A 144,179-nucleotide genomic window follows, 5' to 3' on the forward strand; every position below is an offset into this window, starting at 1 on the left:
TAATCTATAAAAATCTGTTTAAAAAAAAACAAAAAGCAGGACTGTTGTCAGTACAAAAAAGCACCATCTAATGTCAAACTTGAGATCAAAATAAAAATCCAGCATGAATGTCAATTGGCAACAATCTTTATATACAAGATCTCTTATTGCACAAACACCATGTAACAGGCAGATGATGGAACATAGCTGGTTAGGTTGCAAGTACGTTTTCAAGTAACTACTCTAAAAGCACTTGTAACATTAACAGCTTCAGGATACTGGTACTTAACAGCAGCCCTTTCAGTCAACATTACTTTTACTCAATGGAAATGATTCAGAGCATTAACGGAAAAAGACTTCACAAATATCAGGTCTTGATGCTACCATAATTTGACAACTGTGACATGGAACAGGTTATCAGTACCATGGAATTCACAGTACAATTTGGAGCATGGAAATGATGTAACACCAGGTCTGAAAGTGACAAAACATTAATACAGATTTGGACTGGAAATTCTGCTCTAGCTTAGCGTCGAACCCTGATGCACACAGCGACCAAACATATACATATACACCTAAAGTAGCTACAGACATTTAAAAGCTTTACAATTCGTTCTTTTTACTCTTTTAAAACAATCATCCCAAACAATTGAAGGATTTTTTTTTAATAGAACAACTTCAGTGCAAACCACCTTAGTGTGCAGTTTTTGTGCAATCTCGGATAAGGTTTAGGCACCCAATGATTGTATCTTGAAAATTACCGCCAGGGAGCTTAACGATGCAACCTTTTCCAATATATCACAGCAATGCCTCTGAGCCACAATGCTTTTCAAAGATCCAATTGAAGTGAATATTGCGAAGTAGAAACCAGACTGTGAAGCCCTTAATCTTTCCAGGTGAGCAGTGAGCTTTACTAAATTCCACAGATATGGGACAAATGTGATGCAAAGTTTTTTGGGTAAAAATAAAACAAAATACTGCAAACTGAAATCTGAATCAGAAAATGTTGTAAACACTCAGCAGTCGTTTGCTCAACAGAAATGATTCAGAGCTTTAATGGGTAGAAACTTCACAAACATCAGGTCTTGATGTTACAAAACTGACCCGGAACAGCAGACCAGTACGGTAGAACCCAGAGCACAATTCAGTACATGGTCAGATCTGTAGCACTGGGCTTTCATGGAGAGAAGTTAACAAATCTGGCATAAACATAGAAATCAAACACAATACCTGTGATACTCACATTAAATGTTAGCTTGTCACTTCACTCCACAGATACTGTGTCTAATTTTCAGTATTTCTCTTTTTGGTTGGAAGTTTATTTGGGCTTGGGATATTTGATACACAGACTTAGGAAGCTAGCAGAAGCAAAACATAAACTCCAGATATTTAAAAAATACAACTCCATCTAATTCCAAAAGAATTTCAGCTGAAAGATCACTTATCACAACTGCGCTCTTAACTGTAGCCATCCAAGACGAGCCTCAAGTAACAGAAGTTGTATGTAGTTCACTTAAAAATAGGCCATCATTATTGGCCTACATAACCATCACTACTCCAAAAGTAAAGAACTGAAACAATTTGAAATATTTTGTTAACACAAGGCACTCTGCAAAGAAGTGTTTATTTTAATTTTAATACAGTTTTCATTGTCTTGTTTTGCAACAGAGGGAGTTCGAACTAGGCTCGAGTGGAGCATAAGCATGGCATGGTCTGGATGGGAGGAATGGCCTGATTCGGAGCTGTACATTTTATTTAAATCTAGACGATAAAATATTACTTATCATGTGTAATTGTAAAATGTTCACTCCACAAAAGGGACAATTTACCACAGGAAGAGGGGGCAAAATATTTGCTTTATGGCTGAAAACTAAATGCATAATTTTATTCCAGCAAATTTGCAGAGATAGGCATGAACCAAATTATAGTAACCGAACAGAGTTGTTCTATAATATAGCTAATAAAACACTTGTTCCTTACCAAAAATAATGCACAAATTAAATGAAGTTTGCAGAAACAACGTGAAACATATCAGTATTTTCAGGAATAGATTAAGTTTTCAGTAAATTGATCATTCTATAAATCATTGTTCAAGTTAATTGTTTTTATAGTAAACTTTGAAACACTGATTGTAACTTTATCAAATGCTGAAATTCAGTTGCAAATTGATTTATGAAAAAGCTCAAGAATGAAAACTTTATTAATATGGCTTGACATTTATAGAGCATGAATCTACTGTTTGACTGTCAATTCAAACAAATTGAGGATTGTGCATTACACAAAGCTTAATTATAGTATCACAGTTAAATGAGATTTTGAATTAATTACCCCTGAAGACAATCCCTTGTAATTATATAAATCACTCTCCCATAACTGAAAACCTCAGTCACTGAATTCTACAGCTATTCTGTTTCTCCAACATTTCTCATCTTCAGAGTATGCACTAAAATTTGTATTCAGTTCTATATTATCATTTCTGAACAAACGATGAAAACATCGTAAATGTGGAAAACTAAACAGCAAATATAATCTTTAAATGTTATTTAACTTAATTAAAAATTCTCGATTTAATAGTTAGTGTAATGGCTGTCCATGGCTGAGAGGTCCAATGAAGCATGTGGCAACATAAGGCTTAGTTTTGGAGTCTTATGTTTTTATTTTTCAAAACAACAGGCTTTTAAACACATAAACTGAGGGGGGTTTTGAGGCATAATGCACACGGTGGGGGAAACCCGAATTTAGCAGGGTTCAAACACTTTCTGGAGCAATTGTGAATTTACGCACATTTTAGAGAGATGGACTCATAATGCACCCACCAAAACTGAGCAGATATGCCATATTCTCCCACGTCCATAAGGAACATATGTAATAATTTCATATTTAGGGTCTTAGCAGCACCAGGTTTACCTACATGTCCCTGGCATCCAGCAATGCTAAGGCTCAGGTATGGGGCAGATTTCTGCATTCAAACCAAGACTGGTTTGTGAAGTGCATTTGATTAGAGTGCAATTTATTCCAATTTTAAAACTGACTAAAAGCAGAGCTGCAGGGACTCTTGAAATTTGAGATAACCGTGACAATTAATGCTGCCGCACCTTGAAATTCCCATTCTTCAATTGGGCAGGTAGGTACTTGAAATGGCACAATCCCCAGAAAATTTAACAGGGACTGGAGCACCATTACAGGACAAGTTCCAATATAACCTAGATTCTTCACAGCCCTGTCATCCCACATCTAACCAGGATTTTCTGGGTCATGTGTTTTTGATTGCACAGAGATTAAATAGCATATAGCATTATTTAAATATGTAATTCTTTCAATTATGATTTTATTTCAAACAGGTTTTTAAAAACCTTGAGCAGTCTATAATTATGTGGACAAGAGTTTAAATTTTATTTTCCAATAAGCAGATATTGGAACTGGAAATTCCAATAAACTGGAAAAAGCAGTTTATAGCAAGAACTGTTAAAACCCTAAAACTGCCATTACAACAAACAATATAATCTTCAGTAAAAAGCTGTTAATTTCACCCTTCCACAGGTTGCAGTTATATGCTGGAAAATAATTAGGCTTTTATTGAAACAGGTTATAAAAAGTAGGCCTTGCCTTGGACATATGTTTTTAGTACAGCATGCACTTATTTTTTAAAAAGAGGCAAATATCTGTGTTGCAACCAAACAATCAGGGAGGGAGTTCCTTTGTGCACAACATATAATGAAATCACAGGCATATTTATCAAGCATGCACTAATCACTTTACTGCAGATCGCAAACAAAGGAAATCTTCTCCACGCACCCCAGAACATCATATTGTAATTATGATATTTCTGCTTCAATTTACAATTTGATTCGACCAGCATTGTGAAACTCCGAAGTGAGGTGTATTTTTCAACTAACATACTGGTCTATCATTGCCATGTAAGATTGAGACCATGGATTTTAACTACATTTCATTCTGGATTAAACAGTTGTTGCTTTCTTCCAGCAGGATAAACAGTAAAGGCATTCTATACATCAAGTTCTTGGAGGAAAATATTAGCTTATGCTGCTAACATTCAAACCTTTACAAGGCACATTAAATAGCATCAAGGTGGGCTGATTTATGAGTCACAAAGTTATGCAAAATGCCAGAACACTGCCCCAGATAACTTTAAAATTTTACAGCACAATTCCAAAATGATTCTACCACTGACCCTTTAACTTCCTGAAATCATTCTTCAAACTTGGCACAATCGCCAAATCCAAACAACTTCAAAAATCCCTTTCTCTTTCTTCTCTTTTCTGATTATTATGTTTCTTGGTCAACTAAAGAAATAATGCCTTTCAAATGACAAATTACAGGTGAGGGGTGATCTTACTGAAACACACAAGATTCTGAGGGAACTTGACAGGATAGATGCTGAAAGAGTGTTCCCTCTCGCGAGAGAATCTAGAGCTAGTGGGTGCAGTTTAAAGATAAGGGGTCTTCAATTTAAGATGAAGGCTCGGAAGAATTTCTTCTCAGAGGATCATTAGTCTTTGGAATTCTCTTTCACAGATGGCAGTGGAGGCTGAGCCATTTACTATATTCAAGGGTAAGTTGGACAAATATTTGATTGACAAGGGTTTTGGGGATAGGCAAGAAAAGAGCCATTAAGGCCACAATGAAATCAGCCATGATCTTACTGAATGGCTGAATGGCACTCGATGGGATGAACTGCCAACTCCTCCTCCTCCTACTTTTTATGATCTTAAATCACTCTAGTGATCACCCTAAATCAATCATCCTGAAAAGCAATTCATTGCAAACAAAGTCATCTTCGACCATCCTGCTGCTAATCCCGATCATACAAAGATACTCAAAACCTCACACAAATAAAAACACTTTTCCTGCTTGCTACTGTCAGTTGTTATTTTAGAAGTAATTGGAGACCATAGTAGTATTGCGTAGAAGATAACATTGAATAATTAAATTCTCTGTTTAAGATACAATTTGAAATCCACAATGCTGCAACCTTACCTTCACAGTAATATGAACATGCCAAAAAATTAATTTTAGAAATTAAAAAGTGCTTCAGTTGTTTCTCTCTTACAGATTTTTGGAATGTACTTAAGGAATCTTCAACAAAAAGGTGAGAGGCTACAAGGACAAGACAGCAAATCTGCAAAGCCTATCTTCATTAAATAGTTTGTTAATTTCGCTCACGCATGATTTTCATATTTCCAACTTGTGCCCACCTGAATTTGGAGCTGGGAGCAGTTTGCACAAATAAACATTCCATTATAAATTCCCTTTTCAAATTTTCCTAGGCTGTCATTAGTAACATAAGCCAGGCAATCATAAACAACCGAGTAAAGGACAGGCATTGTGTTTGTAGTACATGCAATAGATATATCTCCTCTATGTTGTTTCCTTAATTTAAAAGCAACTCAGGTTGAAAATAGCAGCAGTAGCTACTTTCTGATGATGCTCATGTTTGGAGTCAGGAGGCTGATCACCTGCAACCATCAAGTGGTCCTGTTGAAGCATCCAGGCTGCTGTCAGTATCGGAGGCCAAGGTCTGCTCTGTTGACATGGATGAAATGTCATTGATGGAGGAAGACTGAGAGGGGCTGTTGTTGCTATTCACTGCTGCATCTGTTCTAAGTAAACAAAAATGGTGATACAATCTGAGAAAATGGCAGACCGTTGACTGTACTCAAAATACATTTTACAAGTCTATTTCCTGAAATAAATCTAACATTGGAAATGTCAAGGCTATTAGGGTTAGGGTTAGTTCCTACATCCAATAGATACTTGGCACTGTGACTCGAGGCAATGAGGTAAATGCAGCAGGAGTTAAACTTTTCTTCACACCAGGCAAAAGAAATAAGTGGCTGATCACACACAGGAAGCAACATGTCATGTGTTGAAGATCCAAAACACTGAAGAAGACATACAGAGTACGAAGAGGAACAAGGCATGATGACAGCAGGCAGTGGCAAACAGGGGTTAATAATTTGCAAAAATGAATTATATATATTTGGCGGCAGGAATGAGTTTTTTTTCCTTTTCCACTACAAACTACACAACAAAGTTACAAGTTAGCAAGAAATGAGCTGAAAAAGGGGCTGAAAAAGTTAGCAAGAAATGAGCTGAAAAAGGGGCTTAGGAGAGCTAGGAGGGGGCATGAGAAGTCCTTGGCGGGTCGGATCAAGGAAAACCCCAAGGCTTTTTACTCTTATGTGAGGAATAAAAGAATGACAGGGTGAGGCTGGGGCCGGTCAAGGACGGCAGTGGGAATTTGTGCATGGAGTCAGAAGAGATAGGAGAGGTGATGAATGAATACTTTTCTTCGGTGTTCACCAAGGAGAGGGGCCATGTTTTTGAGGAAGAGAGGGTGTCACAGGCTGATAGGCTGGAGGAAGTAGATGTTCGGAGGGAAGATGTACTAGCAATTTTGAATAAACTGAAAGTTGATAAGTCCCCTGGACCTGATGAAATATATCCTAGGATTCTTTGGGAGGCAAGGGATGAGATTGCAGAGACTTTGGCTTTGATCTTTGCGTCCTCACTGTCCACGGGGGTGGTGCCAGAGGACTGGAGAGTGGCGAATGTGGTTCCTCTGTTTAAGAAAGGGAATAGAAATGACCCTGGTAATTATAGGCCGATTAGTCTTACTTCGGTGGTCGGCAAGTTGATGGAAAAGGTCCTTAGGGATAGGATTTACGACCATTTAGAAAGATGCAGCTTAATCCGGGATAGTCAGCACGGATTTGTGAAGGGCAAGTCTTGCCTCACAAATTTGATTGAATTTTTTGAGGAGGTAACTAAGTGTGTAGATGAAGGTAGTGCAGTTGATGTCATATACATGGATTTTAGTAAGACGTTTGATAAAGTCCCCCACGGTCGGCTTATGAAGAAAGTAAGGATGTGTGGGATAGAGGGAAGTTTGGCCGATTGGATAGGTAACTGGCTATCTAACAGAAGACAGAGGGTGGTGGTGGATGGAAAATTTTCGGACTGGAAACCGGTTACCAGCGGAGTGCCACAGGGATCAGTGCTTGGTCCTCTGCTATTTGTAATTTTTATAAATGACTTGGAGGAGGGGGCTGAAGGGTGGATCAGTAAATTTGCTGATGACACCAAGATTGGTGGAGTAGTGGATGAGGTGGAGGGCTGTTGTAGGTTGCAAAGAGACATAGATAGGATGTAGAGCTGGGCTGAAAAATGGCAAATGGAGTTTAACCCTGACAAATGCGAGGTAATTTATTTTGGTAGGACAAATTTAAATGTGGATTACAGGGTCAAAGGTAGGGTTCTGAAGAATGTGGAGGAACAGAGAGATCTTGGGGTTCATATCCATAAATCTCTGAAGGTTGCCACTCAAGTGGATAGAGCCGTGAAGAAGGTCTATAGTGTGTTGGTGTTCATTAACAGGGGGTTGGAGTTTAAGAGCCGTGGGGTTATGCTGCAACTGTACAGGACCTTGGTGAGACCACATTTGGAATATTGTGTGCAGTTCTGGTCACCTCACTACAAGAAGGATGTGGAGACACTGGAAAGAGTGCAAAGGAGATTTACCAGGATGCTGCCTGGTTTGGAGGGTAGGTCTTATGAGGAAAGGTTGAGGGAACTTGGACTTTTCTCTTTGGAACGGAGGAGGTTGAGAGGAGACTTGATAGAGGTTTATGAGATGATGAGGGGGATAGATAGAGTGAACGTTCAAAGACTATTTCCTCGGGTGAATGGAGCGGTAACTAGGGGGCATAACTATAGGGTTCATGGTGGGAGATATAGGAAGGATGTCCGAGGTGGGTTTTTTACTCAGAGAGTGGTTAGGGTGTGGAATGGACTGGCTGCAGGGATAGTGGAGTCAGAAACTTCAGTAACATTTAAGAAGCTATTGGATAGGCACATGGAGTACTTCGGGATGATAGGGAGGAAATAGCTTGATCTGGGTTTCAGACAAAGCTCGGCACAACATCGTGGGCCGAAGGGCCTGTTCTGTGCTGTACTGTTCTATGTTCTAAAGATGTTGAAGAAATAAAGTCCTCCAAATTTGGAGAAAGAACGGCGATGAATAAAATCAAATGATAGGTCAAAAGAATGTGGAAATTGAAATTGTAGAATGAAGGAATAATAGATGAACTCCCAAGCTAAGATTAGGTAAATAGAAACAAAAGTACATAAAAATAAACAAAGGAGAGGAATGCAAAGTTATAAAAAACAAATAAATCCTAAACATCCCAGCAAACTGCAAGCCTGCAATCACTAATCTAACAATTGCAGTTGAAGCAGTCAACTTTTTGAACTTTAACCTTGATGTTTGTATTCTAATTTATAATGACAGATATAGACTAAACTACCTGTCATTTATTTAAATGATAAAATACTTCATTAATAGGTAAAGGCTAATCTATGAAAGCATTGAAATGTGGATAACATTACGATTCTGTTACTTGAGACATAAGAAATAAGAGTATGCCATTCGGCCCATTCAACTAGGCCATTTTGATCAGCTACTCAGCTCCACCTTCCTGTACTCTATATCCCTCAACTCAGTTAGTACATCAATCTTAGTTTTAAACATACTCAACGATTGAACATCCACAGCTATAAGGGGTAGAGAATGCCTAAGATTCACAACCCGACGAGAAAATACATTTCTCAACTCTCTTCAAAATTGCTGACCCTTTATTTTGAGACTGTAACCCCGAGTTCTAGATTGTCCTGTCATGGGAAACAGGAGTTACATTTGTTATTTTCCAATCTGATGGGACCTTTTCAGAATCTGGGAAATTTTGAAAATTTACAACAAATGCATCTATCCCAACAGCCACTTCCTTTAAGACACCAGGATGCAGACCTTCAGGATCTGGGGATTTGTTAGCCTTTGGGTCGAATAGTTTTTCTGGTGATTGCAATTGTTCTAAGTTCCTCTAATTCCAGGAATTAGTCCAGTGAATCTTTGCTGCACTCCCTTGAAAGCAAGTATAATCCCTCCCACAGATAGAGATCAAAACGTCACACAGTTGCTTAGGAAGTCCCTTAGGATCAAGGAAGACCTGATTTCACTCTGGTTTTATGAGTTCTGAAATGGGTGATAAGTCCAATGCACGAACTGCAGATTCTGCCACATGTAGGACAAGGAAGAGTTGGGTAGAAGGGTTGTTTGGAGCTTTGTGGGCTCTTTCTAAGACTTTGACTTTGTCTCTGCACGTTCCCGATGAAGCATCTTGGTGTGTTTGGTGTCTTCCTGGGGGAATCTTCTCCATTTTGATCAGTTACAAATCAGGGACTCCCTTGAGTAGGTGAGAGGTTTTACTTCTTCAGAGATGCTTTGAGGACATCCCTTAACCATTTCCACTCTCTGCCTGGGAGTCACCTACCATAACTAAGTCCCAAGCAGAGTAATTGCTGCAGGAGTCTGGTCATAGTCAAAGAGTCATAGAATTTTACAGCAGAGAGGCCATTCGGCCCATCATATATGTGCCAGCCATCAAGCATCTACCCTTTCTAATCCCATTTTCCAGCACTATGGTGTTTCAAGTGCTCATCTAAATGCGTCTTAAATGTTGTTGCCTCTACCACTCTTTCAGGCAGAGCGTTCCACATTCCCACCACACTTTGGGTAAAATAAGTTTTTTCTCAAATCCTCTCCAAGTCACCTGTCCATGGTGCGGCATTCCTGAAACCAGTTCCCCCTGGTTATTGACCCCTTAAGTAAGGGGAAAAGTTTCTTCCCATCTATGTCCCCCCCCTGATGATTTTGTACATTTCTATTTACCAGCTATTCATAGCTGGCTGCAAGCATGCCCCACCTAGTTTTCAGTGATTCGTGCTGGGTACGTTGACTTGGGAGAGGGCAACACTATTGGACCACCTTGCTTGCCACCGGTCTTGGAGGATCCCACTGGTGTTGCCTCGCTAGTGCTTTGAGATGTAGCCTCCAAAGCATATAGATGAGTGGGGATCACTGCTGCCAGATAAACCATGACTTGAGTCTCGGTTTGAGATCTTTGGCTGTCTAAGGAAAAGAGTATTTGTAGACCAAGGCTGAGTTGGTATGCTGGAGGCAATGATGAATGCTGTTGTCACTGTCTGCCTCTGTCAAGAGGCTCCCAAGAGACTGAAAATGGTCCACATTTTCCAGGATCTCCTCACAGGGTGAGGCGTTGTGCCATAGACGCTGGTTGGAACATGACCTTTCCGGCTCTTTAGTGTAGGACTCATTTTCTCAATTGTTCTGGAAAAGGAGTTGACAGTGACTTGGAGTTGTTTCTAAGTGAGTGCACACACAAACATAAATCTAAACGCGGTATGGCTGAGGCTGGAATGGTTTTGGATTGAAGGCGGCATAGGTTGAACAGTTTCTCGACTGTTGTATAGATTATCTCTATGCTCTATGGTTAATTCACGAGAGATGAGGTGCAGTATTGCAGCGAGGGCCTTGTTTGTCCCCAATTTTCACTGAGATTGGGTTTGTGATGGTTCCATTGGGGAGGATCATAAATTGTGTCATCATGGAGTAGGCAGAGGACGGTGATACAATTCTGAGGGTGGCCAAATTTGAGGAGGATCCGCCTCCATAAGTCTTCCCAGGCATTTGAGAGAACGACAAAAGCCACATGCAGCAGTTGGTTTTGTTCCTTGCACTTTTCTTCAATTTCCCATACAGTGAAGATCATGCTTGTGGAGCCTCTCAAAGGATGAAAACTATGACTCTGGATGGATCTTCTCAATCACTGAAAGAAGGCGGTGGAGAATGACCATTGCAATAATTTTGCTCGTGTAAAACAGCAGAATCTCTCATTCTTTGAGATTCTTGGGAATATGAGCAATGCCTAAACAGTCTTTCATGGGATAACCCTCTTATTTCAGAAATTTGAGCGTGAACCTTTGCTGCATTCTAAGGCAAGTAAATCCTTCCTTAGAGAAGGAGACCAAAACTGCACACACTACTCCAGGTGTGGGCTCAGAACAAGCCTAAGGCCAAACCCTTATGAGGGTGGGGTGGCAGGCAGGGGCGACTGTGTTATTGGGCACTACAGCAGTGAGACCGTGTCCACTTCTTTCCCACCCTGCCACACTGCAATTTTACCAGTTGTGGGGGAGGCATCTGGCAGCCCACTTTCTTGTGGGCCAATTGAGGACCTATTGAGCCTCTTAAGGGCCTCTTCCCACTGCTGCTGGGATTTTACCACCAAGGCTGATGGTTAGATAAGACAGGGCCTTCTCTATGGGTCTATGGTGTCCATTGGAGGCATGCTCCCAGATAATTCTCTCAGCTGGGCTTAGACCTGCCAGCTGGGCCCCAGCAAGACTTTGGACATGTCCCAATGGTGGCTGCAGTTACCAGTGGCATAGGAGAGTTGCCAGCTATTTGATTGGTCTACAGCTTTGAAGTGAGACTTTCTCCCTCATGGGAGTGCAAGCCAATTAATGGTCCAACAGCTGTTAAATAGCTTCAGGGTAAGCTGGCCAAGAGGAGGTTGGCTTGCCCCTGACTTATACGCCATCAGCCTTATATAGTTGTAGAAAGACTAACACTTTTATTCCAGTCCCTTTGTAATAATGGCCAATATACAGCTTAACTTCAGGTCCCTATGAATACCAATATTTTCCAGTCTCTCCCCATTAAAAAAATATTCTGCTTTTTTATTGTTCCTATTCAACTGGATGACTCCATGCTTCCAACATTATATTCCAACTGCCATGTTCTTGGCCATTCACTTGTCTACGTTACTTTGCAGTCTGTTTGCATCCTGTTCACAGTTTATATTCCCATCTTTGCCTCGTCAGCAAACATGAATATATTATGATCAGCAGCCCCATATAAGGTAACAGAGGCCCAAGAACTAAACTTTATAGTACTCCACTCATTATCACCTACTAACTTAAAAATGACCCATCATTTTCTACTCTGATTTCTGTCCATTAATCATTCCTCAAGCTGTGCTAATATATGAACTGCCAATTTCATGAGCCCTAATTTTGCGCGATAACCCTTGTTTGGTAAGTTATAAAATGCTTTTTGTAAATTCAATTACACTACATCCAATGGTTCCAGTTACAATGTCAAAAAAATTAACAAGTGTCAAATACTAATTCCCTTTCATAAATCTGCGTTGACTCTGCTCAATGATATGATCTAAGTGCCTCATTACTGCATCCTTATTAGTAGATTCCCTACTACTGATAGCAGCCTAACTGGCATATAATTCCCCATTTTCTATCCGCCTGTTTTGTTGAATAGTGAGTTACATGTACAATCATCTAATCCATAGGGATTGTTCCAGGCTCTGGGGAATTCCAATAGATCAAAACCAAGGCAATCATTACCTTTGTAGCTATCTTTAAAACTTAGGATACAGGCCACCAGATCCAGTTTTGTTAAATCCAAGTCCCAATAATTTCTCCGGTATTATTTATTTACCAATACTAATTTCATTCTCATTAGATTCTCAGTCCCTGAATTTTGTGTGCTTTGTATTGTGAAGACGGAAACTAAATACTTGTTTCACATCGCTACGATTTTCACATTCCCTATAATTTCCTCTATACCTGTCTCTAATAAGCGTACATTTACTTCCACCAATCTCTTGAGGTACTGTGAAGTTTTTACAATGTTGTGTCTCATGCTCATTTGCCCTTAATCTACTTTCTCCGCCAATTTCTTGGTCATCCTTTGTTTAACTCCAAACTCCTCCCGCTATTGCTTTACAGCTCTTTCTGACATCATTAGCCTTTTCCTTTAACTTATTATTTTTAAACATCTTGTGAGCCACAGTTGGACCACTGTTTTTATTCCTTAAGTCAATGGTTCCCAAACTTTTTTCACAGGGCCGCTCTTTCGGAATAAAAATTTGCTCATGCCACACCAAATTTTTTATTCATAAGTACATCAAAAACAAAAAAAAACTCCGACCAGTGCTTGATTCATAACATAGAACACCACTACTTTATATGATCATGGGACATCCAGAAAATATAAAACAATGCAGCTACACAAAAACATTTATCCATTATTAAATGTTTCTTTGATTGTCCTTGAATCTTCCTGCCACACTTGCCATCCTCTCTCGCCGCACCAATGTGGCACACCGCACCCTTTGGGAACCACTGCCTTAAGTGAATGAGTATTTGTTACAAATTATGAACTCATTCTTTAAATGTTTGCCATTATTTTAGCTACCATTGTGGCTTTCAATCTAGTCGCCCAAAGTACATTAGCCAACTTACCGCCTCATGTTTACGCAGTTTGCACAATTTTAAATGTGGAAACATATTCCTTCAGACTGGCAACTTGTTTTGAGATATTAAAAAGTTCAGATGACAAAAATATATTTTCATGTACTTTTCTTTTGTCTCCTTTTCTCTCTATCCAATCTTTCATTCCTTAACTGTTCTTTCTATACCTGATTTGACATTGAATTCACCTACTCTAAATCACACCCTTCTCTGTCCTCTGTTTATTTCTCAAATATTTAAATAGCATTGCCAAAGAAATACAGTGCCTCATTTTTCATTAAGGTCCCAACTGCCTTGTTGCCATTATCAGCTCACACTTCCAGCAACTTAGTGGGCAAAACCTACATGTGCAATTGCATGTTGCAAGATGCCCCATTCAAGCAGAATCTGGCACACTGTTAAATATAGCAAGACGCTTGGTGCATTTTTGACATTTTTCCTCTGCAGAGAAGCAGCAGCAAATTGCTACTTCTGCTCTATCACTAGAAAGTCGCCATCCTAGTTTTTTAACAATGCAAGGAGCATTGTTAAAAAGAGCACAAAAAAAATCACGAAATGAATTATCTAGGAATATTCAAATTCTCATCCTTAAAACAGGCTGTAGGCCAGAGTTTGGGAGAAAAAGAGAAAGGTAATCAGCTGCCACCAACCTGTCACATCTAATTTTCAGTCCTTCTGTGGTAGAACACTTGACACAAGAACTGGGTGGAAGCCCTTCTCTACACTGCCTCCAGCACACAAGGTGCAGTCTGACTACTGCACTGCACAATTCGTTCACAACCTCCTCTGACATACAGTCTGTTTTGGCCATACAACCCAACATTATATCAGCTTTGTTGACTGTTGCTCTGCATTGCTTAAACATGTTGCTAGTCAGTTTAAATAAGACTCCTGGTTTTAGTTCAACTTCATCTTTAGCTACGTCAACATCATTCATGCAACGAACATTTCAGCCACCTTTCCTTTCTCTGGGCAATATTGATTATTAAAATTCATCTATCAGCAATCTGCCCAGTTATGTATTTTGTCCCGGTCATTTTGCAATTTCTGAACTGCGCCTCTGCCAATTCCACTGGCCCTACACATTTACAATAATCTGAAAATAAATACTGGATTTCTGAATCCAGGTTAATAAGTTATAAATAATGATCCTAAACGCTGATTCCTGGGCACCCCTTTTCGGTGCTTCTTGAATATAGGACTATTTTTGCATACATCCAGGCCATTTCTTACACATATTTAACATGAATAGAATCCACAGAATCCCTCAGTGCAGAAGGAGGCCATTCAGCCCATCGAGTTTGCACCAATTCTCCAAAAGCACATATTACACAGGCCCACCCTATCCCCCTCACCCTGAGCATTTACCATGGCTAATCCACCTAAGCTACACATCTTCGGACACTAAGGGGCAATTTAGCTTGGCCAATCCACATAACCTGCACATCTTTGGACTGTGGAAGGAAACCAGACCACTTGGATGAAACCCACGCAGACACAGGAGAACGTACAACTGTTCCTATTTTTATCTGGAACTTGGTCTAATATCCCATTTTCAAACTGCCACTGAAGGACAGTGGCAGCAGTGTGTACCATCTGCAAGATACACTCCAAGAACTCACCTAGGTTCCTGAGACAGCATCTCCCAAACCCACAACTGCTATCATCCAGAAGGATAAGGGCAGCAGATATATGGGAACACCACCACATGAAAGTTCCCTCCAAGTCACTCACTATCTTGATATGGAAATATATTGCCGTTTCTTCATTGTCGCTGGGTCAAAATTTTGGAACCTAACCCTCCCTAACCACCTCACGGGATACAGCAGTTCAAGAAGGCACCTCACCACCACCTTCTCAAGGGTACTGAGGGACAGACAGTAAATGCTGGCCTAGTTAGGTACATGATGTGGAGATGGCGGCGTTGGACTGGGGTAAGCACAGTAAGAAGTCTCACAACACCAGCCCAGTGTTGGACTTTAACCTGGTGTTGTGAGACTTCTTACTAGCTAGGTACATCCAGATCCTATGAATGAATAAAAAAAGCTTACTGCAGTCCACTTGTGTTATTTCCTTGAAGTAGTCAAGGAGATGTGTCAGATAATATCTTTCCCTTCTGAATACTGCATTATTACCATAGAGAATCTTCAAGCATACGCCTGATGTTTGATTCCATTATTTTATAAATGAAATAAAACCAATGATTCTGTAGTTTCTTGCACCTCTTTTGCCAGCCTTTTGAATAGACTGTCACATTTCCAATCTACTGATTCCTCCCTAGTGTCCACTGACTCCCTCAACAATAGTCAATGGTTTACAAATCCAGTTTTCTATTGTACAGATAAATATAGTCTAGTGCCTGGGTATTTACTGCTTCGGGGCATCTTATATAGGTTAAAGCAATATGACTTGCATTGACCTTTAATTTTATCCACATTAACTTTATTTAGGGAGGGTATTATAGTTCTTATCTTCCTGTATGAATATTTAAAAAGTAATTATTCCACATATTTATCAACTTGAACTCATCCTCAGTTTCAAGTCTATTGTACCTTCTGAATGTTATACCTCTGACTGATTTCTTATTGGTATGCTTTGCACCTGCAGTCATGCCTCTCAGTCTTTGTCCCTCTGAGCACGTATTCAAAAATATCCAGGAATTTACCCATTCCATCAGAAAAGTATTACTATATACACTTAAAACATATGCTTATCCTTCTGAAGCATTAGTGCACAACAGCAGATTGTCATCTACTGCCCCCTGGTGGAAACAATGTATTTCAATGGAAACATTCCTACATAAAATAATCCCATATTAGCCCATCCACTTCAATCCCCACCCATTTACACTGCCATTGCTATTATGGCCAGACATTTAGATCAAACAACTCAAGATAGGCATTTGCCATTCCCATAAATGTCAACAGCAAAGATATCACTGATATCACAGAAACACAAAACATAGGAGTAGGTCATTTGGCCCTTTGAGTCTGCTCCATCATTCATTTTGATCATGGTTGATCATCCAACTCAAAGCCCGATCACACCTTTCCCCCAAAAGCCTTTGATCCCCTTTGGCCCAAGAGCTATATCTAACTGTTTCTTGAAAACATACAATGTTTTGGCCTTGGTTGTCTTCTGTGGTAGCGAATTCCACAGGTTTATCACTCTGGGTGAAGAAATTTCTCATCTCAGTCCTAAAAGGTTTACCCTGTGTTCTGAGAATTTGACCCCTGGTGCTGGACACACCCACCATTAGGAACATTCTTCCTTCTTCTACCGTCTAGTCCTGTTAAACCCTTCAATTATTTTGGGCAGGCTTGGTTGTTCACACTGAAAACAACAAAGATGTCGGGTGGGATTTTCCATCCACCTAACCACCCGTCGTATTTTGCGGCAACGGAAGTTGCGCCTGCCATTGGCTGATGGTGTTTCCTGTTGTTCAGAGCCTCCATTGCTGGAGGACCCATGGTGGTGGGCTGGGGGTGGGGGGTTCATCTTTGGTGGGGTCAGGAGATTCTGCTGATGGGAAAGGCCAGAAAGTCCCACTCAATATCCTTTTTTATTGGTTCATGGTTAGTATCACTGGCAAGACTAACATTTGTTATTCATCCTTTTTGCCCTTGAGAAAATATTGGCAAGCTCCCTTCTTGAACTGCTGCTCGGAATGATTTAGTGACAGTAAAGGAACAATCACATAGTTGCAAGTTAGGATGGTGTGTGACTTGGATGGGGAGCTTACAGATGGTCGAGTTCTCAAGCATCTGCTGTCCTTATCCTTCCCGGAAACATCAAGTGTTTGGAATGCACAGATGGTACACATTGCTGCCACTGTAAACCAGTGGTAGAGGGAGTGAATGTTTAAGGTGATGGATGGGATACCCATCAGGCAGGTACTTTGCCTTGGAGGGTGTAGAACTTCTTTTGTGTGTTAGAATCATAGAATCATACAGTGCAGGAGGCCATTTGGTCCATCGAGTCTGCACCAACCACAATCCCACCCAGGCCCTATCCCCATAACGCCATGCATTTACCCTAGCTAGTCCCCCTGAGACTAAGGAGCAATTTAGCATGGCCAATCCACCGAACCCGCATGTCTTTGGAGTGTGAAAGGAAACCAGAGCTCCTGGAGGAAACTCACGCAGACATGGGGGAGAACGTGCAAACTCCACACAGTGACCCAAGCTGGGAATCAAACCCAAGTCCCTGGCGCTGTGCGGCAGCAATGCTAACCACTGCGCCACTGTGCCGTGTTGTTGGACCTGTGCTCATCCAGGAAATTGGAGAGAATTCCATCATGCTCCTAACTTGTGCCTTGTAGATGGTGACGGGCTTTGAGTCTGGAGGTGAATTACTTGCCACACAATTCCCAACCTCTGACTTGCTCTTGTGGCCACAGTATTTATATGGTCATAGAACATAGAACAGTACAGCACAGACCAGGCCCTTCGGCCCACGATGTTGTGCCGAGCTTTATCTGAAACCAAGATCAAGCTATCCCACTCCCTATCATCCTGGTGTGCTCCATGTGCCTATCAAATAACCGCTTAAATGTTCCTAAAGTATCTGACTCCACTATCACTGCAGGCAGTCCATTCCACACCCCAGCCACTCTCTGCGTAAATAACCTACCTCTGATATCCTTCCTATATCTCCCACCATGAACCCTATAGTTATGCCCCCTTGTAATAGCTCCATCCACCCGAGGAAATAGTCTTTGAACGTTCACTCTATCTATCCCCTTCATCATTTTATAAACCTCTATTAAGTCTCCCCTCAGCCTCCTCCGCTCCAGAGAGAACAGCCCTAGCTCCCTCAACCTTTCCTCATAAGACCTACCTTCCAAACCAGGCAGCATCCTGGTAAATCTCCTCTGCACTCTTTCCAGCGCTTCCACATCCTTCTTATAGTGAGGTGACCAGAACTGCACACAATATTCCAAATGTGGTCTCACCCAGGTCCTGTACAGTTGCAGCATAACCCCACGGCTCTTAAACTCCAACCCCCTGTTAATAAAAGCTAACACACTATAGGCCTTCTTCACAGCTCTATCCACTTGAGTGGCAACCTTTAGAGATCTGTGGATATGGACCCCAAGATCTCTCTGTTCCTCCACAGTCTTCAGAACCCTACCTTTGACCCTGTAATCCACATTTAAATTTGTCCTACCAAAATGAATCACCTCACATTTATCAGGGTTAAACTCCATTTGCCATTTTTCAGCCCAGCTTTGCATCCTATCTATGTCTCTTTGCAGCCTACAACAGCCCTCCACCTCATCCACTACTCCACCAATCTTGGTGTCATCAGCAAATTTACTGATCCACCCTTCAGCCCCCTCCTCTAAGTCATTAATAAAAATCACAAAGAGCAGAGGACCAAGCACTGATCCCTGTGGCACTCCGCTAGCAACGTGCCTCCAGTCCGAAAATTTTCCATCCACCACCACCCTCTGTCTTCGATCAGACAGCCAGTTACCTATCCAATCGGCCAACTTTCCCTCTATCCCACACCTCCTTACTTTCATCATAAGACGACCATGGGGGACCTTATCAAACGCCTTACTAAAATCCATGTATATGACATCAACTGCACTACCTTCATCTACACACTTAGTTACCTCCTCAAAAAATTCAATCAAATTTGTGAGGCACGACTTGCCCTTCACGAATCCGTGCTGACTATCCCGGATTAATCCGCATCTTTCTAAATGGTCGTAAATCCCATCCCTAAGGACCTTTTCCATCAATTTACCAACCACCGAAGTAAGACTAACCGGTCTATAATTACCAGGGTCATTTCTATTCCCTTTCTTAAACAGAAGAACAACATTCGCCACTCTCCTGTCCTCTGGCACCATCCCCGTGGACAGTGAGGACCCAAAGATCAAAGCCAAAGGCTCTGCAATCTCATCCCTTGCCTCCCAAAGAATCCTAGGATACATTTCATCAGGCCCAGGGGACTTATCGACCTTCAGTTTATTCAAAACTGCTAGTACACCCTCCCTCCGAACATGTACTTCCTCCAGCCTATTAGCCTGTAACACCTTCTCTTCCTCAAAAACATGGCCCCTCTCCTTGGTGAACACTGAAGAAAAGTATTCATTCATCACCTCCCCTATCTCTACTGACTCCATACACAAGTTCCCACTACTGTCCTTGACCGGCCCTAACCTCACCCTGGTCATTCTTTTATTCCTCACATAAGAGTAAAAAGCCTTGGGGTTGTCCTTGATCCGACCCGCCAAGGACTTCTCATGTCCCCTCCTAGCTCTCCTAAGCCCCTTTTTCAGCTAATTCCTTGCTAACTTGTAACCCTCAATCGAGCCATCTGAACCTTGTTTCCTCATCCCTACATAAGCTTCCCTCTTCCTTTTCACAAGACATTCCACCTCTTTCGTGAACCATGGTTCCCTCACTCGGCCATTTCCTCCCTGCCTGACAGGGACATACCTATCAAGGACACCCAGTATTTGTTCCTTGAAAAAGTTCCACTTTTCATTAGTGCCTTTCCCTGACAGTTTCTGTTCCCATCTTATGCCCCTAATTCTTGCCTAATCGCATCATAATTACCTCTCCCCCAATTGTAAACCTTGCCCTGCCGTACGGCCCTATCCCTCTCCATTGCAATAACAAAAGACACCGAATTGTGGTCACTATCTCCAAAGTGCTCTCCCACAACCAAATCTAACACTTGGCCCAGTTCATTTCCCAGTACCAAATCCTCACCTCTTGTCGGCCTATCCACATATTGTGTCAGGAAACCCTCCTGCACACACTGCACAAAAACTGCCCCATCCGAATTATTTGACCTACAAAGGTTCCAATCAATATTTGGAAAGTTAAAGTCCCCCATGACAACTACCCTGTGACCCCCACACATATCCATAATCTGCTTAGCAATTTCTTCCTCCACATCTCTATTACTATTTGGGGGCCTATAGTAAACTCCTAACAACGTGACCGCTCCTTTCCTATTTCTAACCTCAGCCCATATTACCTCAGTGTGCAGATCCCCCTCGAAGTGCCTTTCCGCAGCCGCTAAACTATCCTTGATTAACAATGCTACTCCTCCACCTCTTTTACCAGCTTCCCTACACTTACTGAAACATCTATACCCCGGAACGTCCAACAACCATTCCTGTCCTTGTTCTACCCACGTCTCCGTAATGGCCACAACATCGTAGTCCCAAGTTGAGTGCTGATAGTGGCATCAAGAAGTCCTCATAAAATTGAAGTTGATGAGAATCATGGAAAATTCTCCACGGGTCGACTGGTCAACCCAGTTAAATGTCTGGCCAGTGGTAAGCCCAAGAATGTTGATGGTGGAGTATTCAGTAATGAATGTCGAGGGGAGGTGGTTAGATTCTCTCTTATTAAATTCTCTCTTGTTGCAGATGACCATGGCCTACTATTTGTGTGGTGCGATTGTTAACCAAGCCTGAATATCGGCCAGGTCTTGCTGCATGCAGTGTGGACTGTTTCAGCACGAGTTGCAGCAAATGGTGAATGCATTGTGCAATGATCAGAAAGCATCTCCACTTCTGACCTTATAATGGAGGGAGGGTCACCAGTTGAACAGTTAAAAAATGGTTGGGCCTAGGACACAATCCCAAGAAAATCCTGCAGCAATGTTCTTAGGCTGATAGGATTAGCCTCCAACAATCGCAACCATTTTACTTTGTGCTACTTACGAGTCCAACCCGTGGAGAATTTTCCATGGTTCTCATCAACTTCAATTTTAATGAGGACTTCTTGATGCCACTATCAGCACTCAATCAAACAGTGCCTTGATATCTCACCTATGGAATTCAGCTCTTTCGCCCATGTCTGGACCAAGGTTGTAATAAGTTCTGGAGCAGAGTCTTGGTGGAACCCAAACTAGACATTGGAGGGTGCTGAGCAAGTACTGCTTGATAGCACTGTCAACAACACCTTCTATCAATTTGCTCATGATAACTGAGCAGATTGAAGGGGCAATAATTGGCCAGACTGAACTTATCCTGTTTCTTGTGGACATAATAGAGTATTTGTTTTACATTGTTAGGTAGGTTCCAGTGTTGTAGCTGTACCGGAACAACTTAATTTGGGGCAGGGCTAGTTCTGAGGCACGAATCTTCAATACTAGAGGTGGGACATTGACAGGGTTCATAGTCTTCAGGTGTTTCTTGATATCACTTGGTGTGAACTGAATTGATTAAAGACTGGCTTCTATGATGGTGGAGGTCTCAGGTCATGCATTCAGTGTTTCTGGCTGATGATAGCTGCAAATGCTTCGCCGTGTCTTCTGCACTGATGTGCTGGGCTCCCCTGTCATTGAGGATAGGGATACTTGTGAAGTGCCCTTGATTAGTTAATTAATTGTCCTTCACCATTCATAACTGAATAGGGCTAGAATTCTGATGCGGTCAGTGAGATGTGGGATTGCTTTACTTGACTAGTAGATTTTCCCCTCCTGTGGTTCCCTCACCATCTGCCGCAGGCCCAGCCTGGCAGCTATGTTTTTCAGGACTGGGCCAGCTCGGTTAATAGTGGTGCTACCAAGTCACTTTTGCTGGCAGACATTGAAGTTCCTCACCCAGAATACACAATGCTCTTGTTACCTTTGGTGTTTAACATAGAGGAATAGTGATTCTTCTGCTCAGTGAATGCTGCAAGAGGTAATCAGCAGGGGAATTCCTTGTCCTGATGCCATGACATGGCAGGGGTCCAAAGTAAATGTAGAGAACTTTTATGGCCACTCCCTCCTATCTGTACACCACAGTGCCGCCGGCTTGGATACGTTTGTCTTGTTAATGGGAGAGGACACACTCGGTGTTGGATGGGTCTGTGACTTTGGATTTAAGGAATGGCTCGGTGAGTATGGCTTTGTTAGGCTGTTGCTGGAGTTGTCAGTGGGACAGCTCTCCTCATTTTGGCGCAACTCCCCAGCCATTCATGAGGAGTACTTTCCAGGATCAACTGGGCAAGATTTGTCTCGTCATTTCTAGTGCTTTGGTCGATGCTGTGTGATCTGCCCAGTTTTATTATTTTGCAACTTTCCTGCTAATGAAAGTCAATGATCATGTTGTGGTACTAACATTTCAGCACTCGTGGGGTGAGGAGAGGAAGGGACTGGGTGCGCTGGATGGGGAGCTGGGGAAGGGTGGGGGGGGGGAGGGGAAGAGAGAAAGAGAGACATGTGCATGTTGATGTGCATGCGCAGACACAGACCACACGTGCGCACAAGCCACACATAAGAACATAAGAAATAGGAGCAGGAGTAGGCCATCTAGCCCCTCGAGCCTGCTCCGCCATTCAATAAGATCATGGCTGATCTGAAGTGGATCAGTTCCACTTACCCGCCTGATCCCTATAACCCCTAATTCCCTTACCGATCAGGAACCCATCTATCCGTGATTTAAACATATTCAACGAGGTAGCCTCCACCACTTCAGTGGGCAGAGAATTCCAGAGATTCACCACCCTCTGAGAGAAGAAGTTCCTCCTCAACTCTGTCCTAAACTGACCCCCCTTTATTTTGAGGCTGTGCCCTCTAGTTCTAGCTTCCTTTCTAAGTGGAAAGAATCTCTCCACCTCTACCCTATCCAGCCCCTTCATTATCTTATAGGTCTCTATAAGATCCCCCCTCAGCCTTCTAAATTCCAACGAGTACAAACCCAATCTGCTCAGTCTCTCCTCATAATCAACACCCCTCGTCTCTGGTATCAACCTGGTGAACCTTCTCTGCACTCCCTCCAAGGCCAATATATCCTTCCGCAAATAAGGGGACCAATACTGCACACAGTATTCCAGCTGCGGCCTCACCAATGCCCTGTACAGATGCAGCAAGACATCTCTGCTTTTATATTCTATCCCCCTTGCGATATAGGCCAACATCCCATTTGCCTTCTTGATCACCTGTTGCACCTGCAGACTGGGTTTTTGCGTCTCATACACAAGGACCCCCTGGTCCCCTTGCACAGTAGCATGTTGTAATTTTTTTCCATTTAGATAATAATCCAATTTGCTATTATTTCCTCCAAAGTGAATAACCTCGCATTTGTCAATGTTATACTCCATCTGCCAGATCCTCGCCCACTCACTCAGCCTGTCCAAATCTCTCTGCAGACCTTCTACGCCCTCCACACGATTCACTTTTCCACTTATCTTTGTGTCGTCTGCAAACTTTGTTACCCCTACACTCAGTCCCCTCCTCCAGATCGTCTATATAAATGGTAAATAGTTGAGGCCCCAGTACCGATCCCTGCGGCACGCCACTAGTTACCATCTGCCAACCAGAAAAGCACCCATTTATTCCGACTCTCTGCTTCCTGTCGGATGGCCAATCCCCAATCCATGCTAACATCTGACCCCCAACTCCGTGTGACCCAATCTTCTTCAGCAACCTTTTGTGAGACACCTTATCAAACGCCTTTTGGAAATCCAAAAACACCGCACATACCATGACACACCCAAGCGCAGACACCGACACATCATTTTTATTAATACTCTTTCTTAACATAGCAATTTATTGCCTTATTTTTGTTCAGCAATTGCTTCTTTTCTTAACATCTCAATTTTAAAACAGTTTATTTTATTCTTGTGCTGAACCCGATTTTTCTGAAATTTGCTAATTGGCCCCTGAGAAACATATTGAGTAAGAAGAAAATGCAGGTGTGGCTCTCTGGGCAAAATGCTTTTACAAGCCTGATCAGGAGGTTCATGGGCTTATCAGAAAGAAACAGTTGCCTTGCACACTCATGATAATTGTGTAGGTGATTGTGATTTTTTTCAAGATTTCAGAAGATCAGAAGGCCCTGACCAATATATTTCCATCGATTTTTGCAACCCTTTCAGTCTAGTGCCTCTTGCAATTCCCCCCATTTAAGAAAATAGATTTCACCCAGCATGTGTCCAATAGTTCCAGATCCACAGAAAGGTGCTTGAACTTGCCTCATATCAAATTAGAGGCAAGGTTGTCCATGACAACCATTCAATTCAGTGTCGTCATCAACTGTTTTTTGAACAGCATTGCAAAGAATGGACTTAAAAGTAACTGTTCCAAGCAATTCTGGAGGTACCGTGGCATCCCTGACACCAGGAAAAAATGACAAAAATTGCAACAAAAACCCAACTGGTTTACTAAACTGCTGCAGGAAAAGGAAACTACATGAGAGTTCAGTCTGTTACTATGTGGTGACTCTTCCATCGAAGTTACACTACAGAACCAAGCTATGCGGCCAGCCATCCAATCCTTGTTGGTATACACCCTCTGCATGAGCAAATAGTTTCAATCACATTTGCCATCCTGTTCCCAGATCAAACACACACCCTTCATTTACCTACTCAATAAAACCTTGAATGCAGTAAGTTTCTGCCTCAATCACTAATCCTGGAAATGAATCACATCTCGTGTGAAAAACTTCCTTCTGGCTTCCACTCTAAATTTCTTTCTTGACTGCTCAACTCCTCTCATATACTTGAAGTCAACGGCTTCTATCTACTCTGTCCTATCCTTTCATAATTTTAAACACTGTCATATTGCTTCATAATCTGCTTCGTTCTGACAAGAAAATCCATTTTTTCATGTCTTACTTCTGATTGATATTTACACCCTAGCATACTCATATTTATCCTCTCCAAAGCCTCATGATCTGTTCTCAATCGATCCTTACTGACACGGAATTCCATTTTCAGTTTTTTAACCTATCTCCCCATTTTATCAATATGCCTTTGCAACTTCTTTTGATTTTCTAAAGGGTTAATCACACTGCCTATTTTGGCATAATTTACAAATTCTGACACCAGTGGATCTTATCTAAATTGATTTCCAAAGTAAACAGAAGTGCCCTGGAAAATAACACTACAGGACATCACACCTATCACCAACCACATGGAAAACTGCCCTCAACTCGAATTCCTGCATTCTACTCTCCAACTAATTTTTATCCAATTTGTTTTAGACCCTCTAGTTCCACATAATTCATCTTTGCTAATCTCCCATGTGGTACCTTTGTTAAAGACTTTCCTAAAATTTATTAATGCCCTTTGAATTGTAACAGGAAAAGAACAAGTTGCGACTCCCTCTCAAAGCAATTCGGGAGGGCAATAAAGATAGTCTTGCCCGAACCCAAGGACCAAATAAAGCAAGTGGAGAATTTACAAGAACTGAAAACCAAAAGTAACCACCAACCTGAAAGTAAAGGCTGTTCCTTAATAACACCATTCTTATTCCTCTCTTCCCAGTCCACAACTTCTTTATAGATCAGTTCTGAAACAATAAAGGTTAATACCCTTAAATTGCAAAATTATCCTGATATTTTCCAAAACAAAACCTCATTGTGCATGAATTATGCTAAATGAAACATCAACCAAATTAGTTGGAACACATATAAGTTAACTGAAAATAGCTTTCTCCAATTCAAAAATGCAGGTTTCATCTATATGACAATTGGATGGTGTGCCAAAACGTATTAAACTATGAAAGTTAGAACTAATTTGCAATATATACAGAGTTATGAGAAAGATTGTGGGAGTTCCTGGACACCAGTGTGAGCCAAGGCAAACACATCTGTAGTGTAAATGGCTTGAGGAGCTTTGACTCAGCTGCAGACAGTCTGATGCATCAGAGAGGGGGAAGTTACCTGGACACTTTATTCCAGGAGGCAGTCACATCCCTTTTGTTAGTCTTCTGATTTGTCGGGAAGGTGTGACTACAAGTGCGGTAGATAATCATGGATGACTGTAATCTACATGTAAATTGGATGAATCAGATTGGTAGTCTAGAAAATGAGTTCATTGTACCCAGAACAATTTCTTAGAGCAGTATGTTTTAGAACCAACCAGGGAGCTGGCTATTCTAGACATGGTAATGAACATCAAGGCAGGGATTAATCAATATCATGGTAAAGCAGCCTTTAGGAGACAGCAATCATAACATATAATTTCATGCTCAGTTTGAAGGCATGTATTGTGGCTCAAAGACTAGTTTTTAAACCTGAATAAAGAAAATTATAAAGGTATGAAAGCAGGACTAGCTAAAATGAACTGGGAAATCGGGGGTTAAAAGATAGGACAGCAGAAATGCAGTGACAGATTTTTAAGGAGATATTTAATAACTTTCAGCAAAGATTTATCCTAGTGAGATATTCTATGAAGAAAAGTTGAACAGGTTGGGCTATGCCAATTGGAGTTTAGAAAAATGAGAGGTGACCTTATTGAAACATACAAGTTCTTGAGGGGAGCTGCTGGGGTGGATACTAGGAGGATGTTGCCAATTGTGGGGAAGACTATAACTAAGGGGCATAATTGAAGAATAAGAGATTCTTCTTTTAAGACTGAGGATGAGATTTTTCTCCGCGGGTCATGAGTTTCTGGAATTCTCTTCTTCACAGTGGTGGTGGCTGGATATTTAACAGACAAGGAATCCAAGGGTTATGGGGCCAACCGCAAACAGGAAAGTGGAGTTGAGACCACAACCAGATCAGCCATGATCTTACTGAATGGTGGAGCATGCTCAAAAAGCCAAATGGCCTGCTCCGGTCCTATTTTACCAGGAACCAGGGAACACAAGTTTAAATGCAGATTAAAATTACCAAGGATGAGAAGTCACTACTGTACAGAAGCAGGGAAGGAGTGATGATATCTTGGGAACAAACTCAAGATGGAGCTTGGTGCTGTGGTAGAGAATGAAGATTGCAATACAGAAGTAAACCGATTGAATAAGTGGAGGTTCTGGAAAGAGAAGCTGCTAGATGTTTAGGGTGAACACTCAAGGTGTGATTTGGTAATAAGGCCAATATTGCCACTATGTTGTTTATGGACAGTTTTGGTGAGAAATAACTAGTAGCTTCAATAAGAGATAAAGGGTGGGATTTTCTGGCCTTGCTCACCCCGAAACCGGAAAATCCCGCCAGAAGTCAATGAATCTTTCAATGGTCCATCCCTCGCCCACTCTGATTCCTGTGGCGGGCAGGATGGTAAAATTCACCCAAGGTGTGACTATCTGTCAGCAAATGTTCCAACAGAAACAGGATGTCAAAGCAATTGTCCATAAAAAAAATCAGACTTGGCAAAGGTATTGCATGCAAGTCAATAGACATTCCAGAGAGAAATGTGGAAACAGGCCATGACTGTTAATTTGCTGGAAAAGACTAATGAGGCATTGCTGGGCAGGTTGACTGAATCTGGAAGGAAGTGGGCAAAAGAAACAGAAAAGAGGATGTGGTTAGCAGCAAAGATGCCAAGGCACAGAGTAGCAGTGGGCATATCCAAATGCAATTCAAGCATGGCACAAAGCATGGCAATCCATTGGGGGTAGGAGAGGTCAAATTAAAAAATGGAAGGGGGAGGAAAATGACAAACATGCCAAGCTAACAGAAGGGAGAAGGCCTTAAAGAGTATAAAAACAGCCGAGCGGAAAAAGTGCATGTAATGGGCCCCGTGTCCAGAGTCAATTAAAATATGCACAAGATGAACACAAGAAAAAAAACCAAGTTAAACAGCATTAGCAAAGTTGAAAGACATGTTGTGATTATAAACAGAGGAAAGGAAGGAGACAATACAAGAAATGAATTTTAAAGTCTAAAGTCCAGTGAAGCTGACATGTAGATAGGATGGAGTTATCTTAAGAGCATTAATAAATCCAGTTTAGACAGTTGAAGGGAGAGTGGGAACTGTTCAGGATCAAGGTGTTAATTTGTGTTCTGTTTGGCTATCTAACAGAAAACAGAGAGTTGGAATAAATGGGTGCTTTTCCGGTTGGCAATCAGTGACTAGTGGCGTGCCGCAGGGATCGGTGCTGGGGCCTCAACTATTTACCATATACATAGATGATCTGGAGAAGGGGACCGAGTGTAGGGTAACAAAGTTTGCGGATGACACAAAGATGAGTGGGAAAGCAAATTGCGTGGAGGACACAGAGACTCTGCAGAGAGATTTGGATAGGCTAAGTGAGTGGGCAAGGATCTGGCAGATGGGAGTATAACGTTGGTAAGTGTGAGGTTATCCACTTTGGAAGGAATAATAGTAAAATGGACTATTATTTAAACGGTGAAAAATTACAACATGCTACTGTGCAGAGGGACCTGGGGGTCCTTGTGCATGAATCACAAAAACTCAGTTTGCAGGTGCAGCAGGTAATCAAGAAGGCAAATGGAATGTTGGCCTTTATCGCGAGAGGGATGGAGTATAAAAGCAGGGAGGTCATGCTGCAACTGTACAGGGTACTGGTGAGGCCGCACCTAGAGTACTGTGTACAATTTTGGTCCCCTTATTTAAGAAAGGATATATTAGCTTTGGAGGGGGTACAGAGAAGGTTCACCAGGTTGATTCCGGAGATGAGGGGGTTAGCTTATGAGGAGAGATTGAGTAGACTGGGCCTGTACTCATTGGAGTTTAGAAGGTTGAGGGGAGATCTTATAGAGACATATAAGATAATGAAGGGGCTAGACAGGGTAGGAGCAGCGAGGTTATTTCCACTTACAATGGAAACAAGAACTAGGGGGCATAGCCTCAAAATACAGGGGAGTCAATTTAGAACAGAGTTGAGGAGGAACTTCTTCTCCCAGAGGGTAGTGAATCTTTGGAATTCTCTGCCCAATGAAGCAGTAGAGGCTACCTCGTTAAATATGTTTAAGTCACAGATAGATAGATTTTTAACCATTAAGGGAATTAAGGGTTATGGGGAGCGGGCGGGTAAGTGGAACTGAACCCACTATCACATCAGCCATGATCTTATTGAATGGCAGACCAGGCTTGAGGGACTAGATGGCCTACTCCTGCTCCTATTTCTTATGTTCTTATGTTCAGCTGTTGAAGGTTGCCCAATGGGAACAATGTTGAGGAGTGGAGAGTCAATCAAGAGCTAAACAAAATGGTTGCGAGCTTCAAGTTTTTAGGTGTCCAGATCACCAATAACTTGTCTTGGTACCTCCATGCTGACACTATAATTAAGGAAGCCCACTAACACCTCTACTTTCTCAGAAGACTAAGGAAATTTGGCATGTCCACTACGACTCTTACCAACTTTTACAGATGTACTATATAAAGCATTCTTTCTGGTTGTATCATAGCTTGGTATGTCTCTAGCTCTGTCCAAGACCGCAAGAAACTACAAAGGATCGGAACAGCAGCCAGCATAATTAAGGACCCGACGAACCCCGGATATACTATCTTCCACCTTCTTCTGTCGGGAAAAAAATACAAAAGTCTGAGGTCACGTACCAACCCACTCAAAACCAGCTTCTTCCCTGCTGCCAGACTTTTGAATGGACCTACCTCGCATTAAGGTAATTTTTCTCTACACCCTAGCTATGACTGTAACACTACATTCTGCATTCTCTTCTTTCTTTATGTACGGTATGCTTTGTCTGATTAGCAGGCAAGAAACAATACTTTTCACTGTATACTAATACATGTGACAATAATAAATCAAATCAAATCAAAATGAGTTTTGTGCAGCAGAGGCTAATGTGTTAATAGTGTGCAAAGGCAGACCTAATACACCAGGTGTGAGAATCGAGGGAACACGGAACATCAATCGATAGGATTTGGTGCGTATGAGGAAGCTAACCTGAGCAACAGTTTCAAGGAATGAGGAGTACACAAGATCAGAAGTAATAGTAGGAACTTCAGAAGCCACTTAACCCAGTTATGAAGGATGATGGATGACATAGGATGACTGAAGTCAGCAATCACAGGAAGCAAGCAGAAGGCAGCCACGATCACTCAATAGCAAGGATGCAGAATGCAGAGCAGGATCAAAATTGGCAGGAACAGATTAAAGCTAATCAAGCCTGGAATGTAAATTTCCCCGAAGTCAATCTGAAAACCAAACTCATGGAACTCGGTGACATACTGGAGTGGAAGACATCAATCGAGAAATCAGCAAAATCAGTAACAAAAGTAAGTGTCAACATTAAGGTCCAGAACCCAGTGGAGAAATGGACTTCAATACAGAAAAAGGAAGGTTTCTGTTCAGGACTCAATACGGCATCAGAGACACCACTCGGTGCAGTCCTGGAACCTCAGCTCAGCGGGTAAAAGCAATTGGGTACTGTAGCTTAGAATACTTGAAACAATTGAGTGACAGGGCAGGGACCTGGCATATAGTGTGATCCAGCACAGCAGCATAGTCTTCATGTTAGAGGAATCTAAACATCTGAGAAATCAAACTTGGGCAGAAATTCAAACATGAAGAACACAACAAAAGCACAGATCAAATTTGGTCAATAGGTGGGCAATATGACCTGCAATGATGACATTACATTGTAGCTTAGATATGTTGACTGAGCTAAAAGGCACCCAGTTTTAGTGCTAGGACATCTTGACCAAATTGACAAATTTTAATAGTTTTAAGCTATAGGGATAGCAATGTATTAAATTATGTTTTTGCCCTCCAACTGCAGGAGAGTATTTTAATAAAGCCATCCATCACCTTGAATAATACTGTCTACTTTAATTTTAATGTTGCTTTGTTCTTCAGATTTTTCATGATAAAGAAGTAATTTTAACTGGGTTTTAACTTACTGCAGAACCAGTTTGATGTTTAACCAGTATGTACACAAATTGAACATCCATTTATTTCCTTCTATGTAATCACATTAAATATGAAATTTTAGTGGAATACACTAAATCTTAAGTATTAGTATTTCAGTCAATCTTAAGTACCAGTTTATGGATATTCACCTTTCCATTCCTCTATAGTGTGTTCTCGCTCCTCCAATTGCTTATCGTAGATCTGCGGAGGGGGCTATTGCACAAACATAAACCTTATTAGAATCATTATGAAGCATTAATCAAAGAAATGAACAATTCTTTCTTTATAACTATGACATTGTGTGCTCAGTTACAGACTTTATACCTGTTTGTAATCATAACTCAAAGCTTTCCTGTTTCAACTCTCTGAAAGACTACAAACTACTATATAAGCAATCCTAAAGTGCAGGAGGTAGTACTCAGATTACAAGAGATTATTGCTCGCAACTTTGAAAATGTGATAAAGAATGTTAAGGTTCAATGGGCTCATCTTTTACATCAAAGTCTTGCACAAAACACACTTTCTAACCTCATGTTTCCAGTAATATCTTTTCATCACATTTTCCTGATAATGCACCATTGTTTAAAAACCAGTAACATGGGCAAAATCACAAGAGAAGGATGCTGGTCTCAAAGAATCAGGATAAATAAAATATCATCTTTAAGTGAATCAACAAAGGCATGGTAGGGAAACTGTGTGTAACATAGATAAACTTATTTGTGTTTACCCTCTAATAGAATGAGTAATTCCTCCAAACTCTTTCAGGAGAAATGTTCCTTGATCAGGACCCACCCTGATATACGTGGGATATTAATGCATTCCTAACATTGATCTTGGCTTAGTAGTAGCACTCTCACCTCTAAGGCAGAAGGCTGTGGTTTCATACCCAATTCCAGAGACTTGAGCAGATAATCTAATACTTAATGCAGTACAGAGGCAGTGCTGCACCATTTCTTGGAGGAGATGTTAAACTGAGGTTCCACCTTCTTTCTCACCTAGGCATAAAATATCACATGGCACTATTTCGAAGAACAGTAGGGGACTTCTCTTGAATGTCCTGGTCATTATTTATCCCCCAACCAACATCACGAACTATCTGCCCATTTTTAAAATCATTGCTTGTAAGACTTTTCTGTGTTTCCCTAGACTACAACAGCCCCTGCAGTTTAATTGAGTATAAAGCGCTTTAGAATGTCACAAAGCTGTGAGAGACACTATAGAAAGGCATGCCCTGTCTGTCTTGCTTCTGCCCCAGTTGTGGAAGGGAAAAACAGCCAATATTCTCCACCAGATTATCCACCTCATAAACATTCTGGTTGAAGGCAAAACAACAAACCCAAACAAATGAGTTGCACCAATCTGAAATTACTGTTTTATTTCAGAAGTAAGGCACTTAACCATTATACGTCCTCATTGATTTATGAGGCAGCAATCAACAATCACGTTAAGCAAAAGAAAGCTTGATTCAACTCAAAGAAGGGACAGAGGAAGTCTAGAAATAAAAAATGGATAGCTTTAATACTTAAAATGCAGCCCTCATACCTTCCTTTCCAACGACTCTAGTAATTAGTCTTACATTATTTTGTAAAACACAGATTGTACTACCAGTTTCTATAGTCACAGCTATTTTAAAATGCAGTCCTTTTAAGAATCAGAATGTTCTGGATCTACTTTCAGTTGCTTTTGCACAACGTTAACAAAGTCAGCCTCCTCATTTTTCAAATGTTTACAGTCTCATAGCGCAACACCACAACTGTGTAAGCATAGTTCAGGAGGAGCTCAAGCTCATATCACCAGATGATCCTTCGCTTTTAAACTCTTTGGGTCAGAGCACTAGCTAAATTATTCTCGGCAGGGTAAGTCTCTGAGACCGATAGAAATTGATGAATGTTCTCACGTGTCTGAACAGAGTGTCAGTCACCAGCTTAACACAACAGTGTGCAGCTGACTAGGAGGCTCAGCAAAATCACCCACTGAGCTCCGGAAAGATCTGGAAGCATAAAAGTGTAGTGACCTTGAGAGCCATGGGCATTGGATGCCCACCCACATAAATGGAGGCTCTCTCCAGCCCAATCATTTGGCCTGCCCGGGCAGTGTAAAAATCTGCTCTTTAGCACATTATCTAGGTTTACACTCCAATGCAGAAAATGCCATAGTGTCAGACTGGCTGTCTACTGTACATAAAAGATCCCATTGTACTATTCCAAGAATGATGGAATTCTCCCCAGAGACTTAGTCGATATTCATCTCTCAAGTCAACATCTAAAACAAATAAGTTGTTCATTTATTTTGTTGCTCTTTGTAGGAGCTTGCAATGTGCAAATGGTCTCACCTATATGTTGAAAAGAACCAGACTGTCTATCACAACAACTGGCCAGGAACTTCCAAAATTAACAGACGATAGTTATATATGATTTAGGATCATTATTGTATAATTGGAAGATGAGCATAACTCATCTATTCCACTTTGACTTCCTAATGTTCTTGATTTTTATGACATGCCACACCATACTCTTGAATCTTTACATGTCAAAGCTTCTAAAAGTACCTTTGTACTGCTGTCTGCATTGTCTCAACATCAAATCTTCCTATTGCAGTAACAGGGTTAGAGCTAACTGGCTCTACCATTTTTTAAAACGATTACTTCCAGGCCAAACAAATCTCTGGTCACAACACTTCCATCAAGGCAGCCCTACAAACTTGGCCCCATGCTACATGGTCAAGATGTGGCTTTTGCACAGTTTCAAGAGCAATCCTGCCTATGCAATCTTCAGTTTGTCAGTCCTTTCTAACATGAGAGTATTTTCCAATCATCTAATTGAGAGAATAGTATTAAAAAGATGAATAGGTTATTAAATTTTATCATTTAACAATGTGCACCACGTCCCCACTATAGGCATTTGTGATGAAAAAATGTTACATAATTCTTCAGGAATAAAATATGGGAGCTCTTTTCTTCTTCAGCCTTACTTGTGCTTTTCATACAGAGAACAAACATAGAATAAATTCCATATATGACAGATTATGTTATGAGAGACAATTAACTCCTGTTTTGATTGGACCCACTTAATTAACCAAACTGACAATCTCTGAATTTTATACTAATTTAACAATTTGGGACAGTTTGGTAAATGCAGATTTTCAGCATACTCCCCATTTCCAAATAGGTAGGAATTTTACTTATGCCTGGAAGATCTTCTACCTTCAGAGCCTATACAACCTTCATTCTGATGATATGTAGCAAACGTTTCGATTGTAAAAGCAACTCCAGAGAATAAAGTTGACAGGGTGAAATGGTACCAAAATTTGACCAGACCAACAGCTCAGTTGCATTGCTAATAAATTAGTTTCAGGTTAATTCATAGAATCATAGAGTGCAAAAGAGGCCCTTCAGCCCATCGAGTCCGCACCGACCCATTAGAAACACCTGAACTCCAACCTATCCCATCTGCCAGCAATTGGCCCATAGCCCTGAATTTTATGATGTGCCAAGTGCTCATCCAGATACTTTTTAAAGGATGTGAGGCAACCTGCCTCCACCACCCTCCCAGGAAGCACATTCCAGGCCGTCACTACCCTCTGGGTAAAAATGCTTTTCCTCACATCCCCCTAACCTCTTGCCCCTCACCTTGAACCTATGGCACCTCTTGACTGACCCTTCAACTAAGGGGAATAGCTGCTCCTTATCCACTCTGTCCATGTCTCTCGTAATCTTGTACACCTCCATCAGGTCGCCCCTCAGTCCTCTCTGCTCCAATGAAAACAACCCAAGCCGACCCAACCTCTCTTCATAACTTAAATGTTCCATCCCAGGCAGCATCCTGGTAAATCTCCTCTGCACCCCTTCCAGTGCAATCACATATTTCCAATAATGTGGCGACCAGAACTGCACACAGTACTTCAGCTGTGGCTTCACCAAAATTCTACACAACTCCAACATGATTTCCCTGCTTTGGTAATCTATGCATCAATTGATAAAGGCAAGTGTCCCATACGCCTTTTTCACCACCCTACTAACGTGTCCTTCGCTTTCAGAGATCTGTGGACAAACACGCCAAGGTCCCTTTGTTCCACAGAAATTCCTAGTGTCCTATCATTCATTGAATACTTTCTTGTCAAATTGCTCCTTCCAAAATGGCCTCACACTTTTCAGGGCTAAATTTAATCTGCCACTTATCTGCCCATTTAACTATTCCGTCTATATTTTCTTGTAGCCTAAGACACTCCATCCAATCTTAGTGTCATCTGCAAACTTACTAATCCTACCCCCCATCAATGTTATTTATATAAATGACGAATAATAGGGGGCCAACACAGATCCCTGTGGTACGCCACGGGTTCCAGTCACTAAAGTAGCTTTCTGTTATAGTTGGCATTGGATGTTAAAGAGTTTTTTTGCTTCTGGGACAAAGTTTGTTCTATTGGAAGGGGAGTGGGTTGTGTGTCCAAAGGGATAGAAAAAAATCATAGTCTGCACCAACAAAGTCAGCATTGTCTTGCAAAAGGGAAATGTTTGATAAATTTATAGAGGTTTTGTGGTTGCAGCTGTAGGACAGATAAAGGGGAACCAACAGATGTAGCATACTGGATTTTCAGAAAGGCAGTCAATAAGGTGTTGCACAGAATAGTTAATAGGTACGAAAAGGGCTCATGGAGTTGGGGCAAAAAAGAACAGGCATGAATAGGCATTCTCAAGTTGGCAGGCTGTGACAAATGGAGTGCCACAAGGATCAGTGCTGGGGCCTCAGCTATTTACAATCTAAATTAATGACATACACAAAGAAATAGAGTAATCCAAGTTACTGACAATACAAGGGTTGGTGGAAATACAAGTTGTGAGGAGAGCACAGAGGCTGCAAAGGGATATATTCAGGTTAAATGAGCGGGCAACAAGGTGGCAGATGTAGCATTATGTGAGAAATTGTGATATTCACTTTGGTCGGAAGACTGGAAAAGCAGATTATTTTTAATAAAGATGAGAAAGTTGTAAATGCTGATGTTCAGAGGAACTTCAATGCATTGGTATAAAGAAGATATTCAGAAGGAAAATGTCCACTGTCATAAAAACTAATCTGGTTCACTATGCCCTTTAAGGAAATCTGCTGTCCTTACCTGGTCTAGCCTACATTTGACTCCAGAACCTCAGCAATGTGATTAGTTTTTGAAATACCCACTGAAATGACCTAGTAAGCCACTCAGTTGTATAAAACCATCACAAACCTACAGAAAGGAATGAAACCAGGCATATTACCCACCATTGTCTTCGGCACCAGAAACAACAACAGCAAACTCAGCCTTTGCCCACCCTGTGAAGTCCTCATTACTAACAAATGGGGCTTGTGCCACTATCACTGCAGGATCTCCTCAGGGTAGTGTCCTAGGCCCAACCATCTTCAGCTGTTTCATCAATGTTTTTCCTTCCATGATAAGGTCAGAAGTAGGGATGTTCTCTGATGATTTCACAATGTTCAGCAGCATTTGTGACTCCTCACATTCTGCAGCAATCCGTGTCCATACACAACAAGACCTGGACAACATTCAGGCTTGGGCTGATAAGTGGCAGCAATACTTGCGCCACACAAGTGCCAGGCAATGACCATCACCAACAAGAGAGAATTCAACCATCTTCCTTTATCATTCAACTGTATTACAATTGCCGAATCTCCCACTATTAATATCCTGGAGGTTATAGCTGATCAGAAACTGAACCAGACATATAAATACTGTGGCTACATGATTAGGTCAGAGCCTGGGAATTCTCCAAGGTGTAACTCAGCTCCTGACACCCAAAGTCTGTCCACCATCTACAAGGCACAAGTCAGGCGTGCAATGAAATACTCTCCACTTCCTTGGATGGGTGCAGCTCCAACAACACTCAAGAAACTCAACAATATCCAGGGCACAGCAGCCCATTTGATTGGCAATCCATCTATCAACTTTAACATCCACTCCCTCTGCCACCAACGCAGTGGCAACAGTGAATACTATTGACAAGATGCACTGCAGCAATTTACCTTGGTATCTTCGATAGCACATGCCAAACCAATGGCCTCTACCAGCTAGAAGGACAAGGGCAGCTAATGCATAGGAACATGATCACCTGCAAGTTCCCCTTCAAGTCGCACACCATACTGACTTTGAACTATATCCGCTATTCTTTCACTGTTGCTGGGGCAAAATCATGGAACTCCTACCCTAACATCAGTGTGTGTGTGAACCTACACCATATGGAATGCAGCGGTTCAAGGTTGTGACTCACTACCACCTTCTCAATGGCAATTAGGGATAGTCAATAAAAATGTTGGCCTGGCCAGTGCCACCCAATTTATTCCATGATTTTTAAAAAAAAATGGCATGTTAACCTTTATCGCAAGGGGATTAGAGTGCAGGAATGAAGAAGTCATCATCAATTGTACAGAGCTTTAGCGAGACCACATCTGGAGTTGTGTTCAGTTTTGGTCTCCATATTTATGAAAAGATAAACGTGCATTGGAGGTAGTACAGTGAAAGTTTACTAGATTGGTCCCTGGGATGAGAGGGTTGTCCTATGATGAGAGGCTGAGTAAATTAGGTCTACATTTTCTGCAGGTTAAAAGAATGAGATGATCTCATTGAAACACAAAATTCTGAAGAGGCTCGACAGAGTAGAACAGTGTTGTTTCCGCTAGCTGGGGAATCTAGAGCACAGCCTTAGGATAAGAGGTCAATTATTTCTTCACTGAAAGGGTTGTGAATCTTTGGTATTCTCAACCCCAAGACTATGGATGCACCATTGCTGACTATCTTTGAGGCTGAGATCAAGATATACAGGGAGCAGGTAGGAACGTGGAGTTGAAGCCAAATATCAGCAATGATCATACCAAATGGCAGACCTGATTCAATAGGCCATATGGTCTATTCCTGGTTCTATTACTTGTGTTCTTGTTTTTAAGTTCCAATTTCAGCACGGAGCTTAAAATTAAAACAGCAGTTCAAGCACAAGTGAAATATAAATCAAACACTCAAAAGAGATAACCAAAATATTATGATCAAAAGTAACTTGCTTACTGCTTCTACTTCAGAAGGATCATACCAAACGGCAATATATGGATGCTGTAAGGCATCATCGACAGAAATTCGTTTGTCAGGATCGATAACCAGCATTTTTGATAGGAGATCTCTGGCCTGACTTACTGTAATTTAATATACAAAACAGTTTGATGATAAGATGGGTTTCTTATAATCTATCCATTTTACAAATACTTGCACTTTAATTGAACATTGTGGGAGAATTTTGTTTGTACCAACTATATCAAAATAGTAAATATTGCCTTTAACAAACCTACGCAGTTTTACGACTCTGACCAAAGGGAACAGCTTCCCTCAAGAATTTGATTTATTCATAAGATGCAACATGTAAAACATAATACTTGCTTGTTTTGAAAATGATCTTAATATTTGAAAACCTTAGAAAATAACAATTTATTTCAAACTAAATATTTTCATAAATCTATGCCATCACCTACGTCAAGATTTTAAACATTTCAAGTAGCTCATATTCCTGGTGAGGTAACCCTCACAAGGTCCATGGGGAATTACTGATTGATCTCCATGTGAGGCTCTTGAGTATTAGTTCCCCTGGTAACAGGCAGTGGCCTGCCCAGTTGGAGCTCATTACTTGAGCCTTTAATAAGGCAGGCCCAGGACTGGGCCTGCTGAACTGTAGTTCCAGGTAGGGACTAGTGTGTGTACACCACAGTAATGGTTTTACTTTGCATTCTGTAATAAACTATGTACCTTTCCAGTCAAGCTTCCTGAGTCATTACATCTGAAAGTTTTAAAAACACAAACATACACAATTCACTTGTACTTGTTCTAAATATAGTTTCAAAAAGCACAACTTACCTTTTAACTTGTCACGTTCCGAATCTGCTGGAAAAACCCAATCTGGAAACAATGTTTCAAATCCAAGCCCTGGATACTTTGGCCTATTTTCTACATAATTTCGTACAGTCGGCTGCAATTTCTTCATGAATTCTGCAGATGGCGTTCCTAGTTGTTCAATAACTTTATTCCACTGATCAATATCTGTGTCAACTAGTTCAGGAAAACTGGTTAAAAATATTTCACATCTCCCAACGTTTTAAAAAATGTGGTCACTGCAGTGTAATTCAGTTCTATTAATCCAATTTAAACCAACTTCATTGCTGTACCATCTGCTTGGGCCTTAAACCTTGAAACCTAATATTTATTGATAATGCACAACTTTAAATCAGCATTCTACATTATTCAATGCAAATGTACTTTACTGCTTCCTGCATTTATTCAGATTATATCATTTACCAGAAGCAACAAATCTAATGTCTATCCTATCAATTGGAAATATTGTACAGAAATCCCACTTGCACTTCCAGTTCCTCTGTTTTGTTCAAAGCCAGCACAAATATACTGCAATATTAAAGTTCAATCAGGAAATAAGGATCAACTAAAGCTTCACCCTGAAGAGTGCAAAAAAGAAACAGTGAGAGAGTTTAGGAGTTCCCACGTTTTAATTCTGAGGGAAGAAAATATTTATAATGTTGAAGTGTGTGCAATTAGTCTTGACTTCAAATCAATTCAGATGCTGGGAAGAAGAAATGTATATTTGCAGTCTAAGACAGAAGGTCAAAGGAGCATTGATACATTCTCCCTGGTCTCCAAAACATTTTTTTAGGAAGAATAATTTGCTTTTTTAAAAACACCTTTCACAAAGGAGTCCAGGAGCATAAAGACAAAAAATAAATACTAAGCTAAGGAGATATTAGGAGAGGTGACTAAAAGCTCAACGAGTTGGTTTTAAGGAGTGTCTTACAAAAGATCAGAAGATTAAGGAGAGTATTCCAGCAGGTAGGATCCAAGCTGGCTCAAGGTACTTACTCCCAGCAAAAGGCGGTGATGGATGCACAAGAAGTTAAGAGTCTGAAGAATACAAAGGAGAATTTTGTTTGTACCAACTAGCTGCAGGTTACAGTGAATCCATGCAGGGATTAAAATACGAGGTTAAGAAAATTATCTATAATATTATTCAGAATTGAAAACTTTGGGAACAGAATTTTGGATGACCTAAAGTTTATGGAGGACAACAGGCTGGCCATGAAAGCATTGGAACAGCTAAGTCTGAAAGCGATAAAAGAACGATGCAGGTTCCGGAAGTAAATGTAGTATGGTTAAGTGGTGGAACTGGGCCTTTGTGATGGGGTTGGAATCTTACCTTGGGTCATATAGGACCCAAGGAAGGGAGTGAACAGCAATTTAATCTAAGACAGTGACCAGGAAAGAAGATAGAATTAGTACCAAGGGTATGGAGTCTGTGACACCAAGCTAGGCATCAGAGGAGAGGCAGCTGTGGGAGACTGTGTGTCTGACTGTACCAAAAGCTGTAGAGCAGTCAGGAAGATACAGCAATCACAGAATGTAATTTGTAACTGATTAAGGAAATCTCAGTTACAGCAGAGGTAGAAAACAGATTGGAGAGAGTCAAATGTTGAGTTCTGGGAAAAAGTAGCCAGGCAGAGGTTTTAGGTTTAAGATGAAGATTGGTAAATTGAGTTGAAGAAACTGGAGCAGTGGATTTATTAGAGGGCAGTGTGTCAGAAAACTGCCTGGTGTGGTCCAGCACATCCAGCAATGGATGGCTAATCCAATTTTGTTTTAGTCTGTGTCCCTGGACTTGAGGGAGCAAAGATTTGGGCTGTACCAGAGATAAGTTGGTACAGAGAAGAAAGTAATAGATTACAATAGGATTAGGAGGCAAAACACTAGGGAGGGTAGAATTAAAGGTTGGCTTAAGGAAGGAAACATTAAAGAGGATAGGAAAGGAAAAAGGTAACAAAGTAACACATCAGTGTCTCGAGCAGCAGCCAAAATGCACATGTGAATGAACATAGAGGAGCTCCAGTCACACACTCATGCCAGAAATTTGTATGACCAATATGTCTCAATCACAAGCATGGTTTTAAAATATACAGGATCCTGGAATTATGAGACACAAAGTATGTAAGCAAGGAAGTTATGCTCAAATGTTATAAATCCCCGATAAGGCCTGAACTGGAGTATTACAATCAATTCTGGGCATCACACTTTAGGTCATTATGAAGGCCTCAGAGCAGGTGCAGAGGAAATTTACCAGCATGGCACTAGGGGATGAAAAATTAAATGCAATCAGCACAGTTCTGAGGAATGGGACACTAACGAGGCCAGAAAAACATATGTGAACAAAATTTCAACTGCTGGGCGTGGGGGTGGGGATAAAAGACACAGAACAAATCGACTGGGAAGAAGCAATGTACTCAGTGTCGGTAGCTTTAAACTTGTAACCTGAACTTCAGATTGAACCAAAATGCATCTAATATTAATGATAGTGAATTTTAAACAGAGGAAAGGAGACTGAGGAGGTGGTGGTCGCAAACTTACAGTAATCTTATGAAGCATTTGTTGCATTGTTTCACAAATCAAACATCAAAATATTCCAATTGTCAAGTTGTTATAAAGAAATTATTCAACCATAATGATATAGTTAAGAACCACAGTATTCAAAATCAGATTGTCCCTTTAAGATCTTTAACTGGATCCCTCATATCCAAAAATATCATATCGCCACTGACATTTTCAGTCTTTTTTATAAAACCAAAGAAGGCACCTAGGCAACCTGTGCACTGCCGAGGTGACACAGGCATTTTGTTTTGTGATATACACAAAGGAATTTCACCTGAATAATCCACAAAATAGATAGTGACAATATGCATATATTGAAAATAATAAATGAATTCACTGTCATAGAAACTGTGTTAAAGCAAAGACCATCAAGGAAAAGTGATTAATAAAAACGAACTATGTCAACTTCAGAAACTCAGAACATGAAATACAAAATCTTATCTATACAAGCTAACTTCTCTGCTCTTTAAGCAGTCTGTTTAGTATGTTAATTATATGTGAGTTTTATCTTCAAAGAATGTGTTCAGTTTTCCATATTTATTTTTTCTATTTTATGTTCTAAAATATGCATAAATGTTTGTTTAAAAATATTTTTGATAGTCTAGAATTAGTTATGGCCCTTCTGCTTTCTTCAATAACAGTGGTAAAAAAATAAATTTTAATACAAGTTTTCAGTATCTTGTTATAATTTTATCCTCAGGAGAAGTTCAAAGATACAGCACGACACGATCATTTTTAAGACCCCTTCAATGTATTATGTAACAACCAGTTTATTGCATTTCAAGCCACCAGAAATATTGTAATGCCAGGACAGGGGCAATCTTTCCTTAACTTGGAAGATTATCCAAAGCATCTGAAGTCTTTAATCCATTCCAGACTTCCTAATTACTGGATCTTCAGAGTGGCATCAATAGAACAAGGAAAAAAATAACTAAAGGTGGCACCTAAAGATCAAAGGTCTGATGGGTTAAGCCAACCGTGATAATCTGATTTTTTTCAGTTTGCATTGCTTACATAATAACCATCACTAAACCATGAGACTATTTTGGTGATTAGCAGAAAATGGTCTGAATTGGAGGTGCACAATGTACTGCTGAATATTAACCAAAGTAATCATAAGCATACATTGTTCACCAAAAATACACATTTTAGAGTTTATTACTGCCACCATATAATGCCAGTCTAACCAGTTCTACTTGTCCTATGTACTTTCATCTTGAAATTCCCAGAGATTTAAAATTTCTTCCAATCAGACTCAGAAAACTGGCCATGGCATTATATAATTCCAACCACACAGATACCAAACAACAATATGAAGCATGATTCAAGATAAATTGGAGTAACAGAAATAATGATATGGAAGATTTGATATCTATGCACTAGACTATCAGTGGCTTGCATGCATGTTAGAAGGAGCATTCGAAAGGACAAAAAATCCAAGCAGTCTGGTTAGTATTATGATTGTGGATAATTTGCTACGAAACACAAAATGTCAGTAAAGTGAAAAAAGTAGAGCAAATTCAAGTTTTCAAAGATTATGCTCTTTACGTTTTCAGATGAAACCTAAAATTATGGTTTCTCCTTTGCATTTAACTGGCCATTTTGAAAGGACAGCTATGTAATCCCACTAAACTATACTGTACTCAAAACAGGACATTTATCATTTGCATTTCACAAATCTGAAACAACTTAGCATGAAAGACCATGAGATAAAATAGATACTTAATGCCAATGCTTAAGCACTTCAACTTGCAAGTTATCATTTTTAAATAAAACTTCTACAACAGAGTGTGGCGAATTATACTTACAAAATACAGTCCTTAGAAAATAATTTTATTTCTTCAGTGAACAGGGTCAACCTGATATTTGGATAACTCAAGTGCTCCTTTCTGTGGACATCAATTAGCTTTAGAAGCTACTTCTTGCTCTCTTTTGTTGGATAAAGATAGTTTTTTTTTAAGAAAGAGAAAATGTGTTTTGCACAATGTGTAGAAGGAGCAAAGTATTGATGTACTTAGAGAGGGTATTAATGTAATGTAGGTAACAGATTTAACAACAAGTAAAAATCAAGACACGTACAGAGAGCATTGCTAGAAGAAAGGTTCAAGAATGACAAGTTGGGAAAATAATGAAAAATAACTAAAATAATGTACTTCATCTTAAAAAACATCAAAATCAGGAAAAAGTAATGATCTTTTTGCTCTTAACATATATGGCTTTAGATTCAAGCATGGCTGGGGAAGGATACGATCAGTGCCCTGGAATAGCACAGAACCTTTCAGCATTTCTCCCATGATGCACCCCACTGACCAGATATCAACTGAAAATAAAATGAAATGATGGATAATTACCATGCCATTCAGAAAATGAGAACCACAACAAGAAAAATATGTACTGAAATTTACATAATGTGACAATGATACGGAATATAATCCAGCAGTAACAAATTGGAGGGTTTGGGAATTGTATACCAGCAAGCCCAGTACACTTCCATTTTATGTATGTTTTATTTAAAAAGCACTTAAGGTGGATGAACAAACTTTCTTTTCTCATGTGCAAGGATACAGTCCCTTCCAGGAAACAGGATTTTGTGGAGAACCATTTCTGCCATAATGCAACCAACAGACCATAAATCCACTATATGGTTTAGGTGGGTAAGATTAACAGAAAAATGAAAAGGAAATGCTATTTAACACGCTGCTACATAACTGTACAAAATGCAACCAAAAGTGCTACAACGGCACTTAACATAAAGTCAGTCATTCCTTTTAAGAACGAACTGCGAAAACTTAAATTTGTCCGTTTTGAGTTTTGTGACTTAATTTTGTTTAACGATTAAGCAACTGTTTTAGTATATTCATAAAATAGAACAAATTATACAAAACAGGATTTTTTAAAAAGGCAATCATTGTATCATAAGAGTTGAAGTTTACAGGAAATTACATCTGAACGTTTTTTGAATTTTAGTTTTAGAAATAAAAATAAAGGAACATCAAAATTCTCTAACTGAATCTGCCTACTTTTAACATTGGACAGTTGGAATCAGATTCAAAATGATTTTTTTCCTGCATTCTGGCATGTCTGTTTATTCTACAAGTACATTAGTTTTTTTGAAATGTAAAGGTGTACTTCAAATTCAACTGGAATCTTTCAAAAATGAATTCAGCTGTGAGACTACATGGCAGAACTGCATAAAAGTACACAGAAAGAATCAAGAGTACTGCATCTTGTTAAATCGAATTGTTTGAAAAGTTCATCGGGAGGCACATTCCATTTTTTATGAACATTATGAACCAACATCAGTGTATTTTTAGTTTAAGAATTTTTTTAAAATCCTGGTAACTTTTTGAAAATCAGGTTACATTAGCATTGATTCCAATACTGAAACTGGTATTTCACATAATAAATATTAGTGTAGTATGAGGCCTTGTTAACTGGAGTATTCCCTCCCCTCCCCCCCACCCCACTTCCATCATGAGATGATCTTGGGCTTCCTAAAGAAAGAATGTTGCAATTTTAATGCTGTCTCTTCCTCAGTTTCTTAAAGAGGTGCGGCATCATCAGTACTCCATTATTCCTATTAAATAAGCTGCCAGAGAATTACTGGGATAAATTTGTACCATTAGCAAGACTTCTTGGCCAGCAGCACAATATAACTGGCAGGTGTCCAAGTACTTTTTGAGAACTGGACTTGATTACCATGCCACTATCAAACGATGGGTATCAAATGGGTGTCTTACTGCAGCTCACCAGCTCATACCTGGCCAAGGGCAAGCAGCCCAAAGACTGACTAGGTTGGATGCAAGATAGACAGAGACATGGAAGTGGGGGATCTACGCAGCCTGCATTGTTTTGTGGCCTCCTGGTCTACAAATGGTTTTGAACTGTCTGTTTTAGTCTCTTTCAGCTCCACACAGTGTCTCCCAAAAGGGTAATATGTCATAGGGCCCTGATTTTCATATTAGCCTCCCACCTGAAACAGACAAATGCATCAGCCTCTGTCCAAATATCAGTGGCTGGATTGATAGTGGGAACATCACAATTTCTGCAGCACTTTTGTCCCATTTCCATCCAGAGTTAGTGCAAATCTCTCCTCTTATTTCCACACATATTTTCCTCCTAATCAGTTGTTTAAACATAACCACAACAATGAGAACTAATGGCCCAACTGAGAACTGGTGGCCCAACTGACTTGGTGTGCTTGTTCACCCAGATGGTATAAGAGAGCTAAATTATCAACCGTACTCCAATCATTAATATACAGCATTTCAACAATGGGGCAATACCATATGTGTGCTTTCCCAGCTTGGATGCTTCTAATTTGGTTTTTGGGGGATTAAAATTTCAAATTTGCCTAAAGAGAAGCTGTGGAGAAAATTCAAGGGGGAGAAAAGAAAAATTGATAGAGCAAGACTGAGATGATGGGATAGATTTTCAACTTGCTATAGTTACGAATTTACATTTGCACCATATCAGTTTAATGTTTAGCTCATGTCTTCCCTTTAAGTTGAATCACTGGGCGGGATTTTATGGCCTCGCTGTCCTGAAACCATAAGATCCCGCTCGGGATCAACAGACCTCCCCATGGTCTGCTCCTTGCCCGCTTCAATTCGTATGACGGGCAGGATGGTAAAATTCCAGCCACTATCTCTGTTACAAAAAACGTTTGTTTGCCAAAAATTGGTTAAAAATTGCAATTCAACCGTTGTGATCATAAAATTCAAATTCTGCGCTGAGTAGGCTAATATCAATCAGGGCAAAAATTAGATGTGGCTTCAACCTCCCCAAGCTGGGAGAGCAAGGGCTCAAAGGTTTTTGTTCCTAATAACTCCAGCTGAAAAAACAGATTAGGATCAGCTGCAATGACTACCAACAAGAAATGGCTACCTGGGTGATCTTCTCCACCACTACAGGCACCAGTGGAACCACAACCAACAAGAAGAATTAAAGCTTCAGGAAAGGAAAAATACTGCAAAAAGGTGACTCAAGAATTCATACCAAATACACGTTCATGTCTTCAAACATGTAGCCTGTTTTACAGTTTAGCTTACCATTTTCCTTGTATCCCATTCCTAGGATAACTTCAGGTGCTCTATAATAACGTGTCACTACATATGGGGTCATCATAAAATTAGTACAGGCAGTTCTTGCCAGTCCAAAATCTAGGATTTTCAGAGTGCAATCTGACTTTACTACTATGTTGCTGGGTTTCAAATCCTGTTGTAATCAAAAAAAGAAACACTTAAAAAGATAGTATACAGCAATTCATCAGTTTAAAGTACTCAATTCAATTTTTAAACAGCATATGACTTCAAGATGAATTGGAAAAATCAAACTGGCAAAAGTAGCCATGAGGAAGAATTCATAGAGTGTATTCAGGACAGGAGAGGAGAAATAACACAATAACTATCATTAGGAAAAAAAGTACTAACGCAACTAATGGGGCTAAAGGCCGATAAGTCCCCTCGACCTGATGAGTTGCATTCTAGGATATTAAAGGAAGTAACTACAGCGAGTGGATGCACTGGTAATAATCTTCCAAGAATCCTTGAATTCTGGAAATGTCCTAGGGGGCTGGAAAACTGCCAATGTAACACCCTTACTCTAAAAGAGAGGGACACAAAAAGGAGGTAACTAAAGGCCAATTAACTTAACATCTGTCATTGGGGAAAAAGTTGGGAGTCCGTTTTAAAGTTTGTAATAGCAGAGAATTTAAAAATACATAATATAACCAAGGTCAGCATGGCCCCACGAAGGGGAAATCATGCCTAACAAATGTATAAGAATTCTTTGAGGTGATAGCAAACAGGGTAGATAAAGTGGAACCAGTAGAGGAATAGACAGGTAAAGTGAGTGGGCAAAAACTTGGCAGATGAAATATAATGTTGGAAAATGTGAAGTTATGCAGTTTGGTAGGAAGAATAAAGAAACTGAGTATTACTTAAATGGAGAGGGATTTGGGGGGTCCTTGTGCTCAAGTCAAAAAAGCTATGCAAGCTAATCAGGTAATAGGGAAGGCAAATGGAATGTTGGCCTTTATTTCAAAGGAAATGGAGTACAATAGTAAAGAAGTCTTACCAAAACTATACAAGGCACTAGTTAGAGCACACAAGGAATACTGTGAACAGTACAGGTCCCCTTATCTAAGGAAAGATATACTGACATTGGAGACTAGAGAAGGTTCAGTAGGTTGACCCCGGGTAAGGAGGATTTTCTTATGAGGAGAGGTTGAGCAGGTTGGGCCTGTACTCATTGGAGTTTAGAAGAATGAGAGGCATCCTTGAGACATATAGGATGCGCAGGGGGCTTGACAGGGTAGATGTTGTTTCCCCCTAGAGTCGAGAACCAAGATGATATAATCAGAGTAAGGGGTCACCCATTTGAAAGGGAAATTAGGTGGAATTTCTTTTCTCAGAGGGTAGCGAATCTGTGGAATTCTTTACCGCAGGGAGGTGCAGAGGCTGGGTTGTTACATATGTTCAAGGCTGAGACAGATAGATTTGAACCAGTAAGAGAAACAAGGATTATGGGGATAGGAAAGTGGAGCTGATGATTGTCATATCAAATGAGTCATGATCTTACTGAATGGCACAGCAGGCACGATGGACCAAGTAGCCTACTCCTGCTCTTACGTTTTATGGTCTGAAGCATACCTATGATTCAGACTACAAACTAGATTTTTCTGTGGTATTAGAGAAAATCAATAAGCTGTTTCATATGCTCACAATCTATTAAAAATGCAGTGAATTATACCAACTTTTTAGCAAAAAATTATTCAAACAGTTATTTGGTAGTACAGAATGAGTATTGCTGAAACAAAAGAGGAATGCCAAAGCTTTGTCTTGAATTCATTTGGACACTTTGAAGAATACCAGTACAAGGGGTAAACAATAATTTATTCTGTATGAGAAGGGAAATGCTGATTTGTGGCAAGTGAGCTCAACCACTCAACATTCTCTTCTCATACAGAATAAATTAGGTGTGCAGATCACCAACAACTTGTCCTGGTTCCTCCATGCGGACGCTATAGTCAAGAATGCCCATCAATGCCTCTACGTTTTCAGGAGACTACAGCTCTCACCAACTTTGACAGATGCATCTAGAAAGCATTCTTTCCGGTTGTATCATAGCTTGATATGGCTCCTGCTCTGTCCTAAACTGCAATAAGCTACAAAGGGTCGTGAATGAAGCCCAGTCTATCACTCAAACCAGCCTCCCATCCACTGACACAGTTTACACTTCCCGCTGGCTCGGAAAATCAGCCAGCATAATCAAGGACCCCACGTGCCCCGGAAATACTTTTTCCCACCTTCTTCCGTCGGGAAAAAGACACAAAAGTCTGAGGTCACGTAACAACCGGCTCAAACACAGCTTCTTCCCTGTTGCCATCAGACTTTTGAATGGACCTACTTCGCATTAAGTTGATCTTTTCCTACACCCTAGCTATGACTAACAATACATTCTGCATTCTCTCCTTTACTTCCCTATGTACAATATGCTTTGTCTATATAGCGCACAAGAAACAATATTTTTCACTATATACTAATACATGTAACAATAATAAATCAAAAATAAATTTTTGTTTTCCCTTTATACTGGTATTCTTGTGAAGTGTCCTGATGAATGCAAGACAAAAAGTTTCAACATCCCTCTTTTTTCAGCAATACTCGAGAAAATGATGTATTCATCACATATGTTCAAACACACAAGAACTTTTGCCACAACACAACGACATGCTTTGTCACATACATTATGTGCTCCCAAAACGGAATAAATTAAAACCCTGAATACCTACTCTGTGGATAATGCCAGCTGAGTGAAGGTGCTTAATACCACATAACATCTGGTATAGAAGATAGGACATTCTCTCATGGTCTAGCTCCATATGGATAACCTGGCACAAGTTGGCATCCATCAATTCCATAACCAAGTAACTACAGAATACAGAATTAACATTACAATGTTTATATATTTCATGAGACACTAGTCTTTCACAAGGAAATTTCAAAATCTATTACCTTTGTCACATTTTATTCAAATACTTACACATCTTGGAATTCTTCTAAAGACTTCTGTGGTGTAAATACATTTAACAAACTAATAATCTGCAAGAAGAAATTTAAATTATCAGTCTTATTCAGAATTGTTATAGCTGTACTACCTCCACAGTGCTCACTTTATCGATGAGGGATTAACACACAGTTCCAAATAGTCATATTGGACTCAAGACATTAACTCTCTTTCAATAATAAATAAAAGCAAATTACTGCGGATGCTGGAATCTGAAACCAAAAGAGGAAATGCTGGAAAATCTCAGCAGGTCTGGCACCATCTGTAAGGAGAGAAAAGAGCTGACATTTTGAGTCCAAATGACCCTTTGTCAAACTTTCTTTCTCTCTCCACAGATGCTGTCAGACCTGCTGAGTTTTGAGCATTTTCTGTTTCTATTTCAGATTTCCAGCATCCGCAGTATTTTGCTTTTATATTACTACACATTCCCTGGCTACTCAACATGAACATTACAACATGAACACTCAAAATGCAAAAGTCATGCAGTGCACATTTCTGAAACAAGTTGCATGCAAAAGGAGCATTAAAATTATTTTCTGTGCACTCTAACAGAAAGGTAGACTGAGTATCGTTAGGGATTCAATTCTGTTCTCTTGCACTGTTTTAAACTTGGTAGTTGAAAGACTGAGAAAATTTGGCGCGAAAATTTTTAAAACACTTTGTCTTTGTAAAGTTTTATTTTCATTTACTTCTACTTGAATTATAGGAGTCGCTAACTATCCATTCCACTGCCATAATTACTCCAGTCCATTTCTTTCAGCTGTGTGCGTCTTCAGTGTATCTTTGCATGTTTATACTTAGGAATCTAAAGTGACTCAATGATTTTTGCGCAATAATACTTAGGAAATCAAATTAAGCAAGTGGATTCCTGAAATTAAATTAAAGTTTTGTGAAGAAAACCAAAGGATTAGATAACTGCAGAAATCTAAACAAAGAACAAACAGGTTTCAAGAAAACGCACACGAGCTTGAATTTTAAACCCAAAATTGCAGTGCGCAAGTCACAATAATTTTTTTAAACCATTTTTACAAATCATATATACAAGTAACAATAATGCACTATTTAATTGTGCTAATTTTCAAACCTGTGGATGCAAAACAAATATTCTGTATTACTGTAATTTCACTTTAGCTGTTCACCATCTTTAACTTGCGCAAGACAATGGAATATTACAGGAATATCTTTGGACTCACATTTTTATGATTAACACACTTAAGAAGAACAAGCTCTCTGTAAGCTCTCTTTGCATGAGTTTGGTTCTGGAAAGGTCTACTGAGTTTCTTAACAGCAACACTTCCATCAAGTACACTATCATATGCAGCACTGTAATTGAAAAAAAAGTAAGTTAAATTTTTCCTACATATAAAAGCTGAGAAAAAAAGTAACTTAAGATATGTATCTTTCAGGAAAGGGAAAACATATAAATCGGTAGAGAAAGGTCCAAGCTACAGAGCAACATAGCAATAATGGAAGGGGATAGAGTTTTAATGATAATAGTAAATCAGGGAAAACATCAAGAAGTCATAAATGAAGACATTTTACCTGAAGGCATGAAGCATTTGAAACAAGATCAAGAAAAGAAATGGCATAAACAGAGAAAATGGGTTTGATCTAATAATAGCCATTTTGGAGAGGTGGTTACATGGTGAACAAGGCTACAAACACATTACTCCAGTGTATGGATGCTTCAATAAGACAGGCAAAATGGAAAAGCAAGGTGGGGAGGCAGAAATTACCATGATACTAAAGAATGAAAGGACAGCAATGAGAAAAAATCTTGGCTCATACATCAGCAAGTAGAATCAGTTGGGGTGGAGGTAAGAAATAAGGGGGGGGGGGGAAACAATGGTGGCAGTAGTCATACTGTTGGCTACAGTACTGACCACAAGAAGAGCTTGCAACAAAGGTAATACAATAATCATGGAAACTTTAATTTGCATATAGATTGGACAAACCAAATTGGTAGCATGGAATGAGAAATTTATGGAATTCCACTTTATAGAATGCATTTGAGACATTTCCCTACATTAAAAACTCATGGAAGCAACCAGGGAACAGGCCATTTTAGATTCTGCCTTGTGAGAGGAGACTGGGCTAATTAGTAATTTCATGTCACAGAATCCTCTGGGGAAGATGAAAAATTTCACATCGAAAATAGACTGGTGAAGTACTTGGCCCAAAATAAGAGTGTTTAACTTAAATAAAGACAATTTCATAGGTACAAGAGGCGAGTTGATGAAGGTGCTTCGGCAATCAGTTTAAAAAGTAGAATTGTAGATAACCTGGTCATAAACATAATTATCAACAAATACACATTGAGAGAAATAAAAACAATGAAAAATTGATCTATTCATGACTAAAGAGATTTAAGGTTAGCATTAGACTGAATCTTATAAGTGCAAAAAGTGTAGTAAATATGAGGATTGAGAGATTTCAGAAACCAGAAAAGAATGGCCAAAGATTGATAAAAAAACAAAAAATGGGAATGAGTGTAGACAGGATCAGAGGCAGGCCGGGTCAAAAATGAGCCCCATTGGTCAGCATGTTTGTTCCTCAATTCCATTCTGCCTCCCAGCCATCATTTTTGCGGAGACAAGATTGGGGTCAGCACGGTAACCTGTCAGGCCCATTAAGAGCCCGAGGCCAAGAAAAGGAATCACCCCCCCAATCCCCGCACATGGCTAATCCACCTAACCATAGAAATTATACAGCATAGAAGGGGGTCATTCGGCCCATCTTGTCCATGCCGACCCAAAGGCACTCAGGTGTTTACTAATCTAATTTTCCTGCACATGGCCCACATTCCTGCAACTTAGAGCATTTAAGCAGTTCCAGGTACTTATTAAATGAGTTTAGAGTCCTTTTTCTCCACCATCAACTCAGGCATCAAATTCAAGACATCCATCACCCTCTTCATGAGAAAAAGTGCTTCCTCATGTCCCCTCTGATCCTTCTGCCACTCAGCTTGAATCTATGACCTCTGGTTTCTGAACTCTCTGTCAAGGGAAACAGGTTCATCCTGTCTAGTCTCTCCCTATCCCTCACAATTCTGTATATCTCAATTATGTCACTCCTCAGCCTTCTCTGTTCCAAGGAAAACAATTTCTCCTCGTAGCTACAATTCACCAGCCTTGGCAACAGTCTAGTAAATCTTCTCTGTACTCTCTCCAGAGTAATTACGTTCTTCCTGTAATGTGGTGACTAGAACTGCACACAATACACCAGTTGTGGCCTCACCAGTGTCTTCAGTTTCATCACTATATCCCTACTTTTGTTTTCCGTATCTCTGACAATGAAGGAGAGCATTCCATATGCCTTCTTTACAACTTTATCTACTTGTACTGTTACCTTTCGGGACCTGTGCATTGCACACCAAGATCTTCACTTCATCTACCCCTCTCAATATATTCTTGTTTATTGTGTATTCCCTTTCACTGTTTGACCTCCCTAAATGCATTACTTCACAGTTATCAGAGATGAACGCCATCTGCTACTTCCCAGTCCACCCCACCAACCCATCTACATCATTTTGGGGCTTACAACTATCCTCTACACTATACACACATCTTTGGACACTAAGGGGCAATTTAGCTTGGCTAAGCCACCTAACCTGCACATCTTTGGACTGTGGGGGGAAATTGGAGCACCCAGAGGAAACCCACGTAGACACGGGGAGAATGAGCAAACTCTACACAGACAGTCACCCGAGGCCGGAATCCAACCCAGGTCCCTGCCAATCACTGTACCACTGCCGCTTAATTAGCTGCAGAACCTGTGTCAGGACAAGTAAGGCCCCCAACTGCCATAAAAATCCTAATGAGTGACTGTTACCCCCGGTTGATTTGGGACCCGGAAACAGTCCCGACTTCAGTTTCCTGCCACAGGAGAAAAAGTCCAGCCTTTCGCACCTTTCTTTTCTGAAGCTACAAAAAACCTAATGGGAATAGTTGGGAACATATGGTCTAATGAGAATGAGAGCCAAATAAGAATGAGGAATTTGAAGTAATTGATGTTACAGTAATAGTACATTGAGCAACTTAATGGGATCAAAAGTTGACAAAGATCAGAGAATGGAATAGGAATACAGGGGCAATTTTCAGGTTGGCAAGCTGTTAATAGTGAGGTGCCACAAGGATCAGTGCCGGGGCTCGGCTCTTTACAATCTATATTAATGACTTAGATGAAGGGAAAAGAGCAACATACAAAAGGACAAGGGGCCAAAGAATGCACGCAAACAAGACGGACAAGTGTGTATGCAAATGAAAGTGGTAAGGAACAAGAGCTGTCCAGCCTCTCTCTTTCAAGCCAGCCAAAAGTCAATCCAATATATTCATAGCAAATATTTCAGACTTTATTTCTGAAAAAATTTAGTATACACTTACCAGACAATTCCCTGAGCCCCTGAACCTATGGGCTTCAACGACTGGTAACGTTTAAGAACCGTGAAAGTAGAATCACCAACTTGTACACTGTAGAATCCTGTCTCACTGTTAATTTCAGTCATGTTGTAGTGTTTTCTGTAACAGAATCTATAATAAAAATTCTGGACAAAAACGAAGATTTATACCTTAGTTTTTAACCAAATTATTTGTCCAGTTACAATTTATTTTCAAGATTTTGCAATGTAAACATAACAATTCTATTTTTCCTTGAGAGAGATATTGTGCGATTTAATTGTTAGAATGGTTAGCAATAATTTCACCTAGATTTGGACTGAACTAGAGATGGTGATATTTAACCTCTCCATATTGAACATATCTCACATTCAATTACAATAAATCAAAATCTTATACTTTGTCTACAAAACCTTGCCTTTTATTTCCATGTTTTTGGTCATGCATTAGCATCAACATTTCCCACATGTTGAATCTAAAATGCATACACAAACTAATAATGTAATTACACCTTGCTAACATACTGGTATTGCTACTCCAACTGCCACAACTGCTATACTTAACTATAAGCATAAACTAAAGAATAGGTAAACATTAACACAATGTATGCTTTTAAGATGGGTGTTGACCTTTTTCCTTGCGTTCTAAACTCAATGTGCCTGAAGACTATGCTTGGTCTTAACTTTGCGTACAGCATTAGACAAGTTAGATAGGGCAAGAGTGAAGAAACCCCCAAGTATAAGTAATCCTGGATGATTCTTTCCCAGGCTTCTTAATTATGTCAACTCAGCTGGGTGAATAATGAATAATATTCTGGGCTCTCTGTTCACTTTCTGCAGTTGAATGGATTTTAAGAGAGTTTAAAATCTTGCTCTTGATGTCTAAATTCAGGTTTAACATTCATCATATAATAGGAAACATTGGAAAGGTGTGAAAAGTGCAATGTCAATTTTATCCTTGCCAGTAAATCTTGACTTTAAAAAGCAAATACATTAGTCACTTCCCATCCTCCCCACCCTTTTCCTTTCTTGGAGAAAAAGTATTAAATATTACTTAGAACAATGCTTTTGTAAATCAAGAGATCTGCTGCGTCTGCATTCCCCAAAACCTAGTTACACAACAGGAGGTGGAATCAGTTTGGGTGGAAAGAAATAACAAAGGTAGAAAAACAATGCTGACAGTAATTTAAAAGCTCCTAAATAGTAGCTTTACCACCGAACATAATATTGATCATCAAATAGGAGGAGCTTGTAACAAAGGTATTGCGATAATCATGGTGGACTTTAATCTTCAGGTAGACTGCAATCCAATGGCTGGACCCAAACAACAAAATTATTTAACATTTTAAACAGAGTATTTTAAGTGGAAAATATTTAACAGCCTCCACTTGTAATTAAAAGATAGCAATCTGATTCAAATATCAGCGAATAAATACATGGTCAGGTAACACTGAGGAGACTTTTCCAGGTTCTTCAAACTTTCATACAGGACACAGGAAAACACAGTCTCCTTCTCACATCCACAGCCTCTCTCTTATACAGTCAACAAAATTAATATGGTTACTAAGTTTGCAGATAACACCAAAATTGGTGGTATAGTAGACATTGAAGAAAGCTATCAAAGACGACAACAGGACCTTGATCAACTGGGCTAGTGGGCCGAGGAACAGCCCACTAGATGGAGTTTAATTCAGAAAACTGTGAGGTGTTGCATTTTGGTAAGACAAACCAGGGTAGGACCTACACAGCCCTGGGGAGTGTTTTCAAACAGAGACCCCCAGGGGTGCAAGGTACATAGTTCCTTGAAAGTGGGGTCACAGGCAGTGAAGAAGGTGTTTGGCACACTTGCCTTCGTCGAACAGAGCATTGGGTACAGGAGTTGGGCTGTTATGTTACAACCGTTCAAGACACTGGTAAGGCCACATTTGGAGTACTGGGCACAATTCTAGTCACCCTGATACAGGAAGGATGTTATTAAACTGGAAGCTGAACTGAGATGGTGATATTTAACCTCCCCATATTGAACATATCTCACATTCAACTACAATAAATCAAAATCTTATACTTTGTCTACAAAATCTTGCCTTTTATTTCCATGTCTTTGGTCATACATTAGCATCAACATTTCCCATATGTTGAATCTAAAATGCATACACAAACTAATAACGTAATTACACGTGGATCAGGGTGACTAAAAAAAATTTTACAAGTATGCTACCAGGACTGGAAGGTTTGAATTATAAGGAGAGGCTGGATAGGCTGGGATATTTTTCCCTGGAGCTTAGGAGCACGAGGGGTGACCTGCTGGAGGTTTATAAAATCATGAGGGGCATAGAATCATAGAAACCCTACAGTACAGAAAGAGGCCATTCGGCCCATCGAGTCTGCACCGACCACAATCCCACCCAAGCCCTATCCCCGTATCCCTACATCTTTTACCCACTAATCCCTTTAACCTACGCATCTCAGGACACTAAGGGGCAATTTTAGCATGGCCTAACCCTAATTTTAGCAACCTAACCCGCACATCTTTGGACTGTGGGAGGAAACTGGAGCACCCGGAGGAAACCCACGCAGACACGAGGAGAATGTGCAAACTCCACACACAGTGACCCAAGCCGGGAATCGAACCCAGGTCCCTGGAGCTGTGAAGCAGCAGCGCTAACCACTGTGCTACCCTGCCACCCAAATGTAAGGTGAATACCCAAGATCTTTTCCCCAGGGTAGGGGAGTCCAAAACTAGATGGAATAGGTTTAAGGTGAGAGGGGAAAAATTTTAAAGGGATCTGAGGGGCAACCTTTTCACACAGAGAGGCTGGTGCATGCATGAAATGAGCTGCCACAGGAGGTGGTAGAGGCGGGTACAATTACAACATTCAAAAGACATTCAGACAGGTGCATGGGTAGGAAGGTGTTAGAGGGACACCGGCAAAACACAGGCAAACGGGACTAGTTCAGTGTAGGAAGCATGATCGGGACGCATGAGTTGGGCCGAAGGGCCAATTTATGTGCGGTCAGGTAGGCGGGAACAGTAGGGGGGGATGAGGGTAGCAGTTTTGGGGGGGGGGGGGGGGGGGAGATAAGGGGAGCAGTTGTGTGGGGGGAGGGGTGAGGGGAGCAGCGGGGGAGGGACAAGTGAGGAGAGCAGCAGTGGGGGAGGTGTGAGGGGAGCAGTGGGGGGAGGGGTGAGGGGAGCAACGGGGGGTGAGGGGAGCAGCGGGGGGTGAGGGGAGCAGCGGGGGGTGAGGGGAGCAGCGGGGGGTGAGGGGTGAGGGGAGCAGCGGGGGGTGAGGGGAGCAGCGGGGGGTGAGGGGAGCAGAGGGGGGTGAGGGGAGCAGCGGGGGGGAGGGGTGAGGGGAGCAGCGGGGGGTGAGGGGAGCAGCGGGGGGTGAGGGGAGCAGTGGGGGGTGAGGGGAGCAGCGGCGGGGGAGGGGTGAGGGGAGCAGCGGGAGGGGAGGGGTGAGGGGAGCAGCGGGGGGGGAGGGATGAGGGGAGCAGCGGGGGGGGAGGGGTGAGGGGAGCAGTGGGGGGTGAGGGGAGCAGCGGGGGGTGAGGGGATCAGCGGGGGGTGAGGGGTCAGGGGAGCAGTGGGGGAGGGTAGCAGCGGGGGGGAGCAGGGAGGGGAGCAGTGGGGGGTGAGGGGAGCAGCGGGGGGTGAGGGGAGCAGCGGGGGGTGAGGGGAGCAGCGGGGGGTGAGGGGAGCAGCGGGGGGTGAGGGGAGCAGCAGGGGGTGAGGGGAGCAGCGGGGGGTGAGGGGTGAGGGGAGCAGTGGGGGAGAGGGGTGAGGGGAGCAGTGGGGGGGAGGGGTGAGGGGAACAGTGGGGGATGAGGGGAGCAGTGGGGGGTGAGGGGTCAGGGGAGCAGTGGGGGAGGGGGGAGGGTAGCAGTGGGGGGAGCGGGGAGGTGAGCAGTGGGGGGGAGGGGTGAGGGGAGCAGCAAGGGGGGAGGGGGAGGGGAGCAGTGGGGGGGATGGGAGCAGTGGGGGGGAAGGGAGCAGTGGGGGCGTGGGGAGCAGTGGGGTGAGGGGGTAGGGGAGCAGTGGGGGAAAGGGGGAGGGGAGCATTGGGGGGGGAGGGGAGCATTGGGGGGGAAGGGGAGCAGCGGTGGGGAGGGGTGAGGGGAGCAGCGGGGGGGGAGGGGAGCAGTGTGGTGGGAGGGGGGAAGGGGGCAGCGGGGGGGAGGGCGGAGGGGAGCAGCGGAGGGGAGGGGGAGGGGAGCAGCGGGGGGGGAGGGGAGCAGCGGGGGGGGAGGGGAGCAGCGGGGGGGAAGGGGGAGGGGAGCAGCGGGGGGGAAGGGGGAGGGGGCAGCGGGGGGGAAGGGGGAGGGGGCAGCGGAGGGGGAGGGGAGCAGTGGGGGGGAGGGGGGAGGGGAGGGGGAGCAGCGGGAGGAAGGGGAGCAATGGGGGGGAGGGGTGTAGTGGGGGGGTGAGGGGAGCAGCTGGGGGGGAGGGGCAGGGAGCAATGGGGGGGAGGGGAGCAATGGGGGGAAAGGGAGTGGGGGGGTGAGGGGAGCAGCAGGGGGGAGGGGAGCAGCAGGGGGGAGGGGAGCAGCGGGGGGGAGGGGAGCAGCGGGGGGGAGGGGAGCAGCGGGGGGGAGGGGAGCAGCGGGGGGGAGGGGAGCAGCGGGGGGGGCAGGGGAGCAGCGGGAGGTGGCAGGGGAGCAGCCGGAGGGGGGAGGGGAGCAGCCGGAGGGGGGAAGGGAGCAGCGGGAGGGGGGAGGGGAGCAGCGGGAGGGGGGAGGGGAGCAGCGGGAGGGGGGAGGGGAGCAGCGGGAGGGGGGAGGGGAGCAGCGGGAGGGGGGAGGGGAGCAGCGGGAGGGGGGAGGGGAGCAGCGGGAGAGGGGAGGGGAGCAGCGGGAGGGGGGGAGGGGAGCAGCGGGGGGGAGAGGGGAGCAGCGGGGGGGGAGAGGGGAGCAGCGGGGGGGGAGGGGCGCAGCGGGGGGGGGGAGGGGAGCAGCGGGGGGAGGGGTGAGGGGAGCAGTGGGGGGAGGGGAGCAGTGGGGGGAGGGGTGAGGGGAGCAGTGGGGGGGTGAGGGGAGCAGTGGGGGGGAAGGTTGAGGGGAGGTTTGGGTGGAGGCGGATCAGTGGGAAATCAGTGGCAGGGGGATGGAATCAGTGGGAGGGGGGGATCAGTGGAAGGGGGTGGATCAGTGGGAAATCAGTGGGGGGGGGGAATCAGTGGGAGGGGGGATCAGTGGGGGGGGGATCAGTGGGAGGAGGGGATCAGTGGGAGGGGGGATCAGTGGGAGGGGGGATCAGTGGGAGGGGGGGATCAGTGGGAGGGGGGGATCAGTGGGAGGGGGGGATCAGTGGGAGGGGGGGATCAGTGGGAGGGGGGGATCAGTGGGAGGGGGGGAATCAGTGGGAGGGGGGGAATCAGTGGGAGGGGGGGAATCAGTGGGAGGGGGGGAATCAGTGGGAGGGGGGGAATCAGTGGGAGGGGGGGAATCAGTGGGAGGGGGGGAATCAGTGGGAGGGGGGGAATCAGTGGGAGGGGGGGAATCAGTGGGAGGGGGGGAATCAGTGGGAGGGGGGGAATCAGTGGGAGGGGGGGAATCAGTGGGAGGGGGGGAATCAGTGGGGGGGGGGGGAATCAGTGGGGGGGGGGGAATCAGTGGGAGGGGGGGAATCAGTGGGAGGGGGGGAATCAGTGGGAGGGGGGGAATCAGTGGGAGGGGGGGAATCAGTGGGAGGGGGGAATCAGTGGGAGGGGGGGAATCAGTGGGAGGGGGGGAATCAGTGGGAGGGGGGGAATCAGTGAGGGGGGGGGAATCAGTGGGAGGGGGGGGAATCAGTGGGAGGGGGGGGAATCAGTGGGAGGGGGGGGAATCAGTGGGAGGGGGGGGAATCAGTGGGAGGGGGGGGAATCAGTGGGAGGGGGGGGAATCAGTGGGAGGGGGGGGAATCAGTGGGAGGGGGGGGAATCAGTGGGAGGGGGGGGAATCAGTGGGAGGGGGGGGAATCAGTGGGAGGGGGGAATCAGTGGGAGGGGGGAATCAGTGGGAGGGGGGGAATCAGTGGGAGGGGGGGAATCAGTGGGAGGGGGGGAATCAGTGGGAGGGGGGGGAATCAGTGGGAGGGGGGGGAATCAGTGGGAGGGGGGGGAATCAGTGGGAGGGGGGGGAATCAGTGGGAGGGGGGGGAATCAGTGGGAGGGGGGGAATCGGTGGGGGGGGGAATCGGTGGGGGGGGAATCGGTGGGGGGGGGGAATCGGTGGGGGGGGAATCGGTGGGGGGGGGGAATCGGTGGGGGGGGGGAAATCGGTGGGAGGGGGGGGAATCGGTGGGAGGGGGGGGAATCGGTGGGAGGGGGGGGAATCGGTGGGAGGGGGGGAATCGGTGGGGGGGGGGAATCGGTGGGGGGGGGGAATCGGTGGGAGGGGGGGGAATCGGTGGGAGGGGGGGAATCGGTGGGAGGGGGGGGAATCGGTGGGAGGGGGGGGAATCGGTGGGAGGGGGGGGAATCGGTGGGAGGGGGGGAATCGGTGGGAGGGGGGGGAATCGGTGGGAGGGGGGGGAATCGGTGGGAGGGGGGGGAATCGGTGGGAGGGGGGGGAATCGGTGGGAGGGGGGGGAATCGGTGGGAGGGGGGGGAATCGGTGGGAGGGGGGGGAATCGGTGGGAGGGGGGGGAATCGGTGGGAGGGGGGGGAATCGGTGGGAGGGGGGGGAATCGGTGGGAGGGGGGGGAATCGGTGGGAGGGTGGGGAATCGGTGGGAGGGGGGGGAATCGGTGGGAGGGGGGGGAATCGGTGGGAGGGGGGGGAATCGGTGGGAGGGGGGGAATCGGTGGGAGGGGGGGGAATCGGTGGGAGGGGGGGGGAATCAGTGGGAGGGGGGGGATCAAAGAACAATACATCACAGGAACAGGCCCTTCAGTCCTCCAAGCCTGCGCTGCTCATGTGCCCAACTAGACCAGTCTTTTGTATCCTGCTATTCCCAGTCTGTTCATGTGGCTATCTAGATAAGTCTTAAACGATCCCAGCGTGTCCGCCTCAATCACCTTGCTTGGCAGTGCATTCCAGGCCCCCACCACCCTCTGTGTAAAATACGTCCCCCTGACATCTGTGTTGAACCTTGCCCCCCTCACCTTGAACCCGTGACCCCTTGTGTTCGTCACCTCCGACCTAGGAAAAAGCTTCCCACTGTTCACCCTATCTATGCCCTTCATAATTTTATACACCTCTATTAGGTTGCCCCTCATCCTCCGTCTTTCCAGGGAGAACAACCCCAGTTTACCCAATCCCCCCTCATAGCTAAGACCCTCCATACCAGGCAACACCTGGTAAACCTTCTCTGTACTCTCTCCAAAGCCTCCACGTCCTTCTGGTAGTGTGGCGACCAGAACTGGACGCAGTATTCCAAATGTGGCCTAACCATCGTTCTATACATCAACATCATGCCAACTTTTATATTCTATGCCCCGTCCAATAAAGGCAAGCATGCCATATGCCTTCTTCACCACCCTCTCCACCTGTGCTACCACCTTTAAGGATCTGTGGACTTGTACACCCAGGTCCCTCTGTGTGTCTATACTCCTGATGGTTCTGCCATTTATTGTATAGCTCCCCCTTACATTAGATCTACTGAAATGCATCACTTCGCATTTATCTGGATTAAATTCCATCTGCCATTTCTCCGCCCAATGTTCCAGCCTATCTATATCCTGCTGTATTCTCTGACAATGTTCATCACTATCCGCAACTCCAGCAATCTTCATGTCGTCCGCAAACTTACTGATCACACCAGCTACATCTTCCTCCAAATCATTTATATATATCACAAACAGCAGAGGTCCCAGTAGAGAGCCCTGCGGAACACCACTAGTCACCGACCTCCAACCTGAAAAAGACCCCTCCACTGCTACCCTCTGTCTTCTATGGCTAAGCCAGTTCTCCACCCATCTAGCTCGCTCACCTTTTATCCCATGAGATTTAACCTTTTGCACCAGCCTGCCATGAGGGACTTCGTCAAACGCTTTACTAAAATCCATATCGACGACATCCACGGCCCTTCCGTCGTCAATCGTTTTTGTCACCTCCTCAAAAAACTCTCCCAAATTTGTGAGGCATGACCTCCCTCGTACAAAACCATGCCGTCTATCGCTAATGAGATTATTCAGTTCTAAATGCGCATATATCCTATCTCTAAGAATCTTCTCCAACAACTTCCCTACCACGGACGTCAAGCTCACCGGCCTATAATTATCCGGGTTATCCTTGCTACCGTTCTTAAATAACGGGACCACATTTGCTATCCTCCAATCCTCTGGGACCTCACCTGTGTCCAGTGAAGAGACAAAGATTTCTGTTAGAGGCCCAGCAATTGCATCTCTCGCCTCCCTGAGGAGTCTAGGATAGATGCCATCTGGCCCTGGGAATTTGTCTGTCTTAATGTTTCCGAAAAAACCTAACACTTCCTCCCTTGTAATTGAGATTTTTTCTAACGGGTCAACACATCTCTCTGAGACAATAGCAGTTAACATGTCCCTCTCCTTTGTGAATACTGATGCAAAGTATTTGTTTAAGATCTCACCTACTTCCTTTGGTTCTAAGCATAATTCCCCTCCTTTGTCCCTGTGAGGTCCGATTCTTTCCCTAACAACCCTCTTGTTCCTAACGTATGTATAAAATGCCTTAGGATTCTCCTTAATCCTGTCTGCCAAGGACATTTCGTGACCCCTTTTTGCCCTTCTAAGTCCATGTTTGCGTTCGTTTCTACTTTCTCTGTATTCCTCCAGTGCTCCATCTGTTTTTAGCTGCCTGGACCTCATGTATGCCTCTTTTTTCTTTTTGATTAGACCCACAATTTCACTGGTTATCCAGGGCTCCCGAATCCTACCTTTCCTATCCTTCCTCTTTACAGGCACATGCCTGTCCTGCAGTCCGATCAACTGCTCCTTAAAAGACTCCCACATGCCAGATGTGGATTTACCCTCGAACAGCCTCTCCCAATCAACAGCCACCAAATCCTGCCTAATCCGGCTGTAGTTAGCCTTCCTCCAACTCAGTACCTTACCCATAGGACAACACTCATCTTTTTCCATTACTATCCTAAGGTTTACAGAATTGTGGTCATTATTTGCCACATGGTCCCCCACTGATGACCTGACCGGGCTCTTTCCCCAGTACGAGGTCCAGTAGAGCCCCCTCTCGAGTTGGACTGTCAACGTATTGTTCCAAAGAACCTTCCTGTACGCATTTTATAAATTCTTCCCTGTCCAGGGCCCCAGCCCTAAGCGATTTCCAGTCTATGTGAGGGAAATCAGTGGGAGGGGGGGGGGGGGGATCAGTGGGAGGGGGGGATCAGTGGGAGGGGGGGATCAGTGGGAGGAGGGGATCAGTGGGAGGGGGGGAGCAGTGGGAGGGGGGGATCAGTGGGAGGGGGGGATCAGTGGGAGGGGGGGATCAGTGGGAGGGGGGGAATCAGTTGGAGGGGGGGAATCAGTTGGAGGGGGGGAATCAGTGGGAGGGGGGGAGCAGTGGGAGGGGGGGAGCAGTGGGAGGGGGGGAGCAGTGGGAGGGGGGGATCAGTGGGAGGGGGGGGAATCAGTTGGAGGGGGGGGATCAGTTGGAGGGAGGGATCACTGGGAGGGGGGGATCACTGGGAGGGGGGGATCACTGGGAGGGGGGGATCACTGGGAGGGGGGGATCACTGGGAGGGGGGGATCAGTGGGAGGGGGGGATCAGTGGGAGGGGGGGATCAGTGGGAGGGGGGGGATCAGTGGGAGGGGGGGGATCAGTGGGAGGGGGGGGATCAGTGGAATGGGGGGATCAGTGGGATGGGGGGATCAGTGGGATGGGGGGATCAGTGGGAGGGGGGATCAGTGGGAGGGGGGGATCAGTGGGAGGGGGGGATCAGTGGGAGGGGGGGATCAGTGGGAGGGGGGGATCAGTGGGAGGGGGGGATCAGTGGGAGGTGGGATCAGTGGGGGGGGATCAGAGGGGGGGATCGGGGGGGGGGGATCAGTGGTAGGGGGGATCAGTGGGGGGGGGATCAGTGGGGGGGGAATCAGTGGAGGGGGGATCAGTGGAGGGGTGATCAGTGGGAGGGTGGGATCAGTGGGGGGGGGATCAGTGGGGGGGGAATCAGTGGGGGGGGGAATCAGTGGGGGGGGAATCAGTGGGGGGGGAATCTGGGGGGGGGGATCAGTGGGGGGGGGGATCAGTGGGGGGGGGATCAGTGGGGGGGGGATCAGTGGGGGGGGTTCAGTGGGGGGGGGTTCAGTGGGGGGGGGTTCAGTGGGGGGGGGTTCAGTGGGGGGGGGTTCAGTGGGGGGGGGTTCAGTGGGGGGGGGTTCAGTGGGGGGGGTTCAGTTGGGGGGGCGGGGAGATCAGTGGGGGGGCGGGGAGATCAGTGGGGGGGAGGATCAGTGGGGGGGGGTTCAGTGGGGGGGGTTCAGTGGGGCGGGGGGGATCAGTGGGGCAGGCGATCAGTGGGGGGGGGAGAGATCAGTGGGGGGGGGAGATCAGTGGGGGGGGGGGGAGATCAGTGGGGTGGGGGGGGAGAGATCAGTGGGGGGGGGAGAGATCAGTGGGGGGGGAGATCAGTGGGGGGGGGGGAGATCAGTGGGGGGGGGGAGATCAGTGGGGGGGGGAGATCAGTGGGGGGGGGAGATCAGTGGGGGGGGGGGAGATCCGTGGGGGGGGGGGAGATCCGTGGGGGGGGGAGATCAGTGGGGGGGGGAGATCAGTGGGGGGGGAGATCAGTGGGGGGGGGAGATCAGTGGGGGGGGGGAGATCAGTGGGGGGGGGGAGATCAGTGGGGGGGGGAGATCAGTGGGGGGGGAGATCAGTGGGGGGGGTAGATCAGTGGGGGGCGTAGATCAGTGGGGTGGGTAGATCAGTGGGGGGGGGGTCAGTGGGGGGGATCTGTGGGGGGGATCTGTGGGGGGGGATCTGTGGGGGGGGGGGTAATCAGTGGGGGGGGAATCAGTGGTGGGGGGGGAATCAGTGGAGGGAGGGGGATCAGTGGGGGGAGGGGGATTCGTGGGGGGAGGGGGATCCGTGGGGGGAGGGGGATCCGTGGGGGGAGGGGGATCAGTGGGAGGGGGGGGATCAGTGGGAGGGGGGGGATCAGTGGGAGGGGGGGATCAGTAGGAGGGGGGGATCAGTGGGAGGGGGGGATGCGTGGGAGGGGGGGATGCGTGGGAGGGGGGGATGAGTGGGGGTGATCAGTTTGGGAGGGATCAGTGGGAGGGATCAGTGGGGGGGATCAGTGGGGGGGGGGGATCAGTGGGGGGGGGGGATCAGTGGGGGGGGGGGGGGATCAGTGGGGGGGGGGGATCAGTGGGGGGGGGGGATCAGTGGGGGGGGGATCAGTGGGGGGGGGATCAGTGGGGGGGGGGGATCAGTGGGGGGGGGGGATCAGTGGGGGGGGGGATCAGTGGGGGGGGGGATCAGTGGGGGGGGGATCAGTGGGGGGGGGGATCAGTGGGGGGGGGGGATCAGTGGGGGGGGGGGGATCAGTGGGGGGGGGGGGGGGGCAGACTGTGAGTGGAACCTGCGGGGCGGTGTGTGTGGGTGGGGGTGGTTTCTGCTCCTTTACTCTCCACCCCCCGGGGCCGGGCCGCGGGGCTGACGGTGCGGGGAGCTCGGTGCGGCGGCGGTCAGCGGGCCGGGGGGCGGGGAGTGTGGCTCTGGAATCAGTGGGAAAGGCCTGAGTCCGGCTGGGGAAAGGGCGGCCTCTCAATCAGCCACCTACCTGCACACATCGGCCGCCAAGTTAGAAAGTTCGTGAAAGCAGCCGGGAGAGGGCGGTGATCCAGCCGAGGGCCCGGCAGTCAGGGCGCTGGGTGAAGCCGGGGGACTGGGTGCCGGGGTCGCCGCCGTCCTGTCACCGAGCGGCTACCATCGCTGCTCGAGCGCCGCTCAACACCCGGCGACGTCAGCGCGTCCCCGCAACCCCGCCCCCCCGGGCCCTGACTGACAGCCGGGTGGGCCAATCACAAACCGTGTCATCTGACTGACAGCCGAGTGGACCAATCACAGACCCGATAATCTGAATGACAGCCGGCTGGACCGATCACAGACCGGATAGTCTGATTGACAGCCGGTTGGACCAATCAAAAGTCGAATAGTCTGACTGACAGCCAGGTGGGCCACTCAGCAGCTGCGCAGATCTGAGTGACAGCGGAGGGAACCAATCATAGCCCCTCCCCGCCTCACAAAGGCAGGGCAGCGCAGCCAATCACCGCGGTAGGGGGCGGGGCTCTGTGGTCTGGCAGGTTGAAGTAGGTCCTGGGCTATCTGAATGTTGGAAAGTCTCTGTCATAACTGTGATTTCAGGGAAATAAATTACACTGTTAATATCTCAAGAAAATAAACACAAAATGATTAGGGGGGAGGGGGAAAAGGTTATTAAAGGTGCACCCAGAGTAGCCTCAGATCCTGGAGCTCCCACCTTGACCTCCAGATGTGCTGCAGCACCAGCTTTCTTACTGCAGACAGAATTTTTAGCAGATAGGTTTTTTGCAGATATTCTCCCCACAACCCCCCCCCCCCCCACCCCATTCAGTATATCCTGATGGTTTCACAACTTCCAACCACAACCCCCCCCATAAAGCTATCCCCTATCATCCCAGTTCAATCCTCATTCACTTGCTCAATGGTGTTATCCTTCAAAATCTTGCCTCCAAACAATTGATCTTCAGTGATTGGCCTCCCTGAACTTGTCAGAAATTTGTCTACCAGGAAATTATTCCTTCAACTCAAACAATGATACAATGCCAAACTATATTTGATTTTGATTTGATTTATTATTGTCGCATGTCTTAGAAATCATAGAAACCCTACAGCACAGAAAGAGGCCATTCGGCCCATCGGGTCTGCACCGACCACAACCCCACCCAGGCCCTACCCCCATATCCCTACATATTTACCCACTAATCCCTCTAACCTACGCATCCCAGGACACTAAGGGCACTTTTAGCATGGCCAATCAACCTAACCCGCACATCTTTGGACTGTGGGAGGAAACCGGAGCACCCGGAGAAAACCCACGCAGACACAAGGAGAATGTGCAAACTCCACACAGACAGTGACCCAAGCCGGGAATCGAACCCAGGTCCCTGGAGCTGTGAAGCAGCAGTGCTAACCACTGTGTTACCGTGCCGTTTTACTGTGCCGTGTGGGATACAGTGAAAAGTTTTGTTTCTTGCACGCCACACAGACAAAGCATATTGTTCATAGAGAAGGAAAGGACAGGGTGCAGAATGTAGTGTTACAGTCATAGCTAGGGTGTAGAGAAAGATCAACTTAATGCGAGGTAGGTCCATTCAAAAGTTTGACAGCAGCAGGGAAGAAGCTGTTCTTGAGTTGGTTGGTACGTGACCTCAGACTTTTGTATCTTTTTCCCGATGGGTGAAGGTGGGAGAGAGAATGTCCGGGGTGCCTGGGGTCCTTAATTATGCTGGCTGCTTTGCCGAGGCAGCGGGAAGTGTAGACAGAGTCAATGGATGGGAGGCTGGTTTGCGTGATGGACAGGGCTTCATGACAACCTTCTGTAGCTTCTTGTGGTCTTGGGCAAGCACAGCTAGAGGGCATCCACATCACAACTTTTATCATGACCAACTCCTGGTTCATTTTTTTAAAGTTTAAAGTTTATTTATTCATGTCACAAGTAGGCTTACATTAACACTGCAATGAAGTTACTATGAAAATCCCCTTGTCGCCATACTCTGGCGCCTGTTCGGGTACACTGAGGGAGAATGTAGCATGGCCAACGCACCTAACCAGCATGTCTTTCAGACTGTGGGAGGAAACCAAAGGACCTGAAGGAAACCCACACAGACATAGGAACATAAGAACTAGGTGCAGGAGTAGGCCATCTGGCCCCACCAGTCTGCCTCTGTCATTCAATACGATCATGACTGATCTTTTCGTAAGCTCCACTTACCCGCCCGCTCACCATAACCCTTAATTCCTTTACTGTTCAAAAATTTATCTATCTTTGCCTTAAAAACATTCAATGAAGTAGCCTCAACTGCTTCACTGGGCAGGGAATTCTACAGATTCACAACCCTTTGGGGTGAAGACATTTCTCCTTAACTAAGTCCTAAATCTGCTCCTCCTTATTTTGAGGCTATGCCCCCTAGTTCTAGTTTCACCTGCCAGTGAAAACAGCCTCCCTGCTTCTACCTTATCTATTCCCTTCATAATCTTATATGTTTCTATAAGATCTCCCCTCATTCTTCTGAATTCCAATGAGCATAGCCCAAGTCTACTCAGTCTGTCCTCATAAGCCAACCCTCTCAACTCCGGAATCAACCTAGTGAATCTCCTCTGCATGCCCTCCAGTGCCAGTATATCCTTTCTCAAGTAAGGAGACCAAAACTGTACACAGCATTCCAGGTGTGGCCTCACCAGCACCTTATACAGCTGCAACGTAACATCGCTGTTTTTAAACTCCATCCCTCTAGCAATGAAGGACAAAATTCCATTTGCCTTCTTAATTACCTGCTGCACTTGCAAACCAATTCCTTGTGATTCTTGCACAAGGACACCCAGGTTCCTCTGCACAGCAGCATGCTGCAATTTTTTACCATTTAAATAATAGTCCATTTTGCTGTTATTCCTACCAAAATGGATGACCTCACATTTACCAGCATTGTACTCCATCTGCCAGACCCTCGCCCACTCACTTAGACTATCTATATCCCTTTGCAGACTTTCACTGTCCTCTGCACATTTTGCTCTGCCACTCATCTTAGTGTCATCTGCAAATTTTGACGCACTACACTTAGTCCCCAACTCCAAATCATGTATATAAATTGTAAACAATTGTGGTCCCAACACTGATCCCTGAGGCACACCACTAGTCACTGATCGCCAACCAGAAAAACACCCATTTATCCCACTCTTTGCTTTCTGTTAGTTAACCAATCCTCTATCCATGCTAATACATTACCCGTAACACTGTGCACCTTTATGTTATGCAGCAGCCTTTGGTGTGGCACCTTGTCAAATGCCATCTGGAAATCCAGATACACCACATCCACAGGTTCCCCATTGTCCACCGCGCACATAATGTTCTCAAAGAATTCCACCAAAACACGTGGAAAACCTGCAGACTCCGCACAGACAGTGACTCGAGCCAGGAATTGAACTCGGGTCCCTGGCCCTGTGAGGCAGCAGTGCTAACCACTGTGCTACCATGCCGTTCATATTTTCCCCTCACCGCTTGTTTGGATAACCAGACATCCATCATATCATCACTGTTATGAACCCAGCTGATGCTACTATTGGATAGTAAGGCTTGAGAATGGAACCCTGGCTTAATAGGTAATATTACATATATATTTTAGAGACATGGATGAATGGAGCCATAGGGCTGCCAATTGACTTTCAACAAAAGAATAAAGCATTCATTAAACATGAAAAGATTAACTATAACACAATACTCCTTCACCCCACCAATATATTTGCAGATGTACACAGATTTTTAAGGATAAGAAGATACAAAATATACCTTATACTATAAGGTTCTTGGTAAGTACACAGTCCATGTGAACTAACAGGCTAACTGTGGTCAGACACACCCCACTCTGAAACCAAGTGGCAGATGCTACCCTATATATTTCTCTGCCCTGCATTGCCATGTGCATTCAAGCTTCCACACAATATCTTAGGTACCCAGCCATGCCAATAGAACACAACTGCTTCACGGGTTGTATTAAGGTGTTGTCAAGCTTACGATTTCTTCAGAAGTCTAGCTTCTTGATAGCTGACTTAATCGGGTCTGCACGTTTCAGCCCTGTCTTTAACTGGGAACCCCTCTGTGCCCTTTTCTTTAACTTCAGTGAACAGTACCTTCTTCAGATCCCAATTCTTTGACTTCAGTCTTCCTGGGGCTTCTCTTTCATTCCCTAGTTTCTAGAACTATCTGTTCTTTAGCTTCTGGGCCTTGCTTTTTGTCCCTTACTTTAAGGTGCTGCCTTTCTGCTGGCAGTTTCTGTAAGAGTTGTGTTTGGATACTAGTTCCAGCTGGAGTACTTAGATGTGCACTTGTGATGCTAAGGCAGACAAGGCTATGAACCAAGTGCTAGAAAATGGGATTCGAATAGCTGGGTGGTTTGTCTTTGACCAGTGAAGACACACTGGGCCAAAGGGCCTTTCTCTGTGCTGTAGACCTCTATGACTCTAACTGAACCACAAGTGCTTTTGCTTTTCAGTGTGGACCCCTGGTTGCTAAGCAACAGCTTAATTTTTTTTAACTTCGATAATTTATTTTACGCCGTAAACCTTTAATTATAATGCAGACGCAGTTTGAAATGTAATCAAAACCCACAGACGTGCAGGCACCTTTGTTTAACATGAAGTTAATTCAAATTTTAACCCTTTCTTACACAGAAACACTTGATTAAACTTACTTAAAGCGATACCTTATTTTTAATACGAACAAATACAAATATAGATGATTTAAAACTATCTCGGTTTCCTAATAGTCGCCACCTTGAGGAAATTCAGAGTCAATAAGTACAAAAGAAAGGTTGTAATGCTAAATCTAAATATATCATTAGTTCCGCCAGAGATAAAATAATTTCTTTAGATTTGGACACCTAAAATGGAGACCATGCTGAAGATGCAGAAGAGATTCACTGCGATACCAGGGATAAGATGCCTTCGTGATGTAAAACGGGGAAAGAAACTAGAACATTTTGATCAGAATTTTGAAGATTGTGAGAAATTCTGATTGAAGTATTCACAGTTTTGAATGCACATTGACTGATTTTCTCTTATCTAACCTTAAAAATTGGAAATATTAGAATAAGCTTGTAAATTTGTTGAATGCAACCTGCCTTTAACAAATTTGTGTTAACTTAATCTTGATTACTCCATGCATTTCTAAATCTTCGCTATTTTCCTCTTGAATTATAAATCCTGAAAGCGTACTTACAGTGCCTGGTTTATATTTGTACCTTTCTGCAATGTTTCCTTCAGGGAATTGTCAAAGACTGCACTGTCAAAGACTTGCAAAGATTTGCAAGGAGTTACTATGAATGGCACAAGGCACAGCCAAAATGAGTCCTTTACTTTTGAGGATGATGCTTCATGATATTAATAATGAGTGTTAAAATTTAACATCAATGAACATATTGTTTTAATAAGAATCCATTGAATCCCATTGAGTCTGCACCGACCACAATCCCACCCAGGCCCTATTTCCGTAACCCCACATATTTATACTGCTGATCCCTCTGACACTAGGGTAAATTTAGCATGGCCAATCAACCTAACCCAACCTAACATCTTTGGGCCGTGGGAGGAAATCAGAGCATCCGGAGGAAACCCACGCAGAAAGTGCAAACTCCACACAGACAGTGACCCAAGGCCTGAATTGAACCTGGGACCCTGGCGCTGTGAGGTAGCTGTGCTGACCACTGTGCCGCCCATCAGGAAACCTAATCAGGAAACCCAAAATTGATATCAACCAAGGATGCAAAAGAAAGCAGGACTTGTGCTTGCTGTGCTCGCCACTTGCTGTACCTTTAATAGTTCACTGGACTCTGGGATAATTCCCTTGCACTGAATGGGGGGGTAATATCTTCCTCACCTTTAAAAAAAGAGATAGGCAGCCGTGGACCCATTAATTTGATTCCAGTAATAGGGAAGCTACTTGGTGGAATCATTAGGATGCAATATATGACTTATTAGACAGAGAAGGCTATGGACCCCAACAACATCCTGGCTGTGGTCCTGAAGACTTGTGTGCCAGAACTAATTGTGCCCCTAGCCAGGTTGTTCCAGTACAACTCGAATACTGGCACCTAGAGCCAACAGTGTGGAAAATTGCCCGGGCATGTCCTGGCCACAAAAGGCAAGACTAATCTAATCCAGCCAATTAGCAGCCCCATCAGTCTACGCTCCATCATCAGCAGAGTGATGGGAGGTGTCGTTGACAGTGCCATTAAGTGGCAGCAACTCAGCAATAAGCTGCTAACTGATGCTCAGTTTGGATTCCATCAGCTCCTCATCATAACTTTAGTCCAAACAATATTCAGGCTTGGGCTGATAAGTAGCAGATAACATTCAGGTCACACAAGTGCCAGGAAATGATTGTCTCAGGTAAGAGAGAAACTATTCATTTCCCCTCAACATTCAATGACATTACCATCACTTTACATCTTGGAAATTACCACTGACCAGTAACGTAACTGGACCACCCAAAAGTGGCTACAAGAGCAGGCCAGAGACTGGGAATTCTGCAGTGAGTAACTTACTTCCTGACTCTCCAAAGTCTACCCACCACCTACAAGGCACAAGTCAGGAGTGTGATGGAAGACTCGCCATTTGCCCAGCTGAGTGCAGTTCTAACAACACTCAACAGAAGCTCAACGCCATCCAGGGCAAAGCAGCCCACTTTGGCCAGCACACCATCCGTCGCTTTATACTCTCTCCACCATTGCTGCACATTCTGCATTTCTGGGGGAGCCAGGCTCAGAGGATCTGGCAAGAAATGCAGAGCAGAATGAAGGAGTGGAAAAGTTCATGCAGAGGTCCAATCTGACAATGATTGCCACTCCCCAGAAGATTCGGGCCTTGATGATTTTTTAAATTATAAAACATAAAGCAGTCTGTTGTTTTTGTAATTCAATAGCGCGGAACCTCCTGAACAGGCAGTGTGCCTGATAATTTCAGCTTTCAGAAACAGATATGAGAATCGTTCTAATTTTTGAGATTCAGCTCAAATTCCCTAATTACAGATTTCTGTACTTCACAGATCAGCCTAACGGGACCATCACTATATGTTCCTCCGGAGCCAACTGAAGCACAACTCAACTTCCAGGTTTTGCCACAAGTGCAATAATTGGAAATTGCAGTGTTGTGAGACTTTTAGCATCTGTTGGAAAAGGAAAATTCAGGTGAATATTTTTTTCAGAATCCAGCTTTGTGACTCTGTAATTCTAGACTTAGGCCACTGGATGGCAGTGTTGTACAGCTAGGCCAACATGCATCCACCAAAACCTCTCAGTAAATATAAATTTTAATTTACAAAATAAGTAACCAAATTGAATATTTTTCAAAAAGTCATAAACTTATTCATCAAATTATCTATTGTCTCTCGTGTCTTTAATGCTTTCATTTACTTAAAGGCCTCAGCTTTCAACTAAATTTTGTTTTTATCTCACAGCTGCTTCTTTTCCAAAAGTATACTTCATTCATAAATTTGTAAAAGTACATTTCAAATTGAATATTGCAAGAAGTGCAATAGAATCCAACCTTTCTCCATATAGCATGTTGCGCTTTGAGGATTACTTTTCAATACTCATGATCTTACAATGTACATTCCATGTCAGGAATTCTACACAGTTTCCAGCCCCTTGGTGCACTGCGACTGAAAGGCCTTGGACAGCAATCATTCCCGTTGTCCTTTTGCATGGCTGTGCCAAGCTTCAGTGCATTCCTCAACATGTGTAGTCCGAGACCTTGGAATGTGCCAGTCTGGACATTTGGTTGTGGACAAACAAGCTTTGGGGCAGACCAAAGAGCATTTTTCACTGAGGTGATGCTCTATCAGCTGCACTTGAGTTTATCCCGGTGTTCAGACCTGGGAACAGCCTATGGAGCGCAGAATCACGTGTCACACAGAGTGAACTGCATCTCTTTCCAGACCTTCTTTGCAAAGGCACATTCTGGAAGGAGGTGGACAGCCGCCTCTTCCCCGCCACAGCCACCGAAAGGGCAGTGTGCCGAAGGTGTGAAACTCCGGGCATGTAGCAAGGATCTCATGGACAGGGCCTTTCTCACCAACAGCAAGTTCAGTCCTGGTGCTTGTTTGAAAGCTCTGGGGGATGAGACATTCTGCCAAATGAGTTTGATGTTATGCTCAGGGAACCATCTGACAGGATTTTTAAGAAATGTATTTTGTTCATGGGACGTGGACAAGGCTGGCTAGGCCAGGAAGCATTTATTGACCATCCTAAATTTCTCGGGAAGGTGCTGATGAGCAGCCTCCTTGAACCTCTGCAATTCATGTGGTTTAGGAACACTATTCGGGACTTCCAGGATTTTAACACAAGTCCTGTGTTGAAGCTTCACCAGGACTGGTATTGCTTCTGGCATGCCCTCTGATGCTCTTCAGTGAACTAGGGGTGATCCCCTACTTGGTGGCAATGGTAGGGTGAGGGTGAGTGCTATACCAGTCAGTGAGGTTACAGATTGTGGTTGAGTACATTTCTGCTGCTGCTGACGGCCCACAGTGCCTCATGGATGTGCAGTCTTGGGCTGTTAGATCTGTTCAACGTCTATTCCATTTAGCACGGTGGTTGTGTTAACACAACACGATGGAGGGTATCCTCAATGTGAAGGTGGGTCTTTGTCTCCTCTGGGCAGTGGTCACTCCTTCCTATGCTGTCATGGATAGATGCATCTGTAGCAGACAGGTTGGTGAGGGTGAGGTAAAATATGTCTTTCCCCTTTATTGGTTCCCTCACCACCTTCTGCAGTCCCAGTCTAGCAGCTTTGTCCTTTAGGACCCGGCCAGCTTGGTCTTTGGTGGTACTACCAATCCACTCCTGAAGTCCCCCACCCAGCGTACGTTCTGCGCCCTTGTCACCCTCAGTACTTCCTCCAAGTGGTGTTCAACATGGAGGAGTACTGATTCATCAACTGAGGGTGGATGGTACATGGAAATCAGCAGGAGCTTTCCTTACTCATGTTTGACTTGATGACATGAGACTTCATGGGGTCCAAAGTCAATGTTGAGGACTCACCTGCGCAACTTCCTCCTGACTGTGACACCACCTCTGCTGGCTCTGTCCTGTTGGTGGGACAGGACATACACAGGAATAATGATGGTGGCGTCCAGGACATTATCTGCAAGGTATGATTCTGTGAGAATGACAACATCAGGCTGTGGCTTGACTAGTCTGTGAGACAGCTCTCCCAATTTTGGCACAAGCCCCCAGGTGTTAATAAGGAGGACGTTTACAGGGTTGACATGGCCGGGTTTGCCATTGTCATTTCTAGTGTCCAGGTCAATGCTGGGTGGCTCATCCAGTTTCATTCCTTTTTGTTTCCTTTGTAGTGGTTGAATTCAACTGAGTGGCTTGCTAGGCCATTTCAGAGAGCATTTAAGAATTGCTGTGGGTCTGGAGTCACATGTAGGCCAGACCAGGTAAGGATGGCAGAGTTCCTCCCCTGAAGGACATTAGTGAACCAGATGGGTTTTTACGACAATCAACAATGGGTTCATGGTCATCATTGGATTTTCAATTCCAGATGTTTTATCGAGTTTAAATTCCACCATCTGCCGTGAGCATTCCACTAGACTAGATGTGGCAAGCGATGAGGGAATCAACAAGAGGGGAAAAGCTACTGTGCATCAATGGTAGAGGAAGTTATTCAGATTTATGGATTACTAGTCAAGCTGCAATACCACTGTGGAGGAGAGGTGTATCCTGTACACAAAAAGCAGGACAAATCCAACCCGGCCAATTACCGCTCCATCAGTTTACTCTCAAACACCTGGAAAGTGATGGAAGGGGTCATCAACAGTACTTTCAATGGCACTTGCTTAGCAATAGGTGAGATGAGAGTGACCGTCCTTGACGTCAAGGCAGCATTTGACCGAGCGTGGTATCAAGGAGCTCTTGCAAAATTGGAGTTCATGGGAATCAGAGGGAAAAACCTCCGCAAGTTGGAATCGCAGCTCACGGAAAGGAAGGTGGTTGTGGACTCCAGGACATCATTGCTGGAGTTCCTCAGGGTATTGTCCTAGGCACAACCATCTTCATCAATGCTGTTTTATCAATGAACTTCTCTCCATCATAAGATCAGAAGTGAGGATATCCACTGATGATTGCAGACTGTTCAGTATCTTTCACAACCCCTCAGATACTGATGCAGTCCATGTCCAAATGCTGCGAAATCTGGACAATATCCAGGTTTGGGCTCGCAAGTGACATGTAACATTCGTGCCACACAAATGCCAGGCAATGACCATCTCCACCAAGGGAGAATCTAACCATTGCCCCTTGACTTTCAACGGTATTGCCATCACTGAATGCATGTTACAAGCTCAGAATCCTGGAGTGTGTAACTTGCCTCCTGAATCCCCAAAGCCTGTCTGCCATCTCTAATCTCCATCTCCATCTCCATCACCTGAAGAAGGGGCTTGCAGCTCCGAAAGCTTGTGTGGCTTTTGCTACCAAATAAACCTGTTGGACTTTAACCGGGTGTTGTTAAACTTCTTACTGCCATCTCCAAGACAGAAATCAGGAATGTGATGGGTGCAGCTCCAATAACACTCAAGATGCTTGACACCATCCAGGATAAAACATCCCGCGTGATTAACATCCCATCCGCAAACATTCACTTCCTCCATGGTCATTTTGTCCCTCTTGTTGGTTCCCTCATCACCTGCCACATTTAGTCTAGTAGTTATATCCTTTAGAATTCAGCCAGCTCGATTAATAGTGGTGCTACGGAGCCACTCTGATGATGGACATTGAAGTCCCCAACGAGAGTACAATCTGTGCCTTTGCTATCCTTGGTGCTTCTACCAATTCTTCTAATTGGTGTTCAGCATGGAGGGGCACTGATCCACCATCTCTTTTTCTCGCAAGGCCTCCACAGTTCAGAGCAACTTTTCAATCGTACCTGTATGTTCCACACTCACAATAGGAAGTTTTGCGCGTTGCGGAAAATTTGTGAATTTAGGTGTTTTGGCTCGAGGTACCCAGAATTTTGCACAGGTGCAGGAGCTGACATCGAATGCATTGCGAAGATCTCATCATGTGCTGTGGACTGATACATTACTGCCACCAATAAAGTACCCGATTGCCATGCAGTACTGAGTTATGTGGCATTCTCAATGTAGACGGCCATAATAATAGTTCCTAACCCTTTACAAATAATAACAATATACACTCCACATTTTCTTTTTCCATTAAAAAGATGGCCTGAAAATCATGGGGAGTGCGCAGTTATGATTTCCCATCATATGGTCCAGCAAGACTCAGTGCGGCAAATGCATTTAAAATTATCCCCTCGAGGGACTTAGCAATAAAATGATGTGTGCCCACCTAATAGACTTGTTAACAGGACTGAAACACCTGGGATGAAAGAGATAGTGCCAGTGTTGGTAGAAGCAATGGCCATGCTAAATTCTCCCTCAGTGTACCCAAACAGGCGCCGGAGTGTGGTGACCCAGGGATTTTCACACTAACTTAATTGCAGCGTTAATGCAAGCCGACTTGTGACAATAATTTAAAAAATTTTTTTAATGGGCTAAGAGACAGTAAGCAGAGAATAAGTGGTGAATGCTTGTATTTCAGTGTGAAGGGACGTACACAGTGTATTCACCCAAGGTCTGTATTAGATTTGTCGATCCTTCTGATGTATAATAATGGATATGATGGGTATAATTTCAAAGCTTGCAGCTGAAATAAAACTTGATACAATGAGGAGGATAGGAGATTCAAAAGGACGTAGATTGGTGCAAATGATAGATAGATGGCAACTGGAAGATTGATGAATGAGAGGCGATAGAAATTAAATGGAACTATTCTAAAAAAATGTGGGTCACATATACAAATCTTGTCATGTTGATCAGGCTATTATAACATACTGGATCTTTGGTTAGGTGTATTGGCAATGCTAAATTGCTCCTTAGTGTCAGCAGGGTAAATGGGGTGTTACAGGGATCGGGCCTGGGTGGGCTTGTTGTCAGTGCAGGCTCGATGGGCCGAATGGCTTCCTTCTGCACTGTAGGGATTCTATGATCCTACAAAGAAAGCCAGAGTACAAATACAGAAACTTATGTTAATTATTCATAAATCACCAGTTATTCGTTAGTGAAATTATTGTGCCCAATTCTGGCACCACTCTTCAGGGTTGGATCTGAAAGCCCTGTAGAAGGTGCAGAGGAGACTTCCTGAAATGGCACCTGTGACAGGGACTTTATGTAGAGAGACTGGAGAAGGGGGTAAAAGGTTATTGGGGGAAGGTGGGAATGTGGGGTTGAGGTTACAGTCAGATCAGCCGTGATCTTATTGAATGGCGGCGGAACAGGCTCGGCTGGCTGAGTGGCCTACTCCTATCCCTAATTCATATGTTCGTAAACTGGGACTACTCTCCTTGGTTCAGGGAAGATTTAGAAGGCATTAAATAATGGCATTGAAAATTATGAGGATTTTAACAACATAGACAAGGAGAATTTTTTTCCACTGACAGGAGAATATGTGACCAGCGGATGACTTGATCATTGGTAAAAGAACCAGATGGGAAATCAGCTTTAATAAAAAAGGGACAGGTTGTTGCAATCCAGAGCACACTGCCAAAGCAGATTTCATAGTAAATTTCAGCAGGAGTTGCTAAACCTGTGGTCTGCTGATGCTGCGCTTGGTAGTGGCCACTGGGTTGCATTTAAGCTTCATATTCATATGAAACAATTTTTAAAAGCGGCATCTCGGCCTTTTGGCTAAGATGCAAATGAGATCAAGCCTTGGAGAAGAAAGACCTGCGCCTCCTCCAATCAGCTTGGCTCATGTAGATCAGGCCCAAGACAGGGTAAAGGGTCGGGTACCCTGTCTTGTCAGCTTGGATTGGAAATGTCTCAACTTGTTGAGACTCTGAATTGGACTTGATTTGATTGAATTGGAAAAGTATAAAAACAAAAATAAAAATTTGAAAAGTATTTGCAGCGCTATTTAGACAAAGCGGAGAAGTGGCACATTGGAAGAATATAACTTCATTGCAGTGTTAATGTAAGCCTACTTGTGACATTAATAAATAAACTTAATTGATTTATTATTTTCAAGAGCCTACACCCGTGCAATGGGTGGGATTGTCTCCTTCTATGGCTTATGATTCTAGGACATCAATTTTAATAGCCCCACACTGCACACCCTCCACACTCCAGCAGTTCCTGATGCATTGGATAGTGTCAGGTGAGGAGGCAAACTCTTGAAAAGCAAACCCACTACCAAGCCGCCACCGTAACATCAACTGTGGTGATTGACTGGTGGCTTTGTAGTCCCAGCAGTGCCACCAGGACTGGTGGTCATAATGGGGACTACAAATAGTCCCAGAACTCACAATGGGGTTTATGTATGGGGGCTCATGGCAGGGATGGTAGAAAGGGAGAGGGGAGTTGTGGCCAGGGTGATGGGAAGAGGGAGGTGGGGGTTGTGATGACAAAGCCAGACAGGGAGGAAGCACCCAGTGGCGAGCAAACTTTCAGGGGTGTCTGATCTCAAAAGGGGGCCAGTGATGGAGGCAAGCCCCCCCCCCCCCATCCCGTTCCTGCCTTTGGGTCAAGCCGGGCCTCCCCCACATCGGACAAGTCCTGCCAGCCTTGCCCACACCCGTAAAATTGCAAAAAAGTCAGAGGCAGCTGGAAATACAACCAAGAAAATTTTATGCCTCCCCCCCCGCCCGCCCCCCTCCCATTCAACTTGGATCAGTAAAATCATGTCCAATGATTCTGTGACGGCATGAGTAATGAATGCTGGCCAGGAGGTCAGGATAACTTCATTACTAGAGAATTCTTCGAATAATCCCCTGAGATCTCTTATGTCCACTTGAACCCGCAAGCAGGGCCACAATGTAACATTTCATATAAAAGACAGTACTTCTTTGGTACTAAACTGAACGACTGCCTAGATCACTTCCTGAAATCTGTAGTGGAGCTCAAACTCACAGCTTTCTGACTCAAGAGATTAAAACCAAGCTGACAACTGTTGAAAATTAAGCTCCAATTACATCAACCCTCAGTTATTTAGCTGAACTAATTCTTAATAATGCCTCAATGTTCCTCACAATTCTCGTTATTTATTCAAGCTCATTTCCAACTTTGTGAAATCAGAAGAATATCTAGAAAAGAAACCCTTTGCTGTTTATACCACAATCGAAGACTTCAAGAATCCGGAAAGTTTTGCTTAGTAGAGTTTATTGCACAGTTGTGTTTTTAACCACTGAAGGACTGCTTCTTCTGCCCCAGAATCATTGAAGAGGGCACAGTAAGAAGTCTCACAACACCAGGTTAAAGTCCAACAGGTTTATCTGGTGGCACGAGCTTTCGGAGCGCTGCTCCTTCATCAGCTGAGTGGCCTGACACCTACCACCGACACCGCAAACCGTCGGCTCAAAGTGGAGAGGATCTCGAAGAAGATCGCACGTATCGACACACAGAGCCACTCACCTGGTGAAGGAGCCCCCAAAAGGCTCATGATACCAAATAAACCTGTTGGACTTTGAAACTGGTGTTGTGAGGCTTTTTACTGTGCCCACCGGCATCTCCACATCATTGAAGAGGGATTTTGGGGGATTTTAATTCGCTGGCGGAAACCTCTTTGTCAAGGATTTAAAATGAAAGAGTTACATTTACTGCCTTCCTGTCACCTTCCTGACATTGGGTTAATAGTTGACCGAGGCACTGCCTGACATAGGCACGAGTCTTGAGAATTCGAATCAGGGTCCTAGTAGATAGCTAGGATCTCAAAGGAATTTTTACAGCAGTGGGCACTTCACTCCATGAACATCTGGCCTTAAAGGCAAGTCTTCCTCCAAGCCCCACGGATGACTGTTGCCACCCCCATTTGCAACAGTTAACACTCCCCTAACCCAGTAACTTAACTTGCGATTTACAGTCGGCTCAGAGGCTGCCCAATATTGCACAAGCCCAATTTTGACAAACTGCACAGGGAAGCACTATTGGAGTGGGAAGTTCACTGGTTCTGTTTAAATCAGACCCTAACTCTCAAAATAGTTCAGGCCTCCCATTGCACATTCTGGATCTTTGGCCCACGCATCCCACTGCACCTCTGCCCAAATTATAAAACACCCTCACTGATTTATACCTTGTGATCCAAACGTAGCCATAAACTGGTTTGCGCGTTAATATATTTCTTATGCTTCAGTATACAATCTAAGTAAACACTGTGGCTAATTTTCATTTGACCAGCATTATCCCTTCCAACATTTCTCCAGTTAGAGTACCTGTCAACAAATACTTGTTTCCCGTTACTAGGGTCAGGGAATAATTTGCAAAGGTAACATTAGACTGCCTTAGAGGTTTCTGAATCAATCAATTTCTCCTTTCTGTCATGCCATTTCTTTTCACCCTCAGAAAGTGGGACTCATCAAAACTTCTAAGCTGCTTTCGGCCTCCAACATCAAACCCTTTTCTCAAATTTTCCACGTTGCCTATGTTCTCTTGTCTACTTATTATGAAACATTCTACCATACCCGGTGGAACAGATTTTGACCCTAAGGCAATATCTTCAGTGTAGCTTTTTTTCCTTCACTTCAGCTGCAGAAGGGTGAGCTTGAGTGGTACCTTGTAGTTCCATTCCATTTTCAGAGTCCAATTCTTCTTGTTCTTTAACTTGTTCAGACTTTTTCAGGTGATGTGATATCTCCAGAAATCAGCAAGTGGAAGACATCAGATAATTCACCCATACTTTTGGTGGATGAAGATGAATGTGCAGTTTGTGCCATGTTCAATATTCAGACTTTTTAAAGTAAACTGACAAGTTGTCCTTTTGCCTAGCTTCATCCTCTTGCCCCACCTTTAATTTTCTGCTTTTTTGAACGTGAGATTGATAGTGTCGCTTCATATTGATTGATTTTTCTTGATTTTAACAAATGGAGCTTTTTATACCTTCCTCAGCCCTGCTCACTTGACGGCTTTGCTGTTCAACTGGCTCACTGGCTGCCAGCCTGGCTATCTGGCCTCCTCACCTCGCCCTCAGCTCATTACCCAGCTCTCCTCAGCACTGCTGGCCTGGTCGAGTCACCCAGCTGATCCTCTTGATGACTGCGGGTGCCTCCTCAGCCCTCGCACCTCACATCTGCTCAGTGATAGCTTCAGGAAATATACTGGTCCACTTACTCAATGGCTGCTTCACCACCTGCCTGGCCTTGCATTTGGCCTTGGTTCATTGCTCACCAGCCCATTCAGCCTCGCCACTGGCCTGGTCGAGTCACCCCACTGTCCCCCTCAGTGACTGCTGGCGCCTTCTCCTCGGCCCTCGCACCGAAAGCAAGCTCGCTGTTGGCTCAGGTTGCTCTGGCCTCCTTAGACCTCTGGTCCTGGTCAGACATTGGCTTGGTTTCTTTTTAATATACTGAGATTGCCCGTCCACCCTCCTCAGCCCTAGCGTGGAGTTCGAGAGTCATCCCGCTGCTCCCCTCAATGACTGACAGCCAGGGCCTGTCCAACTCGTTTGGCCCTCAAAGCTTGCAATCGCCCCCCCCCACAATCCCCCCCCCCCAACCCCCCACACTCCCCCCCCAACAAGATGAGGACACGACCTCACTACTGGCTCAGGCTGCCTGCCTGGCTATCTGGTCTCCTCAGCCTTGGTTAAGAAACCTGGGTTGCTGCTGTTTTTTAAAAATATTTTGAGAGATCCTCATTACTGCTGCTCTCTCTCCTCCAAAGGCACCAAATTTTCCATGATCTTACACATAGCTTTCCCATTCTAAGGGTCTCCACCAATCAAGGCCTGATGTTGCAAAATGAGGTGCATGTGAGAGAGTGGGGGTGTTTGAGCCTTGGAGGGTGCGAGTGAGAAGGAGGGAACTTGGGGAGGTGCATGTGCAAGAGCGTGGGGGGTGGGGTTTGGATCTCAGAGGCACGGGAGGAATTGGAGTGGTGCATGTGAGAGTGGGGGTGTTCGGGCCTTGGAGAGGTGTGTATGAGAGAGGGGTGTGAGTGTATGTGTGAGAGAAGAATGCGGGTGTGAGAGAGAGAGAGGAGGATTAGTGTTTGTGTGAGAGAGATGTGGTGAGTGTGTGTTTGTGAGAGGGGGAAGAGTGTGAGTTAGAAAGAGGGGGAGCTGAGCATTTGGTGATTGTGTGAATGTGAGTGAGAGCTGCGAGTGTGTGTAAGGGAGCGAGGTGAGTGTGTGAGGGAGAGAGAGATGACAATCAGCTTTCCAGTATCATTCCTCCCATTAAAAATGACAAAAGAAAGACTTAAGTATTTTTTCAATAATAATACTTTAAAATTATTGACAGATTATCCATTCCTAAAGCGGGTACTACTTCAAGGAGTTAATGTTAAGGGGCCATGGAAGGGGGTCTTGGCCAGGGATTAATGTGAGGGGGCCATGTAGCTGGAGAATATATTTGTGACTGTGTGCCTCTTCCTAATTCCTAACATATGCATTGATATAGCTAGAAAAGACTTGTTTTTAATTTGATTTCTGTGTTCACATGTATTTTGTGGCTGAAAAGGAGCATTGACATTTTGGGAATGCTTTGGGTTGTCTGATGCTCTTGGAAGATCACTAATGGTTCCACCACTCAAACATTTTGGGAAACTCTGGATTAGATCATCTTTAAAAATGGGATTATTATTGTGATAACCCCCAGGATTTACATGGGGAATCACTGATTGACCTCCCTGTAGGACCCGTTGGTATACCCCACCTGACCAGGTGAAGGATGAAATAGAGAGAAGGCTGCAGGCCAAAAGACAAAGATGTCCCTGGTGCCCAAAGAGCGACAGAGAGCCTTTGGACCCAGAGGGGGAGGGGTGTGATAACCCCCAGGACTTGCATGGGGAATCACTGATTGACCTTCCTGTAGGACTCATAGAATACTGGCTCCCTGGGGATTAATAATTAACTCACCAGCTGAAGCTTGTATACTGACCCCAGTATAAAGCAGGCCCCTGAGTGGGTCCATAATTGTATTGTCCCGGTTGGGTCCTGTTTGTGTTCACCACAGGCTTGTGATTTTGCTTTACTTTATTTTGTACAATAAAGCACTGTTCCTTGACAGCTGACCCCTGGAGTTATTATAATTATCTCCGCTGTTTATTGGCTGCTTATATCAGAGGAGTTCCAGTATCATGACTAACTACAGCTAATTTTATGTGAGATAGCCTGGCTGGAATTTTCTGGCTGCTTACGCCAGCTGGATCCTCTGGTCCCACGCCTGGCACCCCCACCATGGAATTAAATGGGAAACTCTGTTGACAGTGGTGAGACCAGAAGATCCCACCACAAGCCAATGATAAGTTGCCTCTGCGAAACATGTGGCAAGTTGTGTGGAAAATCCCACCTGCTGTAACTGCAATGGTTGGAGGATGGAGATCCTTCGGATGGCATTAGGAAGAGGCAGTGGTCAAAGGTGAATGTCAGGGGTATAGCTCCAAAATGATGGATGAACTGGAGGAAGAGGTTAATGATCAATACAAGTTTTCAAATCAACGGAGTTCAATTTTCAAATGGTACATCCTTCCAACTGCACAACTAGTACTTAGTCTTTTAATTCATATGCATTTCATCACCCTCACACACATAACACTGTCGCCTGGCTTGCACCCAAAGCATTTACAAGCTAGCAGCAATTCAACCTCGACAACCACAGATAATGCTATCCTTGCCCTTTGAGGCTATTGTTTTGGTTGCAGCATTTGGCAAATTTCAATCTTCAGCACTTGTGAAGTAATGTTTTACACAGTCGAAGTTAAAAAATTGCTCCTTGGAGATGCATGTTGGATGTGTCTTCCTGCTAAGTGTCTTTCTTTCCTTTTCCAGCAGCTTGTTCACCTCAGTAATGTTTAACTCCCAGAGGAAACCACATCTGGAAACAACTTGTTTCAGTGCAAGATTTTAAATAACCAGAAAATGACATCAAGACCGGACAGATCGCTCCCTGTAACTGATTCAAACTTTAGCTAAATGTGAGAAAATTCTAAAAGCACAACCAATTGTACCAACAGCCAAAAGAAATAATCTAACATTAATCTGTAAGTAGTTGATGGTGGTATATGAGGGACCTTCACTCCGTTTGATGCTGTGTTCAGCTCTGTGAGGTTAGGACAGGTATTGCCAAGACAGTGGAGTCTGAAAATGCAGTATTGGAATTAAATCAGCCTTGCACACTGATTCGCCACATCAACTCAATTTTTTGTGCAACCTTGGGATGTGAGCGTCACTTGCAAGGCCAGCATTTGTTGCTCATCTGTAAAAATATAGTTGTGTCGCTTTCTTGTACTATTGCAGTTCATGTGATGTTGGTACAAGCACAGTGCTGCCAGGGAGGGTGTACCTGGTTTCGTCAATCTTACCTCACCTATGAAATTATGCTCTTTTGTTGATGATTGGGTCATAGAATCCCTACAGTGCAGAAGGAAGCCATTCGGCCCATCTGGTCTGCACCAACTCTCTGACAGCGTATTTTACCCAGGCCCTCTCCCATGGCTAATCCATCTAACCTACAGATCTTGAGAAACTAAAGGGCAATTTACCAGAGCCAATCAACCGAACCTGCACATCTTTGGACTGTGGGAGAAAACTGGAACACCCGGAAGAAACCCATGCAGACACAGGGAGAATGTGCAAACTCCACACAGTCACCCAAGAGTGGAATTGAACCCGGGTCCTGGCACTGAGGCAGTAGTGCTAACCACTGTGCTACTGTGGAGCAAGGCTAGTTAAGTTGCTTGGTGGAACCCAACAGTTCTTTTGTTGCTAATTTGTAGGTAACTTTTGGTATAATAATTTAAATAGCAGTTTTGGATGTTTTCCAATGCAGGACAGTTGCCCAGGGCAAGTTTGCACTTCTGGGCAATTGACATGTGCATGTTACCTGGGAACATCCGAAGGGGATTCCCCAGTACATCTTTGGGATACCCTGCCAATATGATGGTGGGCAGTTTGGAAGGTACGACCCTGTATGTCCATACATATGGTGGTTATTAGATGCACATAGGCTAACGCCTTTAGTAAGATGGTGTCCTGTTTACATCCCATCAGAGGTGTACACTTGCAACCTTGACCCCATTTTCAATTCTTCATGTGGCTTAATGTAGCACCAGGCTAAAAACTGGTGCCACATGACCTGGTTTAACGAGTACAGTTTTAATTGAGATTTTGGTTTTGAGGAATTGATCAGTCAGACTGCCTGAATGAATTGCTTAACCCTAAAAAGTTATAGAACCAATTACAAGCAGAGATGAGAGAACAGAAACCCCAATTCCCTTCTCTTATTGTCCTAAATCAGTGAGTCTTTGAAAAGGAAGATGTGTGTTTCTTAACCCTTAAATGCGTGAATTTGAGTAACCAACAGCAAGCTTTCCTGGGTTTAAATAAAGGAAATTATTTATTTATGCATTCATCCCAGAACACCAACGTGACATCCCTCACTTAACATGCATTCACACACTACAGATACACACACACACTACCAGGAGAAAATACAGTAAAAGAGAATTGTGCGTTTTTACAATTTGTAAACAAAAGAATAGTTTGCAATTCACATGTTTGGCTCATCTTAGGAAAAAGCATATGTTTCAGCCCGGCGAAGTAGGTGTTTTCACTCTTGAAGGTTGTCTAGGTGGATTCAATAGCCAGAGTCATTATCGGAGTTACTGCAGGAAGAGATTGATTTTCAACAGGTCATAAAGTTAGCTAGTGCGGTCTTCTTATTAGGTGGTCAAATTTCTGTACTGGTGGTATTGAAAAGGATTGGCTGGGAGACCTTAGAATGTTTAAGTCTCCAAATTTAAAGCAAGATATTGCTGCTTTTGTTGCTGCTGTTTCTTGCTGTGTCGTTTCAAAATCCATTGATCACATCAAATTTTGTAAATCAAGTGCTACTGGGACTTGATGGATTGAGTTATAAGGAGAGGCTGAATAGACTAGGACTTTTTTCTCTGGAGCGTAGGAGGCTGAGGGGTGATATTATCGAGATCTATAAAATAATGAGGGGCATAGACAAGGTAGATAGTCAATATCTTTTCCCAAAGGTAGGGGAGTCTCAAACTAGAGGGCATAGGTTTAAGGTGAGAGGGGAGAGATACAAAAGTGTCCAGAGGGGGAATGAGTGTCTGGAACAAGCTGCCAGAGGTAGTAGTAGAGGTGGGTACAATTTTATCATTTAAAAAGCGTTTAGATAGTTACATGGATACGATGGGTATAGAGGGATATGGGCCAAATGCAGGCAATTGGGATTAGCTTAGGGGTTTTTTAAAAAAAAAGGGCGGCATGGACAAGTTGGGCCGAAGGGCCTGTTTCCATGCTGTAAACCTCTATGACTCTATGTACTTGTGGCTCGTTTGGCAAGGCTGTCATCCATGGAGGCCATTGGGCGGATCTTACAGTCCCGATTTGTTTAGTTGAGTTAAATCCTTGCAGGTTCTTATAGCCATTTGTCTTTGGGACTGTAACCACTCGTGAGCACCATTTTATTGGCATGGTGAGATAACCCCTTATTGCAGCAACTTTTCAATTTCATCCATGACTTCGTCCCCTGCAAGCCTATAGAGATCCTCAATGAATGAATCTATATTTTTCCCTAGTCTTCGTTCTATTAAATTTAGCCCCACATTATTTAATTCTAATAAACCCTGAAAAATAAAGTCAAAATTTTGCAGGACTTCTTCGTGAGAAGTTGAAATCTCATTAACCCCATGCCTTGTTATAACATTGTCAGTGATAGATCCAACCACATAGTGTACTGACATGGGCCGGAACACTCCCAAAAACATTATAAGTGTCAAATTCGCATGAAAACTGGAGTAATTCATGTTGGTTTCTTCAGTGGGAGTTCAGAGAAGAATCTCCCACACTCTGTGCACTGCAGAGGCCACCAGCGTGAATATCATTAAATTTCAGGGGGCTGGGCCTATCCCTGCTGGACAGGCTGAAATCAGCACGCCGATCTGTCAATGCTCCCTCATTGATGGCCTCCTGATTGCTAGCCAGCTCTGCAACCCCCGCAATGCTGGCTCTCTGCTCCCCCGCCACGGCCCAATCGCTGGCCCCACCAACCATTCCCAGGCCAGCCCCGAATCCCCCCGATTCCCCACCCCGCAGTGCTGATCACCCCAGCAGGCTGACCGCCCCCCCTCCCCCCGGACTGATCCCAGGCCTCCTGGGCATTGGCACTTTGCCCTTTGGGCTGTGCCAAGGGGCCCAGGCTGGCACTGCCAGCACAGCAATGCCCATGCAGCACCCCCCTGCTGCACAATCCTGTGGGGGGCCCAGATTGTCCCCCCTCTACACTCCTCGAAAGTGGGATGCTAATGTAAACCCCACTGGAGTGAAATACTCTGGCGGGGTGGGAGAGGCCACAAGGTCCAAAGACTTCAGTCCCAGGCCTGCTAATTGCATTTAAATTATATTATTAGAATTAAAATACTTCCCCCGCCTCCCTGCTGATTTGCAGTGTGGAGCAGACTCCACCAGAAATCCGGTGCTGGGAGATACTATTGCAATGGGAATGCATGCACGAATCCTGTGCATCGCCCGCTGTGCTAAAATATTAGCGCAGTAGGATGGGAGAATCATCCCGCCCTCGGTCTTTTTTGTGTAATCCTTGAGCAGTTTTGTACCATGTAAACCTTTTGCACCAGTTGTCCCAATTCTGCACCAGTTGTCCCAATTCTGTACCTGTTGCAAGCCTTCTGCACTATGAAATGGTTCTGGGAGTGGTAGTGTGGATTCCATGCTTCTAATGAGCCCTGCATTGCTTCTATGTTGTTGCATGCTACTTTGGGTTTCTGTCTCTGCTTATATCTACTGCTCCCAAGATGTTCTGAAATTTGGGTGAGTTTTACATCTTTTTTCTCTTCCATCAAGGATTCCTTTTCTTGCAAAACCTGCATTTTTTAAGGTTCATTGAGTCTTTTACTCACTGCCATCATATTTCATTGTGTGGTTGGAATTTAAACAGGGGTTTTGGGGATGATCAACTTTCCCATGGTATTCTGCTCGAGTCTGTAGTTTCTCAAAACCATTGCTCTTTATTTACAGTAAGTATTTACACATTTGGGCATCGAGGTTGGAGCTTCTCAAGATCGCTCTCACTTCTCAGTCATGTGATCTGACATTATTATATCAGCGTCATGTATGCTTCAGATGTTAGTCCTTTACCTTGCTTGGTGACTTTCATCTTCCCATGCAGATGAGCAAATTATCCTATTTGTATGGGAAGACTAAATGTGGCAAAATCAAGGAAGTCAACTTTCAAGCACAAAACATGGGTTACAAGTGGAAAAAACTGTATAGCATTATTTTTAAAAGAAATGATATTGAAAAACACTTTAATGTCCCATTTTTGAAAAATCTCTCCCAAATGAATGGAGATCAGGACTGTCCAGGCAAACTAAAATTCCTCCCTTTATGAAGTTGAAAACTTATGAAAATGGGTTGTGGACATAAACTAATAAGCCATGCAGCATCCTCAAGTTATGCATTACATTAAAAAAAATAAATCAGACAAAAACAAGGAGCGTATATATCAAATTACTAAAGTAACATTCCATATTCAATCACAAACATGACCCCAGATTGAACACGTTGATGCAGACATGATGGCCTAAATGACACGAAAGTGCTGTATTATTTATTCTATGTAAAAGTTACTGTTTCTGTTGCCTCAATACCCACAGGGGCTTCATCAGTAAAAACAGCGAGATAAAACAGGAAGGTCTCTCATGATTTTAGTTCCTCATCAGGTCTCCATCATGGCATTATAAACTACATTAGACATATGGGCATTTTCACAAACAGCAGCATTCTAAAGGATAGAAGTTAAATTGTCTGCTTAATATTTTGCCAAATTTCATAATTGAACAATAAGTTTTGAATCTTACCATTCCATCAAGGTGGTCCTGTTTGAACTGCATTGGCCAAACACACTGTACCAGTGATTATTTCCTAATCTAAATCATATCAAATGTGAAGCAGAGTAAATAATACTGAGGACCAAATGAAGCTGCTAGGAACATTGGAAATATAGTAGAATTGGAAAAGTAACAGCTGGAATTCAATATCAGTAAATGAGGTGATACATAGGCTATGAATGGGGTTAGATGAGTGATGTGGAATAGCAGAGGGGTTTGTGGGTTCAAGTTCATAAGAAATAAAAAGCAGCATTTCAGGTAAATAAGACCATAAAAACTAATGGAATACATGGTTTCATGGCAAGTGAAAGATTATAAAAGTCAAGATGTAATGGTGAATCTATTTAAAACTTTAATAAGGACCACAGTTGCTTTAGACTTTACATTATAGCAAAAAACATTCAGGCACCAAACACATTAGGTTGTTGCCAGGTATTAGGAAATAAAAATAGAAAGCAAGACACATATTAAGATTGTTTCCATTAAAACAGAGAAGATTACGGACTCATGATAGAAATATTTAAATTGTTAAGGGATGGGACAGACTAGATAGAAACAGATGATTCCAGTGATTGAGGGAGTTAGAAAAAGACAACATGGGTAAAAGCTTAAATGCAAGAGATTTAGCACACAGACAAGATAAACTTTCTTATGGTGGTGAGGTTATGGAATACATCACTGGAGTTAGTGATTGAAGCAGACACTATGTCAAACTTTCAGATCAGATTAAACAAAGATGAAAGGATATGTGAACACCACAGGCACATGGGATTAGAACTGCTGTTTGAGAGTAGATAAACAACAGGAACCAGTTGGGTCAAATGGCATGTTTAATTTCTGTAATTTTCAAAAATAATGCTTATTGTACATAGTGTTGGATGCAAAACAATGCATACCTTCATTTTTTGATATTTGTTTTTTTTTTTACACACACGTCAGTACGTGCAATTGTAAAATGAACAATAAACCAATTCATTCTTGCTCCTTTATTTCATTCACATTTAATTCATTGAATAAATCCCCTCAACCCACAAAATATATTGATATACAACATGAGCATGATCACTACAGGCAGATACCTCCCCCTCCAACAGAAAAATTAAAGTGATTAACAAAAGTCATGATCTAAAAAACAAGAAAATACAGAAAATGGACTATAAAAATCTTAGGTAGGTTTTTCTGTGGTTGTTAATATTGCACCATAGTACAGATTCATTTTACCCAGTTTATGTAAACATCAGTTCCCTTTCAACTTTTAAACCAAGGCAGCTACACAAATGAGATGTAGATTCCCAATCAATACGATACCAAGGATGAGGTACTTAGAAGTGTATACCTTATATATTATATTTAAAATCAAATATGCAATATGTGCATAATCTACATCACTGCACATGTCCCAATTAGATAACTTCATTTAGCTTTCACATTTCATAAGAAAACTAAAACTGAAAAGAGAATATAAAAGATTGGTCCAAATCTTCAAATGCTTGTAGTGATATGGTCTTCATTCTACAGTGACAGACTTGGCCAGGTTTCGAGGAAAGTCAACCTAAAATAAGAAATTCAATTTAGTGAATGGGCACTTACAGTAAAATTATAATTTTCTTTAGATAGGGGAGAAAACAAAATTGGGGGGAGGGGGGGGCAGACAGAAAAGGAAGATTATACAATGGTGTTCTTGTTTTATTATGGAACATCTTACATGTATAATCAAAGATTTGCTTTTGCTACAATCTCATGACACAAGTCATGAAGCTTTTGAGGTTCATTAACTGAGACACCGGTTCAATCAATTATACAGAACACAGCATGATATACATGTGCCTTCCATTATTCTTACCCAAATGTACAATGGGCATGGGGCTACCTTCATCTTTCAACCGAGTAACCTTCTTGAAGAATTTAATCAAATTTAAAAGACATGATCTTCTTTTCCAGAAACCATGTTGACAATCTCAAAAACCCCTTCCTCAATCAAATTTTGAACAACCACTCATGGACCCTTTACTACCTCAGGTTTCAAGTTGAAATTATTTTATGCTCAAGTTGTAAGCTTGTATCAGAATGACACTTTTGAGAATTTGAGTATTTTCACTTTAGCGATCATATATAGTCAGCACATCTTATGATATTCAATCTACTCACATCATATCCTCGAAGAACAGCCAAATGGAAAGAAAGGAGTTGAAGAGGAATTACACTTAAAATACCCTGTAAGCAGTCAACTGAATGTGGTATTTCAATAGTTTTGTATGCAAGTTTCCTACTCTCCTCATCATTCTTTGTACAGAGTATTATCGGGCGGCCCTAAAACAAAGATTAGAATTATTAAACAAATTCATTTGTGACACAAATAAAAATCAAATATCTTGGATGAGGATAGAATACAGTGAGGATCTGGAAGCAGAACCTTTTCAAGAAACTTATTGAACATGTAGTGTTCAATTCAAAGTGTTTCCCTGCATCCTCCAAGTATGTAAAGCACAATGCAAAAAACTTTGCTTTCTTGTGAGTCAGACAACACAATTGTGTGCACTAAGTACATGCAAGTCATTTTGTTTCTCAGTTGTAGTCAAATTTAATACATAAGCAAGAACTAGGTTTAAAAATATGCATCCGAATCCAACTGCTCTTTTGGGGCTAATAATTTCATCACAGGCCACGTTCATTAATTGTTTTGAAGAACACCATTTTAGTACACAGGCATAATATAATTTTTTTTTGTCACAGTAAATTTTAGCTATACGATACAAACACATCACAATTACAATTGTCTGAAGTAATGCTTAAGCTAGCTCACATTTACAGGAATGCAAAATCAAATCTAGCTTCTCCTTCCATTATTCAAAATTTACATACGGATGTGTTAATAAATTCGAAAGTAAGCATTTATCTTGTATGCCAAGTTAATTATGGGCTCAAATTTTCATAACAGTACAAAAAACATCATTCTGGATTTAATCATGATCAAAAAGTTAAAATTTTACTCTACTTATCTTTTCAAGTAATATTTAACTTGTCACTTGATTAGGGTGGCACACAAAGCATTAAAATTAGTACTGTCACCTCAAATGCAATACTAAGTCTACTGCAAAATATATCAATTATAACAATACCTGTCGTGCAGTGACCTGTTGAACAGCATTCTGACACTTGGTGTAGCTTGGATCCCTCACAACAACCATTATGACAGGCATCTGTGTGTCAATTAAAGCCAAAGGACCGTGTTTCAACTCTCCAGCCAGGATCCCCTCAGAATGCATGTAAGTGATTTCTTTGATTTTCTGTCAATATGGCAAAAATAAAGTTAATTATTATTAAAACTTACTCCTGCATTCAATGTTTCAAAGAATAATGTATCTAGAAAAAAAAACAGCAAGAAGTCTCACAACATCAGGTTAAAGTCCAACAGGTTTATATGGTAGCACGAGCTTTCGGAGCACTGCCCCTGCATCAGGTGAGTCATCTGATGAAGGGACAGCGCTCTGAAAGCTCGTACTACCAAATAAACCTGTTGGATTTTAACTTGTTGAGACTTCTTACTGTGCCTACCCCAGTCTAACGCTGGCATCTCCACAGCATAGAAAAAAAACACAGAAATTGTCAGTGGGGAAAAGCTTATTCACATAATCAACTGTTGATACATGAATATTTTACTGGCATTTTCACTCTGCATTTTGAAGACTGTGATAAACAAATATCTAAATTTGCAGATAATAATCAGTAAGCTATGTAGATGTGATCAGAAAGTTATACAACTTATTTAAGATTAAGTGATTCGGCAAAACCAGGTTGAGTTTGATGTGGGAAACGTGAAGCTATCCACTTCAGACCTTTCACCAAAACTGAAAATATTCTGATTGGTCTTTCCTGGATCTAAATCTGCACACATATTGATATGGAGACGCTGCATAAAAGCAGACCAGAACTAGCATCAAGATGAATGATAATGAAGATAAAACACTTGAGATAAAGTTAAAAATGTACTTATGAAACTAGGTCAAGATTAGCATCATATAACATCGAGATTGGGACAGAATGAAAGCGGCAAAACCAACACTGGTAGCTGTTAGTGATAAGGGCAAGTAACAACTTGCCATTCACTAGCAGTTACAATAAGCATGTTTATGGTAGGAAAGGCAACAGGGAAGTTATTTATATTAGATTGTTGTATATTAGATTTAAAGCAGGTTATGACTGAACAGGCAGATCAATAATAACGAAAATGATGGAATTAAATTAAAATAATTTCACACAGGAACCTACTGTGACTTGGTCAGTAAAACAGAATAGTGTGTCAGATTTAGAAGTCAGTAATTAGGCAAAAGTGAGTTCTGATGATCACTGAATAGTTATATTTTATGACATGAAAATGATTATGGGCAAAATGTATGGATGTAAAAACATCAAAAGAGTTAACAGGTTTTACAGAATGCTAAGAAAGAAATCCTGGTGTGAAACTTAAGCAGGCAGGTCAACACCTGAATAATGCAGTATAAAAAAAATCAAAGGTCAAACAGAAATATTTTAAACTATCTAAGAAAATAATAAACTGTACTGATAGCCATACAAAAATTAAATGGTAACTTAAAAGAAAAATCAAAAGAGCAATTGGACAAGAATCATGGATTGTAGGTAGTAGCAAAGGAGAAGCAAATAAAATAAATTATACAAGAACCACAATTTAAAAAAAAAAAGAGTATTAAACCCTCACCTATCAGTTAACAGAATAATTAAAAAAGATATTATATACCCATTATAAAGAATCAGGATATCAAATGGTGCTGAAAAACAGCAGCAAGTGTTTAGCTCAGCAGCAGTGCCAGCAGCCTAATTCATTTCAATTGCATATTCTTCCACTGGGCATAATGGTTATGTTACTCGACCCATGACCTTGAGAAAGGAGTTCAAATCCCATCACAGCAGTTGAGGAATTTAATTCAATTAAAAATGTATCTAATTTAGTAAACCTTATGAAATGTACAATATAAAAAAGAAATAATTTTAGTATTTTACAATAATCACAAAACTACCAGTGTTACAAAAGCACCGTTTTCTAAATGGGGAAATGCTTAGGAAATCAGAAGGGAGTCCTTGTTCAAGATTCTCTTAAGGTTAATGTGCAGGTTCAGTCAGCAGTTAGGAAGACAAATGCTATGTTAGCATTCATGTCGAGAGGGCTAGAATACAAGACCAGGGATGTCCGTCTGAGGCTGTACAAGGCTCTGGTCACACCCTATTTGGGGTATTGTGAGCAATTTTGGGCCCGTATCTAAGGAAGGATGTGCTGGCCTTGGAAAAGGGTCCAGAGGAGGTTCAAAAGAACGATCCCTGGACTGAAGAGCTTGTCATATGAGGAATGGCGAGGACTCTGGGTCTGTACTCGTTGGAGCTTAGGAGGAGGAGAGGGGAATCTTATTGAAACTTACAGGATACTGCGAGGCCTGGATAGAGTGGATGTGGAGAGGATGTTTCCACTAATAGGAAAAACTAGAACCAGAGGGCACAACCTCAGGGTAAAAGGGGTGATCCTTTAAAACAGAGATGAGGAGAAATTTCTTCAGCCAGAGAGTGGTGAATCTGTGGAACTCTGCCGCAGAAGGCCGTAGAGGCAAGGTATCGAGTGTCTTTAAGACAGAAAGAGATAGGTTCTTGATTAATAAGGGGAACAGGTATTTTGTGGAAAAGGCAGATGAGAAAAATATCAGCCATGATTGAATGGCAGAGCAGACTCGATGGGCCGAGTGGCCTAATTCTGCTCCTATGTCTTATGGTCTTAAAAATTCATTTGCGTCTTTTTGGGAAGACAATCTGCTGCCCTTACCTTGTCTGGCTCATGTGTGACTGCAGATCCACAGTAACGTGGCTGACGCTAAACATCCCTCCGAAATGGCCGAGCAAGCTACTCAGTTCTATTCACAAAATACAACAGTCATCTCTGTACCAAAGCTAGGCAGTGTGCCTTAATGACCATCATTGTGAAGTGCTTTGAAAGGTTAGTCATGGCTCGAAATCAATTCCAGCCTCCCAAATTGCGTGGATCCATTACAGTTTGCGTTCCGCCCACAACAGGTCCACAGCAGACACCATCTCCCTGGCCCTACACTCAACCCTGGAACTCCTGGATAACAAAGACACTTATGTCAGACTCCTATTTATTGACTACAGCTCAGCCTTCAACACCATTATTCCTACAAAACTCATCGCCAAACTCAGTGGCCGAGGGCTCAGCTCCTCCCTCTGCAACTGGATCCTAGACTTCCTAACCCACAGACTGCAATCAGTAAAGATAGGCAACAACTCCTCCTCCACGATTATCCTCAACACCAGTGCCCCACGTGGCTGTTTCCTCAGCCCCTTACTATACTCCTTATACACCTATGACCGTGGGGCCAAACTCCCCTCAGGAGGCTAAGAAAATTTAGCAAGTCTGTTACAACCCTCACCAACTTTTACAGTTGCACCCTAGAAAGTATCCTTTCTGGTTGTATCACAGCTTGGTATGACTCCCACTCTGAAGGGTTGTGAACATAGCCCAGTCCATCATGCAAACCAGCTTCCCGCTGCCTTGGAAAAGCAGCCAGCATAATCAAGGACCCCATGCACTCCGGGCATATTCCTTTCCACCTTCTTCCATTGGGAAAAAGTCTGTGATCACGCACCAACCGACTCAAGAACAGCTTCTTCCCTGCTGCATCAGACTTTTGAATGGACTTACCTTATATTAAGTTGATCTTTCTCTGTACCCTAGCCATGATTGTACATTCTGCACCCTCTCCTTTCTTTCTCTATGTATGGTATGCTTTGGCTGTATAGCGCGCAAGAAACAATATTTTTCACTGCATATTAATACATGTGACAATAATAAATCAAATGAAATGGCTTGCCATCACCTACTCCAGGGCAACTAGGGATGGACAATAAATGTTGGCCTTAACAGCAAGAACCACATCTGGGAATTAATCAGAACTAACATTTTTTGAAGCAACTATTCAATTCTCCTAAAATCATTCAATCTTAAGACTTCTAGCCTAAGCAGTCAATATTATGTAGATTGGCTTTTCCTGAATGGAAGGACAGATGATAATATAGATCAGAATTTGAAGAATCTAAAGAACACTAGAGTCTTATATTGCAAATAATCATGAATAGAAATCAAGGATGACTTTTGTGTAGGGCCTACTTACTAAAGCTCCCTCTAGGCATGTAGCATAATGATACCCACGACCCATGACGAGGAGTGATTTGTGCTGGAATAGTTCACGGGCTAGTAGCTGAACCTTTTCGTCCAAGGATAACACTTCTTTAATTTGGTCTGAGTGAATTTATGTGGGAATAATAATGACAGGTTAATAATACAAATTAAGGTAGTTACAGGCTTAATAGTAACTACATCTTACATGCAGCTCTTCACAAGCATTTATCTTCTAAAAAGAACAAGTAGTTTACAAACTGTAAAGACAACAGACATACGAACATTTAGTGTGGAAAATATATTCTCAAATAGAATGATTGAAGTTCACCAAAAAGATGGAGGTCATCTGGCCCATGTCCATGCCAGATTGTTCCCAGACCAATTTAAAACTAGTCCCTATGCTCTGCTTTCCCTCCATATCCTTTGTTATTCCAAATATTTATACTTCCTATGGCAAAATATTCCATGCTCCAGCAGACTTCAGTATGACGGGCGTTCCCTGAACTTCTCACTCTTTGGCAATTTTAAACTGAGGATCCCTCTTTATTGATGCCCCAACAACAGGAATAGTCTTTGACAATTATTCTTTCAAAATCCTTTGTAATTTTAAAATATCTCAATGGAATGTGATTTTACTCCTTTTCTGCTGTGGAAATGGTCCTAACATCTTGGGTTACTCCCAGTATCACAAGTTACTTCTCCTACCTATAGTTTTCCACGTCTGCCATCATTCTAGACAAACTGCACTGTACTCTCTGTAACTTTACTTCCGCTTTGCAATGGAAATGCCTAAATCTGCACACAGAAACCTGCGGGCTAATCAATGTCAGGAACAAAATTATTTGATTACCTTTGTTCTCATTAAACTATTTATAACCTGCCCAAAATATCATTTAATCCCCGATTTAAACTTCAGGCTTGAGTGCAGCATTTGGGTGAGGGGGGATGAAATGATAAGACACAAGACCCAGACCGTTGGGTCCCAAGCCTCTTTAGCATCTTCTAAGAATGACCCCTGCCTGAACCTGACTGGAATGACAATGTGGTTGCTGGGTGGGAGGCCACTGCCAGGGCATTGAAAGAATACTTTTAAACACCAAGTAAAATCGAGTAGGTGGCATGGATGCCAGTTGAATCGAATACTGCCAGACAAAATCTGAACGCAGTAATTTGTTGAGCGAGGGTATTTTGTGAGAAGGAATTTGGCCCAGACAGGGAAGAGATGTTGTTCCAGTCTTTTACAGAATAAGAAGTGATCCAAGAATGGGAGCGAGAGTTAGCGAGACCCAAGATCTGAAGTCCAGAGGTATTAATTATATCAACTGGTAAGTGGTTGGTTGGTGAATTTAAGGTTCCTTTTTTCTCTAAACTGGGGCAATAGTTTCAAGGAGTACCATGGAGATATTAGTATTGTATTAAATTTGATAGCTCAACTAGTTAAACTACTTTCTGTAACTACAAAATGTTGATGAACTGTATTTCTAAATTTGAAACTCCAACTTGTTGAACAATATACAGTCAAGACACAGGGCAGGTGATATGTTGCAGCTGTAGCTTATTGGAGCTGGTGGGCACCAGTGTGATGCACAGCAAACACATCTGCAGTAAATTTCTGCAGTTCGAGGAATTCAGCTCAGGATTTATGAGCTGGAGTCCAAGCTTCAGACACTGCGATACAGCAGGGAAGGACAAAGTTACTGGAACGCTTGTTCGAGAAGGCAGTCACATTTAAGTTAAGCAAATCAGATTTACTCCATGGTCAGAGGCAAGAGGGTGTGGTTATAAGTGGGGCAGGTATTGGGAGTCAGAAGGTTGAACTGGTGAAACCTCACTCCTTGCAATTGTCCACCCGGGGGGGGGGGGGGGGGGGGGGGGGGTCTGTGAATGGAGTACGAGTAGTCAGGAGCTAAATTAATAAGCAGGACCACGAAGGTCATAATTTCTGACCAACAAACAAATTAACATAGGCTGAACAAAATCAGTTAAATGCATAGTAAAAGGATTGGTGTAGGAAGAGTTTTAATTCATAAGACACTTGTCACCAGGATTGGGAAAAAGAGAACTGTACTGTTGGGATGGAATTTATTTGGAGCATGCTGGGACCAGGGTTCCAGCAAATTGTATAATGAGGGCTGTAGAGAGGGCTTTAAATTAATTTTTAAAAAACCATTTACAGAACGTGGGCATTGTTGGCTAGGCCAGCATTTATTAGAGTCCCCAATTACCCTTGAGAAGATGGTGGTGAGCTGCTGCAATCCCTGTGTAGTAACACCCACAACCTTGTTAGGGAAGCAGTTCCAGGATTTTGACCCAGTTACAGAGAAGGAAGGGAGATATATTTCCAAATCAGAATGGTCAGCGGCTTGGAGGGGAACTTCCAGGTGGTGGTGATCCCCTGTGTCTGCTGATCATCTTCTTCGAGATGGTAGTGGTCGTGGGTTTGGAATGAGCTGTGAAGGAGCCTTGGTGAGTTACTGCAATGCATCTTGTGGATGGTACACACTGCTGCGCCTGTTAGTCAATGGTAGAGGGAGTGAAAGTTTGTGGAAGATGTGACAATCAAGCAGACTGTAGAGCTTCTCGAGTGTTGCTGGAGCTACACTCATCCAGGCAAGTGGAAAGTATTCCATCACATACTTGCGTTCTAAATGTTGAAGCAGCTTTGGGGAGTCAGGTGGTGAATTACTTGCCACAGGATTCCTAACCTCTGGCGTGCTCTTGTAGCTACAGTATTTATATGGCTAGTCCAGTTCAGTTTCTGGACAATGGCAACTCCCGGGATGTTGATAGCAGGAGACCAGTGATGGTAATGCCATTAAATGTCAAGGGGCAATGGTTAAATTCTCTTATTTGGAGATGGTCATTGCCTGGGACTTGCGTTGCGTGAATATTACTTGCCATTGATCAGCCCAAGCCCGGATATTGTCCAGGTGTTGCTGCATTTGGACATGGACTGCTTTTTCAGTGGCGGTGGGGGAGAGGTTCATGAGGGGAGATTTTAAATGCCAACAAGAAAAGTCAATACAATAATGCAGCAGTGTGTTAAGACTAATGTTTGACAGGATACATAAATAAGTGCATACCAGCAAAAAGAGTAAAGTAGGGAAAAATGGTAAAGAAAGAAATTAAAGGTATTTTTCTGAATGCATGTAGAGTTCATAATAAGGTGGATGAATTGATAGTGCAGAGATAAATGGGCATGATCCTCTAATCAAAGGCTGCTTCCCTCCCCCACATGCTACTAATAGACTAAACTGCATCTCACTATTGAACCTGTCAGCAGCAAGCATAGGGGAGAAACAGCCGGTGATTGGAGAAGCAAGCAGGGAAGTGAGTGATGGCACATTGGCCTGAACACCAGAGTGGCAATGGCACGGAGGGAAATTTTGGGTTTGATGAGTGATGTGGGAGTTTGTTCCGCAGGGAAGAGACTGTATGGGTGATTTGGTCAGCCAAAGAGAGTCTGCAAGGGTCCAATCAGTGAGGTGAGATGTCAGGTAGTCTAATGAGTAAGAGAGCAACTTCAGGTGGTCCTGTCAGTGAAGGAGAGACTAAGGGTGGTCCAGTGAGCAAGGTAGAGACAGTGAGGCGTTTGGTCAGTGAGCGAGTGTGTTTAGATGGTCCAGTGAGCAAGAGAGAGATTGCGAGGGTCCAGTCAGCAAGGGAGACACTGGGGGTTTGATCAGCGAGGAACAGAATGTGAATGTGAGGGTCAGACTGTGAGGGTCGAGTCAGCATGGGACAGATTTTGGCTTTCTGGTGAGCAAGCGAGGGACTCGGGATGGTCAGCTGAGTGAAGGTCCAATTAGCGAAGGAGAGATTGCAAGGATCCAGTGAGGGACAAAATTTGGTTGGTCTGGTGAGCAAAAGACTCAGGGATGGTCTGATGAGTAGGGGTCCAGTCAGTGAGGGAGAAAGACTTTGGACCAGGAGTGGATGGCTAGAGAGGGATAACTTTGGATCCGGGGCGGTCTGGTCAGTGAGGGAGAGACTTTAGGGTGGTCATGCACACCCTCCTGTGCTTAGAGTCGTCACACACTTTTTGATGCACTTCCAATGACAGGCTGTTTCAAACAAAGAACAATACAGCACAGGAAACAGGCCCTTCGGCCCTCCAAGCCTGTGCCGCTCCTTGGTCCAACTAGACCAATTGTTTGTATCCCTCCATTCCCAGGCTGCTCATGTGACTATCCAGGTAAGTCTTAAACGATGTCAGCGTGCCTGCCTCCACCACCCTACTTGGCAGCGCATTCCTCCATACCTGCTGTTACAGGCTCAACTGCACCTCATCAGTGAGCCTATTAGCAGCAAGCATCATAGAAAAGGCAGAGGTATGCTAATACAGCCATCCCATGATCTCCTATGTTTTAGAGAAAAATCACAGCAGACCAACACAGTGTTACTGCCCTCCACAACTGAACGGTAGAGGCCTTTTACAAAACTTGGTGTTTCGCGACTGCCAGTTAAACAGTTTACCACTTTACTGCACAAGTAACTCAGTTCCTGATTCCCCAAAGCCGGTCTATCAGAATTTGCATGAAAGCTGGAGTAATTCACACTGGTTTCTTCAGTGGGAGTTCAGAGAAGAATCTTCCACACTGTGTATTGCAAAGGCCACCAGCGAGAATATCATTAAATTTCAGAGGACGGGGCCTATTCCCACTGGAGAGGCTGAAAGCAGCGGGTCAGCCTGCAGTTTGCTGGCCAGCTCGGGACCCCCGCAATGCTGCCCCCCGCTCCCCGGCCAGATCATGCCCCCGGCCATTCGCGGTCCAGCCTGTCAGCCTGCAGTTTGCTGACCTGATTGACTGCTGGCCAGCCCAGGACCCCCACAGTACTGCTCCCTCCCCCACCCCAACGGCCCAATCGTGGACCCCCCCATCCATGCACGGGCCAGCCCCCCCCCCACCCCCAGCAGCAACGATCCCCCCCTCCACTCCCTGCAGGCACATCCCCCCTCCCTCGGCCAAACCCCCTGATCGCTGGCTTCCCTCCTGCCCCCATCAATCCCCATGCAGAGTGGTAGCGGGACCCTCCCCACCGATCGCCTCTCGGCCCCACCCCCAGCAGGCACTGCCCCCTAGGCCCCAATTAGTCTCAATCTCCTGCCAAGGTGTCCCTGGACATGGCCACAGGCTGACACTGCCAAGGTGCCCATGCCCAGGGGGCACATCACCACTCTCCCGCCGCCTGACCCCCTGGTGTGCCCCGATTGCCCTCCCTTCACTCCAGCGGGGTCAGGCCGCGAGCTCCCCGAAAGTGGGGAACTACTGTAATCCCCGTTGGAGTGAAACAATCTGGCGGAGTGGGAGATGCTAGGGGGCCCAGAGAATTCAGTCCCAGACCCGCTAATAGCATTTAAATAGTATGTAAAATACTATTTAGGTGCTAGCCTCTCCTCCCAGCCGATTTCCGGCGCTATGCAGAGACCGCTGGAAATCCAGGCAATTGTGGCGTGAATGCTCACAGGAGTCCCGTGAATCGGCTGACGTACAATTCTCCGATTTAAAATTAGAGCATCACCCCCAAGGTGTTCAACACCATCCAGGACAAAGCAGCATGCTTGATTGTCACACCTTCCACAAATATTTACTCCCTCTATCACTGACAAACTGTGACAGTGGGGTGTACCATCCATCAGTTGTACTGCAGAAACTCATCAAGGCTCCTTAGACAGCAACTTCCAAACCTATGACCATTACCATCTAGAAGGAAGGACAAGGGCACCAGATACATGGGAACACCACCACCTGGAAGTTCCCCTCCAAGCCATTCACCATTTTGACTTGGAAAGTCATTTTTTCACTGTCACTGGGTCAATTTTTTCTTACTCCCTCACTAACAGCACTATGGATGCTCCTACATCACAGGGACTGCAGCTATTCAAGAAGGCAGTTCACTACTACTTTCCCAAGGGTAATTAAGGATGAGTAATAAATGCTGATCTAACCAGCCATGCCTACACCCCATAAATGAATTAAAAGTAAATTCTGTGCAAAATATGATCATATGGCAAAGCATCTGCATGCACCAATGAGCTGGCATAGCAAACACTTCTTTAATCTCTGCAATCTCATTCTTCGTGGGCACGAGGTTAAAATCGGGATATTAATATTCATAATTTCAAATGACTCAAGGGTTCTCAAGAAATTAAATCAAGTGATGCGGAAAACTAAATTTTGAAATGCACAATATTCTATTTACAAAGGTAAAACAAATATTCCTCATCAAGAAATTAATATACACTTTTCCAATAAATGCTCAATGCTTAGTTTGACATACTATGAATGTTACCTGGCAGAGTCTGAAGTCCAGCGATGATCTCCTTTCTCCTTTTCTGCATAGAGATACGATCCTGAGACATCATGAGACCAAACATAATCAAGGAAACAAACTGGCTAGTGTAGGCCTGCAAAATGATAAGATAAGACAAGTTATCAAAAGGTTCAGAATGCTGCATTAAATATACTAAGGAACTGTTTATATAGCTCCTTGGAATTATCAGAGTTTTTAAAGTCATTGTGGTTATGGAGAGGACACCCTAGACTTCCCAGTGGAAGCGTTCTGTTGTAATTAGAACTTTACACAAATTACTTATTTTAAAGCCAGACATATTTTATCATTTGATTCAGCAATGTTCTTTACAATCCTGCTTGCATAACTAGTAAAATACATGATGTTTTTCAAAACAGCCAATGCCTATTTGAGAAATCTACTTGCTGATGGTTGTTACCATGTTAACACTTATTATAAAATTTCCTTTATACGGATTGGAAAGCATTAGAAAATCAACAGCCACTTTAGAAATGGAGAGAAGATTGATCAGTCCCTTGGAATTCTAGAATGGTTACCTCAAGAATATTCTTTGAACTCTGGATTTCCCAGTTTCTTCCTTTGAAGCATTTGATTTTGAACAAAAAAAGGCTACAATGAAAAAGTTCAGCTTGAAACCCCAGGCAGATGGCATTTCCAGAGACCGTTGTAAAGAAAAAGAAGTCTGGAAAAAGGCTAGCAATAATACACTTCTATAACACGGGAGCTGGATTATTTCAACTTTATATGATCTTCTTACAGGGCCCTGTAAACATATGGATTGGCTTGTCATTCTTTTTAAACAATCCAAGTGGTAAAGTAAAAATATATAATATTCACAAAACGTTTTTCAATTATTCTACCATTAGCATTTTCATGATATCAGTAGGAAAATATTTCTGATTAATAGCTTTTCTTTACACCAGAGCTAATTCTTCCTGTTTGAAAAGTAACTAGGAACATTTCTTCTGTCTGTTTGCTTCAGCATATTAGATGCCTTCCAAAACCCTCTACATACTGGAGTTGAGATTATATCATGCAGATCCTACACCACATGGACTGCAGCAGTTCAAGGCGGCAGCTCACCATCTTCTCAAGGGCAATTAGGGATGGGCAATAAACACTGGCCTAGCCAGCGACGTTTACACTCCATTTTTAAAAAATCATGACATGGTCACCAATTTAACAGAAAATCCAAAAGTCAAACCATAATGGGTTGCTTGCATTAAAAAAAATCAATCACTAACTGATTAACTTATATTTATGGACTTTCCGTGTGCTATTGGACCAACCAGTGCATCTGCACATTAAAATCTGTGTCTGTCCCTCTTTGGTCCTTTCCCCATTAGGAGCACAACAAATACTTTTGTACTGTTCATCAATTCACTGCAGTAGATCAATTTAATAGACAATGTGATGTTTTTGTTCTAATTTAATCCAATTCTATAAAAGCTGCTTTAGAAATGTTTTTAGAATATTCAACACCAATTCAAAGTTTAGAGTTGGAGTTGAGCCAATTTGGATTGATTGCTAAAAAAAAATCTCCTTGTCACACCCTATTTTACTTTACTGCACATAATACAAAACTGAACATAGACAATTATTAGGGTTGTTTAAGCAATCACAAACTCTCAAGTACTCAAAGAATCAATACAAGGTAACATTGCTTATTTTAAAATAAAGAACTCATTAACCTTAGTGCTCGCCACTCCAATTTCAGGTCCAGCATTAATATGTATACCACAATCAGTTTCTCGAGAAATAGAGCTTCCAACTGTGTTTGTGATGCCAATAGTCAAAGCACCACGATCCTTACAGTATCGCAGAGCCATGAGTGTATCTGCAGTTTCACCTGTTAAACAGAAACAAATTCATGGTGCAAAAACCACAGATAACGTTTGATAAGATAATGTTCGATAAGATTTCAACGTATCTTTTCAGAACAGCAGAAAGAATATTAGCCTCATAATTGCATGCAGATGTAGAAGTTATTGAATAAATAAAATACATTAGCCTTGCAAAAATATGTTTGAATGCACACCTGACTGGCTAATAAAAAAGCAGACATCATCTCTGAAAACAGGAGTACTTCTGTCCAAGAAATCACTGGCAAGTTCAACCATCACTGGTAGTTCAGTTAGTTCTTCCAATACTTGACGAGTCTAGATTGATCAAGAATATTGGATATAATAATCAAACAAAATATACATTGGCTATGTGCGACCTACCCTCTGATTTTGTTCTGTCATGTAATTTGTTTCAGTGTGCAACCCTTTAAAGTTTTTGCAAACCATGCCCTCATATAACTTTAATGGACCGAGTTATGAGTGGCACGTTCGGGTTGCTGCACATTTGCATAGCTCAGAAAGAACATAAGGCAACCGTTCCTATCTACATAATATCCATACTTAAGCATAGTTTAAGCTTGTTTTAAAAACTTTCAGAAACCATTCACTTGGTGATGGAATCAGTGCTTTCAATGTTCATATTTATTGAGGCAGCCCTAACTGAAAATGGAAACTGTAAACAGAAACTGAAAAGGGAAAATGAGAGGGGAAACAGAGAAAAGAAACTGACCCTGCTAGTTTCTAAAGAAATGAAAATTGAAGTCAGGATTGGAAATCAAAACTATTTTAAAAATTAATTTATAGTACATAGGCGTCACTGGCTAGGCCAACATTTATTCCCCGTCACTAAATGCCCCTTGATAAGGTGGCGGTGAGCTTCCTTCTTAAACCGCTGCAGTCCCTGGGGAGCAGGTACACCCTCAGTGATGTTCGGGGGCGGGGGGAGTTCCAGGGAATTTTATCCAGTGACAGAGAAAGAGCTAGCAATACATTTCCAAGTCAGGGTGGTGAGTCACTTGGAGGGGAACTTCCAGGTGGTGGTGCTCCCATCTGACTTGTCCTTCTAGATGGCAGCAGTCATGGCTTTGGATGTGCAGAATATTTTGTAGATAGTACACTATTGCCATTGTTCGTCGGTGGAGAGTGAGAATGTTTATGGAAGGGTGCCAATCAAGAGACAGCTTTGTCCTGGATGGTGTCGAGCTTCTTGAATGTTGAAGCTGCACTCATCCAGCCAAGTGAAGGGCATTCCATCATAATCTGACCTGTGCCTTGTAGATAGTGGACAAGCTTGGAGGCGAGTTATTTGCTGCAGAATTCCTAGCCTCTGATCTGGCTTGTTGCCACAATATATGGTTAGTCCAGTTCAGTTTTCAATCAATGGCAATCCCCAGAATGCTGATACATTGATTGACGCTATATAAATGGATGCAGAACCAAGCTCAGTAGTAGCAGTTGATGAATCAGTGGTGTAGAAATGGCAAGGTGATGTTAGAGAGGCCAGATCGAGATTAAGTTGTTGCAGATATTTGTTACTTGAAGATAATATTGGTGGACATATGCCATATAAACCAGGTTGAGTAGGTTCAACGTGCGCAATTTTAGGTGAAGACTGTGCCTGGGGAACTTGGTTTGGTCGTGCGCTGCTGGCAATGCAGGTTCAGGCCAGCTCTGAGGAACTGAGCTGAAATTCTTTATGAGGAAGATAGTTTTGAAGGATTTGACTGATTTTGCTGATCTATTCACTCTATGGACTGAGGAACCAATTTGTAAGATCTATCTTAATTGCATCTTCCAGTTAATGTGCAACTTATAGTGTCAGTGTAAGTTATAACTTATAGACAACAATGTGCATGTAAATTCATGCTTATGTTCAATGTTAGAGTATAAGAGGTTATCTCAAATAGTATTTGGTGTTTGCTGTGTTTGACTCTTGTAGCTGCATTCTTTTCGTAAATAACTGGACTTTCAAATCTCCTTTTTAAAAAAAGTTACTGGTCTCTCCTGAGACCATAACACATCCCACATCCTTGTTCAACTATGATGAATAAACTCCAGGTACAATATTGTATTACATAGAAGTCCAGGAACAGGCCATTCTGCTGAGGGATGAATTTTGGCTCGAACACTGGAAGAACAGACCTATTTTGTAATTGAATATTGCCATGGGATCTTTTACATTGTTTCAATAGGGCAGATGGTTTACTGTCTCCCTTCCAATGTGGGTTTTCATGACATGCAATCAATAGACATCAATGAAGTGCCAACGGTTCTTTAAACCTACCAAAGCTACACAATTGGCACTGTGCTTCTCCAATCATGAATGTAACAACAATCAGCTTGTAAATGAATTTCTAAGTTATTTTATGAGCCTATCCACGTCAAGGAAATGATTCCTAGACAAATAAAGGTGGATTATGTAAGAACATGGGTTCTCTTGTGTGGTGGTAGATATAACCAAGAATTCATATAAAGGGTGTATAAGAATCTTATGTGATTATGTGGCTGATTGAGTGGAAGCAAGGTTTTCCAGGCAAGCCATCGTGATCCCTTCAGAGTTAAGTGAAGAATTTACTGCATATGGGTATTAGATCTCTTACTCATTTGGAAGGATGTCATCTTCATTACAATGATTGCCCTGACCTGCTTAGCCACTTTTTTAGGTCACATTGTCTGCTGTTAACTGGGGGGTAATTCCCAACTTGACTTCCAGGAATTTGTCCCCAAAAATAGTTGTATCTTGTCCTCCCTCACCCAGTGATTCAGGTACAGATATTAGGTAATATTTTAAAAGCTCTTTACTGTAATTTCTGCCTCTCCCAACCTTTGTTTCTGGTATGTGATACAAACTGAACATGCTCCAGTCATATGGTGCACCTTTATAAGACCCTGGATAATCACAGCAGCTTGCTCATCTCTGCTGGTACTACAAGTGGTGGGATCACCTCAAAGTGAAATTCAGCTGTCAGTTTTTTTTTCAGTAAAATAAAACTGGGCATGAATTTTTGGAAGTGTCAGTTTGGCAAGATGCTCACACTACTAAAAAAATTCTTCTTAAGCAGACTTTTTAACAATCTGCTTCAATTAATCTCAAAATAGTTGTGTATAGTTCTCCTGCCATCCCCACCACCCATATTAATGCTTCAGTTCCTAACATCAAACGTACCAAGAACAAGAAAGACATGCAATGAGGATTAGAAGATAATAAGGATCAGGATAAGCTTTACAATTCAGGAAAGGATCAAACACAAATGGATGAGTATCCATTCCAACTGAACTATCACTGCAACAAATAGCAGACACTTTCTAGCTGAGAGGACTATTTTTTTCTTCCTTCCAAATCAGGCCGCTGTCTGAAGGCTGTATCAGAAGGTCAGATCCATTTCCAACATCAGGCTTCATTAGCATAATTGGGATGCCCTGTTCAGTGATCAATGACCACTAGCAGGCAGCTTGCCATACCGGGGGGGGGGGGGGGGGGATAATGCTAAATCTGGTGATTCTATGAGTTAGGCAAGCTGGACATCTACAAGTCTGTAAAGAGTGTTGAAGTTGGGAGGTGGGGGACCATACACCAGGAGACTGCAGTGTTTTTGTGGAGCCAGAGAAGTATTTTTGCTCCCTCTAGCTTCCCTCGAAATTTCCCTGAAAAAATGTTCCAGGGTGTTTCTGAGCACTTCCACTAAGGCCTACTAGTTAGGCTGCTTACCAGGCTCCTCCCTTTTGTATCTTAAAATTTTGTAACCAGCTTAAGCTGAGAGAGCATCAGGCAGGCATTGGGCATCCAAGAGGCAACCTAATTTACCCCCATCATCAATTTTAAGCAGTTGTCTACTCATTTTGGAGACAAAAAATGGGCAGTTGAAAATAGCTCCCAGTATCAAATGTTTTGTTCAGCATATTAATTGGAGGGGAAATTAACTAATGAACTAAATTTAGAGTTAAATGAAATAGCAAATGTAAAATAGCATTCTTAAAGATAGTGTTCTGAACTGCAGCCGAGATTTTAAAAGTTGCACAACACAACATTCAAACTTACTGCAACTGCAGCATGGTAACTAGTTCCACAGCCAATCAAAAGCAAGCGCCTGCACCTTTTTATTTCTTTGAGGTGGTCTTTCAATCCACCTAGCATAACTGTAAAAAACACATTAATGATTATGAAACATTATATAGCTTTGCTCATTAATATTGTGCATTCAAAACATGAATAATTGCGTTAACCATCAATTGACAACAGATGTGGCTGAAGCTGGCTTCTGCCTCAAATACAAACATGAAGAAAACTTTACCAGTGCTCGTTTCAAAGTTCACTCTTCCTCGCAGAGTATTAACTACGGATTCTGGTTGTTCAAAAATCTCTTTCTGCATGAATGCACTGAAGTTACCTGCATCAAAAATTTGCACACACTGATTACTCAAAAAATGTTAAGATACACCTGAAATGGTTACCTCAATAAGTATTCAAAGCACTCAAATCTACTATTCAGCTTACTGCGAATAAACCATAACATATGAGTTTATGTAACAGTAGGAGATAAAAAGTTCAATTAAAAAGACCTGGGTAATTTAAGGAAAGACTTTTTTAGTCAGGCCCTCAGAAAATAAAGAAAATTGTTGGGAAAATAAAAATTGATAAGTTTCTTTATTAAAATCTTAACAATCGGATAATTGACCCAACTTGGATTTAGAAAATTATTCAACAATTTCAGGTTTACAAACATTTTAGCATCATCATTTATTAAGTTGTGGGGCGTAACAAAATTCTTGCTGGAACTGTCACAAGCACAGAATTTCCTTTTAAAATTAAAAAGCAGAAAATGTTGCAAATAATCAGCAGGTCGGGAAGTATCTGCAGAGACAAAAACAGAGTTCACGTTTTAGGTCAGCGACCCTTGTCAGAACTCAGTACTTCCCTTCTTATGCTTAGAATATGAAAAGTCATCTATATGATGCAAATACTTGGACCTTCACTCAAGGCACAAACATGAAACATCACAGGAAAAAAATACAAGATTAGCAAATTGCACTATTTGAAAATATTGGGGTGGGGGGGGGGGGAGAAGAGAGAGAGAGAGAGAGAGAGAGAGAGAGAGAGAGAGAAAAAGAGTGGAATTCTCTAGGCCCACTAGCACCCAGTGGGAATCACATTGGCCCAGAGAATCAGGCGTCAGGCAAACAATGGGTTTTGTGCTGGGCATCAAACCTGCCACGATGCTCCCGACCTGCCACACTGGCTCCGATCAGGTACCCAGCCAGAGCGTGCGGAAACTTTATTATTCAAATTGCCTTTTAAATGCAATTAGCGGACTTGAAGGCTGATTCAATTCTTTTCTGTTATTCACCCGCCTCCCAATCAGTATCTGCACCAGGTGGACTTAGGTAAAGGTCCTGACAATCGTGGACCTGACATGTTGGACCCCAAGGGGTGGGGGGTGAGGGGGTCAAGGAAGCAAGCCCTGTGCCCATGTCCCCTCCACCACTGGCAAGTAGCAGAGGGAGGGTTCCCAAGGGTCCTAGGGGTGGGCGGGCTTGGGGCAATGGGTTGATCTCAGCATTGTCACCTAGGATGTTGTTGTTGGGGGGGGGGGGGTGGTTGGAATCCTATGGCTGGACTGTCCCTTCTAGCTGTGCAGACCTGAAGATCACCCTGAGCATGGTGAGTTAAGGCAGTTTCCTGCTCAACATCTTCATTTCTGCTCATCATGTGAGAACTTTGAAGTGGCCGTGTCACTTTAATCTCTGTGCCCCCTGGTCACCTGGCAGGCTTTTAAATACAGTAAGAAGTTTAACAACACCAGGTTAAAGTCCAACAGGTTTATTTGGTAGCAAAAGCCACACTAGCTTTCGGAGCTCTAAGCCCTTTCTTCAGGTGAGTGGGAATTCTGTTCACAAACAGAGCATATAAAGACACAAACTCAATTTACATGAATAATGGTTGGAATGCAAATACTTACAACTAATCAAGTCTTTAAGAAACAAAACAATGTGAGTGGAGAGAGCATCAAGACAGGCTAAAAAGATGTGTATTGTCTCCAGACAAGACAGCCAGTGAAACTCTGCAAGTCCAGTCAACTGTGGGGGTTACAAATAGTGTGACATGAACCCAATATCCCGGTTGAGGCCGTCCTCGTGTGTGCGGAACTTGGCTATCAGTTTCTGCTCAGCGACTCTGCCCTGTCGTGTGTCGCGAAGGCCGCCTTGGAGAACGCTTACCCAAATATCAGAGGCCGAATGCCCGTGACCGCTGAAGTGCTCCCCAACAGGAAGAGAACAGTCTTGCCTGGTGATTGTCAAGCGGTGTTCATTCATCCGTTGTCGCAGCGTCTGCATAGTTTCCCCAATGTACCATGCCTCGGGACATCCTTTCTTGCAGCGTATCAGGTAGACAACGTTGGCCGAATTGCAAGAGTATGTACCGTGTACCTGGTGGATGGTGTTCTCACGTGAAATGATGGCATCTGTGTCGATGATCTGGCACATCTTGCAGAGGTTGCTGTGGCAGGGTTGTGTGGTGTCATGGTCACTGTTCTCCTGAAGGCTGGGTAGTTTGCTGAGAACAGGATATGGCGCTCGACTCATTGATCAACAGTTCCAATGCGCCACGTGAAAAACCGCACCGACCTCCTCAGGAAGACAAACACGGGACACAGTGGACAGAGTACCCTTCGTTGTCCAGTACTTCCCCGGAGCGGAGAAGCTACGGCATCTCCTCCGGAGCCTTCAACATGTCATTGATGAAAACGAACATCTCGCCAAGGCCATTCCCACACCCCCACTTCTTGCCTTCAAACAACCGCACAACCTCAAACAGACCATTGTCCGCAGCAAACTACCCAGATTTCAGGAGAACAGTGACCATGACACCACACAACCCTGCCACAGCAACCTCTGCAAGACGTGCCGGATCATCGACACGGATGCCATCATCTCGCGTGAGAACACCATCCACCAGGTACACGGTACATACTCTTGCAATTCGGCCAACGTTGTCTACCTGATACGCTGCAAGAAAGGATGTCCCGAGGCATGGTACATTGGGGAAACTATGCAGACGCTGCGACAACGGATGAATGAACGCCGCTCGACAATCACCAGGCAAGACTGTTCTCTTCCTGTTGGGGAGCACTTCAGCGGTCACGGGCATTCGGCCTCTGATATTCGGGTAAGCGTTCTCCAAGGCGGCCTTCGCGACACACGACAGCGCAGAGTCGCTGAGCAGAAACTGATAGCCAAGTTCCGCACACACGAGGACGGCCTCAACCGGGATATTGGGTTCATGTCACACTATTTGTAACCCCCACAGTTGACTGGACCTGCAGAGTTTCACTGGCTGTCTTGTCTGGAGACAATACACATCTTTTTAGCCTGTCTTGATGCTCTCTCCACTCACATTGTTTTGTTTCTTAAAGACTTGATTAGTTGTAAGTATTCGCATTCCAACCATTATTCATGTAAATTGAGTTTGTGTCTTTATATGCTCTGTTTGTGAACAGAATTCCCACTCACCTGAAGAAGGGGCTTAGAGCTCCGAAAGCTTGTGTGGCTTTTGCTACCAAATAAACCTGTTGGACTTTAACCTGGTGTTGTTAAACTTCTTACTGTGTTTACCCCAGTCCAACACCGGCATCTCCACATCAGGCTTTTAAATCACAGCAGTGCTCGATTCTGCATCACGGATTTCCCTTTCTCTCTGAGAAGCTGCAGCTGTGAGAATATCCTTTTGAAAGATCTTCTAAACTTTTGAAAACCTTTGTTTCCATTCAATTTCTGTCCGGACCTTTTAACTTCCATTTGATTGACAGCTTAATGGCTTTTAATCAGCAGTGAGCTGTGTTTATCTTTTCTTTCATGCTTGAATGCATCTTCATTATACCAATCATTCCTAACTGTAATGTTTACAGAAAAGAGGAAGTGAAAAGCACTTAGCTCTTTTGAAATTGCCTGCAGCTAAAGAGGACACATGGGCACTGGACTTGCCTCCTTGACAGCACTCGAGGTCCAAGAGTGTCAGTGCCGGGGGCAGTGCACTGTTGGCATCGTCAAGGCATGGGGCCTGAAGAGAGCCGGGGGTTGGGGGGGGCTGAGTCACCCTCATGCTTGCTTGCATGGCCATGGTCATGGTGGGGGGTGGAGAGAGAGAGGGATGACTCATTATTTGAGTGGTGGGAGGAGGAGGCCCCTCTTTGCTGAGGGGCTGGTGGTGTTCTCCTGGTCAGCGTGGAGGGTTACCATTTCCACTTTTGGTTGGGAGGGGGGGGGAACGGTCTACAACCAGGGACATCAAAGTGTCCTTTAAAAATTGCACCCTGATTTCTGAAAAGCTGGGCTGGTCGGTGTGATGCATAAATTTTCATCCATCAGGTGGGAGAATGCCACCTGTCAGATGCTGCCAGTTTTCCTGCTGGTATGAGTACTTAGTCCCAATTTGGGAGAATTGCTGCCATAATGTTAAAATAATAAAAATACCAGAGAAATATTGAGACAGAGAAGAGATTAGATAGGGACAGGGAAGACGGGTAATCCAAATTGCTACAAATGCAAGTTCAGGCTTCTATTACTCAATACATTAAAAAAAGCTTTATTACAGGCAGGCCTCGACTTTATGACGTTTTGAGTTGTGACGAATGGCACTTTCGACCTTTATAAATTGACATGCTGTTCCAACTTTACATCGTCAGCTTGGACCTTATGTCAGTAAACAAGGTCATACAGTCATCAACGTTCTGTGCCGCCCATCTCCCTGACTCAAGATGCTCAGTTGCTGTTCTGACACATTTACTTTGTGTTTCCAAACATTTTCTTAAAATTTATATTTCAAATATTATTTTTGCTATATTACTTTTCTTATAATTGATTGAGTACAAAATTCTGGGTTATTTTGGTGAAAAGGGGGCATCAGGCCTTGGTTCAGGAATCAATCCCTGCTTTATAATATTGTTCTTATGGGAAAATTGCTTCCAACTTATCACATTTAAACTCAAGATGGGCAGCACGGTAGCACAGTGGTTAGCACTGCTGCTTCATAGCTCCAGGGACCTGGGTTCGATTCCTGGCTTGGGTCACTGTCTGTGTGGAGTTTGCACATTCTCCTCGTGTCTGCGTGGGTTTCCTCCGGTTTCCTCCCACAGTCCAAAGATGTGCGGGTTAAGTTGATTGGCCATGCTAAAAATTGCCCTTGGTGTCCTGAGATGCGTTGGTTAGAGGGATTAGTGGGTAAATATGTAGGGATGTGGGCGTGGGGCCTGGGTGGGATTGTGGTTGGTGCAGACTCGATGGGCCGAATGGCCTCTTTCTGTACTGTGGGGTTTCTATGATTCTATGATAAGGTGTGGTTTTCAGGAACCAATTGTGTTCCAAGTCTGAGAATTACCTGTATTATAATATTAGCAATGGCTATAAAATTTATATTTCAGAATTAAAACATGAAAATGAGCCCAGAGATTTCCAGTCAAGTACATTACGGGTAGAAGTAAAACACTGGTAGATTTACTTGACTGATGTGAGTGAACATGGATTTACTCTGACTCCTTATCAGGAAAAACAAAGTTCAGTCCATGTATACTGTAACACATCTACAGGCCTCCACACATTTTTTTATTTGGGTTTATAACTAGATTTGCACACTTCTCACCTTTCATTATTTGATGCAATTCAATCTGCAGAGTGTGTATGGCTCTTGATGCCAAATCACCCACTGATCTTTCAATACGGTGAATGGAGAGGCAACCATCAGACACTGCAGCAATATCATCATCTTCCAGAAATATAACTTTGTTTGTGTGTTCAATGATTGCACTGTTGAAGAATGATTTAGTATTGTAAATACTCAGATTTTCTAACACTGAATTGTAAATAATAAACGACAAATTACTATTTCCTGAACATATATCACAGCAACTGATATTTTCAAAGCTTTTCCTGATTTAAAATCTGCCCACACATCATTTAATATTTTCTCCAGTAAAAGGACAATAGTAAGACACCTTCCTTAAGTCATAGCTATTTCAAATCCAGTGTTACAAAGCATGTTGTACTATATTAAAGGTGCTATATAAATGCACATTGTTGTTGTCATCTTCCTGTCTAATCAAGGTCTTCTTCACTTGAGAAATAAAGAAAAAAAAGCATTCCTATAGTGCCTCATCACATCTTCAGAGCATACTCAGCACTTCACAGTCAATAACTTTGGAAGTCAGTCACTGTAAAGTAGGCAGATGCAGCAGTCAATTTCCATAGAGATTCCACAAATAACTGATATGTACATTTTTTGGTCATTTGATTGGGAAGGACATTGGCTAAGATACCAAAAAATCCACATTCATCTTGAAATAGTGCCATGGGACCTTTAAAGTTAATTAAATTATTGGATGAATATACACAGCCTCAATTTAAACTTATTGGAAATACAGCATCTCTGACAGTGTAGCACTTTTTCAGTACTGAATTTAATGTTCAGCCTAGATTCTGTGCCACAAAACCCACAAACATCAGATTTAAGAGCTTCACAGAATCAAAGAATCCCTACAGTGCAGAAGGAGACCATTCAGCCCATTGAGCCTGCACAGTCAACAATCCCATCAGGCCTATCCCCACAACCCCACCTATTTAACCTGCTGGTTCCCCTGACACTAAGGTGCAATTTTGCACAGCCAACCTATCTGGCACATCTTTGGAATGTGGAAGGAAACCACAGCACCCAGGGGAAACCTAAGCTGACACTCGGAGAATATGCAAACTCCACACAGTCATCCGGGTCCAGAATCAAACCCAGGCCCCTGGCACTGTGAGGCAGCAGTGCTAATCACTGAGCCACCAATGCCTTAACCAAGCTGACTATTTTGAACACAATAGTTACTTTTTTTAAAGCACTTTTATAATTTAGTTTTATCCCAAATACAAACTGTTTTTGGAGAAGTGATATAGTTATGTATCTAATAGTGCCCTATAGAATCAGATCCGACTTTCAATGAAACAGACAAACATACGAATTAGGAGCTGCAGAGGCCATTTGGTCCCTTGAGCCTACTCCGCCATTCAAAAAGATCATGGCTGATCTAACTGCAGCATCAACTCCACTTTCCTTCCTACTCCCTTGTCAATCAAGAATCTAACTCACTCAGCCTTAAAAATATTCAATGACCCTACTTCACTGCTCTCTGGAGAAGAGGGATCCACAGACTCACAACCTTCTGAGAGAAAAACATTCTCCCCATCTTAAATGGGAGATATCTTACTTTTAATCTGGCCCCCGAGTTCTGGTGTGTCCCATAAGGGGACAGGTCCTTTCAGTATCTACCCATCAAATCCCTCAGGATTTTATGTTTCAACAAGATTGCTTCTCATTCCTCTAAACTCCAATGGTAGAGGCCCATTCTTCCTCATAAGAAAACCCTTGCGTCCCAGGAGCCAGTTGAGTGGACCTTCACTGAACTTTTTTTAAATTAAGACGGCTAAAACTGTGCGCAGTACTCTAGATGTGGTCACATCAATACCCCATATGATTATAGCAAAAGATCCCTACTTTTACAATTCATTCCCCTCACAATAAACGACAACATTCCATTTGCCTTCTTAATCATACAAATCGTACAATCGTACAAATGAATGCCTGGCTAAAGGACTGGTCCAGGAGGGAGGGCTTCATTTTCATAGATCAATGGGAAGTTTTCAGGAGAGGATGGCACCTGTACAAGAGGGAGGGGTCACAACTAAGTTGGAAGGGCACAAATATCCTGGCTGGGAGCTTTGCTAGTGCAGTTCGGGGGGGTTTAAACTAGTATGGCAGGGGGGTGGGGATCAAACTATTAGGTCTATAAGTGTGGAGGCTGGGGACGAGCTTGGGGCTGGGACAAGGCTGGCAAAGAAGAAGAGCACTCTGGGGGAGGACGACCTCACTGAGCCTGGAGGTCTGGAGTGCTTATACTTCAATGCAAGGAGCGTAGCAGGTAAGACAGACGAACTTGGGGCCTTAATGCGCACGAGGAATTTGGATGTGGTTGCGGTGACAGAGACTTGGTTGAAAGAGGGACAGGACTGGCAGCTGAATATTCCAGGGTACAAATGTTTTAGGCGAGACAGAGGAGGGGCCAAAAGAGGTGGGGGAGTAGCGGTATTAGTTGGACAGCATATTACAGCGGTGCAGAGGGAGGACAATTCAGAGGGGTCGTGTAACGAGTCACTCTGGGTGGAGCTTAGAAACAGGAAAGGCGCAGTCACTATGTTGGGGGTGTACTACAGGCCCCCAAACAGCCCAAGGGAAGTGGAAGAATGGATATGTCAGGAGATACTGGATAGGTGCAGGAAAAATAGGGTTGTTGTAGTGGGAGACTTCAATTTCCCTGGTATAGACTGGAAATCGCTGAGGGCAGGGACTCTGGATGGGGAGGAATTTGTAAAATGTGTACAGGAGGGTTCGTTGGAACAATATGTAGACAGCCCGACTAGAGAGGGGGCTATACTGGACCTGGTACTGGGGAATGAGCCTGGTCAGGTCTTCAAAGTTTTGGTAGGGGAACATGAGGCAAATAGTGACTACAATTCTGTTAGCTTTAGGATAGTGATGGAAAAGGATGAGTGGTGTCCCAAGGGTAAGGTGTTGGATTGGGGGAAGGCTAACTTTATTGGGATCAGGCAGAAATTGGCAGCTCTTGATTGGGAGAGGCTGTTTGAGGGTAAATCCACATCTGGTATGTGGCAGTCTTTTAAGGAACGGTTGTTAGGGCTACAGGACAAGCATGTGCCTGTAAAAAAGGATAGGAAGGGTAGGATTAGAGAACCGTGGATAACCAGGGAAATTGAGGGACTGGTCAAAAAGAAAAGAGGCGTATGTTAGTTCCAAGCAGCTAAAAACGGAGGGAGCTCTGGAGGAGTACAAAGAAAGTAGGAAAGTACTCAAACGGGGAATTAGAAGAGCAAAAAGGGGTCACGAAATGTTCTTGGCAGACAGGATTAAGGAGAATCCCAAGGCATTTTATTCATACGTTAGGAACAAAAGGGTTGTTAGGGAAAAAATCGGACCTCTCAGGGACAAAAGTGGGGACTTATGCTTGGAGCCCAAAGTAGGGGAGATCCTAAATGAATACTTTGCGTCGGTATTCACAAAGGAGAGGGATGTGTTGACTGGGAGTGTCTCGGAGGGGAGTGTTGAACCGTTGGAGAAAATCTCCATTACAAAGGAGGAAGTGTTAGGTTTGTTATAGAATATAAAGACTGACAAATCCCCAGGGCCTGATGGAATCTATCCAAGGCTGCTCAGGGAGACGAGAGGTGAAATCGTTGGGCCTCTGACGCAAATCTTTGTCTCGTCACTGGACGCAGGTGAGGTCCCAGAGGATTGGAGGATAGCCAATGTGGTCCCGTTATTTAAGACGGGTAGGAAGGATAACCCGGGTAATTATAGGCCGGTGAGCTTGACGTCCGTGGTGGGGAAGTTGTTGGAGAAGATTCTTAGAGATAGGATGTATGCGCGTTTAGAAAGGAATAAACTCATTAACGATAGTCAGCATGGTTTTGTGAGAGGGAGGTCATGCCTCACTAACCTGGTGGTGTGTTTTGAAGAAGTGACCAAAATGGTTGACGAAGGAAGGCCGTGGATGTTGTCTATATGGACTTTAGTAAAGCGTTTGACAAAGTCCCTCATGGTAGGCTAGTGAAAAAGGTTGGATCTCATGGGATAAAGGGGGAGGTGGCTAGATGGGTGGAGAACTGGCTTGGTCATAGAAGACAGAGGGTGGTAGTGGAAGGGTCTTTTTCCGGCTGGAGGCCTGTGACTAGTGGTGTACCGCAGGGCTCTGTATTGGGACCTCTGCTGTTTGTGATTTATATAAATGATCTGGAAGAAGGAGTAACTGGGGTGATCAGTAAGTTTGCGGACGACACAAAACTGGCAGGACTTGCAGATAGTGAGGAACATTGTCAGAGGCTACAGAAGGATATAGATAGGCTGGAAATTTGGGCAAGGAAATGGCAGATGGAGTTCAATCCTGATAAATGCGAAGTGATGCATTTTGGTGGGAATAATGTAGGGAGGAGCTACACGATAAATGGAAGAACCATAAAGGGTGTAGAGACGCAGAGGGACCTGGGTGTGCAAGTCCACAGATCTTTGAAGGTGACGTCACAGGTGGAGAAGGTGGTGAAGAAGGCATATGGCATGCTTGCCTTTATAGGATGGGGCATAGAGTATAAAAGTTGGGGTCTGATGTTGCAGATGTATAGCATTTGGAATACTGCGTCCAGTTCTGGTCGCCACACTACCAGAAGGACGTGGAGGCTTTGGAGAGAGTACAGAGGAGGTTTACCAGGATGTTGCCTGGTATGGAGGGGCTTGGTTATGAGGAGAGATTGGGGAAACTGGGGTTGTTCTCCTTGGAAAGACGGGGGATGAGGGGAGACTTAATAGAGGTGTATAAAATTATGAAAGGCATAGATAGGGTGAACGGTGGGAAGCTTTTCCCTGGGTCGGTGGTGACGTTCACGACGGGTCATAGGTTCAAGGTGAAGGGGGGGGGAGGTTTAACACAGATATCAGAAGGACATATTTTACACAGAGGGTCGTGGGGGCCTGAAATGTGTTGCGGGGCAAGGTGGTGGAGGCGGACACACTGGGAACGTTTAAGACTTATCTAGACAGCTATATGAACGGAGTGGGAATGGAGGGATACAAAAGAGTGGTCTAGTTTGGACCAGGGAGCGGCGCGGGCTAATTGTTCTTTGTTTCTCGTTTCAAGGCTTCATTCTATGATCATCTTGCTGGTGCCAGTACAGAGCGAGACTGCGGATAGTTGGGAACCTGTCTCGGGGGCAGGGAATTCATATGGTGTTCGTGGAAGAGGAAATGAATAGGGTTGGGAAGCATTTTCCGATCAGGGCCAGTGTGATCTCCTGGACTCGTTTCGATCGCCTCAGGGGGTCGGAGAGGAATTTCCCAGATTTTTTTCCCCCATATTGGCCCTGGGGTTTTCACTCTGGGTTTTCGCCTCTCCCTGGAGATCACATGGTCTGGAATGGGGGGGTGGGGGTGAGTTAATAGGTTGTGATGAACAAAGCATCGTAGCTGTGAGGGACAGCTCGGTGGATAGGATATTAGTATGTAGATAGGCTGGAAAATTGGGCTGGGATCCTGGATTCAGGATTCAATCCTAGACCGGGGAGCGGCGCGGGCTTGGAGGGCCGAAGGGCCTGTTCCTGTGCTGTATTGTTCTTTGTAATCACTTGCAGTATCTGCATACTGACTTCTTGTGATTCTTGTACCAGGACACCCCAATCCAGGAAAACATTTCCACAGAACCATTAACCGGGCCACATTCAAAGCAAACAACATCATAGGCTAGCATTTGAACAGAAAATGTTGGATAAATGTGAGCTACCGGTCCAAGGCTTAATAGCAGTGAAGAATATATTAGCAAGCAATGTTTACATCTGCCAAAACTATTAGATGATGTTTAAAGAAGAAAAGATGATGGAGATGATCCAGGCCTTTAAACTGATAATAGGATTATATAAAACCAATATAGACAGGTTATTTAATTTATCCAAGTAAAATCTATAAGTCACAGTGAAGTTCAAGGATAATAAAAACACTATTTTACAGAGCATGTGCCTATAAAACAAATGCATTAGAAAAATAGTTAATTACTGAATTTTTAAGGTGCAGGTGGCTATTTGGCCCATCGTGTCTACACCGACTTTCCAAATGAGCATCATGACTTAGTGCCATAACCTTGTCTTTTCCACCACCCTTGCCCAGTAAACATCAAACATCCTCTAAAATGCCTCGATAGAATCTGTCTCCACCAAACTTGTACTCCAGAATCAAATAACTCGCTGTGTGAAAAACTTTTTTCTCACATCATATGAATGTTCCTAATTAATTTCTTTAAAAAGTGATGGGACAAACATATGGTTAATAGCAAACTCAACATGAAGGATAGACACAGACAACCATATACTGAAGTAAAATAGTACAGATGTTGGAAATCTGAAACAAATAAAAATACAAAGTGTCATAAATACTCAGTAGCTCAGGCAGCATCAGTGAAGAGAAAAACTGATTTTGCTTCAGGTCAATAATTTGATTTTTTTGGTTGACTTATTAGCATGCCAACTCATGTCATCTTTAGCAAGCCATGAGTACTAATTACGGTTGGAATTTTCCAGCCACTCCCACCGGTAACATTTTCTGATCTCAGCCATGTCACTGAACTTGAAATTTATGATCACACCCAGGCCGCGGGGGGGTCATTAAATTCCACCCTACAAGTGGAATTTTCAAAAAAATATGAACAAACATTTGTACGTACCTTGCATCAGATGCAAAGTAGAATTCAACAGATTTTTCCTCTCCAGTAGGATGCAGGCACTTAAGATTTTCTGTCTCAATTTGGTGTGCCTTGCTTGCACCCCCATTTTTGTTATTCTTGTCTATAGGATAAAAAGAACTTGAGTAAATCATTTAGTTCAGTGTCTTTGTTGTAAGCACAATGGAAGTAAGAAGCTCCTTCATAAAATAAGTAACAAATACAAAATGATATTACACAGCCCAAGATTTTGTTGTGAAAGTTTCAAAGGGCAATATGCAGTGCATTTCTGAATACTGCAGTCTTCCAGATGGGATGTTACACCAAGGATCTGTAGAACCCATCAGTTGCACATAAAAGATCTGAAGGCTCAATTCGCAGAAAATTAAGGGGGTTCTCCTTGCATCCTAGATGATTATTATCCCTCAACTACTAGAACAGTCTATTTGGTCATTTATCTTATTGCTGTTTGTGGGACCACACTCTGTACAAATTGGCTGGCAAAATTTCTTGCGTTACAACAGTATCATTCGTGTCACACAAGTGCCAGGCAATGACCATTATCCAATGAGAGAGGATCTAACCATTGCCCCTTAATATTCAATGGCATTACCATTGTTGAATCCCCCACTATCAACATCCCGACCAGAAGGTGAACTGGACTAGCCACATAAATACTATGGCTACAAGAGCAGGTCAGAGGCCGCGAGTAACAACTCCTCATTCCCCAAAGCCTGCCCATCATTTACAAGTCAGGACCGTGATGGAATAGTCTACAGCTGCCTGGATGAGTGCAGCTCTGACAACATTCAAGAAGCTCAATGTCATCCCGCACAAAGCAGCCCACTTGCTTTTCGCCCCATTCACATTTATTCTCTCCGCCACCTACACAGTAGCAGCAATGTGTACCATCTACAAGATGTACTGCAGGAACTCACCAAAGCTCCTTAGGACAACACCTTCAAAACCCATGACCACTATCATCCAGAAGAACAAGGGCAGCAGACAGGGGAACAACACCACCTGGAAGCCACTCACCAACCAAACACGGAAATATATTGCCATTCTTTCACCATCACTGGGTCAAAATCCTGGAACTCCCTCCCTAACTGTACTGCGGGTGTATCTATACCACATGGACTGCAGTGGTTCAAGAAGCCAGCTCACTACCACGTCCTCGAGAACAATTATGAATGGGCAATAAATGCTGACCAAGCCAGCAATACCTACATCCTGGAACTGAATTTAAAAACTCACGTACCTCGAATGAATAAAAAACACATTTGGCAAAAAGTTAGTAATTAGCTGTGAAGCAATCTGGAACATCCTGAAATGCAAGTTTCTTTTCAATGTCAATTTGATCTCTTATGAGTCAATCAATAAAACTGAAGAGGAAACTTACAAATCAGTCTTCGCCAGGTTGATTTAATCTTGGAATGGAGTCACAATTAATGATTCCACTACAGCAACTTTAAATTATATTTCTGATCACTCCTAATGCTTTGGCCTCAGACCAAAATATATGTATCCATTTACCAAACACCTCAAGCACTGGCTAAAACAAAAATCAGATTCTGTTTGTCTTTTGGCAGAGGTCAATTAAGAATACAAGAAAGCTGCTTACTTTGGAACAGATATTAAGACCATAAGACATAGGAGCGGAAGTAAGGCCATTCGGCCCATCGAGTCCACTCCACCATTCAATCATGGTTGATTTCAACTCCATTTACCCGCTCTCTCCCCATAGCCCTTAATTCCTCGAGAAATCAAGAATTTATCAATTTCTGTCTTGAAGACGCTCAACGTCTCGGCCTCCACAGCCCTCTGTGGCAATGAATTCCACAGACCCACCACTCTCTGGCTGAAGAAATTTCTCCTCATCTCTGTTCTAAAGTGACTCCCTTTTATTCTAAGGCTGTGCCCCCGCGTCCTAGTCTCCCCTGTTAATGGAAACAACTTCCCTACGTCCATCCTATCTAAGCCGTTCATTATCTTGTAAGTTTCTATCAGATCTCCCCTCAACCTCCTAAACTCCAATGAATATAATCCCACGATCCTCAGACGTTCCTTGACTGATCCATATACTAATGGCCAACTTACGCGTTTGGTACAGTATTGGAATCTGGTCAGTAGAGAGCTGGCACTTGCTATGAACACCAATCAACAGTGGGCTTCCTCTTCTAAGGAGAATGAAAAAAAATAAACTTAAACATGTAAATGAGAATTCAAGCATAACTGTAATCTATTAGCAAATAAATCTCACACAAAATATTATAGTCTAATATCTGCATTGTCCTAAGTTCTGACTGTTTAACTTCTTGTGAGCTGTGCATTTGGAGTCACATGTAGGCCAGGTAAGGATGGCAGATTTCCTTACCTAAAGGAAATTAGTGAACCAGATGGGCTTTTATGACAATTGATTTCACTATCTTTAGACTATTAATTCCAGATTTTTATTGAATGCAAATTACACCACTTGACATGGTGCGATTCAAACCCAGGTCCTCAGGAGCATAACCCTGGGTCTCTGTCTTACTAATCCAGTGATAATACCACTATACACCATTAGCTCCTCATCCTGTAACGGTATGGAGAGAAATGCCATTTCAAAAATCCTTTAATTCATAGCTAAATCTATTCTTCAGGTGATTTTTGCAAGGTAATTGTGATGCCTAGTTTGGAATTCTCTTGTATAAACTTTAGGATTGATTTTAACTCCTCCCTTGTGTTCAGACAGTTAAAACTGTGGTAACCTACCCTCTTCGATCTTTCTGATCAGAATTTTAACTTGGGCTGGGATTTCCTGTGCCACCTCCCCAACTGCCCTCCACTGTGGCCAATGGGGCAAGCCGTTGGCCACTGCCAAGATCTTCCCATCCCAAAGTCTAAAGGCTTTTGCATGGTTTGCCTGCTGCGCCACTGGGGAATCCATTGTGGGGGTTAACTTTAGTGGGACCTGAAGATTCCACTGGGGTGAAGAGTCATAAAATCCCACCCTTGGTCTTTTGAGCAAGTAAGCAGGTTATCTGCAGGAGGATCTTGCTTTAAAATATACAGATTGGGACATGATAATGTCTTTGGGTCTGACTGCAATTTTAACTCAGTCCAGTATCAGGAAGTCATCATGGTTTCCCTGCCATGTCAGCCTGGTGGCAAACACTTGTTGATCTGTGGGAGGTACTCTGCTGAGCTTTGCAAGAAAATATTGGGTCTCCTCAGGTTCCCTTCCCATCCCCTAAATGTTTTGGTCGCCTAATCCTCTTGCAGCCACTTACCTGATTGCCAAAAAAAACATTTTGTTTGGACTCAGGCAACACTCTGCCAACCAAAATCTAGGACCACCTATCGCTCACTACTGGGCTTGGTTGGGAGAATGACAGGAGCCTTACAGATTAGGACCAAGAGTTAAAACTTCCCATGGCTGTTAAAACTGGTACTTTTATAAGCTAGTAATAAATCAGGGAATTTTAATTAAAAGAAAATTACATACTTACATACTTCATTTAAGGATGTTTTTCAGTGCTCAATGTTAACTTATTTTGCTTGCTCTCTAACTCAAGTGTCCCATGTATTCTTTATCAACAGCTAGAAAGGAACCTCAATTTGAACAAGAATTGCATTTAAAATTTTGTAGAATTGGATCTATTCATAACCTTATTAGTACTGGCTGGGAGAGAAAATGGAGCTGCATATAGTATTATTGACCATGGCCATGCATTTTAATTTACCTAAAATTGTTCATAATAAAATTGTTTTTATATACAAAATCTGGCTATTTCAATATTGAGCTGCTTCATGCTAATCCAAATCCAACAGACAGTAGACTAAAAACTGTAATATAATAAACATTCCTAAATAGGTTGCAAAGAAGCAAACATTGAAAAGACAAGTTATTTGGTAGCACAACAGTGCTCATTGCTCGGAGCAAGAAGCTCAAATAGTAATTTTTACAGAGAACATAACCATTCACTAACCTAGCAGCAACAGCTTCACCTGGGAAATGAAGGCTCTTGAAAACAACTGCAAATGCTCCTTCCTGCAAGTAAAACAACGAATGTAAACTCTGTCATTCAATAATTTTAATGCCAGCTAAAGTGTCAGATTTAATCACTGCACAAAAATGATTAGAAAAATCAAGAGTACAATCTCAGTACAGTTGTGTACAATGATCAGAACTCTCTTGCAAAAAATAAAAATAATTTCTTGACCTTCAGAGGAATATTCACAAAGTAAAAAGACATTATTGGCACAAGTTTCAGGAAAATAGTCTCCAGAAAACTACAGGAGCCTTGTAGTCAACATAAAAGAAACAGGAGGCCTCAAAGTTAGGTGAATCAGACTCCCAATGCAAATTTTCTATTTGTACAGCTATTCAAAATAAATACACAATTTAAAATAACATGTTGAAACTTTTCTTACTGTCATCTACTTAGATTTTGATTAGATGGTCAGTACAACCACAATGGTATGGCAGCATGGTAGCCAAAAATGACATCTTAGAAATTGCAGTTACAGCCCTCATCTCAAGAAAGTGTGTGTCAAATGTTCAAATAATGGCAGCATAAATGCCAGAGGTTCAAATTTTGTTCAGAATTGATCAAATGCAATACCAACTGAAACCACTGATATATTAAGTAAATGCAATTTGATTTCAGTAAAAAACACTTAAGCCTGCGTGTAATGTTATTTTGAATGGGATATCTGACGCTCGTCTAAATCATAAAATATTATAAATTGCACATTTTGGCTTTCTATTCATGAAATATACCAATTTTTCATTGCCCAGCTTATAAGTAATGGAATTCAATTATATAATATACAAATAGTATTCAAGGGTATATGGATCAGAATGCTTTGGCTGCTTAAGTAACCATTATTTTTCCTTTGCCCATATACATTAAACAATCGTCAAAAGTTTTTTATGTCAGAATTAATTGCAACTCACCAGGTGTTGAACAACTCTTTCCACCAAGGTTGAAAATCTAACATCTTCACTTTCTCTGTTGTCATACATGTACTTAGTTAGTTTAGGGATCACCTCAGTATCAGTCTCAGATTCAAACACATAATCTTTACTCTCCTAAAATTGAAAAGGCCATCTTGGTTTATGAGAGAATTAACAAATTTCATTATTTGCATTAAATTTCAAGATATTACAACAATTTGACTTACCAGAAATTTTTTTAGATCCTTGTAGTTTGTGATAATTCCATTATGAACTACCACAAATTCTGAAAACAAAAATAGCGCTGTTACTACTGTTAGTGGTCAATCCTTCAAATCCACACAAATTTAAGTATCATCTTTAAAACTCAATGATGAGTCAAAATCATAGGACATGAATTCTGCCTTGTATGCCTTATACACAATGATTTACTGACCTTGATAACATATCAGGATGCTGGTGACAGAAATATAGAAGTTTCCCCTTATTCAATGTTTGGATTAATTTCCTATATAGTGTTCCCATGATGGATTGTTACACTCAAAGCGAGCAAGATCCCAGATTCACTTCCTGGGGAGTGCTGGGTTAGCCGTCTTTATGTCAGGCTAATGAAAGGTAAACTACAATTTATACTCAGATTTCCCAGGCAGAGCTTTGGAAAGAAATATTGAAAAAATGTTGAACTTCCAAAAAAAGCATTAGCTGTTCTCTTTCTATGATTTATCTATCTCATTCATTATCTTTGGACAGACAGACAGGTGTATTATCGCCAAGTTCTACTGATGCCATTCTGTAGATAGCTGTCAGAAATGCAATTGTCCGTGCAATTGGATTACCAATTCATCATATTCTGGGAAACATCAACCAATATTTGATTGCCATTCCACTCCTACTTGTCTGTGTCACGCTGGAGCTTTGCGTTTCTTGCATTTCTGGTCAGGACTTCTGATCATGGCTTCAGTCAATACCAGACTGATACCCAAAATGGCCGGACTGACATATGAAGAAAGACTGGATTGACTGGGTTCGTACTCAATGGAATTCAGAAAAATGAGGGGGGAATCTCACAAAAACATATAAAATCCTGATAGGACAGGACAGGCTAGATGTGGGAAGTATGTTCTCGATGTTGGGGAAGTGCAGAACTAGGGGTCACAGTCTAAGGCGTAAGCCACTGAAGGCTGAGAGAAGGAAAAACTACTTTTGCTCAAAGAGTTGTGAACCTGTGGAATTCTCTACCACAGAAAGCTGCTTGGGCCAGTTCGTTAGATATGCTCAAGAGGGACGTGGCCCTTGCAGCTAAAGGGATCAAGGGGTATGGAGAGAAAGCAGGAGTGGGATACTGAAAATGCATGATCAGCCTTGATCATATTGAATGGTGGTGTAGACTCAAAGGGCTGAATGGCCAACTCCTGCACCTATTTTCTATGTTTCTTCAGAAATGCAGAGCGCATCTTCAATAAAACTGCTTGGTCATTGTGGTGGGTTGTTGGGGAAGACAGGCCTCTTTTCATGGCAGTAGCTGCCGTATTCTAGTAAGTGTTCATGAACACACTGAAAAGCTGGGGCATTTAAACAGCTTTTTAGTGTTCTTTTGTACGAATGCGTGAATGAATCTGTGAGAATTCGTAAGTGAATAAAAGTGGGTAGGATTGGTGAGGGAAGTGGGTAAGGGAGTATGGTAGCAGGTGGATAGGCTGGCAAGGTCAGGTTGGGGGAGTTGGGTGGGTCTGGGAGAGTCAGAAGAACAAAAGAATTAGGAGCAAGAGTAGGCCATCTGGCCCCTCGAGCCTGCTCTGCCATTCAATAAGATCATGGCTGATCTTTTCATGGACTCAACTCCACTTACCCGCCCACTCACCATAATCCTTAATTCCTTTACTGTTCAAAAATCTATTTTTGCTTAAAAAAACCATTCGACGAGGTAGTTAGAGCAGGAATTGGGCGGCAGGGCCTTGCCAGGTCGGATGGGGCCAAATGGTGGTCGAGGTCAAATAGCCCAAAAGAGGTTGAGCCAGGCTGGTTCACAGCAATCAAAAACAGGATGGTTGAGAGAAAACAGGGAATTATAGACTAGTCAGTCTTATGTCGGTAGTGGGGAAAATGCTAGATTCCATTATAAAAGATTTAATAGCAAAACACTTGGAAATCAGTGACAGGATCAGACAGTAAACTTGATTTTAAAGGGAAATCATGTTGACCAATCGTTTGGAATTCTTTGAGAATGTAACTCGGAGATTTGATGAGGGGGAAACCAGTGGACATGGTTTATTTGGACATTCAGAAGGCTTTCCACAAGGTCCCACATAAGAGATTAAAGCGCATGGGATTGGGGGTAGTGTACGAGGTGGATAGAAAACTGGTTGGCAGACAGGAAACAAAGAGTAAGAATAAACAGACATTTTTCCAAGTTGCAGGCAGAGACCAGTGAGATACCGCAATGATCAGCGTTAGGACCCCAGCTATTCACAATGTATATTAATTATTAGAGAGAAAACAGGGAACTATAGACCAGCGAGCCCAACATCAGTACTGTGGAAGTTGCTAGAGTCCATTATCAACGATTGCATAACTCAGCTTTTGGAAAGTAGTGGTATAATCAGACAAAATCAACATGGTTTCACAAGGGGGAAATCATGCTCGACAAATCTATTGGAATTCTTTGAGGATGTAACTAGAAGAGTTGACCAAATAGAACTGGTGGATGTGATTCATTTATTCTTTCAGAAGCTTTTCAACAAGGTCTCACAAAGTAGACTATTATGCAAAGTTAAAGTACATGGGATTGTGGGTGGTGTCTTGAGCTGGATCGAAAGCAAGGAGTTGCAATAAATGGGTATTTTTCCGATTGGCAGGCAGTGACTAGTGGGGTACATTAGGGATCTCTGCTAGGACCCCAACTGTTCACATTATATATTAATAATTTGGAAGAAGAACTAAATGTATTATTTCCAAATTTTCAGATGAAAGAAAATTGGGTGGGAGGGTGAGCTGTGAGGAGGATGCAGAGATGACTGAGTGTGATTTGGACGGGCTGAATGAGTGGGCACATGCATGGCAGATGCAGTATGTGGATAAATGTGAGGATATCCACATCAGTAGCAAAACTAGGGAGGCAGAGCTTTATTTGAATGAGTGCAAATTGAAAGGTGGATACTCAGCGAGTCCTCGTGCATCAGTCGCTGAAAGTAAACGCACAGGTACAGCAGGCATTAAAGGCGGCAAATGGTATGTTTGCCTTCATAGCGAGAGGATTTGAGTGCAGGAATAGGGATGTGTTACTGCAATTGTACAGGACGTTGGTGAGGGCATATGTGGAGTATTGTGTGCAGTTTTGACGTCCTTATCTGAGAAAGGATGTTCTTGCTACAGAGGAAGTGCAGCAAAAGTTTACCAGACTGATTCCTGGGATGGCGGGTCTGTCATACAAGGAGAGACTAAGTCAGTTAGGATTATATTCATTGGAGTTTAGAAGAGCGAGAGGGGATCTCAGAAACTTATAAAGTTATACGAGGATTAGATAGTGTAGATTCAGAAAGAATGTTCCTGATGGTGGGGGAGTCCAGGACTAGGGATAATGGTTTGAGAATGGAGGGGCAAACCTTTTAGGATTGAGGCGAGGAGAAATTTCTTCACCCAGAGAGTGGTGAATCTGTGTAATTCACTATCAGAGAGTAGTTGAGGCCAAAACAGTGTGATCTCAAGAAGAAATTAGATATAGCACTTGGAGCTAAAGGGATCAAGGAATATGAGAGGCAAGGCGGGATCAGAATATGGATTTTGATGATCAGCCCTGATCAAAATGAATGGCAGAGCAGGTTTGAAGAGCCGAATGACCTACTTCTGTTTCTATTTTCCATGTTTAATGAGGGTTCGAGATGCAAATGTAGCTTCTGACAAAGCTCAGCAGGACTCGAACTGCCTTTAACTTGCCATCAAAAACAGAACAGAACAAAATGCCAAACTCATTTCCTGCTAATGGGAAACTTATTCCACCATGTCAAATTTAGTACCCCAGCCTACCATGATTCCTGCTACTAGCAGGAGCGCAAATTTCCACTCTCTAAGTGGGCAATTAATTCCCAATGCAGGGCCTCATTCCCACTGCCACTGGGATTTAACCAGGCAGACAGCGCAACAGATTTCCCTGTGCAAGCTCATGACGGTAAGCAGTCTCACAACACCAGGTTAAAGTCCGACAGGTTTATTTGGTAGCAAATACCATAAGCTTTTGGAGCACTGCCTCCTTTCGGAGGCAGTGCTCCGAAAGCTTATGGTATTTGCTACCAAATAAACCTGTTGGACTTTAACCTGGTGTTGTGAGACTGCTTACTGTGTTCACCCCAGTCCAACGCCAGCATCTCCACATCAAGCTCATGACAGACAGGGGTCCTTCCTTAGCTGGTCCCTCTGGATGCATTGAAGTGCAACCTCCTCTAAACTTCTACCCCCATGTTTTGCCTACTATAGCCTCTCAAACCCCAGCCATCACCCCACCTCCCAACCAACATCCACCAGAGCCTGCCAACTTGGCACATAGCAAGATCCCCAAACATATACCCAAATCCTAATCCAATGCCACATGTGTTGGGCCCTAAGTGCTGGAGAGTTATCAGCCTCTGATTGACCAGCAGCTCGGAGGCAGAATTTCCTGACCCAAAGTGTCAGCAGTCCCAGCTTCAGCTAGTTGACTAAATAGTAGCAGACCACCGCGGCATTTTTAGCTAATAGGCGAGACATTTGGCATCTCATATAATTCACTTTTACTGCAGGTAATCCAGCGTTTGGATTAATAACCAGATGATGTGTGTTCAAATCCCACAATGGCAAGTTATGAATTTGAAATAAACCTGGATGAAAAAGTTAGCATTAGCAATTGTGACTATGAAGATGTCAGACTGTTGTAAAAACTCAAAACAGGTGAATGTACTCAGTCAAGCCCATGTGAATCTAGACCCCCCAGCAATACTGCCCTTTGAAATCACCAAGCAAATCAGTCATCTCAAATGGCTAAAACAAAAACCTGACAACTCAACATCAACCCGATTCAGGCATAATAAAGGACACCCAGTCCAGTCAACCCTAATGTTATCCTCTTTAACATCTGTGTAATTTGTGCAAAATTGGGAGAGCCATTCCACAGACCAGTCAAGTACAAACATGACATAATACTCAAATTCAGCCAATGCCCCTGACTTCTATAGGTGTTGTGGCATATTAGTGTACCATTACGAGGGAATGGCCCTTGGAGTCCTCAACATTAACTCTGATTCCCACGAAACCTTATGGCATCAGGTCAAAAAAGAAAACGGACAAGGGGAATATCCTTCTGGAAGTAACTGAACAGCTCATGAAAATTGGAGGCTCCATGAACAAAAACATTCTCAATGATGTCAAAAAGCCCAGCATGAGTGCAAGGTTGAAGAATTCTCAATCATCTTCAGACAGAGATAGAGTGGATGATCCTTCATTTTTTCCTTCGGAGGTTCGCACAATGATAGATGCCAGTCTTCAGCCAATTTGGTTCACTTCACATGATACCAAGAAATTACTCTTGCACTGAAAACAGCTAAGACTAGAAGAACTCAGACAACATTCCAGCTCTACTGCTGAAGACCAGTGCTCCAGAGCTAGCGGTATCTCTAGCCTAGTTGTTTCAGTACAAATACAAAACTGGCAAATATCTAACAAAACTATTGTTGAAAACAAAGACTTTTTTGTCAAAGCCGTTCATTCTCATCGGGACATTTGCAATAATACAATGCAAGGGAAATCAACGTGTTCTTCAATCATCCCTGGCCACACTGATCAGATGATTTCACGCTCTAGATTGTGCAAATGCATGAACAGGCCCAACGCCATCACTTTCAGCAAATAAATATGCCTAGTCTACCTCAGATTACACTAGAAGTGCAAGGTATTTCAAATTTTTGAGCAACAGGTAAAGCTAGCTACTTTGTGCTGCTAGTACACAGTAGCAACACAAATGGTAATCACCACTAACAGGATGCTGCTGTCAAGCCAGAAGAGCACGCTACCTTAAGCCATCTAGAGCATTATTGGAATAACACAGGAAATGCAACAGAGCCCATCATGCAAAGAGTAACATGGTGTATGAACATCAGTGCCAATGTGATGCTAGGTATGTAGGTTGAACGTTCCAAAGATTGATAGTATCGAACAGCATGTTCCTTCTGCTCTTTGCAACGGGCAAGGTACAGACTGTACCCAACCAATCCATGTTTTCAAAACTCAAAACACAATGTCCAACATTAAATGCGATTCTGCAATTGGACAACATTTGCTCAATAATCCTCAGTATGTTAAGAATTTAAAGTTTTAAAGTTTAAAAGGTTTATTAGTGTCACAAAGTAGGCTTAGATTAACACTGCAATGAAGTTACTATGAAAATCCCCTCGTCGTCACACTCGGTGCCTGTTCGGGTATACCGAGCGAGAATTTAGCATGGCTAATGCACCTAACCAGCACATCTTTCAGATTGTAGGAGCACTGAAAAGAAACCTACGCAGACGGGGGAGAACGTGCAGACTCCGCACAGACGGTGACCCAAGCTGGGAATCAAACCTGGGTCCCTGACGCTGTGAGGCAGCAGTGCTAACCACTGTGCCGCCCTTAATTATGCTGACAACCAATTTAAGATTGCCAGTTGGGCTCAGTGTGGCGAGTGTGTGTGTACTGGAAACTATGTTTATTAATACATATTGTCCCGAGAAAGAATGTATATACATTGTGCCTGTTTCAGCTAAACAAAATAAATGATAACCATTCGCTAGTTCATTCCGCAATGCCTTGAGCAATCAGTCAAGCTGCCTGGTTTAAATTTTAAACAATGCTGGCAGTTAACTGTCAGTCCCCATCAACTGGTATATTCTCCATTGCAACACCTCAACCAGAGCCCACATGTCAACCAGTCAGAACTCTTCTCTGCGAATGTCCTGAGTACAAGATGAAAAGCTTCAACAAAAAGTTTCTTTTTCAGCAATACTCAGCGTCTGTACTACCAAACAACTCTTTACCTGACAGAAGTTGAAAAAGTACGTCCTGCCTGTAATAACAGAAGAAAGCCAATCCAGCCAAATGTTACCCCATCATCTTACTTTCAATCACCCAACGTAGTGAATGGGTTTGTCAATAATGTTATCAAACGGCACTTGTTCACTGATAACTGAATCATTAATGTTCAGTTTGAATTCAGCCAAAATCACTTTAACTCTTATTACACCCTTGGTCCAAACTTGGGCAAAAGCCGAATTCCAGGGGTCAGGTGAGAGTGACTGCCCTTTACATGAAGACAGCATCTGACCAAGTCTGCCTTGCAAAATTGAAGTCAATAGCAATCAGGGGTAAATTTAACATTGTTGGAATCATACCTAGCACATAGGAAGAGATTCCAGGACATCACTGCCAGCAGTCTCCTCGGCCCAACCACTTACAGCTTCATCAAACAACGTCCTCCCATCAAGCCATAAATGGGATTTTTGTGGATGATTGCAAAGTGTTCAGCTCTATTTGCCATTGCTCAGGTAATAATGCAGTCCATGTCCACATGCAGACTTGGGATAGTAAGTGGAATGCAACACTCCTACACAAGTGTCAAGCACTGAACATCCCCAAACAAGAGTGTCTAACAATTTCTACTTGACAGTCAATGGCATTACCATTCTCAAATTTAGCATCAGCAACTTCTTGCCACCTGATGAAAAGCTTAATTGGACCAGCCTCAATGTATGAGTAGATTAGAGACTGGGTATTCGGAGACTAGCGAATCACCTCCTGCCTCCCCAAAGTCTTACTGACACTTACAAGGCACAAGTCAGAATGTAATGAAATATTCTCCATATGCCTGGCCAAGTGCATCTCCAACACAGTCAAGAAGCTCACCACCCTGGACATTATTCACGGCAAAGCTGCACAATTGATCAGCACCCCATCCATCATCTTAAATATTAATTCCTTCCACCACCGACACAACTTGACTGCAGTGCTTGCCATCTACAAGATGCACTGCAACAACTCATCAAAGCTTCTTCAGCAGCACCTCACATATCTGTGATCTCTTCCACCATGAAAGCTAAGATCAGGAGATGCATGGGAACACCATGTACCTACAGATTCCGCTCCAGGTCATACACCATCCTGATTTTGAAATTGAGAACCATTCCTTCATCATTGCTGGATCAAAATCCTGCCACATCCTACTGAGCACTGTGGTACCTTCACCATATGGACTGTAGCTGTTTAAGGCAATGGTGGTGAACACTACCAAGGGCAAATAGCAATATGCAATAAATATTGGCCGTGTCAGAAATGCCCGCATCCCATGAATCAATAAATAAATAAAGATGTTAATGCCAAGCAAGAAAAGTTGGCTTAGTTTGTCACAGTCATTTTGTCCATTTCATTTATACAAGGACACCTCTATGTAACCAGTGCTCCTATCATCTGTCATTAATAAACACAAAATCTTTTAGTCGATATTGCAATAGTCAATAAATGATTACATTAGTTTTGGCTGCAATTCAATCTTGTACCATTCTACACTACCCAGTCATTTATGTGCCTATTTATTTGGATTATAGGTACTTCTCTCGTCACTTTTAGTGCAGTAAAATACATACCATTGTTTTTATCAGAGCTTTGAGGATGACTGTTCAGTTCATTTGGAACCCCATGTGTTGCCCAACGAGTGTGAGCAATCCCAAAGTGTATTTCAAGTTCTTTGTCAAAGTCCAGAAATGTTTGTTCTGAAACAAGAATTGTTTCATACCATGTATTATATCGATCCATAAAATTGAGACTGTCAAGCAACTATTTCACAACTAAATTCATTACAACATTCCATATTATTTACAAGTTGTGGGGGAAGGGAGGGGTGATGGTGGCAGAAAGAAGAATCTCAAAATTTTTCAAAAGGCTAAAATAAAAGCAAAATATTGTGGATGGTGGAAATCTAAATCAGAAACAGAACATGCTGTGTAAATACACAAGAGTAATAAGGACACAAAACATTAATTCTTTCTCTTTCCATAGATGCTGTCTGATCTGCTGCAGTTTTCCAGCATTTTCTGTTTTTACTTTATGAAAAGTGCTGGTGCTGTTGGCAAGTATTCTACATTTGGTTTTAAGTACACACCCTATGCAACAATAATAGGAATAACTGGTATTTATTTTGTCCTGGTAACATAAAATGTCCCAAGGCACTACAGAAAAACATCATCAAATTTGACACGAGATATTAGAGTACATACCAAAAGCTTGATCAAAGTGTAGGTTTTAAGAAACAGCTTCAAAGAAGAAAAATGGAAGAAAGTTGTTTAAGGAGGGAGTGATGTTAATGGGTGGGATGATTAGCAGAGAGAGGGAAGGTGAGGTCATGCAGAGATTTGAAAATGAAGGTGAGAATTTTAAAAGTGAGGCATTGCCTAACTTGGGAGTCAACATAGATCAGAAAGGACAAAGGTGATGGGCAATGGAGGAGGATGCATATTAGGAAATGAGCAGCTGAGTTTTGGATGGCCTTAAGTATACAGACGGAACCTGGGAGGTCAGCTAGGTGTGTGCTGAAATAATTGAGTCTGGTGGTAACAAAGTGTTTCCGCAGCAGATTAGTCAGGGCAAGGATGGAGTCAGCAACTTTATCAAATGATATTAATCGCGGCATGAAAGGTGGTGTTTGTTTCCTTTTACTTTTCTACCTTTCTCAGCCTGTAGGAATTGGTTCTTACTCTACTATAGGGAAACAGCTATTTGTTTGGCCAGTGTCTGATAAGTGGTTAAGGTCTATTCTATTCTTAAGGTTTCAAATAGTACACAAATTGTTGGTAAAGTTAATAAAAAATATAAAGTTAAGACAGGTGACGTATCAAGACTGCAGCTTGTGAAAGTTCCTGGATGCCGGTGAGATCCAAGGCAAACACATCTGCATTAAGTGTTTGCAGCTCGAGGAACTTCAGCTCAGAGTCAGTGATCTGGTGGCTAAGCTGCAGACCCTGCAACTCCTCAGGGAGGATGAAAAGTAACCTGGATGCTTTGTACCAGGAGGCAATCACACGACTTAAAATACGGGCTTCTGATTTGATCAGTGGGTCAGGGACAGGAGAATGCGACTACAAGTGAGGTGGGTAAGGGGACTTAGAGGGCAGGAGTATCAGCCTCTGCAATTGTCCAATAGGTGAAAGGTTCTCTCGGCTGTTTTGGATGAGCAGAAAGAGTGCAAGGTGAATGGGCAGACTGACAACAGCAAAGGGTGTCATTCAAATGGGGGCAACGAAGAGAGATATGGTAGTGATAGAAGACAGCATAGTTGGGGGATACTGTTCTCTGCAGTCAACAGCATGAGTCCAGATGGCTAAGTTGCATGCCCAGTGCCAAGGTATCCACTCAGGGCTGGAGAGGAACTTGCAGTGAGAGGGGAGGATCCAGTGGTTGTGCTCCATGTAGATACCAACGACATAGGTAAGACGAGCAAAGAGATTCTGCATAAAGAGTACGAGGAGCTAAGCAGTAAATTAAAAAGCAGGATTATTACTTGAGCTGTGTGCATACATAAAATTAGCGAGGTGAATATGTGGCTCAGACACTGGTGTGGGAGAAGTGGGTTCTGACTTTTGGGGCACTGGCATTAGTACTGGATAAAGTGGGGGCTATACCAATGGGTAGATCTAACCTGAACCAGCTGGGACAATTGTTCTTGTGAACCGCCTAACAACCAAGGAAGTAGAGAGGGTTTGCAATTAATTAGTGGGGCAAGGGATCAAATGTGAAAAGATGTGGTGACTCAAAGTGCAGAGAGGAAAATAACAACATGAGAAGTGAGGGTCAGAGAGTGATAGAAAAGGGGCAGAGAAACTAAACCTAAGAATACGTCTACAATCAAGACTAAGTGTTACAAGGATAACAAAAAAACGAAACTAAAGTTCTGCATCTGAATGCACATAGCATTCATAACAAAGAAAACAAATTGATAGTGTGCACTGAAGTAAATTTATACTTATAGAATCCCTACAGTACAGAAGGAGGCCATTTGGCCTATCGAGTCTGTACCGAATCTCCAAAAGAGCATCTTCCCCTGGTCCACCCTATTCTCTAATCTCACACACTTATCATAGCTAACCCACCTAACCTAAACATCTTTGAACACTAAAGGAGCTATTTAGCATGGCCAAGCAACGTAACTTGCACATCTTTGGACTGTGGGAGGAAACCAGAGCACTCGGAGGAAACCCACTCAGACACGGGGAGAACAAGCAAACTCCACACAGTCACCCAGGGCTGGAATGGAACCTGGCACCATGAGGCAGCAGTGCTAACATTGTACCACCGTGCTGCCCCAAAATAAATGTGATCTGATAGCCGTTTCCGAGACGTGGCTTCAGGATGGGTCTCGAATATTGAGGGGTCGATGACATTCAAGAAGCATAGAAAGCCACGTTAAAGGTAATCAAGGAGGCATCGGTGCAAACGCTAGACTGACCAGTGGTTATCGTATTTGTTTTACATGCAAAAGGTCCCTGGTTGAAAATCTGGCAGAAATATTGAGAGAATTTTTTTTCTCCCCCTCACACAAGTTGATCGAGTCTGGAATGCATTGTCTGGAAGTGTAATGGAGGCAGGTTCAATTGAGGCATTTAAGAGGGCTACTCTATAGTCGGGATTGGTGGGGGGAGGGAGGGAGGCCAGCGATCAGAGCTGGCCCGGACATGTCCGGGAGACCAGCAAATCAGGCCGTGGGCTGGCCTACAATTGAGCTGGCCAGCAAATCGGGAGGACAGCAGACAGGGGCCACTGCACATGCACCGATCTAGGCACTGACAGATCGGCGTAAGCGCCGTGGCTTGCTCAGCGCTGCCATCCTTTCCAGCGGGAATAAGCCCTGCCCACTGAATTTTAACGTGATTCATTGCAGTGCAGAGAGTGTGAGAGATTCTTTTTTAAACTCCCGTTGAAAAAGCCAACATGATTTACTCCAGTTTTTACGCAAATTCGAGAACCTTTTTGGGAGAATCCCACCTATTGTGTAATGTGACTGGGTCAATGACCTCAGAATGAAGGCACCCCTAGGTTTACCCATGCAGATACAGGGTGAACGTGCAAACACCACATAGTCACCTAAGGCTGGAATGGAACCTGGGTCCTTGGCGCTGTAAGGCAGCAGTGCTAACCACTGTGCCACCCTGTATCTGTTGCCCTTGTCCTTCCAGATGAAGTGGTCATGGGTTTGGAAAGTGCGGCCGAATTTCTGCAGTGCATCTAGTGTGCATTTTGTAGAAGGCGGGATGACAATGAGGAAGAAAAGCTTAGCATAGCCTGATAAGTTATGTGCACTTTATGAAAGGAAACATTAAGGTGGTGCATGGATCAGTGGGTCACGAGGGATGGCCATTTTGTAAGTGAGTCACAGGAAAAAAGAAATCAGCACGGAGCTGAATAAATTATGATATTCCACATTTTATTTGCGTGTAATAAGCAGGCCCGGGACTGAAGTCTGGAGTCTTTCCCCCCAACACCAGGAGTGTTTCGCTCCAGCGGGGTTTGCATAGCTCCCCACTTGCGAGGAGTGAAGGAATGCCATCGAGGCCCCCCAGACAGTTGGGGGTAACGGGGTGCTCCTTGTGCATTGCCAGGCTGGGCCCTCTGGCATTGCCCAAGTGGCAAAGTAGCAATGGCCAGGGGTACCTTGGCACTGCCCACTGAGCATCAGAGAAAGAATTGGAGGCGGGCCAGGTGTGGGTCGAGGCTGGCCTGGACATGTTTGGGGGATCAGCTATTGGGCTGTGGGGGCAGTTGGAGGACCACCAATGAAGGTTCAAGGGCTGGCCAGCGATTGGGAGGCTGGCAGAGCAGGGCTACTGTGCATGTGTCGATGTCGGTGCCGACAGATCAGTGCATGCAGTGGCCCGCTTAGCGCTATGCTGCCGCCTCCTGGTGATTTTTCGCAAGATTTACGCTCATGTTCTCTGCAGTGCAGAGTGTGGGAGATTCATTTTGAAACTCCCACTGAAATGAACAGCAGGATTTACTCCAGTTTTTACGTGAAATTTGACAATTCGGGAGAATCGTCCCGCCATATGTTTAATGATTAGATAATGCTCAGCGAGAGAAAAATAAAGATCACTTTACTTTTTAATTCTGTGATAAGCAAGTTTATACCTCAGAAATACAAAAATACAAAAGAAAGCCTGAAATAGAATGGTCAACTTAATGTAATTTATTTCTGCAGAAAGAAAATATACAAGTACAAAGTATTGTATGAGCGCTTACCATAAAGCTTATCAGCCAGGGCCTTCACTTTGCCTGTGTTTCTAAAGAGACAAATACATCCACCATTTTTACGATCTTCGCCACTATCGTCATCAACTGCGATCCCTGTTATTTAAAACAGCAGTTATTCAAATTCTAAAGAGTACATCAGGTTTTGCTGAAGTAAAGTACACGGTTATGCAGGCAACAAAAAAGAGCTATTAAAGAATTTTTGTTTCTACTGTGATCAGTCACCCCATCTGGGTCTGTGACTGAAAGACTACAAGTGGTGGGGTCTCTATAGACGATATTGAGCATGTTTGGGTTTAAAATATCATGCATGCTTCCAACAACAACCCCCACCCTCTCAACCAAATGGTTAAAGAAGCCAGTAAAAGATTAATTGTCTGGACTTATTAGTGAATGATGAAGCAATGGAGGGAAGTGTGTTGTATTCTAGCATGAATCACTGTTTTCACAGACAAGTCAAGAAGTCAAGGATTTAAAATAAAATGTGGATCATCGCTCAAGTATTCCTCTACCACAGGATATGAGCAATTGTACCAACTGGGCCGCAATGAAAAATCTTTTATTGTTAGGGTAGCAGATCAGAAACCCCAATGGTATATTATGAAGTCAGACTAGACCCCAACAATTTTCTATTGGCATAAACGTGAGGGTAAGATGCTTCAATCCAAGCACAATTCTACTGACAAACTGGGAAGCAGTTATCAAAAACAGTTTAATTATAACAAATGAATTAGCTTAACCTTTAAACAATTGAAAAATACTTAAACATGACCAGATACAATTCTTAACTGCTAACCTATCATTATGAGTTCCAATTAAGCAATATTTCTCTTAGACTTAAACCTTTCTTTAAACTTAGCTAACAAAACACTGGTATTAGGTTGCCCGGCTTGGACCTTTCAGAAAACCTCTGGTGAGAGACGACAAGACATTGCTTTCTTCTGGCAGCCCAGGCAGCAACTGTTTGCATTTTGAAATGAAACTGAAACTCTTTCTTTCCTGCAAGCTTAATGTTTACATTATTTGTTATGAATGAATCATGTAGTCCCCAATACAACCAGTTACTACATCAAATGCACAACAGATTTTCCAGCACAGCTGATGTATTCCATTCCTTCACTAATGTCGAGCTGTAACTAATGATGAAGAATCGGGCACTCAGTTATTGCACAAAATTTATTTGGAAATCAAAGCTTCTTGTATCAGGATATGAAACAAAACACAGCAGAATGTACTCAAAATTGTATAAATATATTTTGAAAATATACCTGCTGAATCATACCCTCTGTATTCAAGTCTCTGTAGGCCTCTGACTAGGATCTGAAAGATCGTCCTTCTGGTGCAAGTGACATTGTAGTTCAAATATGCAAAGATTCCTGCAAATGCAATTTTTAAAGTCAAGCCAATGATAATAAAACACCAGCAACAGTATATAGCAAAATTACCTATTCTTCAAGTAAACCAACAACTTTAACAAGCCAAAAACAAGATTATATTTTGAATTGCAAGCACCAAATGGAGTTCCCAGTTAACAGCATGGACAATCTCTCATCTGGAGGAATAATTGAATTTTACAACACAGAAAGCAGCCATTCCATCCATATTAATGCTAATTCTCTGAAAAGGCTATTCATTTCAATCTATTCTTCTGCCCCAATCTCAAGCTTTAAAATAGTATTTTTCCAAATAATTATCCAATTTTAAAATGTGCAAGAAAATTTCCCCAACCCTCTTTTTTATGACAATCTTGAATTTACAAACTTCCAACGAGCTGACTGGTCAATCAATAGTTTGCCACCTATTTACTTTATGAAATCCTTTCAATCTGGAAGGTACTCTGGGTGGGGAACTTCAATGTCCATCACTAAGTGCCTCTGCAGCACCACTACTGACTGAGCTGGAGAGACATGAAGGAGCACATATCTGTCAGAGTAGGCGGTCACAGAATCAATCTATCTTCAGAGGTGCACCTAGTCCAGGACAGTTTGGGTAGGAGTGACCACTGCACAGTCCTTGTGGAGACGAAGTCCCCTCTTCACTTTGACAACAGGCTCCACTGTTTTGTGTGGCACTACCACCAAGTTAAATCAAATAGATCTAAAACTGATCTAGCAGCTCAAAACTGGGCATCCCTGACACACTAGGCTAACAGCAGCAGTCTATTCACTTGCAATCTATAATCTCATGACTGGCACATGTATCATTACCGTCAAGAATGGGAACGGCCCTGTTCAATGACGGTGTAAGAGTGCATGCCAGGAGCAGCACCAGGGATAGCTAAAAATGAGATATTAACCTGGTGAAGCTATAACACAGGAACATCTGCAGACTAAACAGTGGAAGCAGCATGGTATTGATGGAGTTTGTTGCTTCCACAATCAACAGATCAGAACAAAAAACTCTGTTGTTTGCCACATCCAGTCATGAATGGTGATGGACAATTAACTAACCAGAGGAGAAATCTCCAAAATAAAAATTTCTACTCTCAATGATGTGGGACCTCAACACATCAGTACAAAAGACAACGCTTGAAGTTTTTGCAACCATCTTCAGCCAAACGCATCAAATGGACAATCTATCTCAGTCTCTGCTCAAGGCCCCCACCATTATAGTGGAGTCATCAGGCAATATGATTCCCTCCATGCGATAGAGAAATGGATGTAGATAAAGCTGTCAGGCCCAACAGCATTCCAGCTGTAGTCTGAAGACTTATGCTCCAGAATTGGCTGTGCCTCTAGCCAAATCTGTTTTAGTACACTTCTAATACTGACATCTGCAATGTAGAAAGCCGCCCAGATCCGCTCTGTCAACAAAATCCAATTATCACCCCATCAGTCTACTCTCAATCATCAGCAAAATGATAGAATGTGTCATTGCTGGTGCGATCAAGCTGCAATTATGCACCAACAACTTGCTCACTCAGGGTTTCAACAGTGTCTCTCAGCTCCAGACATTATAGCCTGAGCTCAATTTCTTTTTGATCCTTTCACAGAATTTGGACATTGCTGCCTAGACCAGCTTTTGCTGCCCATCCCTGATTGCCCTGGAGAAAGCAGTGGTGAGGCACTTCAGTCCACGTGGTGTAGGTACACCTAGTGTTTTTTGGTCGGGGAAGGCGTTCCAGGATTTTGCCTCAAGCGACAGTAAAGGAACAGCAAAATAGGTCCTAGTCAGGATAGTGTGCGCGGCTTAAAGGGGAATTTGCAGGTAGTGAGGTTTCCATACAACTGCTGCCCTTGTCCTTCTAGGTGGTGTTTGGCATTGTGAAGGAGCTTTGGTAAACTTCTATAATGCATTTTCTCGAGGGAACACACTGCTGTCACTGTGCATAATGGCAGAGGGAGCGGCCTTGTTGGATCGGTCCTTTTTTTGTGAGTAGGATATACTTGGGCACCTTCCCACATTTCTGGGTAGATGCCAACATTGTAGCCTTACTGGAACAGTTTGGCTAAGGGTGGGGCAAGGGCACCTCAGGCTCAAGATAGTGGCAAATGCTTCAACCTTGCCTTTATGTCTAGTTACGAATAATTAGATTAAAAGAAGATGTGATAAAATGCAGTTGGAAGCCTGAGGATTGCAAGTGTTTAAAAAGCCAGCAAAAGACCATCAAAAAGTTGACAAGAATGGAAAAAATAGAATGACAGCAAACTAATCAGAAATACAAAAGCACAAGAACAAAGAAAGTTATAGCACAGGAACAGGCCCTTCAGCCCTCCAAGCCTGCAACCGACCATGCTGCCCATCTGAACTAAAACCTCCTATCCTTCCAGGGACCATATCCCTCTATTCCCATCCTACTCATGTATGTCAAGACACCCCTTAAAAGTCACCTTTGTATCTGCTTCCACTACCTCCCCCAGCAGCGAGTTCCAGGCACCTACCACCCTCCGTGCAAAAGAATCTTGCCTTGTACATCTCCTTTTAAGCCTTGCCCCTCATACCTTAAACCTATGCCCTCAAGGAATTGACTCTTTCACCATGGGAAAAAGCTTCTGACTATCCACTCTGTCCATGCCCCTCAATCTTGCAGACTTCTATCAGGTCTCCCCTCAATCTCCATCATTCCAGTGAGAACGAACCAAGTTTCTCCAACCTCTCCTCATAGCTAATGACCTCCATACCAGGCATCCTGGTAAATCTATTCTGTACACTCTCCAAAGCTTCCACATTCTTCTGGTAGTGTAGCGACCAGAATTGAACACTATATTCCAAGTGCGGCCTAACTAAGGTTCTATAAAGCTGCAACATGACTTGCCAATTTTTAAACCGGCCGATGAAAGCAAGCATGCCACATGCCTTCTTGACTACCTTCTTCACCTGCGTTCTCACTTTGTGACCCGTGTACACCCAGATCCCTCTATCAATACTCTTAAGGATTCTGCCATTTCCCATCTGTATTCGACCTTCCAAAATGCATTACCTCACATTTGATGCCATCTCTCTGCCCAAGTCTCCAAACGATCTATATCCTGCTGTATCCTCAGACGGTCCTCAGCACTATCTGCAATTCCACCAACCTTTGTGCTGTCTGCAAACTTAATCAAACCAATTACATTTTTCTCCAAATCATTTATATATATAAAAAAAACAGCAAGGTCCCAGCACTGATCCCTGAGGAATGCCACTAGTCACAGCCCTCCATTCAGAAACGCACCCTTCCACTGCTACCCTCTGTCTTCCATGACCGAGCCAGTTCTGTACCCATCTTGCCAGCTCAGCTCCGATCCCGTGCAACTTCACCTTCTGCACCAGTCTGCCATGAGGGACCTTGTCAAAGGCCTTACTAAAGTCCATGTAGACAACATCCACTGCCCTACCCTCAATCATCTTCATAATTTCCTTGAAAAACCTGACATGACCTCCCCTTCACGAAACCATGTTGCCTCTCACTAACATGTCCACTTATTTCCGAGTGGGAGTAAATCCTGTCTTGAAGAAGCCTCTCCAATAATTTCCTTACCACTGACGCAAGGCTGACGTACGGCTCACTGGCCTGTAATTACCTGGATTATCCTTGCTACCCTTAAACAAAGGAACAACATTGGCTATTTTCCAATCCTCTGGGACCTCCCCT

General features: G+C 43.2%; 2 protein-coding genes across 6 annotated transcripts in view; both read right to left on the reverse strand.

Moving 5' to 3' along the window:
• Positions 1-957: 957 nt before the first annotated feature.
• LOC144505115 (mitogen-activated protein kinase 9) lies at positions 958-65,537 on the reverse strand. 5 transcript variants are annotated; one of them, XM_078230979.1, is made up of 12 exons: positions 65,327-65,537; positions 53,616-53,776; positions 50,427-50,556; positions 49,210-49,268; positions 48,959-49,097; positions 46,215-46,380; positions 43,412-43,483; positions 38,596-38,778; positions 37,759-37,883; positions 30,861-30,924; positions 25,366-25,443; positions 958-5,595 (listed from the first exon to the last, which is right to left on the reverse strand). In XM_078230979.1, the coding sequence occupies exons 2-12, from the start codon at positions 53,735-53,737 to the stop codon at positions 5,453-5,455; spliced, it is 1,281 nt and encodes a 426-aa protein (XP_078087105.1). In that variant the 5' UTR covers positions 53,738-53,776; positions 65,327-65,537; the 3' UTR covers positions 958-5,452. The 5 variants fall into 5 exon arrangements, with proteins under 5 accessions (XP_078087105.1, XP_078087103.1, XP_078087108.1 ...); XM_078230977.1 differs by having other exon boundaries at positions 53,616-53,750; positions 65,327-65,530; XM_078230982.1 differs by having other exon boundaries at positions 5,452-5,600; positions 53,616-53,750; positions 65,327-65,502.
• A 24,489-nt stretch (positions 65,538-90,026) lies between these two features.
• Positions 90,027-144,179, reverse strand: part of LOC144505480 (glutamine--fructose-6-phosphate aminotransferase [isomerizing] 2-like) — a 61,726-nt gene continuing 7,573 nt past the window's right edge. Inside the window, exons 2-19 of the mRNA XM_078231598.1 lie at positions 140,374-140,481; positions 139,097-139,201; positions 134,455-134,580; positions 126,043-126,101; positions 125,816-125,950; positions 124,845-124,906; positions 122,971-123,050; positions 120,874-120,994; positions 114,204-114,367; positions 108,862-108,957; positions 108,609-108,706; positions 104,764-104,884; positions 104,417-104,574; positions 102,705-102,819; positions 96,403-96,530; positions 92,332-92,499; positions 91,361-91,522; positions 90,027-90,764 (exon numbers count right to left, since the gene is read on the reverse strand). Of these exons, the coding sequence (XP_078087724.1) occupies positions 90,720-90,764; positions 91,361-91,522; positions 92,332-92,499; positions 96,403-96,530; positions 102,705-102,819; positions 104,417-104,574; positions 104,764-104,884; positions 108,609-108,706; positions 108,862-108,957; positions 114,204-114,367; positions 120,874-120,994; positions 122,971-123,050; positions 124,845-124,906; positions 125,816-125,950; positions 126,043-126,101; positions 134,455-134,580; positions 139,097-139,201; positions 140,374-140,481 (2,051 nt within the window). The 3' untranslated portion in view covers positions 90,027-90,719. The remainder of the gene's footprint in view (positions 90,765-91,360; positions 91,523-92,331; positions 92,500-96,402; positions 96,531-102,704; positions 102,820-104,416; positions 104,575-104,763; positions 104,885-108,608; positions 108,707-108,861; positions 108,958-114,203; positions 114,368-120,873; positions 120,995-122,970; positions 123,051-124,844; positions 124,907-125,815; positions 125,951-126,042; positions 126,102-134,454; positions 134,581-139,096; positions 139,202-140,373; positions 140,482-144,179) is intronic.

The sequence above is a fragment of the Mustelus asterias genome, chromosome 16 (assembly GCF_964213995.1).
Source record: "Mustelus asterias chromosome 16, sMusAst1.hap1.1, whole genome shotgun sequence".
NCBI classification, from domain to species: domain Eukaryota; kingdom Metazoa; phylum Chordata; class Chondrichthyes; order Carcharhiniformes; family Triakidae; genus Mustelus; species Mustelus asterias.

Coding starts and splice junctions, on each gene's coding strand:
- LOC144505115 (XM_078230979.1), bottom strand. CDS start 53,737: ATGACTGAAATTAACAGTGAGACAGGATTCTACAGTGTACAAGTTGGT. Junction 50,557..53,615: donor GGGGCTCAGGGAATTGTCTG/GTAAGTGTATAC, acceptor TTTCAATTACAG/TGCTGCATATGATAGTGTAC. Junction 49,269..50,426: donor AGTGTGTTAATCATAAAAAT/GTGAGTCCAAAG, acceptor TTCTTCTTGCAG/ATTATTAGTTTGTTAAATGT.